Below are 143233 nucleotides of genomic sequence, written 5' to 3' on the forward strand. Positions count from 1 at the left end.
TTTGTATAGTGACTATTTTATGATGGTATGCAATTATTGTTTCGCACTATCCCTTTGTCGTTGTTTATTGTCTGGGTTAATTAGTTTCGCTTCCGCTTGCTTTTATTGTTGGGTGTTTCATTTGGGTCGGCGACGCGTCCTGGGACGTCGCGTTCAATGATCGACCATCGCGGGATGATCACGCGCTCGTAGGGTGCGGGGCGTGACAGTAATGATGTTCTTGACATATATCACGTATATTTCAGAGATATTAAAGATTATAAATTAATAAATTATAATATTATTTGTATTGCAGTTGTTAATTTTAGTAAATTAGTAAAATTAATAGAAACCTAACGGGCTAACAAAGACAGTATGGGGATTAATACACTAATTTTGTAGTTAAACTTGTCCAAAACGAAACATGAAACTACTTTTAGTAAAATGAAAAAGGAAAATTGTTAATATGGACAAATCAACCGCGATTACTTCATTGAAAAAAGAAAAGCTTTGTTTGTCTTCTTGTTTTGTGTGGTCTGTCCAATCTTTGGCATGACCTTTGCAAGATGGGGATGCGTTCACAAACGCATCTAATAAGACGACCCCAATCGATAGACCAAGACTGTTGGGACCGCCGCTACTTCCATGTGCTTCCTTGCATCTTGTAATTTTTCTTTACCACAATAAAAAAACTCGTTATTTGATCTCAAGGTTAGTGCGAGGGGCTACTTCAGTAGTGCACCTTTTGATGGATGATTGGTCGCCTTTTTAATCTCAGTATCTCCATCGTTTTCTTTCTAATGGCTAACACTCTTCCTCAAGCTCTTCTATATGTAATGGAGCTTCCTGAACTTTTAATCTAACAGAACCACTCATTTCGTGAGCAAATATGCAGGTTGCATTTCCTAGCTTGGAGATATTATACATTGGTGGCATGAATAATACTGAGATAATATGGGACAATCAAATTGCTGCGGAGTCTTTCCACAAACTAAAGTCGCTTAGTGTTTATGGATGCAATAAGCTAGTGACCATTATTCCTTCTTGCATTCTTGGTTGGCTCAGGAGCCTAGAAAGTTTGGATGTACGATCATGTGGTTCGCTTGAAGTTGTTTTCAAACTTCAGCCGCTAAATCCTCTAGATGGACATCCCATTGCTCGTTTTCCGTTAAAAAAGCTAGGGTTATATGGATTACCAAAGCTAAAGTGTGTATGGGATAAGGAACTCCACAGTCAAGTCAAATTCCAGTGTCTCGGTTTTGTTACTGTTTCCAGATGCAGGAGCCTCACCTCTTTATTTCCAGCCTCAATAGCAATACATCTAACCCAACTTGAGGAGTTGAAGATCCATGAATGTGGCATTGTGGAAGTTATCGAGAACGATGGACTAGTTCCGAGGGATGTGTTCCCGAGGTTAACCTCCCTCAAGCTTGAGCACCTAACAGAGTTGAAGTACATCTATGCTAGAATACATGCTTTACGTTGGCCGGCATTGAAGACCTTGGAGGTGAATGGCTGTAACAAAGTGGAGTTACTCACTTCACAACCTGAGAATGAGATGCCACTTCATAAACAGCCTCTCTTCACAGTAGAAAAGGTATGGCCCAAGATTATTATTATTTTTTGCTTTGATGGGGAAAATTTGAAGTGATGATTAAGGTCACAGCCTAGCATCTCATACAAGTAGCTCTATATACGAAGATATGAACTGTATGGCTCTCCGTAAATCCATAAAAATATAACAACATCGAAACATGATATGTTCTTCAATTATTGATTGAACATTCTTGTCAATGTTATGAATCAAATGCATACTCCTTGATCCCCCTCTAAAAAAATGGTATAGGCTAATTTCGATGGTTTAGCTCTCTCTTAAGTACCACAAAGATTGAAAACATGTGGCATGTGGTGTGATCTTACCATGGCAGAAGTGTATTATGATATTACTTAAGTTTACATATGAATGCAAATCTTATGTAAAAGATCAGCAATAATGTTTATTTAATGAGGGCACATTTTCTTCCTTTGAATCACATGAGACTCAATATCTTAAAATGCATTTTTTATGTGTGGAATGCAGGACTTATACCATGATACAAACATACTCTTTTTACTAAGCTGGATTTTGATTTGGCTATTTTCGCAGGGTGCATTCTCAAATCTACAAGAGTTCAAATTGGAATTATCCAAATGGATGGAGATATGGCATGGGAATTTTCTTAATGAAGAATTCTTTTGCAAGCTTAGAGTTCTTGAGCTTCGTCATATCTCAAAGGAATCTGCAATGTCCACATTTCGTTTTGTCCAGAGTTTGATCAACTTAGAAGAGCTAGCTGTATGCGAATCATATCTAGAAGAGCCGAGCATCAATGTTGAAGCCGTAGGAGGCCAAAGTCATGAGCTAAAAGTAGTATTACCATTTTCAAGATATATTCAACATCTAAAGACTCTACATGTGTCACATTGTGATGTATCTAATATGTTCACACCGACAATAGCAGGAAATTTGGTTGAACTCACAAAATTGAGGATAAGTAATTGTCACATGTTGATAGAAGTCATCATGGAGGAGGGAGGTAAAGAGGGGCATGTAGTGGCCTTCAAAAAATTGAAGTATATGGAGCTTGATGGATTGATAAGGTTGAGATGTTTTAGCTCAGGTGGACACACTTTGATGTTTCCTCTCTTGGAAGATGTCACTGTGACTAGATGTCCTAACATGAAGTTCTTCTCTGAGGGACCAACAGAGGCGCCAAAGCTAGAGAGAGTACAGGTATCAAAAGAAGAGTGGTTTTGGAAGGGAAACCTCAACATCACCATCCAAAGTATGTTTGAACAAATGGTATGCTCCACTTATCAAATTCTGTGTAATCGGATGGTTTTGATCATCAACAGAATAATTTCCTTTTGCTAACTAGAAGTTTACTTTTAATGATGAATCTCTGACAGGGTATGGTTGCTGGAGTAAAGTTTATGCGGCTGTCTGAGTTCTCAAAGCTGATTGAAAAATGGCATAACGAACTTATTCCCATCAATTCATATTGGCACTTAAGATATCTGGTAGTGTATAAATGTCCATCGTTTGTTAATGCTATTCCATCTAGATTGATGATTGTTTTAGGCAAAATGAAAGGATTGCAAGTTTGCGATTGTGAGTCACTAGAAGAAATATTCGATCTTGAAGGAATGGAGGCTATGGAAAGAACTCAAGTGTTGCCTCGGTTAGAAGAATTGGACTTGGTCAATCTACCAAAGTTGAGGCAACTATGGAGCAAAAATCTTCAAGGAACGCTACGCTTCTATTCTTTAACATACCTAGGCCTTTATAATTGTAGCAAGTTAAGACATGCTTTCGCTCCATCGATGGCTCAGTGCCTTGCCAATCTTGAATATATGAGAATAAAGGAGTGTGGTTCTATGGAAGGAGTAATCGCAGAAGAAGAAGGGCAGGGAAGCACGATGGAGAAGATTGCATTCCTGAATCTCAGGGAGATGGAGCTGGATTGCTTGCCCCATTTGACTAGTTTCCTCTCAGGAAAGAATCATGTGTTGTATTGTCCTAGATTAGAAAAGCTGACCATCACCCACTGCCCCAAGATGAGAAGTTTCACTCAGCAATCTTTGATGGAGATTGATCACGGCACCCCTTCACTTTTCAATTCACAGGTTAGTCTTTTTTTTTTTCCAGAGGAAATGTTATGCTTTTGTTTTTTGTTTTAGATCAATCATCTTGTCAAATTGAAATATGTATATCTCAAGTTCCTGATTCATGAATCGAACGTCGAAGTAAATGAAATCTTAAGATTCAGTATAAACAAAACCAAGTTTTCTTGATAAAGATACATATCAGGTAGGAAAACTACAAAATAATAAGTTTTCACTTGGCTCTGATACGAAAAGTATAACACGCAGAAATCCACTTAGCTTCCCCTGCGCATTTTTATTCCTAGACCTCGATCTTCAATCTCCCCAACCTGCGCAATCCCGCAATAGCCCCAATGTCGAGTTAGCACATCACCAACCGAACAAGACCTCTTTTAGGGATAAGAAGAATTCTAACAACTACCAATATTCCCGTGCTTTGTACGGATTTATGTACATAATCTTTTAATAATTAGTACAAAGATTTAAAAATTTTCTAATGCTCAACAATAATAACTTTAGTTTGTACATCTCCATATCGTTCTAGAAGTGTTATTTTTGTGTCAGCTCATAAAATCATATCATGCGCAGTAATTTAGAATTAATTAGCAAGGTTCCCAAAATAGTTAACAAAATAACCATATAAAAAACATTCCCTCTTTTACAATTTGAACTGTAAAGTACTAAATATAGAACAGCATCTAAAAATGGCAAAACGGATGTTGTTTTGCAATTAGAACTTGAAGCATATAGATCTGAGAATTCTTCCCTTATATAATGTTGCATTATCAAAAAAGGGTAGAAAATTGGAGAAGAAACTGGAGGAATTGGAGAGAGCGGCCTTTTTTAATTGGAGTGCTCGAAACTTTGGTTTAAAATGGTGCATTTATTTGTGATCGGCAAACATGAAAGTTGGAGAATCCGACAAGTCGTCATGGCAACTTTTCAAAAATTAGAGGAAGAAGGCATTGCTACTATTATATGTCAATTAAGCCAATTAAAAGCCAATGTTCAATGTACTATCGATTATAATAATTCAAACAAAATACAATTTAAAAATTCAATAATTATATTATTCATTCTACAAAATTTAGGAAAGGTTGCCGTCAATGTAGAATAGTAAGTAATATACGGAAACACACCATCGTATAATCTTTTGAAGAATGGGAATCAATTCTCAAATTTATTTTGATCAAATTCAGTAAGCAGAAGCTAACATCTTTACCAAATGTCTTTTAATTTACATCACTTCTTAAATTGGAAATTAACGCATCCCAACCGATCAAGGCAGTTGTTCCTTTTTTGTTGGCCTTTTGTGCTACAGATTCTATACAGGTTTCAATTATTGCTTTCTTTTCTAACGGAGGAAATGCTTGTGTTTTTTCTTATCCTAATGCTTTTGCTGAATTTTTTTTTTATTGTCATTTGTGAGTAGAACATTTCATCATATCGAGGATCCACATGCTTGTTTGCTCTTTAATCATAAGAGTCATCACTAGTTGTGCATTTACTTCTAGTGTCATTTATTTGTCATATGTAAGTTGTCTCGTAATGGTATACCCCCGTGTTGTTAGAGTATTTCAAAAAGTAATCATAATACTTAATTTAGAATACCAATAGGTTTAGAAAAGCGCAAAAATAGTCATATGATTTTCTTCTTGTGACAAATTGGCATAGCGTTTCTTCATTTATTTGCCACATATGAGCTATCATGTAATAATGGATGTCCCTCACATTGTTAAAATATTTTAAAAACTCATCATAATCCTCAATTTAAAATATTGATTTAGGAAAGTGTGGAAATAGTAATTGTGTTTTTTGGTTGAGACAAGTCGTATATCCGTTTATTTTATTGTAACTAGCTAAAAAAATGTATAGTACTTGCTTCTCAATGGACAAATCATAAGAGGTCACAACACGGTTGATTTTCTCCAAATAAACATAATGTGGTCATCAGGGATCATTTGACTGAGGCGCATATCTTGGTGGACCTTTCATTACTTGTATGACAACTTTGTCTTTTTCCATGATTCATGGACTTGGGGTAGGTGTTGATATATAGATTAGCAATTGAGGTTTTAGTATGTCGTAATTTCCTTAATTTCTTCGTAATGAGATATAAATTCCATATGGGAACTTAAATGAACAATTCATAATAGCTCATACAATAGTTTCATGTTTTTTGTACCACAGTCTGTTTGGTCATATTTCATTTGTTCTAGAAGACTAATCGCGTTTGTCTAAGGATCCCTGTTTGTGTGAGAAACTTGCGTTAAAATTTCATGTCAAGTGAAACTTAGGAAATTGGAAAACTATTCATTTGGTATTTGAGGCGGTAATTGCGATGTACGTCTTGTAACTCAATGAAAAATGTTCCACTTTCTTTTCTGTGCACAAGTATTACCAAGTATCAAGGACCATAAGGTAATTCATTTTGCAGCACCGCATTTCATGCTTGTTGTAATGCACCACTCTCGGCCTGAGTCATCCATCGACTCCTCCCTATTTGTGTCCTTAACAAGCACTAGAATTGTCGTGATTTGTGAGAGCTAGGAAAATCGGAAATTCCTTCTTTGTGGTCATAACCCAATGTAATCAAATTCATTGGGTCATTTTTTTCAATATGGCAGGTACAATTTCCTGAGCTTGAGTTGATGGTTCTCTCCCACTTGGACAACATAAGTAAAATATGGACCGACAGTCCTCAAGAAGCTCTCACTTTTGAATATTTACAGAAAATGGAGGTCAAGAACTGTAAGGGCCTTGAAAATCTATTTCCGCATTGGGTGGCTAAAAGTCTAAGCCAACTTGAGGAACTTCGAATAGAGTCTTGCGGGCTCGAGGAAATAGTTGTGAGTCGAGATGACACTCTACCCTCTACTACTGCTCAATTCCTTTTTTCGGGACTGATAACTTTGGTGTTACATGATATGCCACAACTCAAGAGCTTTTGCCTTAATTTGCCCAATTTGAACTGGCCATACTTGGAGGAATTGCGAGTAACTCACTGTGACTCACTGAACATATGGTCCATTACAACATCCATGAATAAGTGGACTCAGAGAGATAATCAGCACGACCTTTCAAACCATGAAGGACATTTTTCATTTGAGAAGGTATGATTGCAAATGCTCTTCCTCAATTTCTACTTTATTCTTTAATCACCTACCACATCTCACGTCAGCTGCATATACATGTCACATTTTGATATCATATAAAACATGTATCCCTTACCTATCAGTTTGATGACAACAAAAGATATTTCTAATCTCTTTAAGCATACTTTCCATTTGTTGACACCCATATGTTTTAGGAACACTATCAGCACATCCCGTTACCTGAATCAAAGAACTACAGATTTTCCTTAACAACATAAGATATTCTTAATACAAGATGAATTTGGTGAGGGTGGTTCTTCAATTAAAGTTGCCAACTAAACCTTTTTGACATTTAGCAATTCCTTTTCAAATCGCAGTGGGATGACCTGTAAGAAGACATGACCAGCTTTATTTAGATGTTTTCCGGATAAAATGGAATTTCATTTGTTTGTTTGATCATTCCTATGCCAATACAGCTTTTTCCTTTCTATCTAAGCAATAGTACATGAGTGCACAGCGAACCCCGTTGGCGGATGGCCATGGCCCATGGGGGAGCATTTGGTTACGGTTGTATTTTGTAGCATGACTTTACCTTGTATTAATGAACTGTAAGAAGATGAACACCTTCCATGGCAATTAACCAACTTAAGTTAACCTTTTACAGCACATGCTTTATTGCCGAACCTTTATTGAATTTACTGCACTCCTTGTATTGGCAATTTGGCAGGACATTCCCATCTTAGAAAGACTTTTATTGGCCGCTAAGGATATTCAGATGATATTGGATGGAAAATTTCCTGATGACATCTTTGGCAAGCCAAAAGCACTAACATTGGCATGCTTTCATGATGAAAAGGCTGTCTTTCCTCCTAGATTCCTTCTAGAGAGATTTCAGAATCTACAAAGCCTTGAGGTCTTCTGTAGTTCCTTTGCAGATATATTCCCTAATGAAGGGCTTGCGGATGAGGGATTACATCCGGTGCTTGAAAATTTAAGAGAACTTAAGTTAAGCAAGCTACACAACCTAAAGCGTGTTTGGCGAGAAGACAACTTAATGGCCAAAATTCTTCAGAGTATTGAAACATTTGAGGTTTGGGATTGCCCCAGTTTGACAACAATATTTCCAGCCATGACATCCTTCCGGAATTTGACAAAGTTAGTGGTGAAGAATTCATCTGGGTTGGTACATTTAGTAACATTTTCAGCGGTCACAAATTTGGTGCATCTCACTGAGATGACTATAATGGGATGTGAAAAAATGAAAGAAATAGTGGTAAACGATGGAAAAGGAGAAGGAGAAGTGATTTCTCTTGAGAAGCTAGAAACATTGAGACTACAAAATCTGCCCAGCCTAGTATGCTTCTCCTCCATTGAAAGTTGTATCTTCAGGTTTCCATTATTGGATGACATCGAAGTGGAAGAGTGCCCGAGAATGAAGATATTTTCTAAGGGTACACTAAGCACACCAAGACTTCGTTATGCGATCCTGTTTCGACACGTATGGGATGTGCGCTTAGAGGGTGATCTGAATACAGCCATACAAAAGTTATCAGCTTAAACAAATGCACATAAAACTAGTAAGATCCAATTAATCTCACCATCATCTCTCTTTTTTCCCGCTTGCCTCTGCTTCTCCAATTGTCCAACACCTTAAGCACCATAAGTTCTATATCTTTCATCTTTTTAACTTGTCTGGTCACTGATAAAGGGGAGGGCATATGCTGAAAGTGCCACAGAGATCTGGAAGTTATTGGGGCACGGTCAGAGTTTGAGATGAAGAAAACTTTTATTGAGGTAGTGATTCTATTTCCAGTTTCCCTCTTTCTCGGTTATTTTATTGAGGCACAGTCAAAGTTTGCATCATACTGCACATTATCTCTTGCTTTGTACAGATTTTGCCATGACAATCGCTTACTTGAACCTCTTCTAATCGAGTGCAAAAGGCTAATGGAATATGTTCCGGCAGGTGAAGATGGAGCACGTGCTTACGTGGGTAGAAAGATTTGCTTGTCGGGCTCGCACGAGTGGTGTTGACCGAACAAAGCAGGTGGAGCTTTTCGCATGTGTGACGATGGTGGCCAACCTGAAAACGGTCCAGCAGTAATTTTTCTAGATTCTTTCGCAATTCACTCGAAATCATCGCAAGGCGGGTCACTCCTATAACTAGAAATTTAACTTTTGTAAGTCGTGTGCTTCGAATTAGCAATATATCTTTATGGCGGTAGGGTAATCTGATCATAAAGTTCATAACATGACGATGCTACCGCTCAATAGTTAAATAATAGGAGGAAATTGTGTGATCGGTCCTAAACTTATTGTACGGAAGTCGATTCGGTCCTAAGCTTTTTAATTTTGAAAATTTAGTCCTAAACATTTACGAGAAATTCCAAAGTATTCCTTCCGTTAGTTTTGAACAATAGTTTAGGAGTAAATTATTAAAATTGAAAAGTTTAGAACTAAATTGACATTCGTACAATAGATTTAGTACTAATTAGGTAATTTTCTCTAAATAATAGTATGGAACAAATGCTTCTTGATTATCCCCAACTGTAAATGGAGAGAAAGAGAAGTACATACCAGCCACGTGGGAGCTTTGGGCACCGTCGGTCTCGCCTCCATTCACTGAAAGTTTATCCAAGAGAATTTTTATTACCATTCCCAGAAGATCACTTGTCGTCGCTGGAGAGAAGACGAAAGTGCAATCTTGGAGATTAGATTGCCAAGTGTGGACCGTTGAAATATTGTCCCACATTGCTGACGACGGGCTGTAAATATCTATATTCATGTGGTTTCTTTCAATTTAACAGTTTAAGCTTTTGAGTTGGATTTTTTTAACTCCGATAGTCCTCGCTTGTGCAAGATCATACTTTCTCTTGCATGAATCCAGCAAACTCGTAAGTTCACGCTTATTTACACATCATTTCTCTGGTTTGCCGGAATTTCTTCTGAATTCCCTGTCTTATTGCGCATAAATTAGTTGAAAGTTGGAAGATGGTTTCATATACCTTCCTCAATCGTCTGTCTTCTTCAGCTCCTCTCTCTCTCTCTTTCTCTCTCTCCAGCTTGAGTAGAAATTTCCCAGCCATGGCAATGTGGGCTCTGTTTTGTTCTATGGAACGTGGACCTGCAGACTCTAATTCACAAAGAGGAAAAAAAAAAAAGGTTATCGGTAAACAAACAATTTCGAGTTGACCAATGGGTATTAGATAACCAGATATTGTCAATTACTAATTGAAGCCCTCATGGAAGAGAGGAGGTAAGGTAGGGGCTTTATTGTCTTTACAGAAGTTTGATTTTTTCTATAACAAAAAGGAGAGAAAACAATTTGTCTTTTTAAGACCAATTTTCTTAACTATTTTTTATTAAAGAAATTGACTAGATTCCTTCCACAAATGAGTTCATTTATGATCCTTATTTGAAATTTCCCCTTTAATCATTGGCAAGTCTCTGCAAGGTTATTTACACCTAGTACCTGAATGGACCCTCTTATCGGCGAAGTCCTCAAACTAGTGGGCATGGTAATACTGATCGCTTATTAATGCAAGAGTCATACTAAAGATATTATGACAAGTACTGGGCATAGCGCAAGCGGGTCATATTCAAGCATTCAACAAAAATCTTGTCTGTCACTTTGTAAATCGATTCTATCAATTTCAGTCTTAGTATCTCTAACACTATATAAATCTTAGCATCTCCAACATTATTCTTGATACAATTTCGATCAACTGACAAATCGTCCCACTTTTGATGGGTTCGATTCGCAGCATATTCTTCCTAATATGCTTCCTAAAGCATTCACTTGTTCATTAACTTTTCTTCATCGTAATGATGAGCTGAGCTAAGCTGTTGTCACCCGTTAACATCATTTGAGAAGATGAACAGCTTCCCAAAGCTAGCTTGTTATCCCAGAAACGAATGTCTTCTCCAATTAAATGCTTCGTTTAATTAAGTTGGCTCGTATAAAGCTACAGAACTAGGCAAGTGCATTCTCCCATCCTCGTGTCTCCTTCAATCGTCGTTTTCCCAGCGAAGCTATTCCTATGAGGCATATCATCAAACAGTCGCCGTGCATTGTCCATTTGACCGCACATGGCGTAGAGCTGAAGGAAGAAGAAGGTTTCCAAGCGTGACGCCGCAGCTCAAGAGACTAATTAACTCCTCCGAATTTAAATAACCTCTTCAGTAACAATCAAAATTGCCTAACCGGTCATCACTAACCTTGATCATGGAGCAGAACACCACTGGCCTCGATCGCATGCCGACCCTGCTCGGCGATCCACAGGTGAACCCGGTCCCTCATGACTGGGCTTCAATAGGCAAACCACCTCGTAGAGCCTCTTCAGACGTACGATTACCACAATGTACGAGGACGTAAGAAACAGAGCAACCGGAGGACAGAGGCAGGACCTTTACGATCGAAGGAGAGATTCAAACTTCTCAATCAGAACAAATGGCGACGAAGATGCATCAACGAAGAAAACCCGGCGACGGAGGACGAGCCGAGATTTCTGCTACCGCCATCGGCTTCGGAACCACTCGCAATCTTCTCAGGCTCCTCCTAATCCCGACACGTCGATGCCAGTATTGAACTATTTGCTCCGCCATCGGTTTCGCGATGATGGCGCTTGGCAAAGATGGAAATCCAGCGATGCGATGGAATTGCTCGATGGAGATATTCAGACGCGATGCCAAACGGATCGAAGTTGCGACCGCGGGGCTGAAGGGGCAATGCAGAGAGATCCAGCATGGGAGACACCCGGAGATCACCGTCCCGAAGGTCAGAAGAAGGGACGCGAGGCGGCGGAGATCACCACTCCGGCGAACCTCCGATCTGCGAAAATGGGCTACTACTACTGGGCTTATGTCCGGGCTGCGTTTGATTGATGGGCTTAAGAGAGGAATTGAGTCTGATATTTATCTAAGCGGGCTGAAGACACGAACTTGGGTTGATGCAATGGATCCGAATTGGTCTTCCTCTTCTTCCTCTTCTTCTTTTTTGTCTATCTATTTTTTCTTGCTCTTTTCTACTTTCTATTTTCTCGTTTTTTCATTTTTTTTAAAACAAATGCTTAATCTGTCGACTATAATTCTGGTGTCTACAACCCTTCTCATTTCAAGAGTTTCTTCGTATGTATTTCGACATTGTTGGAAGTCAGAAATTAACCATTTGATCGTCAAAGCCTTTCGGTGATTCTTTGGTGTTTCCTAGGACTTACACATCGTGCCACCAAGTCATTGAATCGGTGTTCCATTACAACTCGGTATCTCTATGATCGACTTAAGTTTGAAATAGCCTCTATAAATATAATCATTTTTCTAACTCAATGAAGTAAACTAACCTTCACTCCTAACTTGATGTTGATGCCTCCCTTCAATATAAAAATCATCCATCCACGTTAGCATGAAAGCGACAGAATGACTATATAACTAAGCAAGTTGGCTGACTCTTTTCTTTTCTAATACTCCATTGTCTAAAAGTCACCATTCTTATCTTGATTGAGGTGGCCGACATCAGTCTTTTTCTTTTATTTTTATATTGGACAATTTGGACTTGTAGCAACGTGTTATCAAGTTTTCAGCTCCTGAAGGAATTGACTGGTGTTTAGTTAAAGGCCTTAACTAAGGTTAGATTACCAAGATCCATAGTCCACACCCAAGGCATTCACTGGTACCTTTATTTTGATTATTATTTGGTCTATAACATTTTGATTTTTCTCACCATAGCTCTTCATACACAAAGTGTGTGCTCTTTTTCTAATGTTAATTAAACAAAAAAATTAAAAATGTAAATAAAATCACCAAAACTTAATCGATTTATGGAGCTGTTAGGTCGTGCCACAGGCTTTTAAGTAGCCGGGCCTTAGCATTCCCCCTCCTTGATGATCCACAAAAAAAATGTGGACTAAAAAAAGCCATTCTCTGGTTAATGGAGGGTCACAAACATGAAAATCAATCATGCACTTTATTCTTAGTTAAATTTGCATATTGATCAAGTCCATATTCTAACACACCAATCAAAGGAAAATAAAAAAATTCGAATTAAAATAAACTCTCGTACTTCACGTAAGCCATCAGATATTGTCTCAATTAGTGAAGAAATCCAATGAGATGTAAATATTGAATCATTCCAAAGCATGAGAAGACAATGCGATCTTATCACTTGCAGCGTCAGATAATTTTGTCCGTGTCTCTTTCTCCTTTCCCTAACCTATAAGGCTATAACAAATGAAATGAATACTCTAATATTCTCCTACCGCACCGCACTATCATTAAGATATAGCGAATACGTGATTGGCTCTATTTAAGAATATTGTGATGGGGTTCCCATCCACATCAATCATCAAAAGAAGCAAAACCATACCATTTAACTAGGGATTATTTTTTCTTAAGAAATTCTATTGAATGCGACGCACACTTGCTCTTTATGATAAAATAATCATGCTTACTTAACATCCTATGTTGCAATTATTGAACATCAATAATGTGACAATATATTTTGTTAACATTGTCGTTTTCTTAAAGAATGATAAATGATGCTAAATATACTCATCTTTACAATAAACAATTATGCTTACTTAACCCTAGGATTGACGTAATTGGTTGGGGAGTTGGGATTTCCAACTTAAGAACGGGAGGTTGCTAGTTAGAATCCCACAAATTGCGTGCAAACTGCTCTGGATTAAAGCCACCTACACAGACTGAAGGCTTGAGCTTAATTGATTCATGGGGCTTGCAAGATATTTCATACACTTCTAGGTAGATGGGTATCCACGCTTTTGCCCCTAGATTATACAAAAGCAAAAAAAATGCTTACTCTAGGAGAATCCTAATTTATATAGTAATTATTATAGTACACACTTATTCCTCATAAACTAGGTAGTTATCAAGCAACAAATCCTTATCAACTTAATTACAAGATGAACGTCCCCCAAGACTTTAATTATTAATAACATTTTATTTCGTTAGAAATTAGTCATAACCTTTTCAAATAGTCATAATAAATATATACTTAGTAATAATTTGACATTCTAGTCTAACAATTACGGTTGGTAAAAAAATAAACCACTTCAATTTTTCCTTCTGAGCTGAGTTTGTTTTTCCCCTCAAAGGGATGCTTTGAGGCACTATCTATCAACAAATCTATAAAAATTTGAAAGATAATACATAAAAAAGTTGAGACTTATTTTCATCTAATGGTCGATATTAATTAGATATGAGGGTCTAAGTTAGCCTAAGTCCAAAAATGTCCTATAATTGCTATTCAATATAAATCAATAACGTGACCAGTGAATCAATGTTTGCCAATTAACGGTGCGGAAAAGGATGGAGACTTAATTAATGTTAAATTATGATTAGAATGAAAATTATGATTATCATGAAAATCAAAATTATGACTTGCTAAAACATTATGTTTATCATGAAAATCAAAATTCAGACAATTTGACGAACAAATTAAAACTGCTTTTTCTATCAGAAGAGATGAATTAGCTAGAATACCCGCCTAAATCATTACTTTATCGACACACTAAAGTCTTATTATCAAACCATGTCAAAATAACAAAGAAAAGAAAGTGTACTTGTCAGTAATACAGCACATCCTAATAAGAGAGGCATAATTGTAAACCCAAAACTCAAGTCACACTATAACCAACCTAAAGTGACACTTCGAGTAGTCATTTCAAATAGTATGAATGAAGTCCTGACTGGCATCCCTTGAAATGGAGACTTTGAACATAATATCATCCCCATCAATTAGCTCGAACACGTAACATTTTGTACACACAGATGAGTTTCTCTCACAAATGCATGCCAACCAATGACATAGACAGAGCCCCTCTAACACATTTGTAGCTCTTAATGAGCTTCACTAGCTATGATATATCGAAATACCTAAGAGTTGCTCTTTCCTTTTCTTGAATATGTTGCTTGATGAATTCACTCGGAATAGTCTACACATATACATGTTTGAACAACTAAGATACGAAATTGCTTAAGAGGAATGAGAAATCCAAGAATAAATTGCAGGGCAAATAGCAAGATGGTAATGATTTGAGGTCGAAGAGATCCAAGGATAATATCTATCCTTTTGAAAGTGCTCGTGGATGAAAGAAATTGCTAGCTAACATCCTTTTCTAATACATGTTGTTAATGAGTATTGCTCTAGTAATCTCTTGACTTATATTATAAACACTACATGGATGGAAAAAAATATTCATTGAGTGGACATCAAACAGCTAATGTGATCATGGCATTGTAGGCGCTAGCGATCATAATTGAACTCTAGGTATACTGGGTATGCTGTAGCCCCCAGTCAAGCAGGTGGTCCAGCAGTAGCATCCGATCGAGGCTCTCTTAAACAAGAAGAAAAGAAAGAAAACTTTTGATGTAAAGCTTGCGGCAACATATGTTTCGATTTGTGATGTCACGAGAGTATACCCTGATTGGATTACTTGTCATAATCATTACATTAAATAGTTAAAGGTGTCGTGTCAGGGAAAATGAAAACAAATATTGAAGAATCTCTTCGTTGTGGTGACAAAACAAGCGATGGATTCTTTGCTGCTTTTGTCTGGTTTTGTTCTTATCCATGTTGGATTGGAACAAGGACTGAAGGGTTATATCCTAAACAGAATAAATGTAAGGATTTATGAGTAATTTGACATTCTGGTTTAACAATTATGACTGAGTTATATAGAGAAAAGGAATAAGGAAGCTTTGCAGACACCCGGTGTTCCAGTGGAGCAAGCCGGCAAAGAAGGCGCCAAATATGGTATTGTAAACAGTGGAGGAGGAGAAACTTGGGTATGAGATTCAAGTGCTGGTACGTTCAACAGTTCATTGCCTTTGGTTTTGTGTAAGTAATACGAGTAGTTAAAGAAAATCAAAGTTGGAATGCACTAATTGGAGGAGCTTGTCGGGAGTAGCACAGTGGAATATCCAATTTTAACGAGATTCCCGTGGCACTTGGCATAGGATTTTTTTATTATCTCAAAATGATTGTCATGAACATGGAATATGTCATAGTGATTTCGAAAAGATTCCACACAACGTTCCATTGTTACTTTTGTTGGTTCCTAGTTCCATTTGCTTACACTTATTATGTTTCTTTTTCGGCATTTTTCTTCCGTAAAAAAATTAAAAATATAAAATTAAGTTAATAAATTATGAAAAACCATATGACTCTACTTGTCAATAATTGTATATTGTTGAAAATTTTAAAAATAAATTTTGGATAGCTGCAATATTTCAAAAATACAGTAAAACTAAAAGACTCTACTCAGACCCTAGCATTTGAAAAAAGAAAAGGGGGAAACTACAACAAAAATGAGAGATCCCAAAATAATGTTAGTTGTGGCTCGCAATCGTTTCCCATATCAATTTTGTTAGGTAAAGAGGAGTAACATTCAGGAAAGTAAACTAGTTTAAAATATTAATAGAGAATGGCCAAAATCAAATTTCCTTAGAAGTTCTAATCTAACAATAACGACGAAAGTTTCGTTAATCTAATAATAATAATACACATTTTAATCTATCAATAAGCTTAATTATAATGGTACTTACATATTTTTATATGATTTCATAGACCAGCACAAGGGACGAGTTTAGGGCTGGTGCCTCATCAATGTTTGTCCATTAGCCGTGGATGAAAGGATGGATACCTAATCAATGTTTGTCCATTAGCGATGGAGGAAAGGATGGAGACTTAGGGTGCGAATGGTAACCATTCTGCTCCATAAATCAAATTCTTGCCAGAAATTGATTTCTGGAATTCTTGCCAGAAATTGATTTCTGGATGAGAAATCTGTTTGGTAAAACATGACTAATTCTGCTCCAGAAATCAATTTCTGGAACAGAAATCTGTTTTGATTTGTTGATTTTTTTTGCACCTAAAAAAATTTAAATTTTACTCAAAGTGGGTGGCCACATGTATTATAAGCCATTATGTAAAGTTTTGAAATTTTTTGATTTTTTTTAATTTTTTTTGGGCACCTAAAAAAATTTAAATTTAACTTAAAATGAGTGGCCACGGGTATTCTAAGCCATTTTGTGAAGTTTTGAATTTTTTTATTTTTTTGGGCACCTCAAAAAATTTAAATTTTACTCAAAGTGGGTGGCTACAGATATTCTAAGCCATTCTGTGAAGTTTTGAAATTTTTTATTTTTTTTATTTTTTTGGGCACCTCAAAAAATTTAAATTTCACTCAAAGTGGGTGGCCACAGGTATTTTAAGCCATTTTGTGAAGTTTTGAAATTTTTTATTTTATTTTTATTTTTCTTTTTTTTGGGCACCTCAAAAAATTTAAATTTCACTCAAAGTAGGTGGCCACAGGTATTTTAAGCCATTTTGTGAAGTTTTGAAGTTTTTGATTTTTTTTGGGCACCTCAAAAAATTTAAATTTCACTCAAAGTGGATGGCCACATGTGTTTTAAGCTATTCTGTGAAGTTTTGAAATTTTTTATTTTTTTTTATTTTTTTAAAAAAAATTCACCAAATTTCATATTTTCCCGAAATCTGACTTTTTTTTATTTTCTGGAAATTTTTATGAATTTTTCTAGAATTTTTCAATTTTTATGCATTTTCTGAAAAAAAAAATTTGTGAGAAAATAGGGAGAATGCATTCCGGAATCAAGAAGCTACAAAAAGTAGCTTCTATTTTTCTTGCCAAAAACTCATTCCGAATCAAAAATGCATTCGGAATCAAGAATGCATTCGAATCAAGTATTTTTAACAAACGCATTTTTATTCTAGAATGCAAAATCGCTCCAGAATGCATTCTGGAAATTTTTTAACAAACGCCATTTTGTTCCGGAATGCATTCCGGAACAGAATTTTTATTCCGGAATGCATTCCATGCGCACCCTTAGACAGTAATGTGGGTCACCCATTCTATTACTCGATTGTTTGTAAGTCCACATTGTTGTCTTGATTGAGGTGACCGACAACGGTCTTTCTTTATTTTTCTTTTTGTCCAGTGAAAGACTTGGAGCAGTCTCCTACCAAGTTTTCAGCTTCTCAAGAAATTGACTGGTATTTAGTGAGGCCTTAACCTAGGTTAGGTTACAAATAGGAAAATCGAACGTGCATTTATTTTTATTTACATTTGCATATTGGTCGTGTCCATATTTTTAACCCACCAATCAAACACTTGATAAGGATGAAAAAAAATAAACTCCAACTTAAAATAAACTCTCATATGTTAAGTAAACCATCATGAGATGCAATTATTGAATCATTCTAAAGGATGAGAAGACAATGTGACCTTATTACTAAATATGTCTAATAATTTTGTCCTTATCTTTTTGTACTTTTCTCTAACCTATAACAAATTAAACGAGTAATCTAATATTCGCCTGCATTTATATCAATCATCTTATGTTTATGTGTATCCACACCTCACTATCATTACAATATAGCAAATATGTCATTGGATCTATTTAAGAACATTGCAATGGGCTTCACATCCACGTTAAATATATGCCAATCAATAATCAAAAGAAGCAAAACTATACCATTTAGCTAGAGACTATTTTTCTTAAAGAAATTGTGCAAAATGCATAATACACTTATTCAATACAATAAAATTGATACTCACTTAACATATCTATCTTGCAATTATTGAATATCAATAATATAATAATTTTATGTTAACATTATCATTTTCTTAAACAATGATACGTGATGCAAAACACCTATCTTTTCATTAAAATACTATGCTTACTTAACCCCATTATTTGCGTAGTTGATTTGGTTATTAGAGGATTTCCAGCTTAGGAAGTAGAGGTCGCATGTTCAAATCCCACGTTATTTCGTGGGCTTAGAGCCACCAACACAAGCTAATCGCATGAGGTTAACTGGTTCATGGGTTTGCAAGATATTTGATGAGTATCTATGTAGATTATAAAGAAGTATGCTTACTCTAGGAGAATGCTAACTTTGTATGGTAATTTTCTTAGATGCACTTATTCCTCATAAACTAGGTAGTTGTTATGCAAAAGGTCCTTATCAACTTAATTAGAAAGAGAACGTCCCTCATGGCTTTAAATAGTGAAAATATTTTTTTTGTTAGAAATTAGTCACAATCTTTTCAAATAGTCATAAAAAGTATACGAATTTAGGAGTAATTTCACATTCTAATCTAACAATTATGGTTGGCAAAAAATTTAGAACTTCAATTTTTCCTTATCAATTGAGTTTTTTTTTCACTTAAAGGGATGATTTGAGGGGCTTTCTATCAACAAATCCATGAAAATTTGAAAGATAATACATAAAAAGTCAAGACTTATTTTCAACTAAGGGTCAACATTAATTAGATATAAGGATTTAAGTTGGCACAAGTCTAATATGTCAATAAGTGGAAGTTTATCAAAAATTGTGGCAGGAGTGCCATAACTTTTATACGACAATCACTTAAGTGTTATAACCTTTTTTTTTCTCTCATTTAAGTGTCACAAATTTGAAAAAATCATCACTTAAGTGCTATTGACGATTTGTCTCATTGGAAAATCCAATGTGGACGTCGGTCGTCCTACGTGGTATCGCTGGCGCCGACGTAGACAATTTTTGTAATTTTTTTTACTCACTTAAATGCTACAAATTGGAAAAATCGATCACTTAAATGCCACAAATTTGAAAATCAATCACTTAAGTGCCATCGACGATTTGTTTCGTCGGAAAATCCGCTGTCAGCCTCAACTAGATCTGGCAAGGGCCTTCACACCTTCACTGGCGAGGCTGACATGGCCCTGGGCGAGGCAATCGCTGCCTCGCCGGCCATGGACGGGCCTGATGGCCTTAGGCAAGGCCGCAATCCGACCACAAGCGAGAGGGCGAAGGCCATTGCCAGCTGTGGGCAAGGCGGCCTTGGCGCAAAGGCCCTTGCCCGCAGCTGGCGATGGCCTCGCCCAAGGCCTTCACGACCCCATCGGCCGAGGGCAAGGCCTTTGTGGCCACCAACCAATGGACAAAAAAAAACAATAAAAAAAGGAAAATTAAAAAATTAAAAAAAATTAAAAAATCAAATATTTTTTAACACAAAAGATAAACAAAAATCCACGAAGGACGGTTTGCCGGAAGTGGCACTCAAATAATCAAATTTACTGTGATGTGACACCTAAGTGAGGGAAAAAAAAAATTATGGTCCTCAATTTTTACAATAACACGAAGTCTTGATCAATGTTTGGCCTTTAGGGGTGGAGGAAAGGATGGAGACTTAACCAATTTTTGCCCATTAGTAGGGCAGGTAAGGATGGAGACCAAAATATTGGTGATGGTGATTGGTCAATAAAATACAGAAATGGTTAATATCATGAAAAATCTCAAACTGATACATTTATGATAATTTTATACCAAACTAATTTTTTAACCACCAAAAACCTTAAACTGATACACCTATGGCAAATTTACCATCAGTTTGTTTTTGTTAAATTTTACTGTCAAATTGCTTTGTTAAATGACATGCGGCAGTTGACTGATGTGCCGGTTTTATGTTTTACTCTTTGTTTGTCACAGGTGCACCAAATTTTGATTTTTTTGTGGTATAAATCTAATTTAATGGAAATTGACAGAGGGTAAATTTATCACAAATGTACCAGTTTGGGATTTTTAGTGGTCAAAAAATTAATTTGGGGTAAAATTGTCACAGATGTACCAGTTTAGGATTTTTTATGGTCAAAAAATTAGTTTGGGGTAAAATTGTCACAGATGTACCAGTTTAGGATTTTTTGTGGTATTAACCCAATACAGAATGTCATCATTTTCAATTAATTGTTTACAAGTCCATCATTCTTGTCTTGATAAAGGTGACCAACAAAGGTCTTTTTACATATATATTTTTTTGGCCGGTGACAACTTGCAGGGGTGTGCCACCAAGTTTTCAGCTTTTCAAGGAATAGACTAGTGCTTAGTTAAGGCCTTAACTAAGGTTAGATTAATGAGCTCCACAGTTTATACCCATCTCCTCTTTCTTCCTCGTTGTCTAGGTCTTTGCTAAGGTTCCAATCGCGGGATTGCTAGTGCTGAATCTCGTCCATTGATAATTAAATATTCTAGCAAAAATTTGTTGTGGTTTGGCAAACTACAACGATCCTTTTTATATTTATTTTTGGCCGGCCATAGCTTGGAGCAGTCTTCTACTAAGTTTCCAGCGTCCCAAGGAATTGACTAGCGTTTAGTTAAGGCCTTACATAAAGTTAGCTACATTATTTTTAGTTAAGTTTGCATATTGGTCATGTCTATATTTCCCTCAAAGGCTTGATAAGGATGGAAATATATAAAATCCAAGTTAAAATAAACTCTGATATGTTAAGTAAGCAATCATACGGTGCTAGCAATCATAGTTGAACTCTAGGTACACCAGATATACAGCAACCCCAGGTCAGGCAGGTGGTCCAGCAGTAGCATCCGATCAAGGCCCTCTCAAACAAAAACAAAAAGAAAAGAAAAGAAAACTTTTGATGTAAAGCTTGCGGCAACATATGTTTTGACTCGTGCTGTCACGCGTGTATACCCTGGTTGGATTACTCGTCATAATCATTACATTAAATAGTTATTAATAGTTAAAGGTGTCGTGTCCGGGAAAAAAACAATTGAAGAATGTCTTCTTTGTGGTGAGAAAACAAGATATGTCCTTGCTGCTTTTGTCTCGTTTTGTTTGTCCATGTTGGATTCGAATAAGGACAACCTTGGAGTTTTAATTTCAGTGGAAAGCCTTTCTTCTTGGCACATTTGCCGTATGTTACTGTGAGTTTTGATTGTGATTTTGGTTTTGGTGTTTTATTCAGATAGGCTATAACCAGGGATGGGTCGTTCACTTCTCTAGGTTTGTCATCTTTTTGGCACTAAAGCAATCCTAGGTAATGGCATCCCATTATTGGAATGAGTAGTGCTTTGTCAATAAGAAAATATAAAGGTCTAAGTTAAGCCCAAAACTAATACGTCAATAGTAGAATATTATCCAAAATTGCTGTTGAATATATAAATCAATGACACGGCCATTTTATGTTTTAGAATTATAAGATCTGGAAAACATTTTGAAAATAAAACTTCAATCTTTTTATTGTTCAACTAGCTTAATTATAGTAATATGTCTATATTTTTCATGGGATTCTAGGTAGACTGATGTCCACGTTTGTGCCTCTAGGATATGAAAAAAATGCTAACTTTACATGGTAAATTTTTTGTATGCACTTCTTCCTCATAAACTAGGTAGTTATTATGCAAAAGATCCTTATCGACTTAATCACAAATAGAACATCGCTCATAACTTTCATTTGTCATAGAATTTTCTTTGCTAGAAATTAGTCATAGCCTTTTCAAATAGTCAGAATAAATATATGGATTTAACAGTAATTTGACATTATAATCAAACAATCATGGCAGAGTTTGAGAAAAGGAGTGAGGAAGCTGTAGAGACACCCAGTGTTCCAGTTGAGCAAGCCGGCGAAGAAGACGCGAAGTTTTGGGACTGTAAATAGCGAAGGAGGTGGTGGAGTAGGAGAAAGTTGGGCATGAGATGTAAGTCTTGGAACGTCTTTCAGTTCATTGCCTTTTGTTTTGTGCGAGTAAAAAGTCATAATGCACTAATTAGTGGAGCTGTGTGTACCTGTGAGTGCACTGTATGGGCTACCACGCCATGTTTTAAAGTCTCGAATCATTGCGATTTAATAACCGGTGAAATGTCCACTTTTAATGAGATTCACATGGCACAGTGGCATTCGGCATAAGATGGACAACTTTCTTCAAAATGACTCTCATGAAATAGGAATATGCAAGAGTGATTCCGAATTACTTTTGTCGACTTCTAGTTCTATTTGCTTACACTTATATCAAGTACTTTTTTTTCTGCCTTTTGCTTTCCCTCAAAAAAATGAAAAAAATTATGTTTAAAAATTTCAAAAAACTATGTAACTCTACTTGCCAATATCTGTATATTTTGAAAGTTTTAAAAATTAATCATTGGTAATTGCAGTTTTTTAAACATAAATGTTAAAAGTAAAAGAATCCAAACAAACCCAAGCATTTTAAAAAAAAGGGGAACTCAATCAAAATGAGAGACCACGAAACAATGTTAGTCGTGGCTCGCAATTGTTTCTCATATTAGTTTTGTCATGTGAAGAGTAGCAATATCCAAGAAAGTAAACTAGTTTAATATGTTAATGAAGAATGGCAAAAGATTGAATTCTTTAGTAGTTCTAATCTAACTACTATGATTGAAGTTACGTCTAACCTAACAATCATAATTGACATTCTAATTTAGTAATTTGCTTAATTATAATGTTACTTCTATGTTTTCAATGTGATATCATGGACCAACACAAGCAACGTGTTTAGGATGAGGACCTAATCAATGTTTGTCCATTAGCCATGGATGAAAGGATGGATGCCTAATTTATGTTTTTCTAATCACTGTTTGTTTATAGGGTTAATACCACGAAAAACCCTAAACTGGTACATTTGTGACATATTTACCCCAAACTATTTTTTTGATCATAAAAAACCCCAAACTGGTACACCTGTGACAATTTTACCCCGAACATACCACAAAAAACCCCAAACTGGTACACATGTGACAATTTTACCCCGAACTAATTTTTAATATTATTTTTTTGAATTTTTTATTTTTTCTTTTCTTTTCTTTTCTTTTTTTTTCCTTCACCTTCAACCGGAGACCGGCCAGAAGCGGAAGCTGGCGAGGGCCGGCCTCGCCGGCGTCGGGCGACCCTCGCCGGTATCGGGCGAGGGCTGCCATCACCGGATCTGGCGAGGGCTGCCCTCGCCGGATCTGGCGAAGGCGACCCTTGCCTGCGTCGAGCGAGGGCCGTCCTCGCCTGCCCAGGGCGAGGGTCGTCCTCGCCTGACGCAGGCGAGGGTCGCCCTCGCTAGATCCGGCGTCGGGCGAGGGCGGCCCGACGCCGCCAAGGGCGGCCTCTCGCGATCCGACGAGGGCGCCCTCGCCGATACCGAGTGGCCGCTCGCGGATCTCGGCGAGGGCGACCCTCGCTCGCGTCGGCCGCCTCGCGTGATCGGGGCGAGGGCGACCTCGCCTCGCGTCGGGCGAGGGTCTCCCTTGCTCGGGCGGGCGAGGGCGGCCTCTCGGCTTCTGAGCCTGAGCGGTCGCTGCCGGACCGGCGACCGCCGTGAGTTTGAAAATGAAAAAAGAAAAGAAAAGAATAAAAAATAAATAAAAATTCGAAAAAAATAAAAAAAAAATAAAAAGAAAATTTTAATTCATGGTAAAATTATCACATATGTACCAGTTTGGGGTTTTTTGTGGTAAGTTCAGGGTAAAATTGTCACAGGTGTACCAGTTTGGGGTTTTTGATAGTCAAAAAAATAGTTCAGATAAAATTGTCACAGGTGTATCAGTTTGGGGTTTTTTATGGTCAAAAAAATAATTTGGGGTAAATGTGTCACAAATGTACCAGTTTAGGGTTTTTCGTGGTATTAACCCTTGTTTATATTGGTGGAGGAAAGGATGGATACCTAATCAACGTTTGTCCATTGTTAGTGGAGGAAAGGGTGGAGACTTAGACATAGGTCCTAACTGTTGTCTAGATTGAGGTGACCGACAACGGTTTTTCTTTATTTTTTCCTTTTGTCTAGTGAAAGACTTGGAGTAGTCTCCTACTAAGTTTTCGGCTTCCAAAGAAATTGACTGGTATTTAGTTAAGGCCTTAACCATGGTTAAGTGGCAAACAGGACAATTGAACATGAACTGTACTTTTAGCTAAATTTGCATATGTCCATATTTTTAACCCACAAATCAAAGGCTTGATAACAATGGAAATAAATAAACTCTGACTTAAATTAGTCAAAAAAAATTTGCAAAAGGTCCTTATCAATTTAATCATATAGAGAATGTCCTTCATGACTTTAATTAGTAAAAAAAAAATTGTTAGAAAATAGTCATAACCTTTGCGAATAGTCATAACAGAAGTTATAGGTATTTAGTGAGTTATTTGGCATTCTAATCTAACAATTATGGTTGGCAAAAAAAAATTAGACAACTTCCATTTTTCCTTATGAATTGAGTCTTTTATTCACTTAAAGGGATGATTTGAGGGGCTTTCTATCAATAAATATATGAAATTTTGAAAGATAATACATAAAAAGTCAATACTTATTCTCAACTAAGGGTCAACACTAATTAGATATAAGGGTCTAAGTTAGCCCAAGCCCAAGCCCAATATGTCAATAAATGGAAATTTATCATAAATTGCTATGCAATATATAAATTACTAACATGGAGACATGATCAACGTTTGTCCTTTAGTGGTGGAGGAAAGGATGGAAAATGTTTGCCCATTAGCGGGGAAGGAAAGGATGGAGACTAAATTATTGGTGATGGTGACTGGTCAATTAAATGTTTGCCCATTGCTATTGTTTGCAAGTCCATCATTCTAGTCTCGATAAAGGTGACGACTTGCAGGGGTGTACCCCTAAGTTTTTAGCTTCTCAAGGAATAGATTGGCGTGTAGTTAAGGCCATAACGAAGGTTTGGTTACTGAGCTCTACAGTCCATGCCCATCTCCTCTTTCATCCTCGTGGTTTAGGTCTTTGTTATTTCTAATCGTTGGATCGCTAGTACTAAATCTCGGCTATTGATAATCAGATATTCTAGCAAAAAGGCGTTGTGGACATCGGCCTTTTTTTATTTTTATTTCTTGCAAGTGACAGCTTGGAGCAGTATTATTTAATTAAATAATTTTTAATTTTATCAATTTAATATTAAATTTTTTGATAATTTTTCGATATAATTTTTCAGGCAAATTTTGGCCAAAAATATTGATGTAGAGATCCAGTCAGTGCCGGCTGTCTTACATGTCACGGTCAGCATCTTGAAGAATTGCATTTAAACAACGTCGTTTTGTAGATTTTTCTGAATTTTTTTAATTGTATCTTTAAATTTTCTTTTCTTTCCTTTTTCGCTCGTTTATCTTCTTCCTCGTCATCTTCATCCCAGGCAAGTTTTCTGATCACTGTCGCCGCAAGCTGCCACCGCCATCACCAACAAAGCAACCACCACCATAAAAATTAGTTTTGCTCTTGGGAATGCACTTCCTGCTTGCCTTGACTGCATTCAAGAACGTAAATCGGGGAGCGAATCTCGTAATAAGAATCTGTTTGAAGAGCGAGAGTGTCCTCTCAACTGAGATTGACGGTGGGTGAGACCGCCTGGCTCGATCTTGGCGTGCCACTTGGCAAAGTCGTTGCAACTCCAAGTTCGTCGAGGCATTCTCGCAAACACATTGAGCGCGAAGCGAAATCATCCTTCAAATAAGGAGTAGAAGAGACTTACCCAGCGCCGGCGGTGGATGGGAATCAAGGTCCTGTTCCACGGGCGAATTGGGTGGTGAAGACGAAGATGATTTGAAGGAGAGACACGGCATGATTTGGCACGCATGGACGAGCTACGCCAGCTAAACCATTACCTTCCTAAATGCGCTAATTCGGTGCTTCATCAGCATCATCTGTCAATCACCGTCAACCTCCATTAATGGAGGCACTCGAGCGACCTCATATGTAATGCGCACAACCTCAAGTGAGGCGTCGCACCTCAGTCCCAGGAGGCGAGCTCCGTTAATGGAGGTCGACCACAACACTAAGGAGAGAGAGAGAGAGAGAGAGAGAGAGAGAGAGAGAGAGAGAGAGAGAGAGAGAGAGAAACGCGATGGCGGCTTCTGTATGATGGTGGTTGCGGTGGCGATGGCTCAGTTTGATCTTTACGGCAGTGGTCGAGTTGTTGGTGATGGTAGTGGCGGCTTACAGCAGCAGTGACGGTGGCGGCAACATCTTCTAAAAACAACAAAAAGCTAGGGCTTCCAAGGGAGAGGATAAACCGCTAGTTAAGAACATTTAGAAAGAAGGAAAAGATAATAGAAAATGAGAAAATGAGTAAGAAAAATGAGAAAAATAAGCAAAATAATGTTGTTTTGAGTAGAGTTATACACATCATATCACCGACCGTGCAACGTATCACGGCTAACGATCATACTGGATGCCCTTGACCGGAAGGATTACAAAAGAATTTTGTGCAGAGATTTAGAATTAAATTATCAAAATTAAAAAAATTTAAAATTAAATTAGAATTTATATAATATGATTAGGATCAATTGGGTAATTTCTCCATCAAAATTGAGTGAAGAAGTGAGTTTATATCCCATATTGTTACCTCTAGGCAAAAACTACGTGTGTCACGTGATGGTGGGCCGGGGTGCTGTCCTTGTCCATTTGTTCTCTTTACAATTTTCTCATACCTAATCAATGTTTGTGATCTGACCAAAAAAAAAAAAAGTCAATGTTCGTGCGTTAGCTGTGGAGGAGGCTCAGACATTGGTGATGGAATAATGAAATGCAGAAAATCATCCATTTGTGTTACCCCCGATTGTTCATAAGTCCACCATCCTATTCTTGTCTCGATTGAGGAGAGCAGGAGCACTAGGAGCAATATGTGATCAAGTTTTCAGCTACCCAATAAATTAACTGGTGTTTAGTTAAGGCCTTAACCAAGGTTAGGTTACCGAGCTCTTTTATGCTTAAAATTGATAGCTCTTCCCTCCCCTTCCTTCAGCCTTGTTTGCACTCAAAATTCTTGGCCTTCTTCATCTTCTTGCTCTCTTGCTCTGTTTCCATGTTTCTTCTCCTCAGCACAACCATTATCCTTCCTCCTCTTTTTCTTCAGTATCTGCTTCTCTTTTTCATATCATTCTCTCTCTGTCTCTTTGTTTTCTCGCTCTTTGTTTCTCCTAAAAAAAAAAAAATGTCGATCGATCCTGGCCTTCCTGTCGCATGGGATGTCTTGAAGAGCGTACTTGCTCCCATCAAGCGTCAATTCGGATACGTGATATCCCCCAAGAGTTACGCCCTGGATCTTCAGAAGGAAGTCGGGACGCTGGCGTACGAGGCAGAGAGGGTCCGCAAATTGATCTTCAGAATTTGTTTATCAAGGAGTCTCAAAAAGAAAATTTTCTTTTTGAGAAATTAAACTTGTTGACACAAAATTAAGTACTAACTTCACATTGAAGCCTACATCTATATAACTAAATAATAACAGTCTCTGTGAAGAGGACTCAAAACTTGATTATGTTATCATTGTCTTAGTTGGGTGTAATTTTTCTCACTTGGAAATTGTACTTTTTTATACAAAAATATATATATGCACTCACTTCACGTACAAAAATCAATGTGAGAATCTATATTTATAATTGTATAATAACAGTTTTCTCACAAATGGCCGCATCTAAGATTGACACATTCTCCAATAAAAAAACGCGGCGACCTAGGCTCCACCTAAGCTAATATTATGCACGACAATATTCTTATATGCATTAATTTCTTATTAACTAGATAAATTTTCTACTCAACCTAATTACAAGGAATATGCGCCTCATGACTTTAATTGTTTTTACTCAGTCAAAATTGTTTCAAACGGCCATAATGCATCTACCGAATTGGGGGCAAATTGACCTTTTCAACCCAACAATTTTGATGGGCATGTTTGTCTCTGAGACTGATAAGCGCATAGAATTTTAGAGAGCTAACATTCAATCATGTCTTGAGGCCAATATTATGAATATCTATCATATAATACTAGTACTTTAACATTATACTTATTTAGCATCTCTATGGTACAATTATTGAATATCTATAGTGCGATAATTTTATGTGGACAATATCTTAAAAAATGATACAGAATACAAAATACACTTGCTCGTTATAATAAAACATTATTTCTTGCTTAACATCAAAATTGGTGCAATTAGTTAGGGCGTTGCGAGATTTTCAGCTCGAAAGTGGAGAATTGTTCATTTCAATTTCACAAATTACCTACGCAGGGTAAGGCATGGCGTAATTAGGTTGGAAAGATATTACATAAAAAGTCGAGACACGTTTTCACCACCTAATGGTCCACATTAATTAGATATCTGTCCCGTAGCAGTGGAGCAGCAGCGGAGGAAAGGACCATCGATCCCTCGTCCTTTTCTGAATGTCTATGCCATATTTTCACGGAGTCCCACATTGGTGGCTTGACAAAGGTGACCGACAGCGGAATTTCTTTTATTTCAAATCGTTGAATCTCCATTACTGAATCTCAGCCGTTGATCCCTCATCCTTTTCTGTACTCGAATCTCTTCGCCTTCTTCCTCACTCATCCATCTTGCTCTGTTTCGCTCTTTCTCCTCCCCACAGCCATTCTTCTTCACTATCTGCTGCCCTTTCTTTCTTTTCTTTTATCATTCTCTGTCTCCGTCTCTCTGTTTTCTCGCTCTTTGTTTCTCCTACAAAAAAAAAAAAATGTCGATCGATTCTGCCGTTTCTATTCTATGGGATGTCTTGAAGTACGTAATTGTTCCCATCAAGCGTCAATTCGGATATGTGATGTCCTCCAAGAGTTACGCCCTGGATCTTGAGAAGGAAGTGGGGAAGCTGGCGTACGAGGCCGAGATGGTCCAGAATGCTGTGGAAGTGGCTAGAAACAATCTTCGGAATGTCTATAGTCATGTCGCGCAGTGGCAAGTAAGTGCTGAGAAGGCCTTGAAGGAGGCGCGAGACCTGTTGGACGACTTTGAAAAGGCCACGAAGACTTGCTGCTACGGGAGTCTTCCCGACCCCAATTGTCGCTATCAGTTCAGCAGGAAGGCCAAGCACATGATCGAGGACATTCAGCGACTCGCTCAAGAATGCAGTCAATTCAAGGATATCTCTTCCAGCGGTCCAGCTCCAGGGAATGTCGCTGCTTCGACTCCGGCCAGGAGAGAGGGCAAAGTTGTCGTCCAGTCGACCGCCGCAACGGCCTTCGCTTCTTCGGCCTCGATGTCGATTAAGCTTAAGGATGACGACATCTTCAAATCCAGAGAATTGATCATGCGAGAGATCATGGCCGCTCTTGCCGATAAGAACAATAGCGTGGTTGGGATTTACGGGATGGGTGGGGTCGGCAAGTCCACCCTATTGGCGGATGCCGAAAGGAGAATAAGGAAAGAGAAGTCGTTTGATTGGGTCGCTAAGGCTGACGTGTCGGAAAATCAAGACATCAAGAGGATTCAAGGAGAGATTGCGCACGCGTTGAAGCTGGACATGAAGGATGCAGAGTATGTCAATTCCCGAGCGGAGCGTCTGCGCGCGAGATTGGAAGATGAGGTGAGTGAGAAAAAGAAGGTCCTCATAATACTGGACAACCTGTGGAAGGGGCTGGACTTGAAATCAGTGGGCATTCCTTGCGGACATGACAACAAAGTCATAGGATGCAAGTTGTTGTTGACGTCAAGAGATCGTGATGTTTTGCGAAGGGGTATGGGCTGCGACAGGGACTTCCATCTTGATGCGCTGAAGGAGGAAGAGGGAAAGAGATTGTTTGAGAGGACGGTGGGAGACAAAGTTCATGATGACCCATTCAAATCCTTGGTGGATAAAGCACTCCACAAATGTGCAGGTTTGCCTTTCCTGATTATTGCAATGGCGAATATTTTTAAAGACGCCAAGTTTCCAGAATGGAGGGATGTTTTGAGACAAATCGAGATGTCTACAAACAAAGGAATCAGTGAGCAGATAAATGAGATGTTGCAGTTGAGTTATGATCGTTTGAAAGGGGAGGATGGCAAGGAGGCGAAGTCATTGTTACGGCTCTGTGTTGTTTATGGTGTCTCTAAGCCCTCTCTTGAAAACTTGGTGAGGTACGGTGTGGGTTCGAGGTTATTTCGAGAAGATAGCAGCATGGAAGAAGTTAGAGATAGGTTGAGCTCACTGATCCGGACCTTGAAAGCCTCCTCCCTTTTGTTAGCAGACGATGAAGATGTTGATGGTTTCAAGATACATGATTTGGTTCGTGGATTTGTTGCCTCGGTTGCTTCAAGAGATGACCCTCTTCTCGTGTTGAAAGATAATGATAAGTCGGTGACAGATTTGCCCAAGGACAAGCTCAAAAGTTGTACAGCAATATGCTTTCCCTACGTTGACATGAAGGAGCTTCCCGAAGAGTTAGATTGCCCTGAAATGCAGATCTTTTTGTTGTTCACTAACAATGAATCTCTTAAGGTCCCAAATTCATATTTCAGCTCTATGAGAAAGCTCATGGTCTTACATCTTTCTCAGGTTCGTCTCACTCGTTCACCTTCGCCGTTTAAGTTCTTGGAGAATTTACACACTCTGTGTCTTGATGGTTGTTTGTTAGAGGATGTAGCCATGATTGGCGAGCTAAAAGGGCTACATGTTCTCAGCTTTGTGAACTCCAAAGTTCAACGATTGCCAAAAGAAATTGGACAATTGGTAGAGCTGAGGTTGTTAGACTTGAACCATTGCTCACGACTTGAGATAATTGAACCGGGTGTGCTTGGAAGCTTGATAAAATTGGAGGAGCTGTATATGGAGAATAGCTTTGATCGATGGAATGCCGTGGAGCAAAGTCCACCGACTAATGCCATGCTTATTGAGTTGAATAACATGAAGAATCTATACACTTTTCATGTGTCCATTCTCGATCCGAGTGTTCTCCCAGAGGATCTAAATGTCAAGAAATTAACTAAGTACAAAATCCAAATAGGTTACATGCAGTACTGGCCAAGTCAAAAAGGATCGAGCACATTGCAGCTTAAGTTAGATCCAACAAGCGATATTCTTCATAAAGGATGCATACAAACTTTCTTAGGCAAAACTGACGATGTATTTTTGGACGGACTAGGCGGAATTGAGCACAGTATTTGCGCGTTGTCTCAAGAAGGCTTTCGAAAATTAAAGCATCTACATGCTGAGAATAGTCCCTCCGTCTACTACGTCCTCCAATCGCCCCCCCATACAGATTTTAAGAAGTTGGAGTCGTTAGTTCTCAAGAATCTCATCAACTTGGAGAAGATATGCAACAATCATATCTCCTCCAAGTCCTTGAGTGCATTAAAAGTAGTACGAGTCGAAAGTTGCGACAAGATGGAAGTTTTGTTTCCTCTTTCATTATTGAAAGAACTTCCACAGCTTGAAGAGATTCGAGTTGTCATGTGCCACTTAATGCAGGAGATTGTGCAAGTTGATGATTGTGGTAAAGTTGAGTTGAGTAATTTGCATGTATTAGAATTGCGTGACTTGCGAAATATCAAGAACTTTTTCACCGCTGGGACGGCTGCTTCAAGTAGTACATCAAAAGACCAAGTTGGCACTCAAGTTGCATTCTTCAATGGGCAACAGGTAACTTTCTATGAAAAGAATATACTATTTATTAATCTTTTACTCATTTGCTAATTAGATGTAACGCAGATTTTAATCCTTGTTACTATTTTTTTTATTTTCAGTTCATTTTCTTCCTAATTACCTTATCCAATCATGCCTTCTCTTTAATTAGCTACAGCAATCTTCCGTTTCTCTTCATTGTGTAGAAGTCCAACTAATAGAATTAAATCCATGTAAAATTAATTTGCAATAGGATCTGAGTTAATTTCGACTAACATGCTGCAAGTATACCTATATTAATAGGGTCTTTTACTGTAACAGCCCGAATTTCGATGTAATTTCCGGGATCAATGAAACTGATATTATTTCGCATTTCATTTTAGTAAGTCTCACCCAGAGCTGATCACTCTCGGGATACTAACCAATAGGGTATGGCTAGCTAGAAGATGGTACGTGGACCGGGGACCCTGTCGCGAAAGGGATACCGATCACGAGAGACGCTGAGGAAATATTTTGGGCCAACGTGGGCCGATCTTAGGAAAGGTAACGGATTTGGTTTGGCCAAGGCCAACGATGTACGATTGGGACGCAGGTGATTCTGCAAGACCAAAAGTGCACGTGGTCAACCAGTCCGGAACTTGAACCTAATGATTGTGACCTCGGGAACTAATGATAATTTCTCATTCTCTCAATGATCGAGACCATCACGATACGAATAGCCCTAGGTCGATACGCGTAACCTCTAAACAGCCGCCCGTTAGTGAGAGACTCTGAAATTGAAAGTTTAGCGAGTTTTGTTCACGGAATTGGGCCCGGATTTCGGTATCGATTTTCAAAGGCTTAAGAGACTATTTTTAGGAATCTGACGTCATATTACGCTGGCCACTCACATGTGGAGTTAGTACGAGTAAAAATTGGAATTTCGGTCCGGGGGTGAAAAATTACGATTTTGCCCCCGGGATGCCAGAGTCGCTTTTCGAGGCCAAATGAGGTTATTTTTCGTGGCCGATGCCATTTTTGGGTGGCCACGCATACCAGGAGTCGTTTTGGCCAAAAATTGGAATTTCGACGAAAATTAGAAAAATAATATTATTTTATTCCCGAAACTTTGACGTGGATTTTCGAGGGCTTGCGCGATGAATTTTGCGATTCCGACGCCATATCATGTTGGCCACGCATATATGGAACGCGTATGTGCGAAAATTGGAATTTCGGTTCGGGATCGGAAAATTACGAAAATGCCCCTAGGCCATTTTTGATTAATTCCGAAAATTGGATTTAATTTTGGGATTAACCAAGGTGAGTTAAGGTTAAACCAGGTCTGGTCAACCATGGTTAGGGGACAAAAGACCATTGTACCCCTAAATTATTGGATTTGATCAAATCTAGTCCATTAGATCAAGGGTAAAATTGTCAAATGGGCTTGGATAATGACACTTGGACTCCACTAAGACTATCTTTGACCCATTTGACCATACCCTCTCTCTCTCCTCCAGCCATTCTGCCGAGAGCTTCCCCATTTCCCCCAAATTCTTCTCCCTTTTCTTCCTTTTCGGTTTTGCCGTGCACTTTCGCAAGTTTACGTACTGTTCACGGAGAGGCAGCACTGCCTAAGTCTTGTCCCCGCCGAGCCGTAACCACCAGCAGCTAGTTCCACCTCGTGCAGCCACCACAGCCCGGGTATAGACCAAAAACAGCTCTCTCTCTCCTTTTTCCCTCTTTTCTCATTTTTCTGTTTTACAAACAAGTACCGCCGAGCTTCGCGGAGACTCCGATCGCTGCTCCGTCGACACCGGCATTATTCAAGCATGTCCATACGTCGCCGTTCAGCCCATCCGTACAAGTGACCGTACAATTTTCTGCTCACGTCCGTACGGTCGCTGTTCATCCGCACCCGTACGGCCGTCGCCGCCGTGACCGGCGCCTCGCCGGCCACCGTTCCCGGCCGTCCGCACGGTGTGTCCGTACGGGGTGGTGCATTCACGCGTCCGTACGGAATCACTGTTCACCCGTCCGTGCACCGCGCCGCCGTCCGCGGGAATTCCGCCGCGGTTTCACTTGTTCATCGGTGATCGGCCGCCATTCCCCGTCGTCGTGACCCTTGTTTTGGTGAGTAAAATTCCTAAACCCGGATTAGGACCGATGTTGCGTTTTTTCGGACTGGTTTAGGTGTTATCGGTGCATTTTGGACTGGCTTAGATAATAGCAGTGTGTAATTGAGACTGGGTTGAAAATTGATTGGTAGAAATTATTATCGGAAAAATTTAGTGGATTAATGAAAATCGTTGGGGAGGATAATAGGGTTTAATGACCAATTTAGGAGTTCATCGGTGAAATTGCCGGGTATGCCCGGGTTGTCTGAATTATATTGGTGCTCGTGGTTCATTGCATTGCATAACATGGACACGCATTACGTATGCCAAGAGTGAGGCATGTGATGAAAATTGTGCGAGAATGCGTGTCTGCCATGAGCATGTGATCACCTAAAATACCTTGAAGCGTTATACGCTGGGTTCAGATAATAATGAGCTGTGTGATCACCTAAGGACCTTCGGGTCGATACCGTCCTCATGCACTTTGAAGCAGGACGATGCCCGGTACGTCCGGAAGGCGACCATCCTCATGCACTTTGAAGCAGGCTCTGGTTCGCAAGGAGAAAGTGTTGCGCCTCATGCACTTTGAAGCGAGGCTAGAGACACTGGGCCAGATCGGATCTTTGCGCCTCATGCACTTTGAAGCGAGGCTAGAAGCACCGGGCCGTGAAAATTGATGACTCGAGTCGTAATAATAATTAATTGGGCAAGTGTGCCAGTGTGGGCCAGTGGGCCAAAGAAATGTGCATGACATGTCAATGACATTTGCATGCATAAACATGCATTGAATGGCATGCGAGTGTGTGAGACTCGGTGTATGAGCATGTGATTGGCGTACGTGTGATAATGTGTGCCACGTATGTCCCGTGATTATTACATATTGAAATATCTAACCTGCAGGGTCAGAGAATTGTATGATTATGGTTGTGTTATGATTTTAAATGTTTGTTTCCGGTCAGGAGATTGCATGCTAGCCTAGCCTAGGTTTAGGGGTTGAACTCACTGAGATTCGTCTCACGGTTGTGTAAACCGAAACATTTTCAGACCCCCAGCCGTAGGATGCCGAGGAAAGCGCCTCTTTTTGGTATACCGCAATTCATCCGGCGGTCATCTAGTGTGCACCCTTGTGGGGACGGACCTGTAGCCATGGTCGAGGAAGCTGAGGAGCCGAAGTGTTTTTCATTGACCCCTTTTGACTGAGTGGCTGCTGACTGTGTGTTTCCTCTGCTGTTGTCTAAATGAATTATGTAAAAAGTTTTCTTTGGTACTACTAGTATACATACTTTCAGAGGTGTTGTTTGCTGATTGTGCTACCTTGGCCTCATGTATTTTATTGTCAGGGTGTATATATATATTTATATACGTGCTTCCGCTTGTGCATGATCTCTGTTTGGGGTTTGGGTCGGCGACGCTTCCTGGGACGTCGCACTGCAATCGATCAAGGTAGGGATGTTAGCGCTTCGTAGGGTACGGGGCGTGACATTTACAGAGCAGCATTGAAGGAAATTTTGGCTTTAGAATAATTCCATAATAACGTCATTTCATAATCTTGTAAAATGGATTCACTGAATTTAGTTATCTAACTTTGTTATTATCTCTAAAATATAATATCTAGGTGACTTAGGTAAAAAAACAATACGAAGAATGGGCAAGGGGATTGGGTTTTCAAATAGTAGCAACAATGCTAATCTAATTTAGGCACGTCTTTTTCATATCGTCTATTTCAATAAGCACTTAGTCATTGCATAGGACCTATAATTATAAAAGTACACAATTTCGTGCATGTTCATGCGTGCAAGCATACAAAATTGTATAAAAGATATAGATATATTGTAAGCATTTGGCATAAAAAAACATAAATCTTCAACTTGTGCTAATATCTCGTAGTCGTAGGCATTAGTGAGCAACTTTTAGGAAAGACTACACGAAATCCCCCATGAAGATTTAAAGCGGTACACATCTACTTCCGAAATTTGGTTATATAAATTATGGCGTATTGAGCATAGCAATGTGATGTTATCATTTATTGTTAGTTAGAGAAGTAAGTAAACTAAGGATAAACAATGTTCCAATTAAGGAAAGCGAAAATTGCTTAGAGCGTTTGCATTGACTTAGATATGATCGTCCTTTTATAATGATGTAATTATCATTGAAGTTGATGATGGAGTTCAAGACTCGTGCAATATGTGAGTTTCCCTGTTAGTAAAGAATCGTGCAAATTTAACTTGCGGGTCCCGTGAACTTCCATGAAGAGAAATTTAAGTTGCCAACGAAGATTTATGAAGTATAAAAGGAAGTTTGAGTATGGATGTTTGCGACACGCATGGATGGCCGACACGTGTCATCTTGCTTTCCTTCTTTTTTTGGGCCCCGTTGTCGCCACACTCATCGGCCACCGCCATGACCGGCCACAGCTCACTGTTGCGCCTTCCTGTGGTTGATTCTTCGGTGACATGAAGAGAGAGATAGACAGAGAACAAGAATATGGTAAAAAGAAAAAAAAAAGAACAAAGAAAAAATATGTGCCACGTGTCTAACTATTCGTGCGAGCCGCAGACAATAGGTATAACTCCACACCCAGGTAGTCAATAGTAAGGATAAAAGGTACTAGCCATAATGAACTACCAATTCCTACCATTTGTGAGAAAGATACAAGTTATAGCGCAATTTTTAAAAACAACTTCCTCATGTCATTGGATAAATACACATTACTTCATTGGATCTTATTGGAAAAATTATAATATTGCACGCATAAATGGATTGGGCCTGGATAAGCCCAAGTGGGCTAAGGTGCGTTGGTGGCCCACAGGCGGTGAAAGAAAGGAAGCTACTTGCAGTAACTAAACTTTTATGATAGTAATTTTTGCCGGTGAAGTATTAAATTTCTTTTCGAAATTGCTAAGTTTCCTTAGGTAGGTAGTACTTAGACATACCTTCTGTAATTAAGGTCTTATAGCATAATAATTTGCTTATTCTAATGAGATATTTTCCTTTGTTAGTAAATTGCCTATATCTTTCGTAATCACGGTCATTCTACAGTTTCTTTATTTTTTTTCATCGTAATAATCTCTATTGTGAGATAGTATAGTACTTTCTAACAATCATCTAATAAAATGAGTAATGTATCATCAAAGTAGTAACATAACCTAAGAGGAAGTAGTTTACCTTATAGAAAGTAATTTTCCTTGAATGTACTTCCTTTTGTGTTATGGATCACTAAGTTTCGTAGTCATTAGCAAACTGAATGAATGCTATTTCTTGATGACTGTAGTTTCCCTTATTGTTTATAAGTTGCAAACAAAATCTCCTCCTAATACCATCCACGAAAATATTTTAAATAAAAAGTGAAGTTCGTTAGTTGTTTTTGGGGTCGTAAAATATCTTTTCGGATTGTAAATTAGCTTTTTTTTTTATCATAGATTTTTGTAAATGCAAAAATTATCCTAAAGTTCGTAAGTTTTCTTTTGCAATTATTTGTAATAACCTGCTATAGCACATAAGTTTCTTGCTTACTCTTTGTAATTGTAGATGCTATTGCTGATGGGTCTATTTGTCAGGTTTCAATCCCATCGTTGGAGTCCTTGACTATGGTTGGACTTCCCAATCTGGAAGATATATGGACTGATGAATCTCCATTAGGGCTGAGCAACCTCCAATTTCTTAAGGTGTCTTCATGCAAATCTATTTCAAAGGTTATTTACTCTAGGTCACTGGCAAACCTACACAAGTTACACACTTTAGAGGTAGAAGCTTGTGTTTCGGTGCAAGAAATTTTTGACCTTGACGGACTAGGCGCCAATGCAAATATTGAGACTCTCTCTGAGCTAAGCACCATCAATATAGATGATTTACCAAGCTTGAGGCACATATGGAACAAGAATCCTTGTGGAATCGTGAGATTCCATAATTTAAAGCAGTTACGTGTGTCTGGTTGTAACAACCTCGTGTTTCTATTTTTGCCATCCGTGGTTCAATCTCTCTCACAATTGAGAGAACTAAAGGTATTAGATTGCAAGAAGATGGAGGCGATCCTTATGGAGGAAGAAGGGTTAAGAACAGAAACTCTAGTATTCCCGATGTTAACCAATTTAGTCCTTGCAAGTTTGGAAAGTTTGACGTGCTTCTCTCGCAGAGAATGTAAGATTGATTTTTTTGGTTTCATCATAGAAGATCTTCTTAGATTAGTTCATACATGCAATGTAAAAGATGACATTCGTTTCATCTATTTAAACATCGATGATAGGTTCACGAGAAGCTCAGAGTGAGGACTGCGTCAAATCGTGCTCTACTACCCTCTTCAATCAAGAGGTACGTGATTAATGTTACGTCAAAATCTTACAATCTGATGGAGTAAAATGCTTGGCATCAATTTTATGTGTTACAGCACTTTAGAAGTTTACATGCTGTGCATTTCAAGTTGCCACATGGCACTACAAACAATTGGCAGGTTTCAATTTACATCAATAAGAGTTGGATCAATCACATCAAATTATTAAGAAATTATAAATAATTACTACGCCAGCCAGCTAAATAATTAATATTAACTCTGACAAGAAAATAATTAAAATTAACAAATAAATAGTTAGTTCTATTGGAGACAAAGCACAATCACCAAGCTCACTTTGGTTAAAATTGATTGCGTTCCACATAATCACTGCACCATAAATCTGGATAAGTCAAAGTAGAGTTACTATTCAAATTGTGATTTTAAATTGAAATGAAGGAATTAAAGTAGAGTCACTATATATACAAAAGTTGGATAACTATCTTCAATGAGCTCAATTGTGAACTATCAAATTATGGGGTTAAAGTCACTCCCTTTAACTATATATTAAAATATTTTGTAATATAGTCGTCGAACTTTAATTTAATCACCCAAGGCAGTAAATTTTCATTTCTTTATAATTTATGCACTTAGACCAAAAATTCGAAATTTCTGACGAACTATCGGTGTGGCAGACACCATTTTTCTGAACGTGTTACTGTTACCAAGTCATCATTGAATTAGCACCTGGAAAATTTATATAATTATATTATTACAGAGTAACTCTTCATTAATATCCTCAATGGCTATCACTTCAACTTTTAATTTGCAAGATGATCATTCTCCTCGCGATTGGAACTTTTCTGGTACTTTCCACTCATCTTGCTTCCATAAAAAATTCCTCAATTCTCTTAGGTGGTTGCCTTGTTCGATGCCATTAGTTTCAATGAGTTTTAGCGTTGCAAGTCAAACCCAATCCTTGGAAATGTACCTCTTCATATTATATATGTCTTTTGATGAGTTTTGTAATTTTCTCTCAATATTACAATAATGTTATACTACATATATAAAATCACACTATGTCATATAATAATGACAATTAGGAATTTTTAAATGTTATCAAATCCCTATGTTTTACATAATACGAGTTAAGAATTTAGCCTTTTTTTTCAAAATGAAGGAGATTCATATAAAATGAGATACACTTTAATTAATTATTTGTATTAAAATACATATTCTGATTTTACATAAACGAAAAATTCTACGCCCGTACAGCGCATGAGAATGCTGCTAATTACCCAGTAATTAAAGAAAGAGGAGTCACGCGAAGGAGTGTCTCAGCTTCTGCCAGGTGGGTAGACATATAGGTTATTGTGCAAAATATTTTGAACATTCTGAAGCTTCCATGTTAGCATCTTTCTTCCAAACGTAACCAAATATAAGTACTTTGTTGCGGCTACTCAATCTAGACGTAACTAGATATAAGTACTTTCTATAAATAAAAAAAAAGACTCGCTGGCAATTCATGTTCAATGGAGTACACTATATTTTTCTTAATTTTGCTATAAAATTTATGTATATTAAGTTTGTATCAATTTGTATCATTTTCGAATTTGTCAGATAATTATTTACGATCATGTTGATTCGTGTAAGAAATTATCATCCCTTTCAGTTCTTATCTTTTTTATAAAATTTTACTAGTTTTCACGGGCATGTACAATTGCTTTTGGGTACTTTGATACTCAAAGGATGGATGAATTTCGTGGTAAATGCAAATAGCATTACTCGAGTGACGAAAAAAAGAACATGCTACCCTCTTGTTAATACAATAGAAATGTTTGTCACGTCAAAAGGTAGATTATACACAACTCTAGTATACTCTTTTTGAATCAACACATTTTGAGTCAATTAGAAAAATCAAGATATCATCAAAGCAAGCTAAAAAGAAATTAAATATTGGACAATTTTATTACAACGTAGACCTAGTAAGAAGTAGACAATCGGGAAGTAAACATAATCGCATTAAGAGAACTGAGGAAAAAAAAAACGAGAAACTCCAATCATAAATGCACACGAGGAAGGGAAAGTAAAAAAAATAAAGAGAAAAAAAAAACACGAGGACAAAAAAAATCACATAAGTTTGACACACACATACACGTATGTTATTTGTATTAGATTTGATAGGCGATCTTTAAGATTAATTTTGTTCTCAAATATACTCTATTAAATTGGAAAATAAAATTGAAGTTGTGTTGAATAATTGGACTGCTACAAACAAAATTCTTTTTGTCAATTTCAAAACTAAAATAGAAAGTTTGTTTTCACATTTGACCATTCAATAAAAATTCTTCAACGATAGTACATCCATAAATATTGTCGTAGCCAAATTACTTGAAATGATGATCATTTTTTGGCAATGTCAACGCTCAATCGTTTTGTAATAAGTATTCATAAAATGTTATAAATCATCATTTACTTTAATTAAATATGGAAAATATGTGTCTGCAATATCTAACTGTAAATCAAAATACATATTTCATTTTAAAATTTGAGTTTTCCGATATCGAGTTTGAATTTGGAAATGCAGTGTTTGATAAATCACTTGCTGGTTGGATAAAAAAGAAACTCTCTTACTCTAATATTGTGGTTAATCTGATAACAGGTCGATGTACTTTATTTTCATCATTTAGAAAACGGAATACCCTTAATTACCGTGATAATCAATGAAAAAAATATTTTAGGATTAGGGCAAGGCAATTCCGACAACCTGTAAGAGGAGGCACAGTTTTTAGTACAACTTGACTAAATTGCCCTCAAACGGTGGTCCCACCACCTTCTTCTGTTAAACTCAATTCTTCTGTTAAACAGTTTTTTTTTTATTCGCCATACCAAGAAAAAAAAAAAAAAAAAAAGAGTAGTGTGCAAGTGTAAGTGTTCAAAGTGGAAGACATGTATGAGTTGCAATTTCTTACTTATTATTTCTTTGGAAAATAGTTTCCATAAAGATGGATGAACATCTCAAGAAAACTTAAAATTCACAGCAATTTCACATGTACGGCTTGGACATTGCAAGCATGTGCAGGAAAACAATTGAAAAAAATTGAGAGGAAAGCAGTAAGGGCCTTTGAGACGCATGTGACTTCATTTGTACTTACAAGATCTGCCTTATTCTGTGAAAATGTGCCCTTCAATAGGATTGATATGTTGACTTTATTAGATATTTTTAATCTTCTTTAATGAGATATCTAGGACTATTTTCGATAATTGGACTTTGTTAGTCGTATGAACTACAAATGTTATCTAACTATTGGATCATCCAACACGGTAAAATAGTTACGAATCTTCAAAGGAAAGTTCAATCAATTGAGTATATTGAGTTCTTTCAAGTGTAAAATGATAAAAGTTAAGATTTGTTCATTTTGACCAAAGCAATAATCCCGTTTTTCATTGTTTTGTTTTAGCCTGACTTTTTAATTGCTTTAGAGTGATATAATATTGAATAAAATTAATTTATATTGACTTTAACCGGAAGTAATGATGTCCTTGACATATTTCACGTATATTTTAGAGATATTAAAGATTATAACTTAAGAAATCGTAACATTATTTGTATTGCACGTTTTTAATTTTAGTATATTAGTAAAATTAATAGAAACCTAAAGGGCTAACAAAGAGACTATGGGGATTAATACACTAATTTTGAAGTTAAACTCGTCCAAAATGAAACATGAAACTAAATTTAGTAATGTGAAATCTTGTGGGATCATTACCAACTGTTTTAAAAATTTAAGCTGTTAGATGAAGACGTGATTTAATATTTAAATATTCTAACACTTCCCCTCATGCGTAGGCTAGACTTTGGCCTTGACCTAACGCATGTAAATATGTAATTGGGGAGACAAATAGGGATGTAGAAAGATTTGAACTCAGGACCTCCTACTCTAATATCATGTTAGATTTTTGTGGAACCACTGCCAACTGTTTTAATAATAACTGCTTAAGCTTTTAGAACAGTTGGCGGTGTGGTCCCACAAACCCTCACAAATAAAATGAAAAATGAATATTGCTAATATGGGCAAATTAACCACTATTACTTTATCGAAGTAGCATAGTTATCATGGAGAAACAACACAACCAACCGCCAAAATTAAGGTCCACTAAGATTAAGGAATATCGTCCCTTTTGTTTTCAAATATTTCATATTGCCTTTTGAACCGTCCTTAAAAAAAAGGGATAAGTGCACTAAAAGTCCTAAAACTTGTTATGAAAGTGTAATTTAGTCCTAAAACTTTAAAAAAACTGCAATCAAATCCTAAAACTTATCACAAAAGTGCAGTCGAGTTCTAAAACTTTCAAAAATGTAATCAAGTCCTAAAACTTGTCACGAAAATGCAATCGAGTCCTAAGACTTTTAAAAAGTGCAATTAATTGATGGACTTGATCGTACCAATTTGACAAGTTTTAAAACTTGTTTGCACTTTTTGAAAGCCTTAGAACTTGATTGTACTTTCGTGACAAGTTTTAGGATTTTTAATATACTTATTTCTAAAAAATATGGAGAGACTAATATACGACAAAACATAAACGAAAAAGCTTTGTTTGTCTTATTGCTTTGTGCGGTCTGTCCAATATTTGGTATGACCTTTGCAAGATGAGGATGCGTTCACGAACGCATCTAATAAGACGACCCCAATCTATAGACCAAGATTGTCAGGACCAACGCGTCGTCCATGCGGTTCCTTGCATCTCGTAAATTTTCTTTACCACAATTAAGAAACTCATAATTTGATTTCAAGGTTTAGTGCGAGCAGCTACTTCTGTAGTGCACCTTCTGATGGTTGATTAGTTGTCTTTTTAATCACAGTATCTTCATCGTTTTCTTTCTAATGCTAACACTCTTCCTCAAGCTTTGCTGTATGTCATGGAACTTCATGAACTTTTAATCTAACAGAATCACTAATTTCGTGAGCGAATACCGCAGGTTGCATTTCCTAGCTTGGAGACATTAGACATCGTTGGCATGGATAATATTGAGATAATATGGGACAATCAAGTTGCTGCGGAGTCTTTCCACAAACTGAAATCGCTCAGTGTTTATCAATGCAATAAGCTAGTGAACATCGTTCCTTCTTGCATTCTTGGTCGGCTCAAGAGCCTGGAAAGTTTGGACGTAGGATCATGTGGTTCGCTTGAAGTTGTTTTCAACCTTCAGCCGCTAAATCCTCTAGATGGACATCCCATTGCTCGTTTTCCGTTAAAAAAGCTAAACTTAGGTGGATTACCAGAGCTAAAGTGTGTATGGGATAAGGAACTCCACAGCCAAGTCAAATTCCAGTGTCTCCATTCTGTTACCATTTCCAGATGCAAGAGCCTCGCCTCTCTGTTTCCAGCCTCAGTAGCAATACATCTAACCCAACTTGAGGAGTTAGAGATCAATGAATGTGGCATTGTGGAACTCATCGAGAAGGAAGGACTAGTTCTTGAGGCTGTCTTCCCAAAGTTAACCTCCCTCCAGCTTAAGTATCTAACGGAGTTGAAGTGCATCTACACAGGAACACATGCTTTACGTTGGCCAGCATTGAAGACCTTGGAGGTGCATGGCTGTAACAAAGTGGAGACACTTGCTTCGCAACCCAATAATGAGATGCCACTTCATAAACAACCTCTGTTCTTGATAGAAAAGGTACGACCCAAGATTATTTGTTTTGCTTCGATGGTGAATATTCGAAGTGTTGAGTAAGGTCACAACCAAGCATCTCATACAAGTAGCTATACATATGAAGATGTAAACTGTACGCCTCTCCTTGAATCCATAGAACTATTACTACATGGAAACATCGTATGTTCTTCAAATATTGAATGAACATTCTTGTCAATGTCTAACACAATGCAAAACCGTTGATTTGAAAAAAGGTTTAGGCTAATTCCAATCATTCAGCTCTCTCTTAAGTACCATGAAGATTTAAAATACGTGGCATGTGGTGTGATGTTACCAAGGAGCAATTGTGTTATCTAATTTGGACTATGTAAAGATGACTGATTTTATGCTGAAAAACGGAAAGATGTGACATTTTTATTGACATTAATCTCTTAAATTTGTGCAATTGTGATTGTATGGAGAAGTTATTTTCACGAGGTATGTATCTGTAAAAATGGGAATGTAGGGATTTACTTGAGTTCAAATATGGGTACAAGTCAAATATAAAAAATTGGTCATAATGTCTATTGCATGAGGGCGCATTTCCTTCCGGTAAATCATATGAGACTCAACATCTTAAAACGTAGTTATTGTGCACGATAGGCAAGACTTATACCATAACACATGAATACTCTTTTAACTAAGTTGGTTTCAGATTCTGATTTGACTAATTTCTCAGGGCGCATTCCCAAATCTAGAAGAGTTAAAATTGGATTTATTCGAACGGATGGAGATATGGAATGGACATTTTCATGATGGAGAATTCTTCTGCAAGCTAAGAGTTCTTGAGCTTCATCATTGCTCGCAGGAACCTGCTATATCCACGTATCGTTTTGTTCAAAGTTTAACCAACTTGGAAAAGCTGGTTGTATGCAAATCTTATCTAGAAGAGCTAAGCATCATTATGAAAGCCATAGAAGGTCCAAGTCATGAGCAAAAAGTACTATTACCCTTTTCAAGATTCTATCAAAACCTCAAGATTCTAGATGTGTCACGTTGTGATGGGTTATCCAATATGTTTACATCGACAATAGTTGGAAATTTGGTAAAACTCACAAAATTGAGGATAAGTAACTGTAAAAAGTTGACAGAAGTCATTTGTGACGAGGGAGGTGAGGAGGGGCTTGTGCTGGCTTTCAATCAATTGAAGTATATGGAGCTTGATGGGTTGACAGGGTTGAGATGTTTCAGCTCAATTAATTACACTCTAAAGTTCCCTCTCTTGGAAGATGTCATTGTGAGTGGATGTCCCAGCATGAAGTTCTTCTCTAGGGGATCAATAGAGGCACCAAAGCTGGAGAGAGTACAAGTATCAACGGAAGCTTGGTTTTGGAAGGGAGACCTCAACATCACCATCCAAAATATGTTTGAAGAAATGGTATGCATTGTTTACCAAATTCTGTGCCATTGGATGGTCTTCATCACCAATAGAGTAATTTCTTTGTGCTAAATAGACGTTTACATTTAATGATGCTTTTTCTAACAGGCTACGGTTTCTGGAATAGAGTTTTTGCGGCTGTCTGAGTTCCCTGAGCTGATTGGAAAATGGCACAGCGAACTTAATCCCATCAAGTTATCTTGGCAATTACAATCACTGATGGTGGATAAATGTCCATCATTTATTAATGTTATTCCATCCAGATTGATGCTTCTTTTACACAACGTGATAAGATTGTGGGTGCGCGATTGTGGGTCGCTGGAAGAAATATTCGATCTTGAAGGATTGAAGGTAGTGGAAAGCACTCGGGTGCTGCCTAGGTTACAGTTTCTAGACTTGGTCAATCTACCAAAGTTGAGGCGACTATGGAACAACGATCTTCAAGGGACATTGCGCTTCAATAGTATGTTTAGTCTTACCCTTTATAATTGTGGTAACTTGAGACATGCTTTCACTCCATCGATGGCTCGGTGCCTTGCCAATCTATGGCGGATGGAAATAAAGGAGTGTGGTCAGATGGAAGGAGTGATTGCAGAGGAAGAAGGGCAGGGAAGCTCAATGGAGAAGATTACATTCCAGAATCTCTATAGGATGGAGCTGGAATGCTTGCCCAATTTGACTAGTTTCCTCTCGGTGAAGAATCATACGCTGGATTGTCCCAAAATAAAATATCTGACCATTGCCCACTGCCCCAACATGAGAAGTTTGACTTGGCAATCTTTGACGGAGATTGACCACCACACTCCTTCGCTCTTCACTCCACAGGTCAGTCTTCTTTTTCATCATCCAATGCTTTTGTTTTTTAGATTAATCATCATGTCAAATGGAAGTACAAATGGAATGCCAGTGATTGGAATTTGGAAGTAGAATGGTGCTTTGCATGCGTCACAAGAAACAATTTTAGTTCCAGTCCAATGCAACATCCGCTTTCTTTCTTTCTTTTGTTTTTGCCTCCGAAATCCTCAACACACGGTATCAATCAAGGATAAGAAGTTGGTTACCTATTACAGGCTATAAAATATTGTAGTTTGGTGTCAACACCAACTAAAACTTCACAATTGTAAACCCACTCACAAATTGGTTAAACTGAAATCTTCCCAATCACTGAAATCGCAAACCAAGAATTTGTTGTTACGAAGGTCAACTGAAAACCAATTGCATGTTCAACTTGAAGCAAACAAATCAAAGAATTGTTACGAGATAATTGTCCAAAAAGTCTTGAACCTACTGTACTTATGTCAATTCAGTCCTAAACTTTTTTATTATGTCAATTTAATCCTAAACATTTTGATGATTTGTCAATATAGTCCTTCCGGCTAAATTTTAGCTGGTAATAACTGACGGGGACGCTGGCCATCCTATGTGACAATTTTTGCAAAATTTCAAAATTTCTGAATATTTTTCTTTTTCTCTTTCCTTTTTTTTAAATTTTATTTTTTTCATTCTTTTCCACATTACTATTCATTTTCTTGTTTCTTTGTCCTCCATCTTCGCTGAACGTAGAAGAAAAAAAGAAAACCAATCTTCTTCTTACTCTGTCCTCCATCGTTGTTTGGAAATGCCGTCGAGCTCGGCGTCTTCATGATCTCAACCAAGCCAGACGATTGCAAGATCCGCTGCGCATTGACCTTGAGCCCTAGATCTGGAGGGCTCGATCTTTGCTGCAGCGTCGACCATGAGCATCCGGATCTGGAGGGCTTGAGCTCCGTTGTGGCATGGAGTTAGGTTAAAAGTCTTTAAAAAACGATTTGGGTGTTCTGATCTATATCTTTAAAACCCATTATGCTCCCCGAAATCAACTCGCAAGTTCCTTTTTTCTATTCTTTTTTTCCCTTTTCCATGAGTTAATTTCAATCTACTATATAATATAACTAACGGATGGTAAATCAACTCAAGTTCAAGTTCGTCACCTTCAAGTTGAAGCGCAAAAAAATTTAGCAGTTGTATGCAAGACAATATGACGGAAAGCACTCTCTAGCGTACCTGCCAGAAGGAAGTGTTCATTTTCTGGTGCAATGCAATCAGCTCCAAGATTGAGTCCGATTTAGTCAGGAGGCGAAACTTTTCTTAGAGATTGAAGAGGAAAGCATGGGATTGGGTTAAGGAAGATGATGAACAGCGAACACAAAAAGGAAAATAATTCATAAAATTATGCAAAATGACATCATTTTGATTCAATTTGTCCATGTCACATTGCTGGTAGTGCCACATAAGACGGTGGGTGCTGACTGAACTGCCACGTGAGCGATTTTCCGGCCAAAATTGGCCGGAATGACTTTATTGGCAAAACGTCAAAATGTTTGAGACTAAATTGACACAATTGAAAAATTTAAGATTGAATTGGCACAAATGTAATAAGTTTAGTTCTTTTTGGACAATTTTCCAAATTGTTACCTTACAAACCAATTGCAAGCAACTTTTTGTTTTTTAATATTCAAATTGAGAGAACTTTCCAGGAAGTCATCACGGAAACTTTCCAAAAATTAGAGGGAGAAGGCGTTACCAGTATTGAATGTGAAATAAGCCAATTAAAAGTGAATGTTCAATGTACTATTGATTATAAATTGAATTTAGGAGAGGTTGCCGTCGAAGTAGAATAACAAGGAAATACATGTACACACCACCAACTAATTTTTCGAAGAGTACAAGTCAATTTTCAAATTTACTTTCATTGAATTCAGATTACCCGAGCAAATATCTTTACCAAATTTGTTTTAAATTTCATCATTTCTTAGAAAGGCAATAAACACATACCAACTGTTCAGGTTAGTCTATTTTTCCATCACTCCTCTTTTTGTTACAGATTCTTTACAGGTTTTAACTATTGCTTTCTTTTCTGACGGAGGAAATGCTTGAGTTTTTTTTCTTATTCTAATGCTTTTGCCCAATTTTTATTTTTTTTATTCTTATGTCTGAGTAGAACGTTTCATCATAACTAGCATCCATACTTCTGTTTACTCTTTAACGATAAGAGTTACTACTAGTTGTGCATTTACTTCTAATGCCATTAATATGTTGGAATACTTCAAAAAGACATCATAATACTCATTTTAGAATACTAATAGATAAAGAAGTATGAAACTAGTCACCTGATTTGTTTGCTAGTGACAAGTTGCAATAACGTTATTTTATTTATTTGTCGAATATAAGGTATCCCCCACATTTTTTAAAATATTTCAAAACTCATAATAATCCTCAATTTAGAATATTAATGGATTTAGGGAATTATGGAAATAGTCATTCTGTTTTTTGGTAGTGATAAGTCGTAATTGCGTTAATTTTATTGAAACCATATAAAAAAATGTCAATACTCGCATCTCAGTGGACAAGTCATAAGAGCTCATAACATCGTTGATTTTCTGCAAAAAACATAATGTGCTCATAGGGATCGTTGGACTAACGCAGATATCTCGGTAGACCATTCGATACTTGTATGACAAACTTATCTTTTTCCATGGTATGTGGACATAGGGAACTGTGGAAATATGCATTTGGTAATTGAGATTGTAGCATGTCGTATTTTAATTAATTTTATCATAATGAAATGAAATTTCCATACAGACTCTTAAATGAACAATTCATAGCAGCTCATAGAATGGTTTCATTTTTTATTTTTATTTTTGTATCACAAACTATTTTGACATAACATGTTTCATTTGTTCTTGAAGACTAATTGCATTTGCCTAGGGATCCTTGTTTGTGTAAGAAACTTGCCTTAAAATAACATGAAATTTTTAGGAAATTGCAAAAGTATTCATTAGGTATTTGAGGTCGTAATTGCGTTCTTTGGGTTGTAACTCAAGGAAAAATGTTCTCCTATCTTTTTCATGCATGTGTATTAACATGTGGTACGGACAAAAGGTAATTTATTTTGTCGCACCGCATTTCATACTTGTTCCAATGCAATTTACTCGACCTTAGTCATCAGTCAATTGAAATGAAAGCATCAAGCAACCCCTCCTGGATTGTGTCACTAACAAGTTCTAGAATGTTATGATTTGTGAGAGGAAGGGAAGTTTGGAAATTCCTTCTTTGAGGTCATAACTCGATGTATTCAAATTTATTGTATCATTTTTTCAATATGGCAGGTACAATTTCCTGTGCTTAAGTCGATGGTTCTCTCCCACATGGACAATTTAAGCAAGATATGGACCGACAGTCCTCGAGATACTCTCACTTTTGAACATTTAGGGAAAGTGAAGGTTGACAATTGTAAGAGCCTTGAAAATCTATTTCCGCATTGGGTGGCTACAAGTCTGACCCAACTTGAGAAGCTTCGAGTGGAGTCTTGTTGGATCGAGGAAATAGTCATGAGGGGAGATGGCACTCCACACTCGACTACTAATCAAGTTCTTTTCCCACAACTGACCTCTCTGGTGTTCCATGATATGCCACGACTCAAGAGCTTTTGCCCTAAGTCGCCTACTTTGAATTGGCCATTCTTGAAGAAATTGCGAGTGACTCATTGTGACAAACTAAACATGTTGTCTTTTGCTGCGACCATGAACAAATGGGCTCAGGGAGATGATCAACAGGAACTTTCAAACCAAGAAGCACACTCTTCATTTGAGAGGGTATGATTACAACTATTCTCCCTTGGTTTCTACTTTTTTCTTTAAAGCACTTACTAGTCTTATGTCCACTGTATAGTCAAGTCATATCATGATATTATAGAAAACATGATATCCCTTGCCTATCAGTTTGTCGATAACACAAAATATTTCGAACGTCTTTAAGCACACTTTTCATATGTGGACACCTAGAATGTTTTTAGTAACACTATCAGTGCATCTCATCACCTGAAATTTCAAGGAACTACATTTTTTGTTGACAGAATAAGATATTCCTAATAAAAGATGAATTTGGTCAGGGTTGTTGCCGTACCGCCTCTACTTAAAAATTCTCGTAAAAATTTTCGATGCGAATCAAAAATGTGAATTTCCTATGGACTAAATTGAGAATCGGGCATTGACATTTAGCAATTCCTTTTCAAATCGTAGCATGATGACCATCTTTCTTTTGAATTTTTTTTTGGGTAAAATGGATTTTCATTTGTTTGTTTGATCATTTTATATGCCAATACAGTTCTTTCCCTTTCTATTTAATCATTATTATATGGGCGCACAGCTTACCCTGGTGGGCGGATGGCCATAGTGTAGCATTTGTTTATAGTTTGCATTTTATAGCACAGGGCCCCCTTCCATGGGAGTTAACCAACTTAAGTTGATTTATTGCTGAACCTTGTTGAATTTACTTCTCTCATTGTATTGGCAATTTTGCAGGTCATTCCCACCTTAGAGAGACTTTTATTAGTCGATAAGGATATTCGGATGATACATAATGGAAAATTTTCCGATGACATCTTTGGCAAGCCAAAAGCACTAACATTGGCATGCTTTCATGATGAAAGGGCCGTCTTTCCTCCCATATTTCTCCTACAAAGATTTCAAAACCTACAAAGCCTTGAGGTCTTCTGTAGTTCTTTTGAAGATATATTCCTTGATGAAGGGCTTGTTGACGAGGGAAAATATCCGGTGCTTGAAAATTTAAGAGAACTTAAGTTAAGCAAGCTACCCAACCTAAAACGTGTATGGAGAAAAGACTATTTAGTGACAAAAGTTCTTCAGAGTATTCACAAATTTGAGGTTTGGGATTGTCCTGGTTTGACAACATTATTTCCAGCCGTGACATCCTTCCAGAATTTGACGGAGTTTGTGGTGAAGAATTGCTCTGGATTGGTAAATCTAGTGACAGTTTCAGCAGTCACAAATTTGGTACATCTTATTAACATGACTGTAATAGGATGTGAAAGAATGAAAGAAGTAGTGACAAACGATGAAAACGAAAAAGGAATGGTGATTTCTTTTGGGAAGCTAAGTTGGTTGAGACTCCAAAATCTGCCAAGCCTAGAATGCTTCTCCTCCGGCACAAGTTGCAGCTTCAGGTTTCCATCCTTGTACTATGTTGAAGTGGAAGAGTGCTCGAAAATGAAGATCTTTTCTAAGGGTACGCTAATCACACCACAACTAAAATATGCGAGACTGTTCAGATACGAGTGGGATTGGAACTTGGAGGGTGATCTCAACACAACCATACAAAAGTTATCAGCATAAATAAATGCACTTAAAATTGGTAAGATCCAATTAATGTCGTTCTCGTCCATTATTTTTTTCGGCTTGCCTCTGCTCGTCAAATTGCCGACACCTGACTCACCATGAGTTCTAAAATTTTCGTCTTTTTAACTTGTCTACTCACTGATAAAAGGGAATGGCAGGTGCTACAGGGGGTACGGAGATCTCAAAGTTACCGAGGCACAATCAGAAACTGAGATGAAGAAAATTCTATTGAGGTAGTGATTCCATTTCCAATTTCCCTATTTCTCTCTAATAAATCCACACTTTTGCAAAGTAAAGGGGAAGCTGCTGATGAGAACAAAAATAGGGAGAGATGTCGGCTTTATTAAGAAATAAAAAATGGGAACAAATTTCTTACGTGGATGCTAAAATCAGGGGTAGAATTGTCTCTTCACCCAAAGATGCTACGGATTAGTCATGTGGGCCGTGGTTTATAACCATGAGTAAATGACTCATGACATGATAACGGATTGATAATAAATAGGTAAATAACATAATTTTCTCACCATTTGCCACCTCAGCGTAAACTGCCTAATGCACACCATCCTCATTTTTCATAACTTACCTAACCATCTCAATTTTTTTAGGAGATTGCATTGAAAAATCTTAGACGTTTTGCTTAATGTACAATCAAGTTATAAATTTTGAAAAAGTGCGATTAAATCATGCACGTTTTGAGTCAGATGTAGTGGAGTCCTTCCCGATCACCACTCAACCAAATTTGTTAACGTGGCACGTTGGAATCTGACATCAATTTCTAACATACTCCTCTTGGTACATTTTCGATCAAATGAGCTTCCTCCAACATTCATTTGTTTCTTTTATTTTTTCATCCCAGAAATGAATGTCTTTTCCAACTAAGTGCTTCATTTAATTAAGTTGGCTCCTACAAAGCCACAGAACTAGTTAAGGTCGAGATGTCACAACTCATCAAAACAACTTGTCCTCAAGGGATGATTTCTCGTCTCTGGAGAGAAGATGAAGAGCATCGGCACCGGCAAAGTTTTGCACCGGAGACACCTCATTTCTTCAAGATCATACTCTCTCAGACGCTTCAAACTGGAAGGCTTGTAAGCTTCTTTTTTTTTCCTTTTTAATTCTTTTTCGACATACCAAGGCTTGGAAGGCTAAAGCTTACCATACACCTAATATGGGAGATGCCGATGATCATTGTACTTTCTCAGTTGAGCTTCAAAGTTTAGATGGTTTCTCGCTGAAGAGAAACGAGAAGGATGAATTGCATGGAAAACCATATCATCATAAGCCTTCCAAGGTGATATATTCTGGTCCCGTTAGTTATGTCGATGATGCTGCTATTTCACATGCAATTGTACTCGCATCTGGTTCCAAATCCAAAGGCTTCCAAACTGATCAAGGAGCTAAGCTTTTGCCACAAGATTCAGAAGGTGTGTGAATCTTAGCCTATTAGTAGTGCATATGCTTTGTGTCAGTTTCTCTTATGCTCTCTGCCTGACTAATTCAGGTAGGATGGAAAATTCTAAACACAAGGTGAGCCCTACCATGCTGGCTTCCGGTAGTTCTACTTCTAAACGTTCGCGGGTAACTACGGCTCACAAAGCAGCCAAGAAGTACGAGCTGCAATATCCTTCATTCAAAGCAGTTATCCAGTCACATAATCTATTGAAGCAAAATGTGGTAAGAAAAGATCCTGAGATAATAGTTCTTATGTGCAAAATCTGGATAAAAATGAAATCTATTACCTTCTGATAAGGTGTCATTATATTCTATATGATTCGGGTTTGCCTATGAGATTATACAAATGTGGTCCGGTTAACATTTCTTGTGATAGTCATCATACCTTTTACGTTCTTACTCATAGATCCTTTGTTGATCAAAATCAACTGCGCAGATTGTCCCAGGCTGGATTTTAAAGGGACGCATCAATGGAAGCATTTTACCACAACTTTTAAATATTTGGACGGATCATGGCTAGTGAAGCTCCTGTACTACCCACAACATGGCTCGGGAAACCTCTCTCTCAGTTGGGCTGCATTTCAGAGAGGAACTTCTCTAAAGCAAGGAGATGTATGTGTGTTCGAGCTGGTTAGAATTGATAATATTGAAATCAAAGTCTCCATTTTCAGAAGGAATGTCAACACATAGGCATAAACTTTGGTGTGCCTAGAGAAAAATCTCTGCTTCGCTATGTTTTGTTTTGTTCATCAGATGAGAGAACGCAAAACTTTCCGCTGCAAGTAATTGAATGGTGATGTATTTCCTGATGTTTTTTTGGAGAGTAGTGAACATAACACCTGGACATTGCATCTTCCAAAATTCCGTGTGCGTGTGTGCCTAATTTCCAAGCACTTTGCATATTGCGTCTTTATTTGACAAAGTATAAATCGAACTCATGCACAGCATGGATAGATAAAATAAATGGTCATAAGCAATCCTTATCTAACGCGAATATGGAGAGTTGATCAATAGTAGAGACTGTAGTATATTTCTTGAAGTAATTTCTTTCACCGTTCAGGTGGCCACGGAAAAGGAAAATAAGAATGTCCTGCGCTAACTCTGTTATCTTGAAATATGCAACGGTCTCTAGATATCAATACACATAGATTCCAAGGAAAGTTGAATTAAGGATAAATCTCGCAAGCAATCGATAGTACAAAAGGAAGTTTTAACAAGAGGGCTAATCTTCACCTTTTGGCGTTGCAAAATGAATGAATGACATCAGTACAACAAAAATGACACTCAGAATAATTATAAAACTCAATCGCCATAAAATTTCCTAAAATCACGGTCGGCAGGTATCCCAATGTTCTTGACCTTAGTGCTTTAAAAGTAAAATAGCACCATCTGTCAGTGAACTTGCCTGAATCCCTCGAATAAATCATTAGCAGTCAAACTATCCGGTGGTTCCTATCAGTCAGAAACAGCCGGATCAAAAGAAACGGTGCTGCTCAGCTTACCGTTTTTGCTGATGAGATTGCTGAAGTGGCCATTGACTCTTTCTCCATAGATGTTGTCACGCCCCGAACCCCCGTCGAGCCCGCGACATCCCACCTCCGGTCGAACAGAGTGCAACGTCCCAGGAACGCCGCCGACCCAACCCAAACATCAGAGTTAAATCGCGGCGGAAGCAATCAAAAATCCCGGACAATAAAATTGGAGAACACCAGGAAGGAACAAATCGACAAACCACCAAGCATATATTACACTTCCAAATATTTACATCATCCGCCAATACAAACCATAAAATAATTTATAAGCACACCGAACTATAAACTCCAAACCACCAAAATATCAGGATCAGCTCTCTAGGTCAGCACTATCCAAAAATGGGGCGCATCCTCCTCCCAGAACTATCCCCTACGCCCTCTCGAAGGCGTCCACTCTGACTCACTGTCCTCGGCATCACCACCTGAATCCTCCGCAGCTGTCTGCTCACCCGACGACTCCGAGTCGACCTCAATCTCGACATTCAGGCGGGGGCTCTGAAATGGTTTGGTTGAAACAACCATGAGATCACATCTCAATAAGTCACAACCTAAGCCCCACCTAGGCTATCACGTAATTCCAGACACATCCAAACGCGCAACCAAACAACCACACAACCAGGAATCAATCATTCACACATACCTGGACTCTCTGCATACGCACCATGCACGTTAGCCCACAATCCCAACATACAATTCTTGCACACATGCCATCACACACTTTCCACATATCAATACACGCGCCAATCATACCACAGCAGTACATCACAGCCGCGCGCGTGCCTCGATTATAAAGCAAAACCTACTTGGGCACGTCCCATACCATACCTAGCAGATTTTACCCCATAATCGCGCACTGCATCACGCGATACAAACACACTCGTACACCAACTCACACCATGCATCACTTTCACAATCCTCTCACTCGTCTTGCCAAATCCCGCTCGTTCTCAACCTTTCCACCACTACCGCGCCCGCGTAAAACGCATCAGGCCAACGGTCTTCTGACCTCGTCAGGCATCGACACCCCGTCGGGCCGGGCATCGTCACCTCGTCAGGGACGGCATCGTCCCGCGTAAACGAACACGCCTCAGGACGGAATCCTACACACACTTTCCTTCTACCGCGCCCGCGTAAAACGCATCAGGCCAACGGTCTTCTGACCACGTCAGGCATCGTCACCCCGTCGGGCCGGGCATCGTCCCGCGTAAACGTACACGCCTCAGGACGGACCTCACCCCGCGTAAACGTACACGCCTCAGGGTCTCACTTTTCAAACCAATCCTACATTCCAGTACCTTCGTTCCACTCAAACCACATTTGTCACACGGCCACACCTACACACTGCCAAACACGCACACCTCACACACATTTCACAATTTCACATTCTCGTCACACGAACACGCCACCCAATCACACATTCTTGGCACGCGAATACAATACACGAATGCACTATCACACCACCACATCTCACGGCCAAGCACACACTGCATATCACCAATCCACCAAGCATAATCCAAATCAGCCCACGATCACAAATCACACAACCACGTACACAATTCAATTCATAGCATAATTCCCACTGATCGATTGCACAATTTAACCCCAACCCAGTCACAACATCACGGTCCTACCCAAGCTTTTTATACCTCAAATTTTCATCGCCAAATCAGTCCACAACCACCAAATAACCAGTCTCTCAATTCAGCCCCAAACAGCCCCTAAAACAGTCACAAAATCCCCTAAACCGAACCCTAAACAGTGACCGGAATCCCATCAAAATAAATAGTAAACGAACTCCAAAAATTCTAAATTTTGGACACGTTGCGTAAAACATCTTGCTGAACATTTTTCGTGAAGAACTTGAAACTCAGTTCCAACTGGAAACACCTCTTTTGGTCACTTGAAGTCAGACGAAAATCAACTCGCTCCAACAGACCGTTTTGTCCTCAAAATATATTTATTTCAACACTCAAATCACCTTGAAAAGCTTTGAAATTTTTATATGTTATAGCCACAAATGTCCCCAACAGGTTTTGTGAAGGAAGTGTTTCGAGAATAGGCCTGGAAAAATTTATAAAAATTCGAACAGACCCGAAGGTCGGGTGAACAGTAAATCGGGCAGTTTTATTTCGGTCCAAAGATGGACTTCCGAATGGCATCAAATGATTTCCAAAAATTCCCAAATTAAAATATGTTATACTTCAAAATGTTGGAAACAACTTTCATGAAGAAAACTTCCTCAAATTCGACCCTCAAAATTTTCTAAAAAAATAGCAAACCGGATGGGTACAGTAACCGCGAATCCGCGATTCACCCCGAACCTCACGGATTCAAGCCCGAACCGATTTCTACCGAATTCCAACAGCCAAAACTCATTTCCCGACGTCTAATCCAACCCGCAACAACCACTAACAGTCATACTCAGCCACCAATAGCCATGATTAACCATCAATAATCATGATCAATACCTTAATCACCCTCTAAATCCTCTAAACCATACCCGAACGAGTCCAAAAATACCCGACGTCCTAAATAGGGATTAGATCGCGACTTACCGGACTCTAGACTAACTCGGCTAGAGCGGGAAGGTGGAACGGTTGGCCGGCGTGGCTCCGGCGAAACTCCGGCGAGAGAGAAAATGAAGGAAAATGGAGAGAAAGTGGAGAGAAAAGGTGGGAAAATGGAGAGAAAATTTCTGAAGAGGGCTGGTCTGCACGTGAGAGTGAGTGAGGAGAGAGAGAGATCACCCAACTTGGTCAAATAATTTAATTAGGGGTGCCATGTGTCAAGCTTAGGTAAAAAGGACTAAAATGCCCCTAATTAAATGGTTCCTATTCATTCTTATCTAAAAAGAGAGGGGCAAAAGGGTCAATGGTCCCCAAGGATGCAGCTGATATTTATCCATAATTATCCCAATTTATCCAAAAAAAATTCGGACCCAAAAATTAGCCCAGGGGCAAAATGGTAATTTTCCGGTCCCGGGGCGAAATTCCAATTTTCGCACATACGCGTTCCATATGTGCGTGGCCAACATAATGTGGTGTCGGAATCGCGAAATTCACTTTCTAAGCCCTCGAAAATCAACTGCGAAGTTCCGGGAATAAAATAATATTATTTTTCCAATTTTTGTCGAAATTCCAATTTTTGTCCAAAACTGTTCCAAATGCACGTGGCCACCCCAAAATGACGCTAGCCTCGAAAAATAACCTCAAACGACTTCAAAATCCAACATTGGTGTCCACATGGGCAAAACCGTAATTTTTCCGGCCCCGGACCGAAATCTATTTTTTTGCAGAGATGGGTGGCCCCAAGGTTGGCCAAGCCAAAAACGTCATCGGCAGCTCAAAATTATCACTTTTCAAAATTCTCGATTCCCGGGCCCGAATTCCAAGAAATGACTAAAATTGACCAATCGCGACTTTAGCTTATCTCTTGCTAACGGGTGGCTCATTAGGATTACGCGCTCTCAACCCGTGACCGACACCGAGTCAAATCACGTTTAAGTTTACTCTACCCGGAACGACCTCGGTTGTCATATAATTGCGAGGGTCTGTCACTAGTGCCCTTCGGACACGATCAATCAAATAGACTGGTCTCGGTTGGCTCAAAACATTCCCTCGTCAATCCATATGGTCGAAGATCGAACCCAGGTCGAGTTCTTTGATCGTGCGAACTCAATCCCGTAATAGCCTTACCCCTAAGGTTAGAATCCCGAGAATGCGCGAGTCCCGGGTAAGATCTCACTATAGTGCATTGGTCAAATTCATTTCTTAAATCCCGGGAAAAGGATCGAAAATTCAGACTGTTACAGATGTGCCCCAGCTTGGAGCGTTTTGTCTCCAAGTATGTCTTGTTCTCATTTGTTATGGAAGTCACTGGAGGGACTCTCCCAGCAATAGTCCAGCCATAACCTTTAAGTCCCAACATACTTTGATGGGTTGTTAGTCATCAGCTTCATTGTTCTGTCTCCCAGGTCACGCAACATCTGCAGTATTAGCCCATATGTTAAGCACTGAAACGAATGCATCAAATGCCATGAAAAGTTTGATAATGGAGTGGTTCTTTAAACTAATTAGATCTCGTCTTTTTGAGATGAGAATTCGAAGCTCTGTTTTAGGGTGCGAATGGTAATCATTCTGCTCCAGAAATCAAATTCTTGCCAGAAATTGATTTCTGGAATTTTTGCTAGAAATTGATTTCTGGAGGAGAAATCTGTTTGGTAAAACATGACTAATTCTGCTTCAGAAATTAATTTCTGGAAGAGAAATCTGTATGATAAAACAGGAGGAAATTTTCTTGTGGAGAAAGTCCTTTTTCCCAAAAATGATAGCCCCATGTTAACTGGCTTAAGTAGCTATCTACATTTGTGAAGATTTGTCTTCTCAGCTTCACAAATATGTCTATATTTAATGTCGAGTCTAAATACATCTTGGAGGCATATCACTTTATTTCTAAGAAACATGCCTTGGCAGGGTTTGTTGAATTTGGTTCCTCGTGTTCTTGAAATCTAATGCAAGAATTAAGTTGTGAACGGATAATCACCAAATCTTATGAAGTATTTTAAGCCTTTCGCACATGATCTCCGGCAGGTATGCTTCTACCATCCTAGATTGCAATGCCGGGATAATAAACTTAGTATATGGAGAAGATAAAACTCGATCAGATAGATCAGAGAACGAAAATACAGTTATATGGTAACGGCTTAGATTATGTGATTCCTATTATCTCATTTTCCTGTTACTTTAGACGCTATGTTGACACCTAAATTTTGACTAATTATTTAGCGATTAATTGCATAGAAAATTAGGGATTAAATTTTAACCCCTAAACAAAAATATTAAAATTGCATAGCATATAGTTTAAGTTCATATAGGTTAGTTGCATTCCGTATCGGACCGGCGGTGGCGAGTAAGCTGAAAATTCATCGCATAAACCGAGCTCGAGCGCCGAGTGAAACTCGGCTCACTCAAGGGATTGGGGGCCGAAATTCACAAGTCTAAAAGGTTTTGGTTATCTTAATTTGAGCTTAAATCAGCCCAAATTAATTTAGCCCATTTGCAATTAAAACAAAATTAAATGATGAAGCCTAAGTCTAAGCCCATTAGGACTAGGAAGCCCGGTCAATTAACCTAGGGTTGTGATATAAATATGTGATTATACCCCTCAATCAAGAGGGCTCTCATAACTTTCAGATCAGAATTTTCAGAGAGCACAAGTGTGAGCAAGAGCCAGAGTAAGAGAGAGAGTCGCTCGCGCACGTGGCCGCTCCACCGTCGCGCCACCTCGCGACCGCACCGCTTTCACCACCACGCCGCTCGCTCGTGCTGCTCCTACCGTCGCCTACGCCCCATCGACGTCGCTGATCTGATTTGCGACGATCCGCTCTCCATCTCGTGAAAGTTCCGTCCAACGACAACACTGCTGCGTTCCTATTCGTGCTGCCACCTGCTACTCGCCTTGGACGTCGCCTGCTGAACCGGTGTTTGCATCAGCCCGCGACAAGTTATCCTCGACCCCAAAACTGTAAGCCGACAATTCAGATTACTCGAGGCTGGTCTAGTGTTGATTGAGTCAAAATTCTTCATCCGAGCGAAGTCCACTTTGCCAATATCCTCGTGGAACTGCCCATGCTATTGTCAACGTAAAAGCCCTCTCACAACCGAGCATGTACAAATGCAAGTCCTGCCGAGAGCTATCATCACGTGAAGCATCGTGAGCCACCGGTCCACCACCGCGAGGAGCCCCGTTAGCCATCCATCTTCGGGTATCGCCGCTCGTGATTTTGTTTTGCAGGTGACAAGCCAAAATTCCTGACAATCCGCGAGCATCGTCGTCTCTCACCGTCGCTGCCACGTCCGCCATCGATCACCCACCGCCAGCCGTTCCGATCCGCAAACCCGATCCGGCATCAAGCTCGAATTTGGAAGTTATCCGTAAATTAGGTAAGAAACTTTATCCGATATCGTTTCAAATATTTAAATTCCTAATTCGAGTGATTTTGTTGTCTTTGGTTGGTTAGTAGATATGTTTGAATGATGCATGGCATATTCGCAAGATTCCAAAAAATACACTAAGTTAGGAAATTCCTAACTTAACAACGTGTCGAGACGACTATCCGATCTCAACCATGAGATACGATACTCGATGGCACGGAAAATCTCTATCCTATCCATAACTATTTGGATACGATAATAGATTTTATTTTGTTCCCAAATTCAAACGAATTGCCTTCCATCAATATCCATAACCACATGGATATGATCGTCGGTTTATATCGTTTCCTTAATTCAAAGATAGTAAAACAAATCTTGTGGATTGTGTGGACTAGTTTTGATCGTGGTGATTATCTATCTATTTGATTTATTTCTTTTAAAAAGAAAATTCCAAAAAAAGATTAGTTAGGATTGGAATTGATTTTATTAGAAGATAATGATGCATGTTTAGGATAGGTTTAGAATAACTTTCTTTGAATAAGTCGATAGGATAACTTTTTAATTTAAATTAGGAATTAGAGTAATTTATTTCCTAGTTTAATTTACATATTATCCTGATCTCGACGGTTCATTTTAGGGTAATTCTTGATTTCGAATTTTCATAAAAATACCAAAAAGAAGCCACTTTAGGATAGATTAAATTATCTTTTTTTTAGAATAGATTGCATGTTAATTTAGGCATTTTTTTCTAATTCCGAATTTCATTTGAAAATACCAAAAATAAATCATTTGTCCGTCATTAGAATTAGGTCACGTCGTCGCATGACATATAGTTTGCATGTTAGGCTGCATTAATCGCATGTTAATTTTTGCACGTCATTACATATAGGTTAGTTTTCATTTAAATAAGTGAAAATCCTAAAAAATATTAAGTGAACTGCTTGTTAATTAGAAATCATATTAGGATTGTTGATGTGATTTTCTAGCTAATAATGCAGATGTTTACGTTGCTTCGAGGTAAGTAATTCTCTCAATCTTGCAATTTATTTAATGTTTTGATTATTGGGTGTTACTTTGGTGGTTTGCGCACCCGCATAATCACCTCACATGCTAGTGACTAAGTTAAAATGAATCCAAACTGTCTGCCAAAACATTTTTTTTGAAAAGAAAAGGTACCGAAAGGGCGTTAGACTAGATCTAGCGTAACCAAGTCCCCAAGCTTAGAATCTCTGGTTCGTAGGAATAAAACATATCTCCCTATGTTTTATTTAGGTTTCTAATCGACCTACCATAAATAGATTAGTGGCGACTCCAAGCATGAAAATTTTTGCATGTTAAAAACTTAAACCCTAAGTTGCGAATTGATAGGGCTTGGGAGGGCCCGAGTTAGGCTTAATCTTAACAATCCATTAGCCTGAGAAATTTTAGGTCGCGACACGCTATGAGGGCTTTGTGTGGGAAATTTTTTGCTTCTGCTCACATTTCCTTTCTACTGAATTCTCCAAGAATAGTCAACAGAGGGAAGATTAACTAAGTTGAGTTGGTAATTGAACTCAGACCATTCTCCAAAACTTCAGCAAATAATTAAGGGAAAAAGAAAGGTAATGATAAACTTGAGATTCGCATGTGCAAAATAAACAGATTTATGGTACTTTTAAGCAGCAGATGGCAGATCCAAGCATTTGTAAAGTCTCAACAGCCGAAGATGGCAAATTTATTAGAATTTTTCTGTCATTCACAAGCCCAACAAGAGAAAGTGCAAGACCTAATGAGAGACTAAGAGTACTAGCACCCCAATTCGCCAGTCTCCTCTTCGAAAAATGCTTCCTCAAATCAAGAAAAGCTTTCTAGCTTCAGTTGCTCTAACATTGTTTCCAACAGTCCCTCGCTTTGCACATCTTACCTGCTCAAAATTGATAAAAATAATAAGAAACTGACATTACTCTAAATTCAACAGCAGAGGAACGCAAATAACACACCAATTACAGCAACTTTAGACCATTCAATTCCCCGAAGAGACATTACATGAAAGCAAAGCAAACGATGTCAAACATGAGTCACTGGGCATTCAGTTTTTTTGGGAGCACACATTGCAAACCTGAAGCTTGGAGAGTATCCAGCAATTCCCAAGCCATCACAAAATACCAGCAAACCAGTCATCTATTGAAACACAACCAAGTCTTCTTATTTTAGATTAATCGAGTGCATGGTAGCAAACAGTAATGGAACAGCAGTAAGTAGTTAGAAGCGACAGGCAAAGCTTGCAAAACAAATAGCCAACCCCTATTCCACTGCTACCTTGGTTAGCCATAGACAAATTAACGAGTCCAAACGACTATAGAACACGACCCAAAATTTTTTTTTGACTATAGGAAGTAACAATAATAACATCCACAAAATCTATAGGATGATCTGGATGTCCAGATTAGGACCAGAAGATACAGGGAGAATCAACACAGATTAAACTTGGAATAAAATACGACACGCACTATATTTACCTTTTGTATAGCTCCAGATAAGCTTTATGGATTGACAAAGATCAGTATATATATATATATGAGACTTCACTATAATTGAAAAGCATGCAGGAAAATTAACTGAATATCTGTATCAAAAACTTCACTCATTTCAAAGAACTAAGTGCCATGAGAGTTCAAACACCCTATGAGTATCAGGTACTCAAAGATGGACTAGGAAATTTATGTATTTGGTTGATCAAGCGCTCTTATCGGGATTGAGCTGAATCACTCTCATAGTTTGTTGGAAATATTAGAAAGTCTTTTGTGCATAATTTGTATATAGGTGGCTTCTACCTGAAGCCATTTTGTGTAAAGGCGGTACCCCTGGTACCTTCTTAATGAAACCTTATTTATCATTCAGAAAAGGAAAAGGATTTTTCTTAAACTTCAGACCGAAAAAGACCCTTAAAGGATTTCTTCCCTATTTAATACACACTCACATCATAGGAGGAAAACAATGGCCATAAACCACGACTAGCGACAATGAGATCAAAAAAGACGTTGTGCTAGGCAATGGGATCACAGAAGACTAAAACCATCCTTTGCTTAAATAAGAAGAAAAAAGGACGGAGATTTTTGTTCTTCCGGCTGCTCTTGAGCATATAACTGGATGTCAAAGCACATTGTATCAAGATTGGACGAACAATCGCATACCCAGAGAAGCTAATGACCATGGCTCAAACTCTAAACTGTACATAATCATCTGCATTCTGCCAATCTCTACACCTAAATTAAAGAGTCGAATCAACCAAGAAGATTTCAACATCCCTGAAACACATCTATGGCTCATTCTTCAGGCATTACATGAACATTCAACAAAGAATCAGCTACAACCTATGACAAATATCTTCCTTTCTGACCTCAAAACAGCACATGGAACACGTCAGCTAAACATAGTTCATAACTTCATACGGAAACCATTTCATCTAAAACAACAAAAAGCTCTAACTTTTAATCACGGCCTTCATCCAAAATCATCTAAGCTTCTCCTTGGCCGAGCTCTTCCTCGCAGCGTCCTTGACCTTCTCAATGTACCCTTCAATTGGCAGCGTGAGTGTCGCCATGAAGCAGTTTGCAGGGAAAGGTGTCAAATCTGGCACCAGCACCGCCTCTCGCAGCTTCTCCGGCAGCGCCTCGATTGTCTCCTTCTTCATCCGCAACAAATTACTCTCCACAGCCTGCCTCGCCATATGCCTCCTCATCAAAACCCTAGAATACTCCTTCGCGAGCCGCCTTCCATCCTCGACCGTGAGCCCATACTTCGGAATCTTATCCGCATCGACTAGTCCCAACGAGATCAAATCCAAGCCCGGGGTCCCGATTATCTCTGGCTTCTCGGAGACGCCCAGTTTCGACTTCCCTTTCTTCAGCATGTCGATCTCTCGCTGCCGGTCCCTTGCTGATCAGCCCCATCTTCTCGCACTCGGCCTCGCCGGCCTGCTGCTTCTCTGTCAAGTAGCGGAGCGGGGTGGGCGCGTTGAGGCATGCCTCGACGAAGGCCTCGGCCTCGAAGGGGCCGCGAACCGCAGAGCTAGACACGAATGACGAAACTAATCGATTCAGCCACACAACCCACACATCATAGCCCTTTCGAAACAGAAACCCTGCGGCTCAATTTCAACCTCAACCTCAATCCGTAGCATGCTAATCAAGTTCTCGCCAGACCGCTCCGCGGCGTCTCGTTCCCTTGATTCCGACTCGATCGAGCGAGATTCACGCGAGCCGCGTGTCCCAAACGGGCGGCCGCGTCGCACACCGTGGATTGCACCGAAGGGAAAAGCTAACAACGAGAGAGGAGATGAAACAGTTGGAGGAATCGAAGACTCACGAGTTACGCATGAAGAAACGGAAGCGGCGGAGAGAGTGAGGGCCAAAATCGATCGCCGCCGCGTGCGGTGGCTGTTCCGGTGCAGTCGCGAGGAGGGAAGGAGGGCACGAAACTGAAGAGAGTCGAACGTCTCTTGAAGAGAGTAAAGAAGGAAATTTGGCCAGAATTCGGGAAGCCAAAAGCTACAAAAACTAGCTTCTTCTTTTTTTTTTGCCCAAAACACATTCTGGAAGCAAAAACTCATTCTGGAACAAAAAAAAGAATGTATTTTTACAAAACACGTTTTTATTTCAGAATGCAAAAATTGCTCCAGAATGCATTCCGGAAATTTTTTAACAAATGCATTTCTGTTCCGGAAAGCATTCTGGAGCAGAATTTCTGCTCCAGAATGGATTCCATGCGCACCCTTTTAGTCACCAGCTTCCTCTTGTAGCCCTACAGATGATGTAGGATCTCTGAAACAGTAACTGAAATTCAACTACCTTTATTTTATTAATCCTTCTCAAATCCACAAAGCATAATGACAATGGCCATGAATCAACCCCCTTAAGAAGCTGAATTATATAGGACCTCTCACATCAGTCTAGTTTCTGACTTAAGGGAGGAGTATCTGAGCACCAATTCCATACTCTCTAGAGTCAACGGGCGATCCGAGCTCCACATTAGATCAATAATCTTGTCAAATCGAAGATCCAATGGAATGCCAATCATTGGAATTTTGAAAAAAGAAAAATGATACTTTGTGCGCGTCACACGAAACATTTTCAGTTCCAGTGCAATGCAACGTCCACTTTCGTTTTGTTCTCTATTGTTTTTACCTCCACGCACTCGAACAAAACTCCAAAATCCTCAACACACGGCATCAATCAAGGGATCAGAGATTAGTTACCTATTACAGGCTATAACAAATTGTAGTCAAGTGTCAACACCAACTTTTGGCCAAAAAAAAAAAGGTGTTGACACCAACTAAAACTTCATAATTATAAGCCTAGGTCACAAATTGCTTACCTATTACAGTTCATTGAGCCATGTTTATCTTCCCAATCAATGAAATCACAAATCAAGAATTAGTTTTCTCTAAGGTGGCAAACTGAAAACAAGTTGCATGTTCAACTTGAAGCAAATAAATCTAAGAATTAGTACCTTATACAATGTTTCATTATCAAAAGAGGGTAGTCAATTGGCAATATATTTTTTTTTTTGGTAAGGATTGGAAATATATATTTATTGCTCTAAACTTTGATAATGATCAGTGCCACCAATTTTTGATGTCTTAATATTCATTGATGCACTGAAGTAAAATGGCGCACATATTTGGGATCGGCAAATATGAAAGTTTGAGAATCCGAGAAGTTAACATGGCAACTTTCCAAAAATTAGAGGGAGAAGGCTTTGCCAGTATTAAATGTCCATTAAGCCAATTAAAGCCGATGCTCAATCTACTATTAATTGTAAATTCAAACAAAATACAATTTTAAAATTCAGTAATTATTTTATTCATTTGACAGAATTTAGGAGAGGTTGCCATCGAAGTTGAATAATAAGGAATATACATCTATACACCATCATCTAATTTTTTGAAGACTAGAAATCAATTTTCAAATTTATTTTGATTGAATTCAGTGAACACAGGCTAATATCTTTACCAAATTAATTTTAATTTACTTTAAAATTTCATGTCAAGTTACATTGGGGAAATTGCAAAAGTATTCATTTGGTATCTGAGTTCGTAATTGCATTCTTTGTGTCATGACTCAATGAAAAATGATCTCCTATCTATTTTATGCATGAGTATTAACAAGTGGTAAGGACAGTAAGGTAATTCATTTTGTTGCACCACATTTCATGATTGCATTGCAATATACTCGGCCTTAGTCGTCGGTCAACTGAAATGAAAGCATCAAGCAACCGCTCCTTGATTGTGTCACTAACAAGCTCTAAAATGTCATGATTTGAGAGAGCTAGGGAAGTTTGGAAATTCCCCCTTTAAGGTCATAACTGAATTTGAGCACATTAATTGTGTCATTTTTCTCAATATGGCAGGTACAATTTCTTGAGCTTAAGCGCATGATTCTCTCCCACATGGACAATTTAAGCAAAATACGGACAGATGGTCCTCAAGAAACTCTCACTTTTGACTCTTTGTGGGAAGTGGAGATGACACTCCACACTCCAATGCTGCTCAAATTCTTTTCCCGAAACTAACCTCTCTGGTGTTACATGATATGCCACGACTCAAGAGCTTCTCCCCTAACTTACTTGCTTTGAACTGGCCATTGTTTAGGAAATGGCGAGTGACTCATTGTGACAAACTAAACATGTTTTCTTTTGCGGCATTCATGAACAAGTGGGCTCAAAGAGATGTTCAACAGGACCTTTCAGACCAAGAAGCGCACTCTTCATTCGAGAGGGTAGGATTACAACTTCTCTTCCACAGTTTCTACTTTGTTCATTAATGCACTCAGTAATCTCATGTCCACTGCATAGTGACGTCATATTATGATGCTATAGAAAACATTAGGACCTTAGTTCACTATATTCTACTTTATTCTTAAATTCACCCATTATATTTTATTTCCATTGCAACGTCATGTCACATTATGATACTGAAGAAAACCCAAATTCCCTTACCTATCAATTTGTAGACAATATAAGCACACTTTAAAGTTTGCGAACATCTATAAATTTTTAGAAACACGGTGAGTGCATCCCTTTGCATAAAATTCCAAAGAATGACTAATTTTTGTTGACAACATAAGATATTATCAATAAAAGATGAATTTGATGAACTGGGTCGATCTTGAATTTAGATTCGCTCCACCAACTTAGCCGTTCCAAGCTCTGCTTAAAAAAATTGTCTTCGAGTTTTCAATATGGATGGTTATAGTGAAGCATTTGGTTATAGTGGTATTTCGTAGTGTGACTTCAAAAGCTTGCAACTTGTATGCAGAGCTCTTGAGATTTAGTGAACTGTAAGATGGCCACCTTCCATGCAAATCAGCTACCTTAGGATTGCCTTTTACAGCATCATGATTTATTATCGAACCTCTGTTGAATTTACTACTCTCATTGTATTGGCACTTTGACAGGATTTTCCCAAATTGGAGGGACTGTTTTTAGTCGATAAAGACATTCAGATGATACAAGATGAAAATTTTTGTGATGACATCTTTGGCAAGCCAAAAGTACTGACATTGGCATGCTTTCATGAAGAAAAGGCCGTCTTTCCTTCTAGATTCCTCCTAGAGAGATTTCAGAATCTACAAAGCCTTGAGGTTTTCTGCAGTTATTTTGATGATATATTCCGCAATGAAGGTCTTGTTGATGAGGGAAAACATCCGGTGCTTGAAAATTTAAGAGAACTTAAGTTAAGCAAGCTACACCACCTAAAGCAAGTGTGGAGAGAAGACTATTTAGTGGGGAAAATTCTTCAGAGTATTGAAACATTTGAGGTTTGGGATTGTCCTTGTTTGACAACATTATTTCCAACCGTAACATCCTTCCAGAACTTGACTATGCTAGCAATGACGAATTGCTCTGGATTGATACATCTAGTAACATATTCAGCGATCACAAATTTGGTGCATCTCACTGAGATGACTATAATAGGATGTGAAAGAATGAAAGAAGTCATGGCAAACGATGGAAATGGAGAAGAAAAAGAGATTTCTCTTGGGAAGCTAGAAATTTTGACACTCAAAGATCTGCCAAGCCTAGTATGCTTCTCCTCCACCACAAGTTGCAACTTCAGGTTTCCGTCCTTGTCTGATATTGTGGTGGAAGAGTGCCCAAAAATGAAGACCTTTACTAAGGGTATGCTGCACACCCCATACCAAATTTATGCAGAACTGTTCAAATTCTTGTGGCAAGGGGACTTCGCGCATGATCTCAATACAATCACACAGAAGCTATCGACATAAACAATTGCACATAAATTGGTAAGATCCAATTAATGTCAATTCTCATCCATTTTTTTTCGCTTGCCTCTGCTTCTCAAATTGTCGGCCATGCACCATAAGTTCCAAATGTTCTCTTCTTTTTTACTTGTCCAGTCACTGATAAAGGGAAGTGCAGATGCTGAAAGCGGTAACAAAGATCTGGAAGCTACTCAGACACGGTCAAAGGTTTAGCTGAAGACAGTTTCTATTGAGGTAATGATTCTATTTCCAATATCTCTTTTTCTCACTGATAAAATCACGGTTCTGTTAAAAAAGAGGGAGCTACCGATGAGAACTGAAATGGTGAAGGAAGTCGTTTTTATTAAGAAATAAAAATGGGAACAAATTTCCTGTATGGATGCTAAAATCAGGGGTGGATTTGTCTCTTCACTTTAAAAAAGCTACGGATTAGTCATGTGGGCAATGGAAATAGACCCTCCTAGTTCTATAAATTTTCATTAATCGATTGTTTTTTATGGTCAAATAGAGGTTCGTATTAGCGAATAAATTAACAAAAGCGATAATTGCATTAAAAGTCCTAAAATTCATCACAAAAGTGCAATTGAGTCCTAAAACTTTCAAAAAGTGCAATTAAATCGTAAAACTTATCATAATAGTATAATTGAGTCCTAAAACTCTCAAAAAGTGCAATCAAATCCTAAGACATGTCAAGTTTGTGCAATCTAAGTCTTAAAATTTGTTACCATTTTCCATTTGTCAAGTTGGACGGAAATAATGGAAGGACTTGATTGCACCAACTTAATAAGTTTTAGGACTTGATTGCACTTTTTGAAAGTTTTAGGATTCAATTGTACTTTCGTGATAAACTTTCGGACTTTATTGCACTTTTTGAAAGTTTTGGGATTCAATTGCACTTTCTTGATAAGTTTTAGGACTTCTAGTACACTTATTCCTTAATAAAATTAGGCAAGTGATAAATGATTTCTAACATGATAACCCATTGCTAATTTACCGACTATTAATGTCCCAATTAAGCAAATCCTCTATCATATGAACCAAAGATAACATATAGGTAATAACTTTAATTTTTTCACATTTGCCACCTGAGCATAAATGCCTCAAACACACTATCCTCATTTTTCATAACTTACGTAAGCATCCCATTTCCTTTCTTTTTTCTTTGACTCTCTTCCCATTCAAACGAATGAAAGTGTTGATCCGTTCTTTTATGTTTTCTCTTTTTTTAGAAAAATTGCATAAAGAAAATCTTAAACATTTTGCTTAACGTACAATCAAGTTCTAAATTTTGAAAAAAATGCGACTAAGTCATTAACGTTTTGACTCAGAAATGAATGCCTTTTCCAATTAAATGCTTCATTTAATTAAGTTGGCTCCTGGGAAGCCACAGAACTAGTTAAGGTTGAGATGTTACAACTCATTAAACAACTTGTCCTCAAGGGATGACTTATCGTCTCTGCTCTGGAGAGAAGATGAACAGCGCCGCTGTAGTTCTGGAATGGAGACACCTCGTTTCTTCAAGATCATACTCTCTCAGACACTTGAAACGGTGCGTTTGAGGGTACCTAACGGTGGAAGTTGGAGGGTGGAGTTGGAAAAATGGGATGATATGGTTAGGCTATCAAAGGGATGGAAGGAATTTGCGGAGCATTACTCTATTTGTGAGGGCCAACCTATTAGTCTTCCTATACGTAGAGGACTCAGATTTTCACTCACTCATATTTGACAAAAGGGCTTTGGAGATAGATTATCCGCTAATGAATGCTGACAGCAAGAAATCGAACCTCGACACTGTCGAATTTGTCCGGCCTAAAATGGGAGATGCTGATGATTACTGTAATCTCTCAGCTGGACTTCAAAGTCCAGATGGTTTCTCGCTAAAGAGGAAAAGAGAAGGATGAATTGCATCTAAATCCATATCATCACAAGCCTTCCAAGGTGATGATATCTGATCTCGTTAGTTATGTCGATGATGCTACTACTTCACATGCAATTGTACTGGAGTTGGGTTCCAAATCGAAAGGCTTCCGAACTGATCAAGGAGCGAAGCTTTTGCCACAAGAAGATTCAGAAGGTGAGTGAAGCTTAGCCTATTAGTAATGCATATGCTTTGTATCAATTTTTCTTATGCTCTCTGCCTGACTAATTCAGGTAGGATGGAAAATTCCAAACGTAAGGTGAGCCCCGCCATGCTGTGTTCTCGTAGTTCTACTTCTAAATGTTCGCGGGTAACTACAGCACTCAAAGCAGCCAACAAGTACGAGCTGCAGTATCCTTCCTTCACAGTAGTTATCCGGTCAAGTGATCTATTGAAGCAAGATGTGGTAAGAAAAGATCCTGAGATAAATAGTTCTTACATGCAAAATTTGGACAGGAATGAAAGCTATTAAATTCTCGTAAGGTACCATCATATTCCTAATGGATTTGAGTTTGCCTGTGAGATCATACACGTGTGGTTTCGTTAACATTACTTGTGGAAGTCATCATACCTATGATGTTCTTACTCATAGATCATTTGTTGATCAAAGATCAACTCTGCAGACTGTCCCTGGCGGTATTTTTAAGGGACGCGTCAATGGAAGCAAGCAAACCGCAACTCTTAAATATTTAGACGGATCATGGCCAGTGAAGCTCCTGTACTACCCACAACATGGCTCGGGAAAGCTCTTTGCCGGTTGGGGCGCATTTCAGAGAGCAACTTCTCTAAAGGAAGGAGATGTCTGTGTGTTTGAGCTTATTACCGAACTCAAAGTCTCCATTTTTAGAAGGAACGTCAAGACTTCGGCGTAAACTTTGGTATGCCTACAGAAAAATCTCTGCTTCCCTATGTTTTGTTTAGTTAATCAGATCAAAGAAAGCAAACCTTTCTGCTGCAATTAATTGGATGGTGATGTATTTCCTGATGTTTTTTGGAGACTGGTGAACATTACACAGGAAAATTGCATCTTCCAAAATTCCGGGTACATGTGTCTTTATTCGACAAAGTATAAATCGCTCATACGTTGCGTGGAGAGTTGATCTAACAGAGACTTTAGTATGTTCCTTCAAGTGATATCTGTCACCACTGAGGTGGTCACAGAAAAGGAAAGAAAGAATGTCGTGCACCAACTCTGTTCTCATGAAATATGCAATGGTCTCTAGAGATCAATACATATAGATTCAAGGAAATGTGAATAAAGCATAAATCTTGCCATCCATCAATAACACAAAAGGAAGTTTCAATAAGAGGCTAGTCTCTCCTTTTCGCCTTACAAAATGGATGAATGACATCAATAGAACAATAATGAGTCTTATTATAACTATAAAACTGAATCGCCATAAAATTTCCAGAACTCATGGTCAGCAGGTATACCAATGTTCTTGACCTTGGGGCTTAAAAAATAAAGTAATAAAACCATCCGTCAGTGAACTTGCTTGTATCCCCCCAAATAAATCATTAGCAGGCGAACTATCCAGCAGCTCCTACAAGTCAGACACAGCCGGATCAGAAGAAACAGTACCACTCGACTTGCCATTTTTGCTTATGAGATTGCTGAAGCGGCCATTGACTTCCGCGCCATAGATGTGCCCCATCTTGGAGCGTTTCGTCTCCAAGTATCTCTTATTCTCCTTTGTTATTGGAGTTACTAGGGGGACTCTCCCAGAAACAGTCAAGCCATAACCTTTAAGCCCCACATACTTTGACGGGTTGTTCGTCATCAGCTTCATCGTCCTGACTCCCAGATCACGCAACATCTGCAGTATTAGTCAATATGTTAAGCACCAATACAAAGGCATCAAATGCTATGAAAAGTGTGATGGTGGAGTGATTCTTTCTACAATTTAAATCTCGTCTTTTTAAGATGAGAATTTGAAGCTCTGCTTTAGTCACCAGCTTCCTCTAGTAGTCCTACAAATGATGTACAATTTCTGAAACACTCCCTGAAATTCAACTACCTTTAATTTCAGATTAACGGTGTTAGTTTACTAATCTTCTCGATTCCATAAAGCATAATGACAATGACCATGAACCAACCTTATTCAGAAGCTAAATTATGCAGGACCTCCCACATTAGTTTCTCACTTAAGTAAGAAGTACCTGAGCACCAATTCCGTACTCTCTAGAGTCAACAGGCAATCCGAGCTCCACATTTGCTTCCACGGTGTCACGCCCATCATCCTGCAGGTTATAGGCACGTAGTTTGTGCCCCAAACCTATGCCTCTTCCTTCGTGCCCTCGCAGGTACACCAGCACGCCCCTACCAGCCGCTTCTATCTGCTGCATTGCGAGTGCAAGCTGGTTGCCACAGTCGCATCTAGCAGATCCAAAAATGTCTCCTGTGAGGCATTCCGAGTGTACCCTCACAAGGACATCTTGACCATCTCCAATGTCCCCCTATTCAGACGATAAACTACGAAGTATGAATCACATGAAGGGAAACATGGCTGTCTGAAGGGAGGACATAAAACATAAAATAAGAAAAACTAAGGATACTATTTTTAATCAAAATTACGGCATTCCTATATCAATTGCAGACACATACAGCCCCCTTTAGAATCATTTCATAAACGTTAAAGACAATTACTATTCCCATCATCAGTTCACTAATATCCTAACAATCATTTCTCCTGATGTCAAACATTCCTGTCCAGACAACGTTGTTATCCAAGATAAATTTGGTACTCCAAATTATGATTGACACATGATTCAACATTTTTGTTTACAAACTTCAATATAAATTTAATGGCGTTCCACCCAAAAGATACCATCAATTTCTCAGTACAGCCAGTTCCAGTAAAAATACTGTCAAACAAAATCATGCACTGGAAGTACATAAGATGAAGCACAAATTGAAGTTATGTTGAAAAACGCACTGCTACAAACAAGATTCTCAGAGTTTACAATTAATCCATTTGAAACTTTGTGTTTATTGGTTTCTGAATTCTTCGAACAGTTTGAGCAATTAATACATAATTTATCTCACCTTGACCATTGCAATGTGCTCATTTCCATCTAATATCGATCTATAGCAATGGGCTGTGAATGGCCCCCACATTGTTGGTAATCTTGCAGCGGCAGCACGTTCAACTAATTTATCTCTTTTCCGGCGGTACCTGTAAATTGATGCATCTAATGAGCAGTGAAATCATTTCTCACTCGCACAGTATAAAAAAGCTTCTCAATATACAAGTCAGAATACAACAGACAGGTACTTTTTTGACAATCTAGATGTTCTATCCTTATTTCCCGGTGATAATGCCGAGAGTACACCTCAAACTCTGCCTTAATTAACGGTCAACTCACATTCAGACATGGGTTTTGAAACAAGGGAAATATAAGAAAATGTAAATAAAAATAATGGCAGTCACAGGCTCATTGACATGACTTGACAAGAATCCTGGCCAGTTATAACCAAATGCTATAGTTAGACATCGGGCTAGTGAGAAACCCATATACTAGTCTAACACTGCCGTATACATAAAAAATTGTGAAAAACAACTCTTCAGAACCCAAAACCATTGATCTGCATGGTGTTGACGAGTGGAATAACAACCACAAGCTTAAAGCATAAAGTAAACTTGAGACATGAATAGACCAAAATAGCTTATGCTTCTCTCCTTTTTGCTATGTAAAACGACAGGCCAACAGCCTCCCATAAGAAACTCTTTTTCCCAACCCACTCAGGGTTCCAAGGTTTCGACTCTTAATTTATCCACTCCCAAAAAGGGGAGATGCCGCTTGGATAACATCTTGGCCAAAAAAGCCAATACTTAAGAAGTGAAAGTTGTAGCTGAAATTTGGATTTGATTGGGAACTACCTGTCCTAAGAAATATTTGCATTTGGATTGCTGGGAAGAGAATACTTACCTGATTAGATCAGCAATAGATACAATTTTCAAGTTCTCCCGCTGTGCAAACTCGCGAAGCTTAGGTAATCTTGCCATGGAGCCATCATCATCCACTACCTCACAAAGAACTGCCACAGGTTCCACTCCAGCTAACATAGCAAGGTCAACAGAAGCCTCTGTGTGCCCAGCTCTTTTCAGGACACCACCCTCCCTGTACTTCAATGGGAAAATGTGTCCCGGCCTGTTGAAATCTCCAGGTTTTGAATCTCTAGATGCAAGAGCCAAAACTGTCGTTGCCCTGTCATGCGCCGATACGCCTGTAGTTGTCCCATGCTTTGCATCCTATAATAATATCTCTTAATTACCATCCATTACAAGGTAAGGGAAGAGCCAATCAGATGTCGTGACACAGATAACTAAGCTGACTGAAGGCTTTTAGGATGTCAAGAATATAAGAAAATAATATTGTTCTACTAAAGTATGAAAGAAAGCGCAAATTATTCATCAATTTTTTTTTATAATATGCATTTCCAAGAATACTTCAAAAATCAAGACCTCTACCGACTGGGGACAAGTAACAATCCGAAGTGTCTTCCTCTCCAAAGGGCCATTTCTTAAGTACATAAACCTCTAAGAAACCAAAGCAGAATAACAATACATACACGTGATAAGAAACAGAAAGTTCAAATTATCCCTACCTGAAGAAACCAGTACCGGTCAATTTTCTTCGACTAAGTTTTGAGAGAAAAATTCATGGATTGAAAAATAGATATAGGGGAATAAAAGCACACACCACAGTCACGGTATACGCAGTCTTAAGCTTCTCTTCATTCTCCCTGTCATTCACCATCAAAGGAAGTTGCAAGCGATCCAAATCTTCCTCTTTCATGCTCACACAAACAATCCCAGTGCCATACTTCACAATAAATGCCATAGCCTCAGGTGTTGCCATTTCTGCTGCCAGTATAAGATCACCCTCATTCTCTCTGTCCTCATCGTCTACCACCACTACAATCTGGAATCAATTCCAACCATGACATAGACATTTATGGATGAACAATTAAAATGAGCTCGATAATGTAATACAGAAAGCATACCAACCTTTCCTTGGCGGATATCCTCAATCGCTTCTGGAATAGATGCAAAGCCTGCTGTGGGTCGGTCCAAGTCAAATTCATCATCTTCGATGGGGAAAGAAGTGCTTATAGGCGCAGTATCAGCTGCAAGCGCCCCAAACGCTACTGCATCAGGCTGCAATTGAATGCCAACTGATTCTCCACCAATCAGAGCCTCACTCACAGCAACATCACCAGGATAAGACAATGTTTCACCTCCGCCAGGTATCACAGCAGCTTTTGCTGCAACAACACCCCTCCCAGTGGAGGATAATTTACTACCCAACAATTCCGCGGTTAGATCAGATGAAAAACCAATTTGCGAAGACGGGTTTGCCTGAAGCAGCAAATTGGATGATTTTGAGTTTCTGGAAACTCTGCATGAATAAAGGCCGGTTAGATTTTAACCATGAAGATTAGCCTGCACAAAAACATCAATCTCGGTACATTCGCAAAGCTACTTAAACACAGCGCAGCATCCACTCTCTGAAAGACAAAACTATAAATGAAGGAACCAAAGGTCAATCATTTCAAACAAATAGTTAGGAGCATTCAATACGTGGAGAAGCACCCGATATAGATGCCTACCAGAGATCGTCTTGTTTTCTTCCCAACTTCTTATATGACTGCTGATGTATCGATCAGTCATGGGAATAAACAAGGAAAAAGGCAGGAAGAATATGCAGAGTATACAAAGGCCATCAACTTCACCAATCAGTTCAAAAAGCACATCATGATTTGTTTACTTATGGACAAGAGCCAGCATCTCCAATTTCCAGACAATCTTCTTTCGAAGGACAAAGACCAACTCATCCCTTGTCTCAAAACCAAAAAAGGCCTTTTTCATCAAGTCAAGCAGAGGAAGATGACAAAAATTAAGTCAGCTAAGCGGGTTCGATTGTGCTTTCACTTCTGAGCTCCAAAGGATGGACTAACCACAAAGCTCGTGACAAACAGAAAATCTCCTCCACCATTTCCGAGCTGCCTCCGAATTCTAATGAATTCGGCAATTGATTGATGTGCCCAATTAAGTGAGAATCTACTGCAAACAGACATATACAACCAAGAAACGCCACCGACCCATTACCCAACGCACGAAACCTCCAAAAGCAACAGACCAACACAAGTCCGAAGCAAAGCAAACACCCAAAAGCACCAGAGCTACGGAAACTACCAGAATCAACGGAACGTGAAGATCCCAGAACGACAACAACAACAACAACAGAAACAGAAACAGAAACATCAAACCAAACAGAGCAGCTCATTATCAAGATCACAACGTCCTCGGGACCGGGAGGCACGAACGTACTGCGAGCGAGGGAGGGCCGTGGGAAGAGAGACCATGTTGAGGGAAGCCATTGCCGGGTCGAATTCGAACTGGACAACCAATCCACGAGGCGGTTTCTTGAACTGGGTCTCTTGGGTGGGGGGGAGGCTGCCCCTTTTGTACCCGTCAAAGATTACACGGAATGTTCAAATTGGGTTAGGAAGAAGATGCAAACTTGTCAACTGGGAAGCTCGCAGGAAGGAAGGACAGAGAGAGAGATGGTGGGAGGGAAGAAGGATCGGGGTCAGAGGGAGAGACGTAGGAGGAAGCAGAGGACCATCATCACCCGCGGGTGGTGAAATTTCTGTGGGTCGTCGGCTCGCGCAGAGGCGCATTTAGCCAACATGTGCTCATTAAATAATTTCGGACGAAAAGGAAAGGTTAGGTCGTGTTGATTTTGCAAAAAAATAGAAAGTTGACCCCTTCTATGATAATAATAATAATAGTGCTTATATCTATATTTATTCGATGTAAAAAAATTTCTAGGTATTAAAAATTTTAATCGAGGCAAAGCCCGACGACGTCGTCGTTCTGATTGGGTCTTGATCGGTTTTCGTATTCTTATCGAATGTGTTGCCCGTGTGTGTGAAAGAGGAGAGTCGTCCGCAATATATCGGTGATACGATATCAAGTGATGATAGAGTGTGATTTTGGTTATTCGAGCGCGAAGTTTCTGGTATTTAGCGAAAAACAAAAAAAAAACGGAGATGAAAAGAGAGTGCGATGATGGCTTTATGGGCACATCGAAATTCATTTGGACAAGATATATTGATGATGGTGTTCCGTGTAAAATTGCCCGAATTCGCGAAAAAAAAAAATCCAAAAACGATTTTACAATGAAAATTATAAATCAAGTGTATTAAAGGTGTAGCTTACATAAGAATTGACCAAGTTTTTTCCAAAATAATGAATGGTCAATTTAGAGCCAAGAGAAGTAGATCGCAAGCCGGAGAACCTAACTAGCAAGGAGAAAAACAAAAACCTAGGTGCACTAAATGCGTCCGTTTTGATGTACTTGTCAAAGATTGCACATTAGTTAGCGCGCGTCCAAGTTCGGTGTCGATCCATCGGATCTCACTTTGTTCCCCGCATTACTAGCGCGATCACCGAGCACGGGACAAGATCGATTGATTTGTGAGAGGAGGAAGAGCAAAGGAATGGAACGGAATGGAAAGAAGCGACCGGATAAAAAGTTTGAGATTTTTTCATTTGCAAAAAATCATTATCACCGAAGAAAGATTATCTCGACATAACGTCTTAAATCACCATAAATATATACATTTAATGAAAAGGGTGTGTAGCTATTTTAATTAAAAGGCGGTCACGGTGTACATATGGTGATTAAGGTCATTAAAAGATACGCCTTTTATAATCTACATACAATAGAAATTCATTTTCTAGACCTAATAGCTAACGCAGGGACCGCATCTTATCACCACGTGATGTCCAATGGCCGAAGGAAGATAATGAAAGGAAAGTCCTCGCAAGAGATGGAACGGATGAATCGATACGTTTTACAATATATCGAATATACCGTATAGTATTACGACGTGTCATTATAATCCAGTTAAAAAAGGATGGTAACATATCACGAAATAATTTCACGAACTTACGACGGTCCATCGTAAATAAATAGGTGAATAAAAATCTTAAGAAAAGAAGATGCACATTAAATTGTTGTGTGCTTAGAAATTCCAAATGGATGAAGACGGAAGGATAGCATTGATTGGCCAACTCAGGACCAACCAACTTCCCCCGAAGGATTTTTAACAAAGGAAAAAGCCCAAGTTTCTCCTTGGAGCACGCTTTCGCTGACCTTGACCCCCATCTTCCACCCTTTTTCTTTCCTTCAGAAACGTTTTTTTCATGTGCTCTCACAATCAAATCAGTCACAGTGGTCGTGTCCTACGGTAGATTCCGAGGATTTTGCTACATCCTATGCCTCGTCCCATGTTTAATCGCAGCACCGGGTGCTCGGCCAGTATGGTCCATGCCTAGCCCAAGAGCATTACACGTTCGGAGATGAGGTCGGGTCTTTTTATCGATCGCTAGGTCATAGGTATGCTGCGAAGCGTTCGGGGGGCGGGATTTGTATCGGGACGGAGTCAGTCGGTTAGTCCATAAATTCTTGCAACTACGGATCCGAGAGGTTATCCCGAGTCAATTGATGATCGGGAAAAAAAAGAAGGGGGGAAAACTCGCATTTCCCTAAAATGAAGAACCGAAAAGCAATCCAAACAATTTCGCTTCACATCTCGAAATGATGGACATAAACGAAACAAAAACTATGCAACATGTATAAAGATAAAGATGGAGCATGAGAGTGCTTACTCGTTATCTTGGTGGGAGGCCATATCAGCAAAACGCAGCAAGCAAACTCGACTTGGTCTGGTCTATAATTGGGATTCTCTACTTACAAAAGAAGTCTTTCAGGGTTTGGTGAGGCAAGAAGTGCCTCCCGATTGGCCTTAAATACAACACAAATTGGGGGTCTTGTCTTGGCAATGAGATGACTCAAAGCAGCATCCTTGCAAATAAGGTAATCTCAATTTGCAGTCCATGCTTTCCCTTTTTCAACATTGCCATTTGGATAATCAAACCCCCCCAAAAATTGAACGTTGGGATTTACTTGCCTTTTTTTGAAGCTTGGAGTCAATAGCCTTCCACGTATGGAGAGTGGGAAGGATAAGCAATTTGGTCACATGAAACGCAAATTGACATATACGGGGGCAACAATATCGAGGGTGTTAATTAATCACTACTTATTATGGCTAATTATGGTAGGTCTGGGGTATTTGAGAAAGGTGGTTTTTACTGGGGAAACAACTATCTTGCACCTGGCAAACTCTTGCGGTCTAATTCTTCTTTTGAGATTACTATCAAGAAGAATTTGTTGATCTTCTACAAAATTGGTAGGCTCACTCAATTACTAGGTAAAGTTAACATATAAGAGAGAAAAATAGAAATATATATATCACCCACTTGAGTCTCATCAATTACGCGCAACTGTTCAAAGTCCCGAGTACTTGCATAGGCCTAAGGTCTGCAATTGATTCATGAGACTTACGGAGCGTTTCCTGAGTTTGTAGATAGCTAGGTCTCCACACCCTTTCCCCTTAGATTATCGAAAAGAATAAGTACAACAAAACTTCAAAAAAAAAAACACTTGGGCTTCGTTGAGCTCATGGCCATGACGGCTCGAGCTTAGCCATGGCGGCCAGAGCTTGTGGCCAAGGTCGCTCGAGCTTGGTCAAGCTCAGCCATTCGACCATGGCAGCTGGAGCTTCTTTGAGCTCGCTGCCATGATCGCTTGAGTTTCATCGAGGTCTGTAAATCCCAAACAAACGCATCAATTTCTGCAATTCTCTTCCCTACACTATCTGCAATTTGGGTGCGTTTGGTATGAGTTTGGTTAGGTATGGGGTCATTAGTTTTGTATTGCAATGAAATGAATCAAAATGGATTTGATGAATCAATTCGGGTGATAACATTTTCAACCAAATCCCAACCTTCCCATTTGACGTGTCTAACAATCTCCTACCCCACTTTGCACCCACGGGCAGAGTGAAATCACAAAAAAAATAGATTATATTCACGTACCTATTTCATCGGAAATTCTCCCGCGACGAAATATAATTCACCGAACGTCGTTCTTCGGTTCTTAATGAGAGGAGACCGGGTTCCGTGGCGACTCCGGACAAGAAATATCCAGGGAGACAAGGAAAAAGGGCGAACTTTTACTCCGAACTTCGAACCGGACTATATGTACAAACCGTGCCGGAATTTAATCGACGACAAAGCTTGAAAATACAGCCGCATACATACACAAAGATCTAACGCCGGAATTTAATCGACGACGCAACACTCGGGATAGAGATACACGCCGGAATTTAATCGACGACGCGAATCGGAAAGCTACAGCTAAGGAAAGATAAAGTGCGGTACATGAAAGTAAAGATAATTGAACGATAACATTTTGTTTGATTTTTGGTCGGGTTCTCTCTCCAGTAGATGGCCGGTGATATTTATAATGGTCGTGTGGTAACTGCTCCTTAGCAGTTTTCAACAGTTGTGCCCATGTTCTTCCATTCCGAAAATCTTGTCTTCATGTCCATGTGATGCCATGATTCATACTCCTTAGTGGTTTCCAACAGTTACGTTGAATCCACTACCTTGACGGTTCTTTTTTTACTCCACTACATTGGCGGTTGTTTTGACTCCACTATGTTGACGGTTACTTCTTCTTTCTGCATCTCCAACCAGTCACAACCGTCGACTTCCTCTTAATGTTGAAAACTCTACAGTGATTTTCTGAGTAAACTCAAAACATAAAAGTTGTAGATCCACTATGTTGACGGTTACTTCTTCTTTCTGCATCTCCAACCAGTCACAACCGTCGACTTCCTCTTAATGTCGAAAACTCTACAGTGATTTTCTGAGTAAACTCAAAACATAAAAGTTGTAGATCCAGGAGTCTTCGTTCTTTTGGCTTTGGAATCAGGTCAATCCAATCTGTCTCGAAGAAGTTATGACCATTTTCCCGAACTAGCGCAGAACTGAAATTTCGTCGAAGTCCTCGACAAGACGAAGTCACGACCGTCGACTTCCTTTAACCTCAATGGCTTCTACAGTGATTTTTTGAGAAAACTCAAAACATAAAAGTTGTAGATCCAGGAGTCTTCGTTCTTTTGGCTTTGGAATCAGGTCAATCCGATCTATCTCGAAGAAGTTATGACCATTTTCCCGAACTAGCGTAGAACCGAAATTTCATCGAAGTCCTCGACAAGATGAAGTCACGACCGTCGACTCCCTTTAACCTCGATGGATTCTACAGTGATTTTCTGAGAAAACTTAAAACATAAAAGTTGTAGATCCAGGAGTCTTCGTTCTTTTGGCTTTGGAATCAAGTCAATCCAATCTGTCTCGAAGAAGTTATGACTATTTTCCCGAGCTAGCGCAGAACTAAAATTTCGTCGAAGTCCTCGACAAGATGAAGTCACGACCGTCGACTTCCTTTACCCTCGATGGCTTCTACAGTGATTTTCTGAGAAAACTCAAAACATAAAAGTTGTAGATCCAGGAGTCTTCGTTCTTTTGGCTTTGGAATCAGGTCAATCCGATCTGTCTCGAAGAAGTTATGACCATTTTCCCAAACTAGCGCAGAACTGAAGTTTCCCGGACGAAGTTATGACCAGTCTTGTCAATAATACCCCAAAAAATTTGTCATCTTCGGGTGTAAACATATACACTGGACACGTGTCATTTATGTTGGCAACTTGATGATATTTGCTTCCACGTTGCCTCAAGTCTCTGCCATGTGTCCCTTGATGATCTTTGACCATGATTGAACCATGTCGACAAGTTGGCCATTTTTTGGTGTAAACAGTACCACAATCTAAGAGCCTTGTTTTTTCCGCATAGAAAAGGTGGGAAATGGCGCGAATTCCGATGCGAATAGCTACTTTAATACATTCACTCTCCAGAACCAAGATGTCAAGCAAGAGGTATGTCTATTGGGAATGCCGGGAAGGACGTTAACACGAAATGGGATTTTATAATTTCCTCAAATTCCATCATTGATTCGGACTCGAACTCAAATAACAATCATTTTATCCGATTAGCTATTTGATTCGTTAAGCCGGGTCGGACCGGGTCGATCCATCACGGCACTCGGAAAATATCATCCAAACTACGACAATTCGACCGTTGCAACTATCGTCTTTTTGAAAGTTTGATTCTTCAAGCCAGTTTCGTTCGTTCGTCACCACATTCATTCGATCGTTCCGCTAATTATTATTTCCATAGGATACCGTCCAAAAGAAAGGGATGCCGCAACGATTCATCCTCAATAATATCTATTTTATCTCATTTCGTAAGACAATGTAGATGAGAGAGAGAGAGAGAGCAAAATGTGCATACCCAAAAGTTTTAGGTGAGAAAATGAAACTACATGTGCACGATAGCCTAATTTTGATGATTTTAGAGGAATAAATGGATGATGACATTGAAAAATCGAAACTATCGGTAGCAAACATAGTGAAATCATGCGGACAAAACTGTTTCCATTTTGTAAACTATTTTGAAGGTGGGAAGAATACTGTACTAAAGAGATAATTGGGGAAACCGTCCAAAAAGTCGTAAATTTATTGCGCTTTTCCCAATTCAGTTCGAAACCTTGTAATTGTGCCACTCGGGTCCTAAACCTTTTTAACGTTTTGCTGATCGAGTCAATCTGGTCAATTTTGCTTGGAAACCGTCGACGTGGAGGTGGCCGTCCTATGTGTAGCGGTTGGCGGTGACGTAGGCATTTTATTTTTTCTTTCAAATTTTTTTTTTATTTTTTTTTCTTTTCTTTCTATTTTCCTTCTTTACTTATTATTATTTAATGATTTCGGCCGCGCCACGTAAAATAACTACTGTCCACATCAGCGATTCCCCGCCCAAAATTGGCCGGATGGACTCAATTGACAAAATATGAAAATGTTTTAGGATTCAATTGGTACAATTACAGGATTTATGATCGAATTGGTAAAAGTGTAATAGATTCAGAGCTTTACGGATGATTTTGCTAGAGACAATTTTGATGCATTAAATATCCAACATCAACTTCCATTTAGGCGACGTGATCTATATTTGAGGAGGAAAAAAAAGGGATATATAAAATGGGCATGCGAATTGAGCATGCGTGGGCGGACGGCTAAAACCAAACCGAAGAGGCGAAGACCAACTCCAAGACAAAGAAAACATAGTTAAATCCTCCCAAAATCCAACCCATAGATTTATATATATATATATATATATATATATATATATATATATATATATATATATATATATATATATATATCAAAGTAATCTCATGGACTCCTAATTATTAAAAAAAGAAGAAGCAAAGAATGAAACAAAAAAAAAGTGTAAAACATGCACATATTACTATGTTATTACGTGAACACCACTTTAGGTTATTTCATTAAAAATTGCGATTTTACGGAGGACTCTCCGTTCCTAGGCGAATTTAACTATCTCGAATGTTCGACCAATTTATAACCCGATTCTCGTCTTCTTATCCGACGCGATCGGGGCACTGTAAAATCCTCTGATGGTGGCGGCTCCCTCTCGTCGATCGGGTTTCTCACTGCGGCAAATTCCGCTTCGGCCTATGATCTTCGCTTTTTAAATAAAAATACTCGTAATAAAAAAAACTCAACAATGGTTTTCTGGGCAAAAGAAAATAATAACTTATGATGCAAAAAAAAAACGTACGTTCAGAAAAACTTCAGACTCGTATACCTGTGATAATTTTATCCCGAATTAATTTTTCGATCACGAAAAATCCTAAACTGGTACACCCGTGACAAATTTACCACGAGCTAAAGTGAGGCCAGATTTGGGATAAGGGTGAAAGATGATGATTTTTTATGAGACAGAAAAGAGTTGAGGCCAGAATTGTTATTCGACCTAAAATTGATGTTTTTTTCACTGGACAAAAAAAAAGTCGGGACCAAAATTATCGCTTAACCTAAAATTCGTACTTTTTTTTTTTGGGAACTAGCCCCCTTATTATTATAATAAACAATAATAATAAACACACGTGCACATCATTTTCCCTCCTCACGTCAAGACACACGCCCACCCCCCTCCCTCTCTCTCTCTCTCTCTCTCTAAAAAAACTTTGGAAAATCCGTTGGCCCCCTCCCCCTTCCCCGCACGACACCCAAAGAGACGCCGCCGCACCTCCACTTCACATAATTCACAATCTCTCTCTCTCTCTCTCTCTCTCTCCAAAACATGGAGAGCCTCCTCGCCCTCCGCCCCCTCCCCTCCCCCTCCCCCTCCTCCCTCTTCCGCCGCCCCCGGCGGTTCCCGAGATCATCGACGCCGCCGCCCGTCTCCCTCCCCGCCCTCCGATCGAGGCCTCCCTCCTCCTCCCCCTCTCCTTCCCCTCAAAGATCACTCCTTTCTCTCCACCCCCACCTCCCCTTCCACCATAAGCCGAAGACCCACTTCCCAATCCGCGCCTCCTCCTCCCCGCCGCCACCGCCGCCGCCGCCGCCGTTCCGGGGCGCCAAGCCGCTGCCCCTAATCATCTCCGTCGCCGTCGGCCTCGCCGTCCGCTTCCTCGTGCCGCGGCCCCTCGGCGTGTCCCCGCAGGCCTGGCAGCTCCTCGCCATCTTCGCCTCCACCATCGCCGGCCTCGTCCTCGGCCCGCTCCCCGTCGGCGCCTGGTCCTTCCTCGGCCTCACCGCCTCCGTCGCCACCCGCACCCTGTCGTTCCCCGCCGCCTTCTCCGCCTTCACCAGCGAGGTCATCTGGCTCATCGTCATCTCCTTCTTCTTCGCCCGCGGGTTCGTCAAGACCGGGCTCGGCGACCGGATCGCCACCTACTTCGTCAAGTGGCTGGGGAGGAGCACGCTGGGGCTGTCGTACGGGCTCACGCTGAGCGAGGCCCTCATCGCCCCCGCCATGCCGAGCACCACCGCGAGGGCCGGCGGGGTGTTCTTGCCCATCATCAAGTCGCTCTCGCTCTCCGCGGGGAGCCGACCCGGCGATCCCTCCGCCCGGAAGCTCGGGTCTTATCTCGTCCAGTCTCAATTTCAGGTTGGCTACTTGAATTGTGATGGCACGCTACTAAATAGACTGAATTCTTGTCTAACGAGTTGCTTATGGCACCCTAAAGTATTCGAATTGTTTGACAATGTGGAGTCATTTGTGTTCTGAGTATGGTGCTTGCTGTTCGGACGAAGGGTTTCTCGACATCAGGGCAATCATTTTCGAACCTCACGAACTCCGCAAGCCTTGTGTATGCCGATTGATTAGTAGAACTACATCTTGTCGCGAAGGTTGCTAGTGGAACTAACTTATGTGGGATGTGAATTTAAGATTATCGACTGTCTTTTAGCATAACAACCCAAAATCCATGTAATGCTTCCACTGCACCGAAAGTTTCAGAACTTGTGAACTGATTTTCTGTAGCCGTTGGTGTTTAGTCCGTGAATCATCGCATTTCTTAGCGTGTTGCACTTCTATTATTAATAGCTGTGTGTACCAGAAAGAAATGGGACTAAAGGTTGATGCGGCTTATGGAAAAGGGGGTTAGTCTATAAAATTAGTGATAAGGAAAGTTTCCCTTTCGATGTGAATCGCCGTGTTGCAAGGGTAACAGGGGCGTGAGTGATGGATTGACATCTCCATGGACGGGCATTTTAGTGAGAACAGTGTAGATCGCTAGTAATCCTTTCACAAATCGTGTGATAATGAATCTTTATCTTTAATTGGCAAAGGAAATTTTCTTTTACTGACACTTACTATCAAAAATGTTTCTGTACTGGCATTTCCTTGAATATATATCTTGCACTTTTTTGCCTCATACTTGTGTATCCTTAAAAGTTCAGTAACGAGGAATGGAAAGCTCATGATGTGTAGCTTTCCAGATACTGTTAACTATTGTTTTTTTATTTCATTTTCTGGAAGCGTATCGGCTGCATTTCTTGGATTTGTACTTACATCGTTCCAGTATTGTTATTTCTTCATACTCTGCTTCAATGGATTCTAGAATACTAGAAAGTTTCACTATGGCCAAGCAAAACCTTTTTATTTCTTCATACTCAGCATAACTAGAGTATAGTACTCAATATAAATCCCACATAATTAAGTTATGAAACAGTGTAATGGCTTGATTTGCATGACTTTGGAAGAGTCAATAACGAATTTGCTAGATTCTAGTACATTAAAATTGTTCGTAGAAAATTCCAATAGGTCCGGATTGTTTAGGCACTTAGTTGAATTGAATCAGTTGAATTAATTCTGTTATTGAGAAATTCTACATTTTTAATGATTTCTGATGATCTTTGATTTGGTTATTTTGCTTTAGGTGGTTGTTATTTGTGGAGTTAGTTTAGGATTGAAAATGGAAGAGAAAGGAAATGTGTTAGAGTTTTACGTGTCTATCGAATGATTTTTTCTTAGTTAATCATTGGACACAGATGCAGCATGATAAATGTGACCTTACGCTTTCTGTCAATTTTGGTTTCTTGTGAATCCTATATGACTTATGAATGTTTTCTACGTGATGCCTGACAGTCTGCTGGTAACTCTAGTGCTCTTTTCCTAACTGCTGCAGCTCAAAACCTCCTCTGCCTCAAACTGGCGGAAGCACTAGGAGTTATAATAAAATATCCTTGGGTTTCTTGGTTCAAGGCTGCTAGTTTACCGGCCATTGTCTCTCTTCTAGCTACCCCACTGGTATTGTACAAGTTATATCCTCCTGAAATTAAAGACACCCCAGATGCCCCTGCTATGGCTGCCAAAAAGCTGGAGAATATGGGTCCTGTCACGAGGAATGAGTGGGCCATGGTTGGCACAATGCTACTTGCAGTATCACTTTGGGTGTTTGGGTGAGTAACTTCGCTTCCTTCTCGTCAAGTATTATGAGACATTCAAAATCGCAGAGGCAATTGCATGAATGGATTATCTTCAAACTTCAAAGACTCTCTATGGGTGAAAGAAGGATGTTTAAATGTTACCATGTTACCTAATATGACAACTCTTGTATATGGGTTTATAAGGTTCCGACTGCATGACATCTTCTCCTTTGTTTTCATATAATCATCATTATTATATTTGAATGATTTTCTCAATGGCGTCATGACAAGTGACAAGATTAATCAACTCATCCAGCGTTAGGGGACTTACATGATTTAGGACTTTCAAATTTGCTTTCTGTGTAAATGTGAGATCTTTTTGTCAAAAAAATCACTCTGAAGTAACACATCCAAGGATGGATTATCTGCCTTAGACAGCGAATAGGATATGTCTGCTGAGTCTCAGAACTTATACAATTCACCAGAAGGTAACGTGGGGAAACAGATTTGTCCAGCTGACTGCTGATGCAGTCAATGCTTAGTGGAATTAATGGCGCATTAATGCTTCTCTTGTTGTCTAGCGTTCTTCTTAGCTGTCTGCCTTGTTTTATTAATGAATAATTCACTAAAAGACATAGAGGCATTCTGATAGTAGCAAGTGCAGCATGCTCTTCCAACCTCGGCGTTAAGAGACCTGATGGAGAAGAGACTTTTTGAAAGAGATATGCCCCCAATTTCCCATTGACAAGAAACTTTTTTGCCCCCTTTTCAAGTTCATTATGGCTTGTAAATGACTCCCGTTGTGGTAGGCGACATCACATTGGTTTTGCTCAAATTACTTTAATGGAATGATGGAACTTAATGCTTTGACAAATGTACCTTTTGAGTAATTCTTGTTTGCCTTTGCCAAAAGTTGCAATTCTTGGATCCATGCTTTGTTGCATTTGTATGAATGCATCTTGTTGGGTATGCATTTTGAACAGTGACTGTGCTTTGCAGAGACGCGCTGGGAATACCTAGTGTTATAGCTGCTATGATTGGCTTGTCAATACTATTGTTATTGGGAGTCCTTGACTGGGATGACTGCTTGAGTGAAAAGTCAGCGTGGGACACATTAGTATGGTTTGCTGTTTTAGTTGGTATGGCGGGGCAATTGACAAATCTTGGCATCGTGACGTGGATGTCTGATTGCGTGGCTAAGTCCCTGCAATCCTTCTCCTTGAGCTGGCCCGCCGCATTCGGTGTTCTGCAGGCATCTTATTTCTTGATCCACTACCTCTTTGCTAGCCAAACGGGCCATGTGGGCGCTTTATACTCTGCATTTCTCGCCATGCACTTAGCAGCTGGAGTGCCTGGTGTGTTGGCGGCACTAGCATTGGCCTATAATACGAACCTATTTGGCGCTTTGACACATTATAGCAGCGGTCAAGCTGCTGTCTACTACGGAGGTATGTGCGACTCTGTCCTCTGCAATATGCAAGGACTCATGCTTGGTTTGATTGCTTACCGTAATAAAGTAATGTTGTTTTTCACTTCATTTGACCAATTCTATCGAGTGCTCTCTGACATTTTCCGTTCGCATCGTTGCAGCTGGTTATATAGATCTTCCCGATGTGTTCAAAATGGGATTTGTGATGGCCCTTATCAATGCCCTCATCTGGGTAGTAGTTGGAACCTTTTGGTGGAAATTCTTGGGTCTCTACTGACAAATTAAACAAGCAACTGGCACTTGATATTTATTCATCATCCCATCTTGTCCTTACCATTGAGCTTACTTTCCGTCCTCCGGAAGTTCCAATTTTTGGGAGCTTTAGATGAGATTGTTTGAATAATGTACTGCTATTTTTTGGTGCAAGCCTTAAGTTCAGAAATTGAGTTATATCGTCTCTCGATGGCGATACAGCAACAAACTTATATCTGCTTTAATGGTATGGCATAACTCTTCATATCTTGGTTTGAAAAGCAATATTGGAGTTACTCATAGTCCTAAAGAACTCTGTCGAAATTGACTGCTCTTCTGGAGTTCGATGCAGCGCAACGGTGGCCACAGTTTAAATGAGTTTTGATTCTTGTATGTATCAGTTGGATATTGGGTTAAAGCGAGACGATAGGTGGCCAAGAAAAGAACCAAACTTTGATGAGTTTCTGAAGGTCCATTTAGCAACTGGGGAAAGATGTAACAGGGCAGTGGACAAATGTGAAGGTAGTAAAATATAAATTGCAACGAAAAAAGAAAGAAAAAGGATAAAGCGTTTGATTGAAATGAAGCTTGGTTACACTTACATCCTAATCCATAGAGAAATCCAGAGGAAAATTGGTTGCATTCATATGAAGAGCATTCAAATTGAAAATTAAGGGTGTTGCAAACACCCTTGCCTGAATATTGAAGGTAATTTCCTTAGATTATAGAAACGTATGAAGAAATCTTGTTCTTTCATTGAATCTACCCCATCGATGTCCCGATATCAACAGCTCATAGCCAACTGGAAATTCGATTTCTGTCGACGGCAGGTTGGCTGAACATTTTGACGACGGTCCATCGGCATTGAGTACTACTTCAATCAATGGCTAATCGATGGCTGTAACACTACCTTGGCCACAATCATGACTAGAACTACCTTGTCAATGTCCGTGACCACTTTGTCGACGCCCAACTTCAAGTATCATTCTCAGTTTACTCATTTCGTCACTTCGACTTCAGATCGGGACGCCTTAGCTGTCAACACAAGTGCTTCAAAGGAATCATGCTGATCAAGCTCGATTCCAAGTTTCCGCAGTTCATGCATTGCAGTTCCGTTTGCGCCCGTGGCGTGGGGTTCGAACGCGATGCTTGATGAATCGAGTGCACTAACTTGGCTTCTGGAGCTGGACCTACTATATGACCTATTCAGAGCAGAATCATCTTTTCGCCTTCTCGCCCATGCAAATCCATTTGATGCGCTGATTTGTGTTGGACCTGATAAAATACTCCGTCCTTGAGATGTGTCCATCGCTTCAGAAATTGTCGAGGCATCTAAAGATGACTTCAGCGGCTCTCTACATGTAACATCAACTTCTCCCTTCAGGCTACTTCTCGTGTGATTTCTCCGAGCAAACTGAGTCTGGCCTTGCGACTCCTGGGCAATCAACATTGAAATTGTTGAATTACAAGAGCGTTCAACTATTAAACTTAAGACATCCTAATGGCAAAGAAGCAAGGTACTTGGGAGCATCTCTATCATGGAAGAGGTTTCAATGGTTTGAATCCAAGCACTCATCTATAGCTTATCTTCTTACGGTAACGAACACTCGGTTGAATGGAGGGGTCAGTGGTTATACTGATTGAGCTGATGTCAAGTCCAGTACACTCTAAGTTTGGATTGAACAGAGGGAGCTAAATGAGCAAGTCAGACCGCGGAAGCTCAGGTTTTGGTCCCACTGGTAGAACCAGCTTAAGCAGTCTGGGCCTAAGAAAAACATATCCATTACATGCAAGCAGGAAGTAAAAACGGTGAATTGAGAGGACCAACCTCTTTTCGAGCTACCTTACTGGAAACATCCTGCTCTTGTGAAGCTCTATGGACTCTTGTTGGCTTTTTCCCTACTTCGGTTTCTCGTACTCTAGAACGAGCCTTTTTCCTGGAAGCCAGATCATCAGTACATGCATGAGTCTGCCGGAAACAGATTGCAAGTAGCCATCTTGTTCTCAGAATGCTTCGCGCATTCTTTAATCATTGTTACAGTGTATTCAAGTTTGCAAGCATAGAGAACTCAAACAGTAACTTCAACAACAAGAATAAGGAAGTTCACTCAGCGACTTCAGATAGAAAGCTAGAAAACAAGGTTTACATGGACTTCAACACCAGGTCTGCTTTTCTATGTTGAATTGCTAGTGGTACTTCTAGGCTCAGAGGGGGTAGTTGAAAGTCGACATTGGGCCTTATAAGTAATTAAGGATTTCAAGCTTCTCTAGACAAGTTGATAAATGATGGAATTTCCACCTTGATAACCCATGTTACTTTGTGCGCGAAAAGGAACTCACCTCTGTGCCTCCTCTCGTTGTTTAGCATCAATTTCTTTGTTAGGAGGATACTTCGGCAAGCTTGATGGATCACATGCATATGGTTTTGTTTTGAAATACTGGACCAGAAAATAAAAGGAAATTAGGAAGTCAAATGAATTGTATGTCATATTAATCGAAACTCTGAGACTGAAAATACAGTGAGGCAGTATCTGTATGAAAAGCATTTTACTTGCTGAGCCGGAAAGAAGAGAAGAAAAAGAAGAGTCATTTTTACTCGTACAAAAATCGTCTCCATTTAGAGAATCAAGTACTTCAAGCTGACTTAATTCCAATAATATTACCTCGGATATGAGCGCACTTGAAGCAGTTCCACGCTTGTGTGGTTCTATGGAAAGAAAAGTCTCCATCAGGTTCACTGCACTGGTTGCAATGCCTTTGCATCTCTCTCGCAGAGTGCGTTCATAGGAATGGCGGGGTCTAAAGATGGTCGCATGGGGTATCTTAGACATTTTCCAGTAGCCATCGGGTGGGGAACCACAAAGCTTAAAAATTTTGTGCAATTGCTCAACCTGCAATGTTGATCATATGTGAGAGTGACATAGTACAAAAACCGAGAAACATAACACAGTCAGCTTCTTGGACAAGAAGTTCAGCTCTTGGTCTCGGTCGTCCAGTAAATAGCAGCTCCTCTCTTTTTCAAACTTGGACAAAGTAAGAATGTGACTTTCCTCTTGAGTATTCAGGTAGGTACCGATCAACAACAGCTTTATGAGTCCTGGGACTAGACATGTTTTCTCATGTCATTTCTCTCCTTTTGATTAACGAATATCGAGAATCTATCTAAGTTGGGCTTCGTTGTCATTATAAAGGAAAGAAAGAATCATCGAGATCCTATATCGGTATCAACTTTAAAAGAAAAGAAGACTGGCGATTACCTCTGTTCTCCCTTTGAGAATAGGTTTTCGCAACAGAAGTTCTGCAAATACACAGCCAACACTCCACAGATCCACAGTCACCCCGTAGCTTGTGGAACCCATGAGAAGCTCAGGAGGACGGTACCACAATGTAACAACATGACTGGTGAGTTGCTGCCTGTTCTTTGAATTAAGAATATTAGCCAGTCCGAAATCTCCTATTCTCAGAATCCCCTCATTGTTCACCAAAATGTTCGAAGCCTTTATGTCTCGATGAATCACTCCGTGTAGGTGGCAGTGCTCCATTCCCGATAAAAGCTGCTTCATATAACATTTGACCTACAGGAGAAGAGCTCAAGTTCCAAATTAACGAACACAAGAGATGTTGGGAGCATGTGACCTATGGAAAAGAAGTCGACAAGAAGAAAGCCTGCATACCTGGGCATCACTGAACATGATCTGAGGAGAAGATATTAGCCCAGAAAGATCATGCTCCATGTATTCGAACACAAGATACATGCTATTCGACAATCGCGAAGTGATTATGCCCTCCAGTTTCATAATATTTGGATGATCAAGCCTGCGGAGGATTGATATTTCTCGTGCCATAAATTGAATGCTCTCCGGTTGAAAATTGTCGAACCGGACTTTTTTAAGAGCAACCATCCTTCCATTTGCCAACTCTCTTGCTCGGAAAACACTGCTGTATGTGCCTTGTCCTATCTAATGCAAAGTTTGAAATATTAAAAGTTCCATTCTCTGCCAAATATAGCATTGAAAAGCAGTTTAATATAACACACGACCAATGTGACAAGCTCAAATCTAAAAATCTAATCATGAACATACATGCTGTAGATGAATTATAAGTTTCCACGAGTAATATACTTTAACTAAAAACCACCTCTGCTACTTCAAAGGCATTTAGCATATAAAATCAAAAAAGGCACATTCTTGAACTAGATGTTAGAGAGTTTGTAGTGTGAATGTGGAAAAAGGAGTCCCACAAAGAAAAAATGGAAGGAAGCTGGGCTTTCAAGCGGACATTGCGCATTGGATTCGGCTGATTATATTTAGTCTAAAGAAAGCCGCTCCATGTTTGTCGGAATTCGCTCTCCCATCTCGATTTTGCAACGAGGTTAGCTTTTTTACAGGTGCTTAATGATATGGCCTTCCATTTCCAGCACATCTATGCAGATTCTTATCAGCAGCAAATGCTTCGAACTCATACATTGAAGAAACTTGGCCTAATCAAATCAACAGAACTCAGAACATAATAAACTCAATCGGTTTCGATATCATACCTTCTCCAATTTCTCGAAAGAATCTGTTCTAAGAGGAACCAATCCTTGAATTGCTTCACCAGCAACGGCAGTGAGCCAAGAAGGCCATCCGGCGGCCGCTTGTTCGGCTTCCACATACCTATGCGAAAATTCCAACTCCAATCTCAACCTTCTGCTCAATGAACCCTTTTCCTCCGACTTCCTCAATTCCCCGCCACGACACTCGGGTTTCTTCGCATTGCTCTTCTCGAATTCGAACAAACCGGACTGGATCTTCGACGACCCGGTACCGGTACCTGCTCCGGTCAAGAACCCTGAGCCGGGCGATGCCGGCCTCCGGCCCACCTGCTTCGCGCATATGCAGCCCATTAGCCGCGACACCTCGACCGCATCGGATCGAATCACGCGAAACGACGATCGACCCGCATCAGGAAACGATCATGTATGGGGGTGAAAGGCCCCGCCTTTTTGCAGGAAGGGACATGCATTGCATCTGCGGAAAAGGCGAGACAAACCCCCCCCCAACGAAAGTCTTTCTCTCTCCTTTGTCTTTTCTCCTCGTCGAGTCCCCTGTCTTTGCGCATCTCATGGGGTTGCGAGATCTGCGGGATTGAGGAATATGTAAGCGAATTGGACCGTGAAGAAAGGGAGAGATAGAGATAGAGATAGAGAGAGAGAGAGAGAGATGGGGACCAATCCGAAGAAGTGGGCGCTTTCATCGTTTCTTGCGTTTGCAAAAAGGGAGGGAAAGGTGAAATGTAGCCGTTCGGAGGTTCCTGTTGTTGTCATGTCCCAAAGTTGGTTGCTTTCATTTGAAGAGAGAGAGGGAGAGAGAGAGAGAGATGAGTCCAGAACAGTTTGTACGGTTGGTTGTCTAAGGCCAACAACTGCTCAACTACTTCACCATGAACTGAGGAGTTCAGGTGGGCAGTGCTTTGTAATACCAAACTAATTTTTGTTGAAGGATGTGCAAAATGGTAACTTCTGTCTGTACCCAACAGTTTCAAGCAAGTGTGATCTTTGATCTGTACTCAAACATTAACTAATTCCTTCGAAAAGTCTCGTGTTTATAGCATCCTTCACTTATTCGACTCGACTGCCTCTGTATCTGTACAATCTCAATCAAGTTTGATATGATCAACTTATGAAGGAGGGATCCTCTTTTCGCGCTGAGAAGGCCCCATCAAGTTAGGGAGGCGAGTTTGTTACATGATCCACTCGTATTGGGATCAACATAAGAACAATTGCGTTTATCTTTTGTCACCCATGTAAAGGGAAAAAAAACTTATGCTATAGTTGCAATTCAATCTATGAGTCCGTTTGTTTGAACGAAAACTGTTTTCGGGAAATTGTTTTCCGACTTTCCGATATTTGGACGATGGAAAACTAGTTGATCTGCAGAAAATGTTACACGTTAACTTAAAACAACAAGTTTAGATAGAGGGAAAACGAATATTCTCATAGCAAGAAGGAAATCACTTTCCCTAAATCGCTAAGTAAATGAAAACTAATAATTTTCCTTGAAATAATTTTTATAGAAAATATTTTCTTTTTTTTATGAACTTTCTAATAAAATAAACGCACCCTAAGTGTCAAAATAGATTTCGACCAGACAAGAAAGTATCCAAATAGACATGATTTATTCATCATTCTTGCTTTGGTGCTCCAACTTTATACCCATTCCTACAGTTTCCTTTTATGGGGGGTGATTCAATTCCTAGGTTATGATAGTTTTACTTTAGATCTTTTGAATATCTGTCGGATAATACCCTTCTTTATTGACTGATCAAAGATCTCATGTTCTCTTGACATGTGAACTGAATGTGAACCCAGTTACCAAGGCAATAGGGCAACAAAGATTATGCTATTCGCCTTTTTTTTTTTATTGTATTCCATCGGTTCTCCGGTATACTCGGACCGCGAATTGGGGACCGGACGGGTCACATCTGATGGCTGGTAAAATCTTGGAAAGAAAGAGCCAAAAAAAAACCAGTACAGCGAAAGTGGAATTAGCTGTGAAATTCTGAACTATGACTCGATTCAAGATAAGTCATCATAAGTTGAACCTGCCGAAGTCATAGCCATGTATCGCGAAGTAGATTGGATCCGTCGTTTCGTTTTCCCTACCGAGTTTTTCTCATCGAGAGCGAAGGTTGAAATGGACCACCACCACCGTGTTGAATTATGGAATTTGCAGAAAGAAGCAAAGGAGGAGAATATTCTTTGTTTTCCTTTCAAGACTCCGTAATCCATCCGAAACCATATGATGCTGTGGACCGCAATACTTCACAGACGGTACCAAAACGACTAGCAAAAATCGCGGTTTCCTTCTGCCATGGTTGCCCCATCGAAGCTCAGAAGGCTCATATTCAGTGTGCAGGGAGAGAGACAGAGAGAGAGTAATGAAATATCGAACGCAGATTAAAAAAGCAAGATCGTCGTTGTAGCGATGAGAGATGTGCATTGATTTCTCCTTGTATGGACAATATCAAGCATCTCTGGAATCTTGGGCGATCCACAGGGAAGAGGGACAAAATTAGGCATACCATGGGATAAGACTAGACTGATTCTCTCCTAAAGATAAAAACCTTCCCTGGAATGGCAGAGGAGATAGAATTCAAGAGTCTAATATCGCGTCCGAAAATGCCGCCATTTGAATGGAGCATCAGTTCCCTGAAAATGATGGCAGCATGACGTCGCCACGGCCTGAAAGCAGATCATTGTACAGCTCCAACATGTTGGTGTACAAACTAGTCGACATAGTCGCCAAGCAGTATGAGGTGGAAAGCAAACATTAGCTCAAACTCAAAGCACTCGCAAGTAATGAATTACTGTTGATGAGACCGCACAGGAGTAGAAATAACATTGCATTGCCGAAGCACGGCCCTGTCGAGACTTTCTGAATGATGAGTTTCCGATTTTAGGGGAGCCGCACGGATCCTTCTCGCCTGACACACCAGAATTCTCAGTCCTTTGCCACCGGATGCTCCACGTTAAGCACGCGACCGCTGCAGCATGCGTCGGTTTTACCATTTTCGAGATTTAAATCCCTCAATATAATCTCGGACATCAGTGAAGGTATGCGGAATTGTTTGTACCGGTTGAAATCAGATCTTTGAAGAACTTCACCAGATCATGCAAGGAGTCATCACACCATTCATTTGATATGGCCGATACATGACACAAGTTCCTGCTCATCCTCATCCTTTCCCAGTCCTGATGTTCTGCATCTGGCATTACATTATCTTTCTTAGCACCTCCGGCGATCTCCACAGATTTGGCATAAACACCATTCTCCTCAAGCTCAATACCACTTCTAGTTCCTGATGCTTGACAACCCACTGGGTCAGCAGTAACAGCAACATCAGTCTTACCACGCTTCTCTCCATCGTTTAGATTACTTCCCCCAGTGGATCTGGAAGATGGCTCATCTTCACCATGGCAAACCCAAAGCTCATGATTAGTGTCGAATCTGCGAGCAAGCAGAAGTTTTCTGACAGTGCCCTTTTCTCAAGTTCCTGCAGTTGTGGCATTCATCACATGGGCAAGCAATATTTCCTGTCTTCAGCAGCATAGATGCGAATTCGACGAACTTCTCGATGCCTTGCTTGCATCCATTTGCTCGATCTGGGGGTGCAAATCCATCTCCTGCCCATGACAGCTTCCATGAGGACACTCTGATAGGAGAATGACGTTGCGCATTGTTTTGCTACGAATCATTTCCACAGTTGTCAAAAGAAAAAGATGCAGGGAGGTTGTAAACTTGTAGTGACCCAGATCATAAGGAGATTGATCAGATCTAATGGACTTTGCATCATGGCAGTTAAGCTTGAAACAACGAAAGATCAAATCCAATGGCCGGTTTGGTCGAACCATTGTGTCTCAATCTGTATCATTTGCAGAAGGATTTTTATATATAAATATTCAAGAATTTCCCAATTGAAACACTTTCCATTTTGTATTTAATTCCGTAAATAAAAATTTTAGGATTCAATTGCATTTCGAGCGTAATTTTTAAAACTCTTGTCGTAATTACTATTTTCGCCTCGAATTCTTAGAAATGATTCATTTCATAGGTCACCATGATCTACCAAAATGAACATATTTCAAGCCAGAGTAATCACCAGTCATTTGATTTGATAAATTCAGGCCTTATACTACATTTAAAAATCCTAGACGACATTGGGAAGTCAGAAACTTGATCTTACGTATTTTTCCCTTTAAGACCAGATTATAAAATACGGTACAAAGATTAAAATACGACAAATACAAAAAGTTGCCTACAAATTGGAAGAAACAAAACAGTTTGACTTTTCGCGGGAACTAGCGTTTGAAGTGGTTTCTTCGACTTTTCATGGAAAAATTTCGGAGAATATCTTCAAACTCACGCACGAAATGCAATTAAGTCAAATACCTTTCAATTGATATGATGAATAAAAATTAAAAAATTTAAATAGGGCGATCAATGAGACGGTTGGCACTATAAATTACATATGAGGCAATCCGAAATTACCTAAATGATGTGGCCTTAGAGATGGTCAAGTACAAGAAGTTAAAAGGGAGTTGCCAAGTGCAAAGGCGAAATCGGGATCGCTGACCTTACCCCGCGCCCCGTCCTATCGCCAGTGTCGCGGGTGGTGGTTGCGGCTCTTCGGGGACCGATTGGGGTGACGGACGGACCGGGTGGCAAGTGATGCGACGGCGGGGGGCCACCGCGAGGAAGAGCCCAAAAGGAAAGGGGGAAAAGTTTAGGGTACTCAGCCGCAGTTATGCATGAATACCTTAATGGTGCTAATTTTGTCTCGCACGTTAAATACTATGCTTTTATTTCTTACAATTGGAAAATCGGGATAGAATTATAAAAAGAAGAAGAAGATTATATTTGTTTTTAGAGCTAACATCACTAAAAACTTCAAATTGATATAATTATGATAAATTTATTTTAAACTAATATTTTGATCACCAAAAATTTAAAATTAGTATATTTATGATAAATTTACCCTCCGTTATTTTCTTTTAAGTTTTACTGTCAAATTGCTGAGGTGGATGACACGTGGCAGTTGACGAGTATACCAATTTGAGGTTTTACCCTGTCTTTCATAATATTGATCTAATTTAACGGAAACTTATCACAAATGTAACGGTTCGGGATTTTCGGTGATCAAAATATTAGTTTTGGAGTAAATTTACCGTAAATATACCGATTTGAGATTTTTTGTAGTAACAACCTTTATTTTTATGTTATTTCATTTTTTTATAATTTACCAACAACATTTTCTTCAATTTTTGTCTCGTAAATTAATTCCCCAAAAATGTCATTAACGCAAAATAAATCCCGCAAAAAATTCATCGTTTAACAGCGTCGGCGAGTCAAAGGCCATGTCCTCCTTCCTCCTCCTCCTTCCCATGTGCTGCGATTCAACTTCAATCCCACTCCTCTCTCCTCCTCCTTCTTCCCTCTCTTTCTCTCTCAAGATCCGGACCGTCCGTTCCCCCTTCGCGGATCGCCAATGCCGTTGATCCCCTGAAGCTTCGTTCGGCGGCGATCCAGCGCCCCCGGATTGGTCGGCGGGCGCCGGGGAACCACCACCGCCAGCGGCGATGCGGGTCCAGTCGCCGCCGGCCGCGGCGCCGGCTTCGAAGGGCGGCCAGCAGGACGCCGAGTCCCTGTTCCGGGCGAAGCCCATCGCGGAGATCCGCCGCGCGGAGGCCGCGACGCGGAGGCAGATCGAGGACAAGAAGGAGGAGCTCCGGCAGCTGGTCGGCACCCGGTACCGCGACCTCATCGACTCCGCCGACTCGATCGTCCTCATGAAGTCCTCCTGCGAGTCCATCTCCCGGAACGTGTCCTCGATCCAGGCCTCCATCCTTTCCCTCTCCTCCGAAACCACCCCAACCCCCACCCCCGCCGCCGCATCACGGAGCCCTAGCCGCCACGACCCCGCGCGGTTCGACGTCTACGGCATTGCCTGCCGCGTCAAGTACCTCGTCGACACGCCGGAGAACATCTGGGGCTGCCTCGACGAGTCCATGTTCCTCGAGGCCGCCGCGCGGTACCTGCGCGCGAAGCACGTCCAGCACGGGCTGGTGCGGGACGGCGGCGAGGGGGGCGGCGGCGGCGATCCCAAGATCTTGGCCAACTTCCCGCTCTTGCAGCACCAGTGGCAGATTGTCGAGAGCTTCAAGGCGCAGATCTCGCAGCGGAGCCGCGAGAGGCTGCTGGACGGCGGCGGGCTCAAGATCGGGGCTTACGCGGACGCCTTGGCCGCGGTGGCGGTTATTGATGATTTGGAGCCGAGGCAGATTCTGGGATTGTTCCTTGACAGCAGGAAGTCGTGGATTCTGCAGAAATTGGCTACTTCCTTTGCGAATCCTACTTGTTCGGACGTCGTCGCCGTGTTCTGCGAAGTGCTGAGGGCGATTCAGGTCACTATGGGCCAAGTAGGTGAGTTGTTCTTGCAAGTGTTGAACGACATGCCCCTGTTTTACAAAGTCACGCTGAGTTCTCCACCTGCATCTCAGTTGTTTGGTGGGATTCCAAACCCTGATGAGGAGGTCAGGTTGTGGAAATCTTTTCGGGATAAACTGGAGTCGGTGATGACACTGCTCGAAAAGGCGTATATAGCTAGTACTTGTTTGAATTGGCTTAAGGATTGTGGACGGGAAATTGTGAATAAAATGAGTGGCAGGTACCTGACGGATGCCATCAGTAGTGGTGAGGAGATAGCATTGGCGGAAAAATTGATTAGGGAGACCATGGACAGTAAGGAGGTTCTGGAAGGCAGTTTGGATTGGCTAAAGAGCGTTTTTGGATCAGAGATCGAATTACCCTGGAGCAGGATCCGAGAACTTGTATTGGAAGCTGATCTGGATCTCTGGGATGAGATATTTGAAGATGCATTTGTTCAGAGGATGAAATCGATCGTCGACTCGGGATTTGGAAATTTGACCAGGGATGTGAATATAGCCGAATCGATTCGTACCATTGAGGGGACACCTGGTGAGAAGATAGATTTCCGGGCATATCTGAGCAGACCTTCCACTGGTGGTGGAGTCTGGTTCATAGAGCCTAATGATCGGAAGACTGTCACACTTCCTTCCTCAAAAGCACAGGCCGAAGAGAGTAGCTTCCAGACCTGTCTTAGTGCATATTTCGGTCCTGAAGTTAATCGGATTAGAGATGCAGTAGACAATTACTGTCAGAGAGTTCTTGAGGACCTTCTGCACTTCTTAGAATCTCCCAAAGCAGCAATACGACTAAAGAATCTGGCAAAATATCTGCAAGATAGGTGCTATGAGTATTTGTCTAGCATATTAATGCAACTTAAGGGTGAGGTTGACAGCCTCAGCACTGCACTTGAGAATGCAAAGAGAGAGAGTCATACACCATATGCTGCCATAATTGTGGAAAGATCTCTCTTCATTGGGCGACTGCTGTTTGCACTCCAGAATCACTGTAGACACATCCCAAGAATTTTGGGATCGCCAAGGTTCTGGGTAAATGAATCAATTTCAGCAGTTTTCGACAGATTACCAGGCCTTTTGGGGCAATCCCGTGGAGTAACTGATTCTCCTGTCAGTGACAGCTCAATTCGGCAATCACCCATGGGTTCTAGAAGACATACCTCGTTGGCCACAGCTGCAATACTTGGAGCTGATGATATACCAAGCCCGAAGTTCAAAGATTTTTCTGCTACTACACGAGATTTATGTGTAAGAGCTCATAGCTTGTGGATAACGTGGTTATCAATGGAGTTGTCAACAATCCTATCTCGGGATCTTGAACAGGATGATGGATTATCATCAATAACTCCTTTGAGGGTTAGTGTTGCTTTCATCGCCTTTTTTTTATTTGTTTTTAAAGCCTTCATCATACCAGAAAGTCTCTGTTTTCCTTTATTCCATCTCAACTTCCTTTTGTTTCAACTACTAGTAGTAATGAGCTTAGAGTCCTGAGTAATAAAGAGAAGTGCCAGTGCAAGTTACAACTGCTGCAACTTCCACCTTAGGTCGTCATAGAACTATGAGTATGGGAAAAGAAACGGAAACTCTAAGGCTAACCTCTGAGGACTCAGGATGTGATTATTATTTGGGAAAACTGACAGATCCCTTATATTGGGTTGTTAGGACTTAAAAAGCTGACATTCCACGCTAGATTTTGGGTTAGTACAAATGGAAGAGGTGTATATCCTTCGCATGCGTGGTTGTGTACTTTCTGTGATTTTCACTAAACATCTTATTTAGGTGAAAGCCTGACAGCTTCTCTTGGTAGGCAGCATACCATAATTGGGAACTCACTAGGGACTAGCAGACAGTGCAAGTTATTGTATTTTAGTTAAGGGGTTTGTCTTGCTATATCGATGATGATGCTTACGATGGCCAGTTGAAGAACACACTATATCACTTTTGTTGGCAGTTTGGATAGTCTTTGATTAATTTTCTCCGACTTATTTTGGATGATCACGCATAAAGAGCTTTCTTTCTACTGAGAGGCATGACATCACTATTGGCCTGTGAAAAGTCAACGGTTCTAGCTGCAGTAAAATTGTAACCTGGTTAATACTAGGAAACTTACTCTATCTTGGTTTGTTTTAATGTGCTAACTGATCTTTGACTTCTTACGTTTTCTCTTCTTAATTTGCATGAAGAATATATTTTAGTACTCAGTCCCTCTTTGTCCATTAATTAGGGTTGGGAAGACACAGTAATCAAGCAAGAGCAGTCTGATGATGGCCAGTCTGAGTTGAGGATGTCGCTCCCCTTCATGCCTTCTCTCTATGTCATCTCCTTTTTATTTCGAGCATGTGAAGAAATTCATAGAATTGGGGGTCATGTGCTTGACAAGTTAATTCTGCAAAAGTTTTCCCTGCAGCTTTTGGAAAAGGTATTTACTTAGACTGCCACAGCATTTGGATTTTCATAATTTTGAATCTACTACATATGAAGGTGGCCCATTTTTCTAATTATGAAATCAGTAGTATCCTATTACTGTTTTGCTTCTGCTACTATTTTCTTCAGCTTTATCCTTTCAAATGCCTTGCTTTCAGTGTACTCAACCCCATCTCGAGCGTTCTAATAAGCAAACAATGTGCGTGAGCACGTTTTGAATGCTTGGGTGGCTCAATAATTTTCATTTGCCCTTACTTTGGATAAATTGGCCATGGCAAATAACAAGCAATGAAATCGTGGTTAACAATTATCCTGACACAAAGTGGTATATGAATGCGTGTCTTGGTTAGACGCATACTTCCAGTCTCTGCTTCTAATGATTTTATCCTTTGGTAGAATGTTCAAATGACTACTTAAAGTCACCTAATTAGGAGGCTAAAATCATTTGATATTAATATGAAAGTCAAGAGTTCCCCCTGGAGTCGCGTTCTTGTTTGGGAGGCTCTTAAAGCAAGTTTCTTTGACTCTCAACTGCTCGTTGAGTGGAGGGAAAGTCTTGTTCATTGGATGTGTCTGCTGAAGTCAACAGTGATTCACTTGTTGTCACATTGCAACGGGTTTGACCAACTTTTTGCTTGGGAAGCTTCTTGAGAGAGCATTTTGACCATTGATAATCTTCCAAGAAAAGGAAAATTATGGTGAAATTATGTTGCCTCTGTATGCAAGCAGCAGAGACATTGAATCATCTATACCTGCACCGCTCATGGATGACCCGTTTCTGGTCTCCAAGAAGTCGGTTCTAGGTTTGCAGTGCGTTGAGGCCTTCTATTTCGAGGATGAGATGAAAGCTTCAGATGTTATTCCTATTTGTTGTAAAGAACGGTGAAAATTTGTTTTTTCTGTCCCTCTTGCAAATTTTTGGATGACTTGGATGGGGAGAGTTAGGAGAAACTTCGATGCAAAGGGGCTTGTAAATTTGTCGCGCTCGGTTTTTTTGAACTTTTCATTTAGATATGGCAGTTCTTAGACTCATACGATGTCTAGAGCTGCTACTATCCCTCTCTTGTAGTAACCACCCTTCATGCTCTGTCAATGAAATTGTGTTTGCTAATACTCCAGATTGGTACCTAGGAAGGTAATGCCTTGAACTGCTTAATTATGTATAAAGAAAATGATGCTTGCATATCTTTTAGATGGGGTGGAAGGGAAAATTTTTTTCATATGAAGAGTCTGAATGACCATCTGCAATGGTTTTGTTTGATACATGTTTTCCTTCTCTTCTAGACACTCTGTTATAGTCGTCCGCATAAACTTGTTATCTGATAATCTGTGGTGTTAGCTTTTATAATGAAATTACAATTCTTTTTTATTTCTCCAATGTCAGCTGCATTTTTCAATGCAGTGTTTCCATCAGAAAATTATGATTACTATCGCTTTGTGAAGCTGTAAAGAGCTTTTTCAGATTTATGGTGGTTTACGTCCTACAATATCATAAAATCCTCTTCCTTTCCCATAATGGTGGATGTCTTACGAGCTGTGCCTTTTGGCTTTTGTCATTTACTCAGTTCTGTGGACAGTCCTAGTGTGGTTTTTGTGATTGCTTCATGTCTATGGCTTATTTCAATCTGGTGTTTGTTTACCGACTATTTTTGATTATATAGGTGACTGATATATATGGAAACTACCTGTCTACTGAGGAAGCTAATGGTTCTAAAGTGTCAGATAAAGGAGCTTTGCAAGTTATGTTAGATTTGAAATTTGTGTACGATATTCTTTCCGGAGGTGATTCCACCATGGATGAGGAGTTGTCTAGAAGTTCAAAGCCAAAGTATTCATTTAGGCAAAGGGATCAAAGACAGAAAAAGTCTGCCATCGGATCACGTATAGATGGATTGGTACATCGTCTTTCACAGAGATTGGATCCCATAGACTGGCTCACGTAAGTTACCGGATCTGTTTTTGCAGTATATATTCTACAAGCAGCCAGTACTCCAAGATGTTTTTACAAAATCCAATCTCGATCTTCATGAAGATTTGCATGCGAGAGTCCTGTACTTTTGTTCTGTTTTTTATTTGATATTGTTTCCAAGTAAGGTTTAAGCTAAGCGAAGGAAAAATAATGATCTGTGTTTAGATTAGAGGGTTAATGACAATAGGGGGAATAGAAAGAATTTTCTTTCATGGTCAAGTGATTGCCCTTTTATTAAACCTGGGTTGAAGCTATCGGCATGGGAGTTAATTCTGATACCTGAACAGCTCTTTCACATGTAAATGATGCTTAGATGATGATGCTCAATTCTGTGCATTTGGTTAGAATTCTGTTTGATTTTTAGACATATTGTCCGGAGATGATTGTGTACTAAATGCTTCTTCGGAAAAGGTGGAAATGGAGGAAAATGAGAGGCGAGGGAAGAAGGTGGGACACAAATTAAAATTCCCTCGGATTTTCAGTGATGAATTCAAATGAATTCACCGAAAATAGTTACAATCTTTACCTTCTCTTGGAGGTCTACATACTATGATAAAATATAAGAAGATATAGCTAATTGAAACCCTTGGACCATCTATCTAGTACTAGCTGAGTTATGTTTATGTCCCAGTAAATGGTTTTTGTGATTGTAAGTCTTCATTTTGTTGCAATTACCTAATAGTGTTTTCTTGTTCATTCATTTAAGGTTTGAGCCATATCTGTGGGAGAATGAGAGACAATCATATTTACGGCATGCTGTCCTCTTCGGGTTCTTTGTACAACTTAATCGGTTGTATGTGGATACGGTGCAGAAACTGCCCACGAATTCAGAATCAAATATTATGAGATGCTCTACAGTTCCCCGATTTAAGTACCTTCCAATCAGGTAAATATACCCTTTCATGTGTTTGTGTTTGCAGGATAGATATTTGAGCTTTCATGACCAGATTATCTCAAGAAAAGCATCTCTAAATATTGAATTTTGTATGCAGTGTACCCGCATTGTCTTCAAGGAGGACATCTAAAGCAACTACTGGTGTTCCTATAGATGGTTTTTCATCGAAAAGTCCGAGATCTTATAGTAACGGAGAACTTTCTCGAACAATTGATTTGGACGACAGAACGTCTTCTGGAGTAGCAGCTCCATTGTTGAAGTCTTTTATGCAAGTGAGTGTGCTTTCTTTCTTTTGCTTATCTTTCTGTACCTTGTTATAAATTATTTTATTAAGTCCCTGGCTAGTCATCTACCGGCTTTATAGAGCTCTTTGTCGTGAGCATCTGTGTTGGAGAGATGATATTTCTGACTTCCTAACCTTTATTTGGACTTAGTCTTTCCGCTTTGATATTTTCTTATTTGGAGAAACTTATAATTTTAAATTTGATTGTATCTTTAGTTGTCGAGGTGTTTATTTCATTGCATGCGTTGCTGTTTGAGTTAACCGAGTCTTTTTTGACATGGAATGTAAAAAGTACCGAAAGTGTGGGACATAGTGCAAGAAAACTGTGGTGTACCAGAAGTTTATAACTTTGGCCTACCTTTTTTGAGCTTGTATGCGTAGTTTTGCAGCGAGATAGTTCTGTGTACTTCATGTTGTTTTGGTACATCTGGAGTAGACATTGGCTTTTCGCTGAACATTGTAATTGTGAGATGATTTTAGTTTCAGAGATGTCAGATATTTGGCTCAGTGTTTTGGAAAGAAAGTCTTTTTCCATGTTGTATAACATGCGTCTGATATTATTGGCCAGGTTGGCAGCAGATTTGGAGAGAGCACACTGAAACTGGGATCCATCCTGACTGATGGTCAAGTGGGCATATTCAAGGACAGGTCAGCTGCTGCCTTATCGACGTTCAGCGATGTTTTACCTGTGCAGGCTGCGGGTCTTCTTTCATCCTTCACCGCAACCCGACCAGATGCTTGAATGAGAATGCCTTACTCTATGCCAATTGATATTTGCATTGGAGTCCAAGACAGGTAAAACATAAAGCCTTTTCACGTTTTGCTTCCGGCTTTCTTAAGTTTCACCTGAGACTCTGGGGTACTCCCAGATAAGTGGTGCGCCCAAAAGCTATTTTTCTAGGGTGACGGAATGAAAAAGAGAATACCTTTTGGATTGGGAGTGAGGGGGCAAGAGCTTGTGTTGGTGAAGCGAGATCAAGAAAGGCTTCATATATGTTGTGGCGTGCCTGAAGGAATAAGTGAGCTGGTTCAGCATTTTTTATTACATACCTTTATTAGGCGCAGACGCTTGTAAAGCATAAAATGGTTGTTATACTATGATAGGAGATGTCGGCAGTGTTGAGGGAAGTTCGTTTTGTAAAAAAAATTCCAGGTGAGGCATATGCTTGGACAGACCGCTATGAGATGCCCCATCATGTGCAGATCACTTGTTTTTATCATTCAAATTTTGTTCCTCTCATGAATTATTTCAATTCATAGACAAAATTAAGTTACAACAATGTATAATTTTGGCTCCCTGGATGGCTGGATCTTTTTCCTTGCTACCTTGTGCTCTTTTTTCTTTTTGTGTAGCTTAATGCATTTTTACTACATTGTAATAGTTGTCTCTTGAACTAAACCTAATCCATCCATTGCTGTAAATTCAGTTGACTGGACTTCCCATTGAATCATCTCTCTCTCTCTCTCTCTCTCTCTCTCTCTCTCTCTCGATTTTGTTAGCTGGGGGCATTAGTTGTGAAAATAGCTCTGAGATCCTAAGTGCTGCCTGCCTATTTCCAATGACTTTCGACACCTATTGATGGCATCGTTCCCTAAGATTGGAGAGTGTTCGAACCAACACGGGTGTGGACGGCGAGCTTCAAGAAGACAGGCGAGCTCTACGGAGGGGGGCATGGCTCGGCCAAAGACACAGGATTAGGATACCGCTGTTTGACGAGTCTCCTTTCCCTGCTCTCATTTCTGTTCCCATTCAAAGGACACTTTAGATGTTTGACGAGTCTCCTTTCCCTGCTCTCATTTCTGTTCCCATTCAAAGGACACTTTAGATATTGGCTTGATTCTCCGATTTCAGCTTTACCATAATAATGAGTTATATTATACAAGGTGTGCGCCATCTATCAATATAAAGAGATGGAAGTGAAACTATCCTGAGAGGAAATTCGGGCGATTTGTGAGTCAAAATAGGGAGGAGGATTACGTGAATCGAAAATAGAGAAAGAACACGTAAAATTACTGCTTGTGGAGTTGTGGCATTCTCTTTTTGACATTTAGTTTTAACTATAGATGCATATACATACTAAATTTTAAGTCACTTTAACTTTCTCATCGTAATTTGAAAGTCTAAATGAAGTAAAACATTGATTTTTGTGTGGATATATATAAATAGGGCATTTCATTTTTGTAAGTTTGAGCCGAATCAAACACTCCCTTCAAATACTAAGAGTATTTTTAATGAAGATTAATATCACTAAAAATTTTATATTCTGCCCACCGTGACATTGATATCCCAAACTTTTTATGTCACCAGAAATCCTAAACAATGCTTATGGTGCTACAAGTACTCCAAATTATGTTTTTTGTCACCAAAACCCTCCTAACTTGTACAACTGTTTAGGGTACTAGTGACAAATTTTTTTTTCGGTATTGTTGTCATAATGAGAAAAATTTAGGATTTTTTTTGTGGCAAACAGAGTATTTTTGTTACATTGGTACAAGTATGATGATTTTGGCGATAAAAAAAATTTGGTTTATTAAGGCTATTGGGCATAATTTAGAGTTTTTTTTTGTAGAATCTTCCCTTTTAATAAATAAAGATTAGGAATTTACTCATATTCCTCTGTTTATCTGCAATTATAGCTATAATTCTGTGTAATTCTTAATAAAGCTTCCACGTAAATAGAAGTTTTCCGAATTTCACTCCTCTTTATTACCTCTCCCATGGCAGTGGTGGTACGACAACCGATGTAATTACTAATATAAAAAATGAATATCACACTACTATCCTAGTAAAAGATAACTAAAATTTTATAACTACAGTGACTATAGAAATTAGAGCAATCATGACTAGGGCTGTCGTAAATTGATAGAGCTTTAGCTAGTACATGCTTTAATTTTATTATATAATCAACAGTTATTAGAATTCATGACACAAATAATAACATTATCACAAGGCAAGAATATCATACTAGGAAAAATAATCACAATTTGATAGATCAGAATTGTCATAACCAGTGCTGTTATGAATTGATGTTTCTATGCTTTTATTTATTTATACAATCAATACAGCTATTAGAATCCGCATTATAGAAAACAAAATAAATTTATTGCATCACTATTAGTATATTATAACTTACATATGCGATCTTATTGAGTTTTGGATTTTTTTTTCTATTTTCATTGTCAAACCAAATAGAATAGTTACTCACCTTATTAGTTAAATCAAGATTACAGTAGTTTCACAGCCCTATCTCATTGTTCTTATCTATTATGTTGCTGTCTTATACAACTACTTTATCATGGTCTATAGACCATGCATACCAAAAACTGTTCTCCACCGTTGATCACATAACCCTGCCGTGGAATCCACATAATCAATGGTCGAGATTGTATTAATCTACATGGTCTACAAGCTATGCAATAATTTCGTCAATAGCGCCAAATTTGAACTTCGAAAGAATTATATCCACATCCAATCTTTTGTTTTCAAACTCATACATCATACATAAATAGGCAAAAGGACAATATAAGTGCCATAAGTTGTGTACGGAGATCACTTTGATGCCATAACTTTTTTTCGGATCACTTTGGTGTCAAGTCGGAGGAAAAGAGATCACTTTAGTGACTCCGGCCAAAATTCCGACCAAAAAAAGAGCCACGTCAAATTTTCGACGAGCCACGTCAGATTTCCGGCGAGCCATGTCAGCATCGGAAATTAATAAAAAAAGAGTCACGTCAGATTTCCGGCGACCATGTCAGCATTGGTACTAAAGTGATTGTTTTTAAAAAAAGTTGACACCAAAGTGATCCGAAAAAAAGTTGTGGCACCAAAGTGATCTCCGTATACAACTTATGGCACTTATAATGTCCTTTTGCCTTCATAAATATATGTACAATGATAATGCCCTCGCTCAACTCTGTGAATTTTACCTTCTGCAATCCAATCCAATCCAAATTCTCAGTCATGAAGTCGCCCTCACCATGTAAGAGGGTTTCAACTCGCGGCAAGAAGATGCACCGCATCATCATGCGGAAACAGTCTGAAAGAGATCAGATGATGCAAAGGATACACGACGATCTTGAACTAGCTATCGGCGATGAGAACGTCGACGTCGCACAGACGCCACCGGAGAAGGCCATGTCGTCGGGCTTACGATGGCATGTTACGAAGGCCGGTCACATGCATTGCAAAGAGTGCAAGAGAGAGAACGCAAGGGATGATGGATTAGGGTTTCACTTTTGCCCAAACGACGAGGTGGTAGTCGGATTCAGGACCAAGGCGGATCCGATCGCCCGCCCATCAGCAAGAAAACCCAGCCTGGATCTAGGCACGGCGGAAAGAACTAGTAGTTAAACCTATGGTATTGGCGGGGCGGCGATGCATCCATGCACATAAATAGTTCTTGTCCAGAGAACTCAAAACTTGATCCTTTCAGTGTTTTTGGGTTCATTCCGTTTCGATTCGAGTTTATGGAAGCGATACTCTTTTCTTTCATATTCATGTCATGCTCTAATGAAGATTCAATGAGTGATTCTCAGGATAACCATACTGATTTATGAGTATATACGGAGGTAGATTTGTTGAACCCAATCGTTTTGGGAGATCTTGTTTACTTCATTGAATTACTCATATTCTTTGCTTTAGTTTCGATCATTCCAATTTATTTCGTTTTTTAGTGCGATTTGGTTCGGTTAGCCTCGAATGTGGATCGAACTGTACTGTTCGTCAAGGTCACCCCAAAAGGGAGTGATTACTATGAAAGCACCCTCATGTAAAGACGCTGTGTTAAAAGGTTAGTCATGGAGTTTTTTATCATAGAAAAGCAAGCAAGAGAAATAAAAAAAAGTAAGTCAAGTTCCACAATACCAGTAAGTGCAAAATAGGAAAGATTTCCTTCCTCGATATATTTGTTTCGCACGGGGTTTTGAGTTTTGAGTCCACTAGCGCGGGTGACAGATATCGAATTCAGGTTTTCTTTCCTAAATAAGAATCAAGACTCGACATCAAGTACTTCCTGTTCAGGCTCAAGATTGCTCTGAATCACAATCATATAGATGTACATGCAGTGAGTGGACAGTGCTCTCATCACTCAAACTCTTACCCATCAATTCTCAGTCATCAAGTCGCAAAATCGCTGGCGAAGATTGGTCTGGCAACCATCAAAAGGATGGTGCCCCGTGCAGTCATGCTGAAGCAATCGCAAAGCGATCGGGGAACACAAAGGAGCCGCGACGGTTTCGAGGGCATCGAGAAGGAAATGAACGCGAAGAAGGAGAGGGAGCTGGGCTGGCGAAAGGCAGGTTACGTGCTTTGCAAAGACTGCGAGGCTGAGAAGGAAAGAGATGATGGGTTGGGGTTCCACTGTTGTGCTCGCAACGATCCGGTGATTGTCTGATTCAGGACCAAGGCGGGATACATCGGCTGCCCACCGGAGAAAACTCCCGGCCAGGTTTCCAGAGTAGCGTAAAGAACGGGTTGGACCCCGTGGAGTTGGCAGTGGCCAGGCGTTCATGCTCGACTTGGGATATCGTATCGTTGCTGAAATATAGCTCGGGGTTTGAACGTAGACAGTAGACATATGATTCTCGTAGGATTGAGTTTGTGTAGTTCGTTAGATTTGAGTTCCTTAAACAAATTTTTTTGGATCAATTCTTTACTATTGTTAATTTCTACGAGCATATCACATCAATATATAAATCTGCTATTGTTTCTACATGCTGTTGTACTTAGAATTTGAATGATGCACAACTATATTAAAGAATTGAACGTTAAAGAGGATATAAATCAATATATAATCGTATTGTGTTAGACCTCTCTGAACTGAAGGTGTTGTGATTATCATCAATAGCTAAGTTTTAGTCAAATTGAAATAAGTAAAGAGTAACTATCAAATCATGTGATTGTAAATTAAAAAAAAAAATACCCAGATGTACGTAGTATGTAAATAAGAAGGGATGTATTCAACAACTATACTTTCCATAAACCTAACACGAAATAAAATATAAATCCACGAGATTATTTGGAGAGAGATAGTCGATTCAAATTCAAAAAATTTCTCAAAATTTGAAACTATGTTAGTTAATTGATAAATTACAGTTCATATTGATGAAAAGATAAAAATACTATTTTTGTAATTGTTTGCTGAAAACAACATTTTGTGAATTGCTTATTCCTTCCCATCGACCATAATGTAAGTGCTTGATAAGAAATATTTCCTTCTTTCCAGATTGAAAAAACAAAGAACAATGATTTCCTCATACGAAACTGTTTTTGTTGACTCAGATTTTCTACTGTGGAGTCCATGTGGATGAGGACTTCCCATTTAGACAACAGGTTACCAACATCTCATCGCGCTTGTTTCAACTAGAAAAGAGAGAGAGAGAGAGAGTAAATAAATAAAAAGAATTATTAATTTATGTTGTTTCATGATTCCTACCAAAACTAGAATCAGAAAGAGATTCAACATAAAAAACCTACGCATACTCGAGGTCGCTCTAAACTATAATAGTATATATAGATACACGGAATACTATAGCTTTTACCCAACTCTTTGCATCTATTATTCAGTGATCAAATTGCAATCGCCAACAGCAAGATGGATTTCACCACGACGGCAAACCGTGCCATAGTGCAGAGGCAACCGCAAGGAGATTTGACTAGGGAGAAGAGCAGCTACATTGTTTGCGAAGAGTGTGCAGAGGAGAGCGAAAGGGGCGATGGACCATCGGCCTTTCACTGCTGCCCGTGCGATTCGGTGGTGGTCGGGTTCAGGACCAAGGCGGGTCTGATCTCCCGCCCATTGACATCCCACCGTGGCCCATCCGATCAGGTAACGGTCGGGTTGAGGACCGAGGTGCGTCCGATCTCCCGCCCATCGCCGAAAAAGTCCAACCCAAGTCCCAATGCAGCGGAAAAATCTGGGTGGACCCCGTGCGATTGGTCATGCCTTTGCGTCCGTGCTCGTCTTGGTGTGCCAACGTGCGGTTGCTATAATAGTTTGAGAAACAGTGCTACCATCACCAAGAAGCCTTACTAAAACGCTCTTACTAGCCGATGTGACAATCCTATGTTGGATGTTGAAAGAGATACGACCCGTGCGTGGAATAATCAGCACCCAATAAAAGACGTTCCATCACTCCACGGGAAGATTAGTAAGATTTCTTAAAAATGTCTAGCATTGCTTATAGTTCGAGATATATATGATGTATTGGTTAGGAATATTGATTTCGGAAAGACACATGTGGTCCTTCTTACTTGTGAGTATTTATTGGTCAGATTTGAGTTTCTCGATTAATATCGATGTTTCTCTATTTTTCTATTTTGCATATATTCTTATATCAAGTTTAGATCATACCTTTTGTGGTTGGAAACATTATCAGAATTTAATTAAGACCATCGTTGCGAAAAAGAGAAACAAAACTATGTCACGTAATTAGATTACCAATGTATTGATGTTTAAGTTTTGAGACATGAATCACACTCGATCTTGTCAACAATTCTGTTAAGACCAAACAACAATTCTCCTATACTCGTTGTTCTTTCTATTTGTCAAATTATTAAATGAGAAAAAAAGTGGGATCGTTGTTTTTGTCAACAGCGATGAAATTTTCATCTAGATTTTACAAGCAAATTACAAGTGTATTCAGATCATTACAAAACAAGAAAAGGAAAAACCAATACCCTCAAATTTGTATCAGTAACTAAAATGTATTTTTCGTCACCAGAAATCCTAAACAATGATTATGGTGATAAAGATACTCTACATTTTTTGTGTACTTTATTTTGTCACCAAAACCTCCCAAACTTGAATCGGTGTTTAGGGTACCGGTGACACACACACACAAAAAAAAAAATTTGGGTATCAATGTCATAATGAGAAAAATTTAGGATTTTTTGTGGTAAACGGAGGGTATTTTGTCACATTTGGTGATAGAAAAATTTTGGGATATCAAGGTTACTATGCATGGTTTAGAGTTTTTTTTTTTGTAGTATTTTCCCTTTTAACAAATAAATCTAAGGAGTTTATTCAGATTCCTCTGTTTATTTGCAATTATAGCTATAATTCTGTTTAATCCCTAATAAAGCTTGCACGTAAATAGAAGTTTTCCGGAATTCACTCCTCTTTAATCCCTCTCCCTTGTCAGTGGTGATACGACAATTGATGCAATACTAATTAATACAGTGAATATCATACTAATATACTAATAAATGATAACTAAAATTTTATAAATTACAAGACTAGGGCTGTTATAAATTGATAGTGCTACTATAGCCAATATATGCTTTTATTTTATTATACAATAAACAGTTATTAGAATTCATAACACAAGCAATAACATTATCACATGAGAAGAATATCATACTAGGAAAAATAATTACAATTTGATATATCAGAATAGTCATAACCTCTGACCAAAAAAAAAAAAAAGAATAGTCACAACCAATGCAGTTATGAATTGATGTTGCTTTTCTTTTATATATTTATATAATCAATACAGCTATTAGAATTCGCAATATAAAAAAATAAAGTAAAAAATAGTACATTACTAATAGTATAATATAACTTATATAAGCGATTTTTTTTTTGGTTGAAAAAGCGATCTTATTGGAGAGAGAATGTAGGAGTTTTGGATGTTTTATCTCTATTTTCATCGTCAAATCGTGTAGAATAGTTAGTTACCTTATCAGTTAAATCAAGATTATAGTAGTTTTACAGCCCTATTTCATTGTACTTATCTATTATGTTGCAGTCTTATACAACTACTTTATCATGGTCTATAGACTATGCATACGAAAAACTCATCTCCACCGTTGATCACATAACCCCAATGTGGAATCCACATGATCAATGGTTGAGATTGTATTAGTCTACATTATAAGCAGTGCAATAATTTCGTCAATAGCGCCAAATTTGAACTTTGAAAGAATTATATCCACATCCAATCTTTTGTTTTCAAAATCATCATCAGACCTCAACCGGCTGGACATCAAAGTACTACATTAAACATATATATAAGTACAGTGATAAAGCCCTCGCTTCACTCTGTGAATTTTACCATCTGCAATCCAATCCAAATTCTCAGTCATGAAGTCGGCCTCACCATCTAAGAGGGTTTTGACTCGCAGTAAGAAGATGCATCGCGCCATTGTGCGGAAGCAGTCGGAAAGGAATCAGAAGATGCAAAGGATTCACGACGATCTCGAGCAAGCTATCGAGGATGAGGACGTCGACGCCGTAGAGACACCGCCGGAGAAGGCGACGCCATCGGGCTTGCGATGGCAGCATGTTACGAAGGCTGGTCACGTGCATTGCAAAGAGTGCAAGAGAGAGAAGGCAAGGGGTGATGGATTAGGGTTTCACTTTTGCCCAAACGACAAGGTGGTAGTCGGATTCAGGACCAAGGAGGGTCCGATCGCCCGTCCATCAGTAAGAAAGTCCGGTCCGGATCCAGGCGCAGCGGAAAGAATTGGTTAAACCCTGTGGTATTGGTGGGGCTGCGTTGCATCCATGCACATATATAGTTCTTGTCCAGAAAACTCAAAACTTGATCCTTTCAACGTTTTTGGGTTCATTCCATTTCAATTTGAGTTTATCGAAACCGATACTTCTTCTATTTCATATTCGTGTCGTGCTCCAATGAAGATTCAATGAGTGATTCTCAAGATAACCGTGTTTATGAGTTTATGGGGAGACAGATTTGTTAAACCCTGTTAGTAATATTATATTAGAGATTCTTAAGATTTTCTAAAGGATATTACTGTATTGCTAACAAACCCAATCTTTTGTTGGAGATCTTGTTTACTTCATTGAATCGCTCATATTCTTCGAATGCATAATCATATCATTTATGTAAATCGCCAAGTTATCTCTAGGATCGCCGCTTCATGAAATCTCACTAATTTTGTGCATGATTGATATAGCAATGCACACATTCAAAGACGAATTATCCATAATGCATTAGTAGAAGATATCGCTAAGTGTCTGGGCTACAATTCAGTATTCACAGCCTAGCTTTTTGCTTAATTCGGACTTTGGTCCCGTATTCGGAAGATGAATACTTCTCTTCTGAATTGTTGTTGGTCGTGAAGATCCAAAAAAGTTTAGATATTATTCTATTTTGTTTATTATTTTTGTGTGGGTGAATTGCATTACTTGATTGAGCATGATTTATTTGATTGGGAACAAAATGTGAAAGTGGGTAATGTCATTTAGCAATCAGCATAAACAACAAAAAAAGAAAAGCTATCATGGTCACCCCACAAGGGAGTGATTAGTTTGAAAGCACCCTCGTGCAAAACGCAATCTTGAAAGGTTAGTAAGTGAATTTTTAATCATAGAAAAGCAAGCAAGAGAAATAAGAAAGTAAGTCAAGTTCCACAATAAGTGCAGAATAAGAAAGATTTCCTTCTTCAATATTCAGTTTTTCTTTCCAAAAGAAGAATCAAGACTCGACATCAAGTATTTCCCATTTAGGCTCAAGATCGCTCTGAACCGCAATCATATATATGTCCATGCAGTGAGTGGACAGTGCAGTGCTCTCATCGCTCAAACTCTATCCCATCAATACTCAGTCGTCAAGTCGAAAAATCGCTGGCAAAGATGGGTTTCGAGGGCGCCAAGAAGGGAACCACAGCGAGGAAGCAGACGGTGCTGGGCTGGCGGAAGGCAAAGATGGAAATCGCCACGTCAACGGAGAGCGCAATGGCAAATGGTGCCGTACTGCTGAGGCAACCGCAAGGAGATCTGACTACGCCTCACGATGGATTCAGCATGGTCGGGAAGGCCATTAGCGCGAAGAGCAGCTACATTGTTTGCAAAGAGCATGCAGAGGAGAGGGAAGGGGAGAGGGACCATCGGCCTGTCACTGCTGCCCGTTCGATCCGGTGGTGGTCGGGCTCAGGACCAAGGCGGGTCCGATCTCCCACCCATCGGGGTCTCTTTGTGGCCCATCTGATCATGTGATGGTCAAGTTGAGGACCGAGGCAGGTCCGGTTTCCCCACCATCGCCGGAAAAGTCCAACCCGAGTCCAAGTGCAACGGAAAAAACTGGGTGGACCCCGTGGGATTGGTCAAGCCTTTGTGTCCATGCTCATCTTGGTATGCCAACGTGTGGTTGCTCTAATAGTTCGAGAAACAGTGTTATCAGCACCAAGAAACCTTACTAAAACACTCTCACTAGTCAATGTGGCGGTCTTTTATTGGACATTGAAACAAGTGCGACCCATGCATTGAATAATCAGCGCGCAATAAAAGACATCCCGTCACTCCACTGGAGGATCAGTAAGATTTTTTAAGATGTCTGGCACTGCACATAATTCGAGTTATATATGATGTATAGGTGAGGAATATGATTTTTGTAGAACATGTAGGTCCCTTTTAGTTGCCATTTTTTATTTGTCGGGTTTGGATTTCTCGATTAAGTTCTAAGATTTTTTTTTCTTAATTTATTGCATATACTCATATCATGACTACATCATGGTTTTTGTGGTTGTAAACATTATGGGAATTTGATTAAGGCCATCAGCGTGAAAAAGAAAACAAAACCATGTCTTGTTATTAGAATGTAAATGTTCGTTGATGTCTTAAGTTTGGGTGGCAAAGCAAATGTGGAGCAGCGTTTTTCGAACATGTGCGTCTAGCTTTGTGAACTCTCATTCTCTCTAAACGCATTCCTCTCTTCGATTTGTCAAATTAGTAAACGACTATCTGACCAAAAGGAAAAAAAATAAATAGTGAACCGTCGATGAATCTTTCATCTATACTTTATAAGCTGGTCAGCCGCAAATGTTTCATATCACCTTTTAAAAAAAGGAAAATGCCACAAAAAAAAAATCCTCAACTTTTCCCCATTAAACAGCAATACCCTAAAGTATTTATCTTTGTTGGTCTCACCAATATTCCAAATTCATAGCACAGATCCAAAAATACCATCTATTACAGTTTCGTCTATAATGGCAGTTCAGAATCCAACATGAAAGCACGCGTGCCAACGCCACGTCGGGTTTTTTTCGGCCATTATGGACAGAAGTCTAATGAAGATGGTTTTGGGTCATTTGCATTAGTTTGAGATATTGGTGATATGGTTGTGTTCTATGGCGAGAAGCTCAGGATTTCCGATAGAAATATCCCAAACTAATTTAGTTACAATAGTTCATGCGCAGTTGAATAGACATGTTGAAAACAAGTTAATTTGAACGATCAAGTTAGCATCTATTTCATTTCAATGCAAGAGTGATCTGAAAGAGGGGATGATCGAATCATCCATTTCTAATTCCGTTGACCGGTGAACTACACATACAGACATCATATGTGCTGAAATCTGGAAAATAGACATTATTTGGATAAAGTCATCCCTAAATATGCATTACAGCGAATCAACAACTTAAGAGGACTTCTTAGGCAGCAAGGGATCAGATATGACCTGGGGTTCAAAGTCCGGCTTCAGATACTGAGCGAGCATATCGGCATAGAGCTCGTACCAAGCAGTCATTCTGAACCCCCACTTGTCTCTCAGCTGCCTGCAAAGGTTGAGATCCATGTTGGCAACCAGTGATCCATCTCTTTGACGGGATAGTGATGGCGTGCACGAAGCATCTGGAGCTGAAATGTGACTGGATCCATAGAAGTGCCCGAAATCTTTGCGCTGTGGCTTTCCGTCACTTGATGTGAACGGATTGGGAAATTTTTCTCTTCCTACCCGATTAATTGATCCAACAAAATAACTGTTGGCAATGGCAGCATTTCGGGCCTGTGAATTGATTTTACAATGAACACAGTTGAGTTAACTGAGGCAATAATCCGATAAGTTCATTTGAATTTGCAGTTGTTTGTTAAGCTCCAACTATTTGCAAAAAAAACCTTAAGTAGTTTGTTCTTACTATGTTTTAGTTGTTTCCCTTTATGGTAAAAAAAAGGTCATGCTAACATTTGTGCCAGTATGCACAACACAAGAAGGTTCCAGAAATCTATCAAGAGAAGCATAATGACCAACATAAATTCATAGCAACAAGTTCCATAAATCAAGCATAGGATAGGGGGTTTGTAAATACCTCAATTGGACACATTGGCTCGCTCAGTTCACCAACGGTTGCAGAAGGGTTGAACACAATCTCAGCACCATTCAAGCCAAATGCTAACCAATTCAACGGATGGTGCCTCCCATAACAAATATTGACAGCGATTTTTCCATAAGCAGTCTCAAACACAGGATGCCCGCCCGGTATTTCCTTCCATATAGTAGGTACTTTCATTTAAGTCTCCAAACCTGGGGATGTGGTTCTGCCAAATGCAATCATCAAGCTTTTCAATATGACAAGTCCAAAGGGATAAATCAAACATTGGGCCCCGCAATCTTTACACTTAACTTTCGATGCTTGCCTATAATATTGCCACAATTGCCTATAAAAACAGCAGTATTTCAGATAGTCTCCCCATGGTTTATATCCCTTTCAAGGATAGGATTAACAATGACCATGTTATATTTTTTTGCTAGATCCTGAAGAAACCTTGTTGATTCCCCATCAACAGGCTCTGCGAATCACACCACCTTTTCTCTCTTGTACAAAAGGCACATGGCATCATCCATGCTTCCTAGATTAAGATTATTTAGTTCAGCAGTTGAATTTCAGTCTTTCAAGTCCAAAAGAAGATACCCAAACATGTATAGCTCAAGCTTTATGGCGTGACTAACCTGCAAGCATAATATGTTCACTCCTGAAGCACCTGCAGCATCTATCATTGGTTTTACATTCTCATGGATAGCCATCTTCTGTTCCAGAAAGGGAGAAGTTGTAGAAATAACTATAGAGTTCTGAATAAGCCCAACTCTGACAACTCGTGGTTCTCTTAATAACTCCTTGTCTGCTGTAAAACGAAATGCCTGGAAGAAAATCAGAATAAATTGGTTAAAAAATTTCAGTCAGAAGGTATATAGACTAAGGGATCCTGCTAAGAAATGCAGGAAGCAAGGTAATGGTTTTCAATTAAAGTTATCAACTACCAAATAGTGACTACCAAAAAGAATATTTAAGAGTACTTCTTATAGCTTCCATGATAGGAAGTTTAATCAATTAGAATAATTTGACTAACTCATACTTTGCATCTTTCTCTATTCTGCTGGTTCACCAACTCCATAGAATCCCAATATGGTACAAAAATACATAAATAAGAATTCTCACACCTTGCATCTCATGGAAAAGCTCAGAATCAAGTATCGACGCTAAAACAGATTCCAGAAGAACTCATTTTCAGGACTATGCTATTCAAGATCTCCCTCTAGTGACAAGTTCTCAATATTGCCAAAGGAAGTCCGGACCAGACATTGGCAATTCTTTACTTTTAGACATTTATTTGCCCAGTTAGGACCATTTATATAAATCTTGGCGACATGATTTTATTTGGTCCGTACTCTTTTATCTATCACTGATGTGAAAGACTTCTGAGTTATAGATAGAAACTCCCTCTGCTCCTTCTCAAAGAGAACAGGAGCACACATTGGAAGATCTTTGCTCATGTTCCTCAGAGTAGTGCCAAACATTGGTTGGCCAGAAGTTCCATTTGCAGACCCGAGCAATGCTAACAGAACTTGCTTCATAGGCTATCGTGGTGACTTTGGATTGAGGCAATCATTAATTGAGCGTTTGCTGGAGGAGTTAAGCAACTTTATCTTCCATGGTTGCCAAAGGGACATAAGGCATTTGAAACTAATTGCCCTAGATACTTTCATTTTTCAGATGACACGACTTATGTCTTTCCAAACTCTTTTTCTATGAATGCCAAATGTATTTCCAAGGAAGAGATGAGTTCACCTAAAATCATTTTCAGTCCTGTCAGGGTATCTGGTCATCTCACCCAGGACAAGCAAGTAATTCATATTTCCAGTATAACATCTCTCTCTCTCTCTCTCTCTCTCTCTCTCTCTCTCTCTCTCTCTCTCTCTCTCTCTCTCTCTCTCTCTCTCTCTCTCTCTCTCTCTCTCCTGTGCACACACTCAGATTCTCCATATTCTCCAAGCGGGAATGTGCTACAAAGTCAAGTGTCATACTATCTCGAAAACTGTCTTACGAAGGGAACCTAATTGAGTTTTAGCGAGTCCTGATCAAACTACTACCAGTATTGGATCACATGAAACAGTGCAGCCTAGTGTGACCAGGATTCTTAGGAGCAGCACTTAATATGACACATCCAATAAGCAGCAGAAAAACAGCAAACACAGGTTTACCCGTATGTCGAAATCACACTCAGATCAGAGAGCTTTTGCAGAATCTGCCAGAGGAACAGCTTCAAGAGTCCTTCCACAATTCAGTCCTATAAGTAAACGACTGACTTCCTGAAATTGATATCATAATGGTTTAACAACAAGTAAGATTGTACCACAATGGAATGACATGCCTTGGATTTTTGACATTTTATGAAGGAAGGCATTGATATAGCTCCTGTTCATTTTGAAATATGATTCAATTTCTCAGTGACGACAGAGAAGATATGTGAAGAGATGTCAAAGAGATAACATTCTCCTGTCGACGGAATAGATCAAGATAGTCACTATTGTCCATTCCAAAAGAATGTCGCTCGGAAATTTCTCTTCAGCATGTTCAAGCACGCGCAGTCTAGTGAACAAATTGCACAAAACACTGGCAAGAAATAGAATTATCCTTTCAAACCTTCATCTGTAAAGCCTTTTTCAGATGGTATACATGGATATAGCAACTATGAATTGTGGAACACCAGTTATGAATTCCTTTGGTCTCTAGCAAATAGTAAATTCTTATTAAGAAAAAACCTAGAACTGCAACCCTATTCGCTGACATGCCAATTTATGGGCCACTTAAGTTGTCTCAACAAATATATTTTCATGGCCGGTTGATCCATGTCAATCTAAAATCCATTTGGACTTGAAATTATTTGATCCGCTCCAACTTCTTGGAATAAGACTTTTAAGCTGTTTATTCTTACCATACATATATATGCTTAAAAGGGGGACCGAGGGACGGTCGAACAATTCGGGAGACCACATCCATTACAGCCTTGAAAAGTAATGGGGAAACACCACTACAATCCCTAAGACCCACCTTTCCGAGCAGAAGTCCAAACTCTTATTTAACTTGAAAAGAAAAATGGTACGTCTGCAGATGCAGACCCGTAATATGTCGGAGAGATCAAACATTCTTCCAGATTGACTAATGACATCAGAATTCATCTAAGGGGGGTGCTTAAACACAGCAAAGTCAATGCAACTCGTTCAGTTTCCATAAGTTAAATTGGAAAAAGCGAGTAGAAAGAGAAAAAAAAACTGAGCAGAACATAATTCTACCATCTGACCACATCTTTGTGTGTTTCCCTTTAACAAGTCAAACCTCCTCCAAGTTTTTACTATAATAATCCTTCTCCATGCAGTCTAGTGACACTGAGCCTCGTCTCTCTCTCTCTCTCTCTCTCTCTCTCTCTCTCTCTCTCTCTCTCTCTCTCTCTCTCTCTCTCTCTCTCTCTCTCTCTCTCTCTATGTTTAATCAGGTTAGGAAATCGTAGTTCAGACGAGGATACAAGATGCAATGACAAACCAAGACCTGAAACACTATGGGGGTGGAGATGTTCGCGGAGGAGGTCATCTAGCGACTCGTATCCGAAAATCAAGCCGTTGTGGAGGAGGCAGTCGAGCGACTCGTGTCCAGAAATTGAGCCGTCGCAGACGGCGGCGGCCTCGTCTTTGGCTTGTCCGTTCTGCGTCGTCTCCATGCGTGCGTTACTCGCAGTTCAAGCTCGGGCACAGAGAGAGAGAGAGTTGGAGAGGCGCGCGGTGGTGGAATTTGAAAAGCGAGTCTGAGAAATATTTAGATATCTTCTAAAGAAATTTACGATATCATTTTTATATATTTATTTTGATTATGTATAACTGATTTGATTTCCTCATAAAGATATCTTCTCGGGATTTCATTTCGTTGCTGAAAGATAGATTAGGGTTTGGATGGGGCAACAATAAAAATAGGATTCTCGTCGGATTGAGTTTGTATAGTTCGTCGGATTCGAGTACCTTGGACGAGTTTTCTTCGACCATCTCTTTATTGTCGTCAATTTCTACGTGCATGCATATCGCATCGATGTATGAATCTGCTTATTGCTTCTACGTGCGGTTGAATTTAGAATTTGAACGATGCACAGCTATATTAAAAATTAAATTATGACACTTGCATTACGCGTAAAAGAGGATATGAATCTATATGTGATCGTATTGTGTTAAGACCTTTATGAACTAAAGGTGTTATGATTATTATCAATAGCTAAGTTTTAGTCAATCGAAAAAAAGGTAAGGAGCAACTATCAAATGTTGTGATTGTAAATTAAAAAAACAAACCCAGATGTAGGTAATATGTCAATAAGAAGGGATATACTTTCCATAAACCTAACGAAATAAAAGGTAAGTCTACAAGATTATTTGGAGAGAGAGATGATTAAAGATGATAAATTTCTCAAAATTTGAAAAATATGTTGGTTAAGTCATAAACTATATAGTTCATATTGATGAAAATCTGTAAATATTATTTTTATAATTAAGTGAAAAGCTTATTCCTTCCATCAAACATAATGTAAGTGCATGATAAGAAGTATTTCCTTATTTCCACATAAAAAAAGGAATAATGATATGAATAAATTTCTTTATTCATGTTCTTTCAGGTTTCCTATTAAAACTAGGATTAGACTCGAAGTCGAACACCTAAAGAGATTCCACATCAAATACCTACGCAGACTTGAGATCACCCTATACTACAACCGTATATATAGACACACCGAATACTATAGCTCTCACTCAACTCTCTGCAATTGTTTTTCAGTCATCAAACTGCAATAACCTACAGCAAGATGGATTTCGTGACGACGACAGAGAACGAGATGGATAACTGTGCCATAGTGCTGAGGCCACTGCAGGGAGGTCCGACTATGCCAAAGAGTCTCGAGTCTCACGACGGATTCAGCATTGTCGGGAAGGGCATTAGTGCGAAGAGCGGCTATATTGTTTGCGAAGAGTGTGCAGAGGAGAGGGAAAGGGGCGAGGGACCATCGGCCTTTCACTGCTGCCCGTGCGATCCGGTGGTGGTCGGGTTCAGGACAAAGGTGGGTCCGATCCCTTGTCCGTTGGGGTCTCACCGTGGCCCATCTGATCAAGTGACGGTCGGGTTGAGGACCGAGGCAGGTCCAGTGTCCCCGCCGGAAAAGTGCAATCCGAGCCCCAGTGCAGCAGAAAAAATTGGGTGTACCCCTTAGGATTGGTCATGCCTTCGTGTCCATGCTTGTCTTGGTATGCCAAGCGTGCGGTTGCTATAACACTTCGAGAAACAGTGTCATGAGCACCAAGAACTCTTACTAAAACTCTCTTATTATATGACGTGGCCGTCTTTTATTGGATGTTGAAACAAATGTGACCCATGCATTGAATAATCAACACCGGATAAAAAACCGTCACTTACTACAATAAAGGATTAGCAAGATTTCTTAAGATGTCTAGCATTGCTAATAGTACGAGATATATCTAATGTATAAGTTTTTTTTTTGGTCACTCTCTAATGTATAGGTTAGGAATATGATTTTTGTAGGAGGTACGGCCCTTTTAGTTGCGGGTTTTTTATTTGTAGGATTTGAGTTTCTCGACTAATTTCTGTGCTTTTTTTGTGTGCATAAATTCATATATCATGTTCTAGATCATGCTTTTTGTGGTAGGAAACATTGTCGGAATTTAATGAAGTCCACCATCGTGAAAAGGAAAAACAAAACTATGTTTTGTAATTAGATTGTCAATGTATTGATGTTTAGGTTTTGAGACATGAATCCCACCCGATCTTGTCAACAATTCTGTTTAGACCTAACAAAAAATTTCAAAAAAAGGATGTAGAAATCTTAAATACCTTTGCCTCTTTTCGTAGGTAGCTTTTGGTTCTACTTTGGTGACAGAGCAATGTGGAGCGTTCAGCTTTGTAAACTCTCATTCTCTCGATACCCGTTGCTCTTTCTATTTGCCAAATTATTGAACGAGAAACAAAAAGTGGGATCATTGTTTTTGTCGACATTGATGAAATTTTCATCTAGATTTTACAAGCAAATTACAAGTGTATTCAGATCATTATAAAAAAGAAAAAAAAAGAAAGAGATACCCCATAAAAAATTCTAAACATTTTCCTATGGGACACCAATACCCTAAACTATTCTCCCTCTCGCCACTACGCCCAAATTTGTAGCAATAACTAAAAAGTATCTTTTGTCAGCAGAAATCCTAAACAATGCTTATAGTGATACAGATACTCCAAATTATTTGTAGTTTTTTTTGTCACCAAAATCCTCCAAACTTGTACAGGTGTTTAGGGTGCTCGTGACACAAAAAAAAAAAAAAAATTGAGTATCGATGTCATAATGAGAAAATTTAAAAAATTTTGTTGTAAACATAGAGTATTTTTGTTATGTTGGTACAAGTACGGTCATTTGGTAATAGAAAAAAATTGTGACATTAAGGTTACTAGGCATCGTTTAGAGTTTTTTATTATATTATTTTCCCTTTTAACAAATCAATCTTAGGAGTTTATTCATATTCCTCTGTTTATTTGCAATTATAGCTACAATTCCCTAATAAAGCTTGCAGGCAAGTAGAAGTTTTCCGGAATTCACTCCTCTTTAATCCCTCTCCCTTGCGGTGGTGGTACGACAATTGATGTAAGACTAATATATAAAATGAATATCATACTACTATACTAGTAAAAGATAACTACAATTTTATAAATTACAATGACTATAGGAATTAGAGTGATCGTGACAAGGGCTGTCATAAATTGATCGTGCTATAGCCAATATATGCTTTTATTATATTATACATCAACAATTATTTTAATTCATGGCACAAACAATAACATTATCACACGACAAGAATCTCACACTAGGAAAAATAACTACAATTTGATAGAACATAATATTCATAACCAGTGCTGTTATGAATTGAAGACAAGAATCTCACACTAGGAAAAATAACTACAATTTGATAGAACATAATAGTCATAACTAGTGCTGTTATGAATTGATCTTGCAATGTTTTATTTAGTTATACAATCAATACAGCTATTAGAATTCGCAATATAAAAAAGTAAAATAAAAGGGTTGCATCACTATTAGTATAATATAATTTATATATGCGATCTTATTGGAGAGAGAATGTAGGAGTTTTCGATTTTTTACCTCTATTTTCAGCATCAAATCAGATAGAATAATTACCTTATCAGTTAAATCGAGGATTATAGTAGTTCTATAGCCCTATTTTATTATACTTAACTATTATGTCACAGTCTCATACAACTACTTTATCTTGATTTGTAGACCACACAAACCAAAATCATCTCCACCGTTGATCACATGGGCTCCACTGTGGAATCCACATAATTAATGGTCGAGATGGTATTAGTTTACATGGTCTATAAACTATGCAATAATTTCATCAATAGCGCCAAATTTGAACTTTGAAAATATTTTCTATCCATATCCAAATCGAAGTACTACAATATACATTAATATAAGTACAGTGATAATGCCCTCGCTCAACTCTTTGAATTTTACCATCTACAATCCAATCCAAAATCTCAGTCATGAAGTCGGCCTCACCATCTAAGAGGGTTTCAACTCGCGGCAAGAAGATGCACCGCACCATCGTGCGGAAGCAATCGGAAAGAGACCAAAAGATGCAAAGAATCCATGACGATCTCGAACTAGCTATCGAGGACAAGGATGTTGACGTAATGGAGATGCCACCGGAGAAGGCGATACCGTCGGGTTTGCGACAGCATGTTACAATGGCCGGTCATGTGTCTTGCCAAGATTGCAAGAGAGAGAAGGCAAGGGGTGATGGATTAGGGTTTCACTTTTGCCCAAACGACAAGGTGATAGTCGGATTCAGGACCAAGGCGGGTCCGATCGCCCGCCCATCAGCAAGAAAGTCCGGCCCGGATCCACATGCGGTGGAAAGAACTGGTTAAACCCCGTGGTATTGGCGGGGTGGCAATGCATCCATGAACATATATAGTTCTTGTCGGAAAATTCAAAACTTGATACTTTCATTGTATTTGGGTTCTTCGACCCAAAAAAAATGTGTTTGGGTTCATTCCGATTCGATTTGAGTTCATCGAAGCGATACTTCATCTCTTTCACATTCGTGTCATGCCCCATATGAAGATTCAAAAAGTGATTCTTGGAGTAATCATACTTTTTATGAATATATGTGGAGATAGATCTATTGAACGCAATCTTTTTCGGAGATCTTATTTACTTCATTGAATTGCCTAGGTTTTTGCTTAATTCGGACTTTGGTCCCGTATTCGGAAGATAGATATTTCTTTTCTGGATTGTCGTTGGTCTTGAAAATCCAAATAATGTAGATATCATTCCATTTTGTTTATTATCTTTGGGTGGACGAATTTCATTACTTGATTGAGCATGATTGATTTGATTGGGAACAAAATGTGAAAGTGGGTAATGTCATTTAGCATTCCGCATAAACGAAAAAAAAAAACAAGAAGAAAAACATCGTAGAGCGGTTTGCTTCGGGGTTTGGATTGGTCTAATTTATATTCATTTTTAGTGCGATTTGGTTCGATTAGACTTGAATTCGAATCAATTCGAACCGAACCGAACTATACTGTTCATCATTATCACCCCATAAAGAAGTGATTTTTATAAAAGCACCCTCATGTAAAACGCTGTGTAAAAAGGTCAGTAAGTGAGCTTTTGATCATAAAAGATCAAACAGAAGAAATAAAAAAAAAGAGTAAGTCAAGTTCCACAATACCAGTAAGTGCAAAATAGGAAAGATTTCCTTCTTCGATATATTTGTTTCGCACGGGGTTTTATTCACGTTTTCTTTCCAAAAGAAGAATTAAGACTCGATCGACATCAAGTATTGCCCATTTAGGCTCAAGATCGCTCTGTATCACAATCATATATATATATACATGCACTGAGTTTACAGTGCTCTCATCACTCAAACTCTCAGTCATCAAGTCGCTAAATCCCTGGCAAAGGTGGGTCTCGCAACCATGACTTGTGAAAAGATGGTGCCCCGCGCTGTCATGCTGAAGCAATCGCAAAGAGATTGGGGAACACAAATGCGCCGGGACGGTTTCGAGGGCATCCAGAAGGGAATGAACACGAAGAAGGAGAGGGTGCTGGGCTGGCGAAGGGCAGGTTACGTGCTTTGCAGAGACTGCGAGGCTGAGAGGGAAAGAGGTGATGGATTAGGGTTCCACAGTTGCGCTTGCAACGATCCGGTGATGGTCAGATTCAGGACCAAGGCGGGCCCGATCGCCTGCCCGCGGGAGAAAACACCTGGCTGGGATTCGGCAGTAGCAGAAAGAACAGGTTGGACCCCATGGAGTTGGCGGTGGCCATGCGTCCATGCTCGGCTCGAGATTTTGTGTAGTTGCTGAAATATAGCTTGGGGTTCGAACGTAGACAGTAGACATACGATTCTCGTTGGATTGAGTTTGTGTACTTCGTCAGATTTGAGTTCCTCAAACAAATTTTCTTCGGTCATTGCTTTACCATCGTTAATTTCAACGTGCATATCGCATTAACAAAATGAATCTGCTATTGTTTCTACGTGCTGTTGTATTTAAAATTTGAACGATACATAGCTGCATTAAATCTAAGTCATCGCGCTCACATTACACGTAAAAGGGGATATAGATCACTATATAATCGTATCGTGTTAGACCTCTCTAAACTAAAGGTATTAAAATTTATCATCAATAGCTAAGTTTTAATCAATTGAAAAAAAAGCAAGGAGTAAATATCAAACCTCGTGATTGTAAATTAAAAAATAAAGTACCCAGATGCACGTAATATGTGAATAAGAAGGGACGTATTCAATAATTATATATTCCATAAATCTAACGAAATAAAAGGTTAGTCTACAAGATTACTTGACGAGAGAGAGATATGATTAAAAGATGATAAATTTCTCAAAGTTTAAAAATATGCTAGTTAATTCATAAACTATAGCTCATACTGATAAAAAAATATAAATTATTTTGATAATTTAATGGAATTCGTGTTCTCTTCCATTATCAAACATAATGCAAGTGCATGATAACTTGATAAGACATATTTCCTTCTTTTCAGATTTAAAAACAAAAAAGAACAATGATTTCCTCATACGAAACTGTTTTTGTTTGACTCAGAGTTTTGTCTTGCCAGTTTCAACTTAAAAGAAATTAAATAAATAAAAAGGATTACTAATTCATGTTCTTTTATGTTTCCTAACACTACTAGAATTAGACCCGTAGTCGAACACCTAAAGAGACTCTACATCAAATACCTACTCAGACTCGAGATCGCTTTGAATTACAATAGTATATATAGATACATTGAATGCTATAGTTCTCACTCAACTCTTTGCATCTATTATTCAGTCATCAAATTGCAATTACCCACAGCAAGATGGATTTCGCCTCGACGACCGAGAACGCGATGGCAAACCGTGCCACAGTGCTGAGGCAACCGCAAGGAGATCTGACTAGGGCGAAGAGCAGCTACATTGTTTGCGAAGAGTGTGCAGAGGAGAGGGAAAGGGGCGATGGACCGTTGGCCTTTCACTGCTGCCCGTGCGATTCGGTGGTGGTCGGCTTTAGGACCAAGGCGGGTCCGATCTCCCGCCCATCAGCGTCCCACCGTGGCCCATCCGATCAGGTGACAGTCGGGTTGAGGACTGAGGCAAGTCCGATCTCCCGCTCGTCGCCGAAAAAGTCCAACCTGAGGCCCAGTGCAGCGGAAAAATCTGGGAAGACCCCGTGGTATTGGTCATGCCTTTGCGTCCATGCTCGTCTCGGCATGCCAACGTGTGGTTGCTATAATAGTGTGAGAAACAATGTTATGAGTATCAAGAAACCTTACTAAAACTCTCTTACTAAATGATGTGACAGTCATTTATTGGATGTTGAAACAAGTGCGATCCTTGCATTGAATAATCAACACCCGACGAAAGACCATCACGTCACTTCATTGGAGAATTACTAAGATTACTAAAACTCTCTTTAGTTGCTTGTTTTTTATTCGTCGGATTTGAGTTTATAGATTAATTTCTATGTGTTCTTTTATTTTATTTTTTTGCATATATTCATATATCATGTCTAGATTGTGCGTTTTGTGGTTGGAAATATTATGGGAATCTAATCAAGTCCATCATCGTGAAAAAGAAAAAGAAAACTATGTCATGTTATTAGAATGTCAATCTATCGATGTTTAAGTTTTGAGACATGAATGACACCCGATCTTGGCAACAATTCTGTTTAGACCTAACAAAAATTTCAAAAATTTCCCTCTTTTCATAGGTAGGTTTTGGTTCTAATTAAGGAGAAAATAAGTTGTGATCGTTGTTTATGTCGATAGCATGGACGAATCTTTCATCTAGATTTTACGAGCTAGTAAGCTACAAGTGTAGTAAGACCACCGTAAAAGGAAGAAAAGAAAAAGGAAGAAAGGTGTTGCCAATGATTATATAAGGAAAGATTTAGTTCTCCGAAACACGCACTACAAGGAAAATTACTCCAACCCTAATTTCTCTCTAATTTGATAAAGAAAATATCACAAAAAATTATAAACTATGTCCATTGTGGCACCAATACCCTAAACTTTTTTTGTATCATGAAAATTTCTAAAAGTGTACCAATGACCCAAAAATATCCTCCATCATAGTTCTATCTAAAATGGAACAAATTGGCAATATTGGTGACATGAAAAAAAATCGAGATGTTGGTGTCACGCCGGACAAAACTTAGGCTTTTTAGTGGAATTTTTCAGATCCGCATAAGCTTCTTTGTCTGCCGTTCGCCATGCAAGCACGTCAGTAGAATTATTAATGGCAATTTTAAATGAAGCTATGACCAAATGTGTTTTTGAGTCCTTGATAGTTGATACAAGTTGGGGGAATTCCGTGAAATGGAAAAAAGTTTAAAGTATTAGTGTCACAATGGATATAATTTAAAGTTTTTAGCGACATTTTCTCTATTTGGTAACTGACAGTCACCGGACACTGATTCCTTGACAAAGCCCATTTTGCAATTTGTAACATTGAACCCTGTCAAGCTTAACCAACATTGACATTACAGATAGAGTTAAACTCTCTGGGTTGTCCTTAGCGGTTCAGGGAATGAATTTCACGAGTACATAATTTAGTTATTATAGTTCATGCGCAGGTGAATAGACATGTTGAAAACAAGTTCATTTGAATGATCGAGTTCCCTTCCGATTCATTTTAATGCAAGAGTGATCTAGAAGAGGGGATTATTAAATTATCCATTTCCAATTCCGTTGACCGATACACTACACATATGTACAGACATCACGTGTGCCGAAGTCCAGAAAGTAGACATTGCTTGGATAAAGTCATCCCTGAATTTACAGTATTGCGAAACTTAACAGGACTTCTTATGCAATAAGGGATCAGATATGAGCTGGGGTTCAAAGTCTGGCTTCAGATACTGAGCAAGTATATCGGCATAGAGCTCGTACCGAGCAGTCATTCTGAACCCCCACTTGTCTTTCAGCTGCCTGCAGAGATTGAGATCCATGTCCGAGACCAGCAATCCATCTCTGTGACGGGACAGCGATGGCGTGCAAGAAGCATCTGGAGCTGAAAAGTGACTGGATCCATAGAAGTGCCCAAAATCCGCGTGCTGTGGCTTCCCGTCACCTGATGTGAATGGATTGGGAAATGTTTCTGTTCCTACCCGATTAATTGATCCAACAAAATAACTGTTGGCAATGGCAGCATTCCGGGCCTGCAAATTGATTTTACAATAAACACAGTTAACTGAGGCGATAATCCAATCAGTTCATTTAAATTTGCAATTATTTGATAAGCTCCAACTTTGCGCAATAAGACTTTAAGTTGTTTTTTCTTACTATTTTCTAATCTTTTCCCTTTTTTGCAAAAAAAAATGTCATGGTAACCTTTGTGCCAGTAAGCATAACACAGAGGTTCCAGAAATCTATCAAGAAGAGCATAATGACCAATACAAATTCATAGCAACAAGTCCAGTATATCATCCATAGGATAGGGATTTGTAAATACCTCGATTGGCCACATTGGTTCGCTAAGTTCACCGACGGTTGCAGAAGGGTTGAAGACAATCTCTGCACCATTCAAGCCAAATGCTAACCAATTCAAAGGATGGTGTCTACCATAACAAATATTGACAGCGATCTTTCCATAAGCAGTCTCAAACACAGGATGCCCGGTATTTCCTTCCATATAGTAGGTACTTTCATTAAAGTCTCCAACCCTGGGGATGTGGTTCTGCCAAATGCAATCATCAAGCTTTTCAATATGACAAGCCCAAAGGGATACATCAAACATAGGGGCCTGCAACATTTACACTTACCTTTCGATGCTTGCCTATAATATTGCCATGATTGCCTATAATAACAGCAGTATTCCAGATAGTCTCCCCATGGTTTATATCCCTCTCAAGGATAGGATTAACAATGACCATGTTATATTTTTTTGCTAGATCCTGAAGAAACCTTGTTGATTCCCCATCAACAGGCTCTGCGAATTCACACCACCTCTTCTCTCTCGTACAAAAGGCAAATGGCATCATCCATGCTTCCTAGATAAAGATTATTCAGTTCAACAGCTGAACTTCAGTCTTTCAAGTCCAAAAGGAGAAACCAAAAATGTATAGCTCAAACTTCATGGCATGACTAACCTGCAAGCATAATATGTTCACTCCTGAAGCACCGGCAGCATCTATCATTGGTTTTACTTTCTGATGGATAGCCCTCTTCTGATCCAGAAAGGGAGCAGTTGTGGGAAGAACTATAGAGTTTTGAATAAGTCCAACTCTGACAACTTGCGGTTCTCTTAACAACTCCTTTTCTGCTGTAAAGCGAAATGCCTGAAAGAAAATCAGAATAAATTAATCCAAAAGATTCCACAAAACTAATCAGAATGAATAAAAATTAAACGATCCTGCCAATAAATGCAGGAAGCAAGGTAATGGTTTTCAATAAAAATTAACAACTAACAAATAATGACCGCCACAAAGAATATGTAAGAGTACTTCTTAGCTTCCATGATAGCAAGTTTAATCAACTAGAATAATTTGACTACCTCAAACTTTGCACATTTCTCTACTCCGTTGGTTCACCAACTCCATATAATCCCAACATGGTACAAGACTATACAAGTCAGATTTTCTCACACCTTCCATCTCATGGAAAAACTTAGCATGCTAAAACAGATTTCAGAAGAGCTCATTTCCAGGACAATGCTCTTCAAGACCTCCCTATTGATAAGTTCTCAATATTGCCGAAGGAGATCTGGACCAGACATTTGCAATTCATTGCTTTTAAACAAATATTTCCCCAAATAGGACCATAAATATGAATCCCAGGGACATGATATTAGTCGGTGTATACTCTTTCATCTATCGCAGATGTCTCAGACTACCGAGTTATAAATAGAAACGCCCTGAGCCCCTTTGCAGAGAGAACAAGGAGCAAACATTGGAAGATATGCGCTCATGTTCCTCCAAGAACTTCCAAACATTTGTTGGCCTGAACTCCCATTTTCAGACCCAAGCAATTCTAAAGGAACTTGCTCCATAGGCTATTGTGGTGACCTTGGATTAAGGCAATCATAAATTGAGTGTTTGTTGGGTGGAGTTAAGCAACTTTGTCTTACATGGTTGCCAAAGGGGCATGAGGCACTTGAAACTGAATGCCCGAGATACTTTTAGTTTTCAGATGATGTGACTTATTTCTTTCCATCTTCTTTTTCCAAGCTAGCTCATATAGGAGATAAGTTCATCAAAAAGCGTTTTCACTCCTATGCACCAAGCGTGAATGTGCTAACGAGACAAGTTTCATACTATCTAGAAAACTGTTTCACATAAGGAACCTATTTGATTTTTAGTGAGTCCTTATCAAATTCCAACCAAATGGTATTGAAGCCAAATGGTATTGAAGCCATGAAACAGTGCAGCCTAGTGTGACCAGCACTCTTAGCAACAGCATTTAAATTGCCACGTCCAATAAGCAGCAGAAAAACAGCAAACACAGGTTCACCTGTATGTCAAAATTACATTCAGATGAGAGAGCTTTTGCAGAATCCACTAGAGGAACAGCTTCAAGAGTCCTTCCACAATTCAGTCCTATAAGTAAACGACTGACTTCCTGAAATCAATATCATAATACATTAACAATAAAGTAAGATCGTATCACAATGGAATGACATGCTTTGAATTTTTGACATTTTAGGAAGATGAAAGGCACAGCTCCTGGTAATTTTGAATTATAATTCAATTTCTCAATGAAGGTAGAGAAGATATGTTAAGACGTGTCAAAGAGATAACATTCTCCTGTCAACAGAATTCATTAAGATTGTCACTATTGTCCACTCCAACCCCCAAAAAAATGTCACTCAGAAATTCCTCTTCAACATGTTCAGGCACGCACAGTCTAGTGAACAAATTGCACAAAACACTGGCAAGAAATACAATTACTCTTTCAAGCCTTATCTATAAAGCCTTCTTCAAATGGCATACATAGAAATAGCAACCACGAATTGTGGAAAATCAGTTATGAAATCCTTCTGTCTCCAGCTAAAAGTAGATTTTCGTTGAGAAAAAACCGAGGCTGCATACCATCCACAGACATGCTAATTGCTGAGTCATTTCAGTTGTCTCAACAAATATGTTCATGGGCGGTTGATCCATGTTAATTTGAAATCCATTCGGACTTGAAGTTACTTGATCAGCTCCAGCTTTCTATAATAAGACTTTTAAGCTGTCTATCCTTACTTTCTTGTAATTTTTTTGTGCTTAAAAAGTGGACAGTCGTACGTTTCGGGAGGCGACAACCATTCCAATCGTGAAAAGTATAGGAATAACACCACTACAATCCCTAAGATCCACTTTTCTGAAGAGTAAATATATATCTAAGGAACTGGAACACAGCAAAGCCGACTCAACTCGTGCAATTTCTTCCATCAGTTTAATTTGGAAAAAGCTGAGCGAAGAGATAAAGTAAACAGAACACCACAGAATACTACCATCATACCACATCATCGGCGCGTTTCATATCAATAAGTCAAACCCCTTCCCACATCTTACCACAACAATCCTTCATCGTGCAGCCTTTGCTTTCCTGATTATCACCAACTCGAAATCTGTAGATGCTAACATCATCGAGCTTTACAGAAAAAGTACTAGCGCCAGAATACCTTCCAAAAAGCGAACTTTTGTCGATTTTAATTCTGCTGATTCAACGAAATCAACCTCAAATTCCTTAATCACTCGGGTTTAAAAATCCGATCTATAGTGACGAGGATTCAAATCGACCTGATACTGCTACTGCCAGCCAGTATCGATCAAGCGACACCGACCCTCGTCTCTCTCTCTCTCTCTATGTTTAATCAGGTTATGAAAAATCACACAGTTCAGATGAGGAGGCGAGATGCGACGAGGAACGAAGACCTGAAAGACTTGGGGACTGAGGTTGTCGCGGAGGAGGCGGTCGAGCGACTCGTGCCCGCAGATCGAGCCGTCGCGGGCGGCGGCGGCGGCGGCCTCCGCTTCGGCTTGTCCGTTCTGCGCCGTCTCCATGGATGCGTGGTGCTCGCAGAGAGAGGGAGAGAGTTGGAGAGGCGTGCGGTGGTGGAATTTGAAAAGAGTGAGAGAGAGAGAGAGAGAGGGAGGGAGAGAGAAACGGTGATCGGAGAATCGTTTCGAACGTCACGACAAAAGGTGATCGGAGAACATCAGCTTTTACGACGAGAGACTTTTTTTCCCTGATTTTAGGTTGTATTAAACGGGTGACCATAAAATATTTGATGTCCCCGTCCAAAAGTATTTCACAAAGAGAGAACCTTTTGTGAATGATATATATAATTATTTTCTTTTCGGGCTAAACACGTGCTCATACGTATCATTTCATTTGTCTAGCTGGCAGCATCACCGTGTCATGCTCTCATGTCATGTCTTTACCTGAGATTGACAATCTTATGCAAATCTTGAAACATTGATTGCATATGAAGACATTTGACACGACTCCGAAGAGGCATGATAAAGCTCACTTCGATATCCCGTAGAGATTACCTTTTCTTTTGTATTTATATCTCATAATCTAATTCCGAATAATAGAGAGTATACCCATTTTAGCATAATTGCAATTTCATAGAAATGTACTTCACTCACGGTCAAGTAGAAAATTAATACGGAACTTTTTATTAGTTGAGCAATGAAACCGCATAGCATTACATAAGTTCAATGACTTTAGTGTAATGAATAAGTCTTTTGGCAACTTTGAGAGCATGAATCCGCACAAGCTCCAACCTTGTTCACGTCCGGTCCAACTTTCTTGGTGTCTACATGAGTTCAAATATGAAACAAGAGATTAAAAAAGCCACTCGCATCAAAATTGAAATTGAATTTTTATCGAAGTCTAAGGAAATGAAATGATTTAGTATTCAACTATCCTCTCGTAATTAAAATATATCAATGAAACACTGATAAAGAAACCAAGATTATACAATGAGTTCCTTGATTTTATGGATCTCATAAGAAGCTACGTTATATCTGCGATCTCGATGTGAAGATTATTACCTGGATGGTAGGCAAGGCAAGTAGATAAGAAACAACCGACATCGCAATGCTCTGATGCCGTGAATGTCAAGGACCCTCCTACACGATCATAGCAACTGTGAAAGCATCCAAATGGGTCAGGTCGATACCAACAATGGAATATACACTTCCACCTGCGTGACAAAAGTATTTGCGCGTCAGCATCGGCACCGACGGATGACCACATTATTAGAGCCGCCACGAGCATCATTGACCCCATTCTCTTGGATGATATTATCACCATGACTATTCCCACCTAAACTATTCTTAGCCTCTCTCTCTCTCTCTCTCAATGAGTCTTGACAACTTTGTGACCTAGTGCAGTGATATATTGAGATGAACCAGTGCAACACCTTTATATACTGAGAGATTCATTCAAATTGTTGAATGAGTTGAGGACTAAAAAGGTATGTAGAAGAGAAAGATTATCCTTTTCTTTTTATGATATATATCATTTAGTCGAATGATATGGATTTCTTAACAAATTTTAGGTCGAGTAAAAGGTGATGATATGTTGCCATCTATTGTGAGAATTTCTTCTTATATTCGAGTAGTTGTCAAATTTAATCTTATCAATAAGTTTCTTTTTAAAGGGCCCTAATTTTCTTTATAGCCAAATTTCCCGCAAACAGTTTTATTTTTATTGGGTTGATGCAAAAAGCAGCTAACAAGGAGTGTGTGCAAAAGTTTTCACCAAAGCAATGTCAAACAAGAACTAATGTCGAACCATAATGAGGACGATGGTTGTTCAGTAGACATTGAAGTCAAAGCATAACTGAAACATGTGAAACAAGATTCGGCAAACCTGAAGAAGGACAATTCTAGATTGAGATAATGTTGGTTGTGTTGTTGATGTTTATAGTAATAAAACATCACAGGAGTTTGCCGTTGAGTGTGTTATTTCAAACCAAGTTAAATAACTTGATTCAAGTTGCAAATTGATATGGTTTTGAGAGAGCCTGAGTTAAGTGTATGCATGGTAATCTATTAGCCAACCCTTAAGGGGGACATTGAACAATTTGGGAGACCACAACCAAAAACAATTTTGAAAAGTAATGGGGAAACACCACTACAATCCCTAAGAACCACCTTTCCGATAGAAGTCCAACTCCTATTTGACTTGAAAAGTAAACGGTACGTCTACTTATGCAGACCCGTAATGTGCAGCAGAGATCAAACATTCTTCTTGATTGACTAATGACATCAATATTTATCTAGTGCTTAAACACAGCAAAGTCGATTTTCTTATTCTTTTTGAACTCTTTCGTAGGATATCCGTTGGGAAAAAAGGGAGGATAAATCGAACCAAAGAGAGTCCTAAATATTATGCTTGTCATACAACTAAGTCATTAACAATTAAAATGGCACAATTAATTACCAAACTGTTTCATCCGAGTACAATTTGATCTTTCCGGCGAACTACCGACCAAATTTGATGATACCGTACATCGGTAAACCAATGTGACATTTTCGATAATTTTTGGTATGTGTAGGATGGATGTGGTGCTCATATGATATCGCGGTTGGAGAAAAAAATAAAATAAATAAAAAAGAAAAGAAGGCCCAAAAAAATGAAAAAAGAAAAAGAAGTTGGAGGGAAAAAGAAACAAGGAAGAGGGGAAGTGCAACTGGCCAGGGTGTCTGAAGGTTTGGGGACGGCGGTGATCTCCAATTTTGATTTCTTTGATTTTTGTATTTTATATTTTGGCGTTTTCCCCTCTTAATTTTTTTTTGGCTTTTTTTTTTACATTTTCTTTACGAAGTGGGAGCCACATCAACACAACATTGGTACTAGATATGCTAAAAACTATTTGAAAACACGAAGATGGACTCCGGCGTACCACATCAACAAAGTTGGTTGGGTGATCATCAGAAAGGCTTGATTGCACCCGATCCAAAACTTTTATGACTTGATTACGATTTTTTCGGAATCTCAAAATTTGATTGCAGATTGAGCAAAAGGTCGAAGATTTCTTCATTCAATTTCCGAACAAAGAGAAGAAAAGAAAAGAATGGATCAACACTTTCCATTTTTTGAATGAGAAGAGAGTTGAAGACAAAAGAAAGGAAATGAGATGCTTAGGTAAGTCATGAGAAAATGAGGATGGTGTGTTGCAGGCAGTTATGCTGAGGTGGCAAATGGTGAGAAAATTATGTTATTTACCTATCTGTTATCTTTTGGTCACATGACAGAGGATTTTCTTGATTAGCACGTTAATGATCAGTCAATTAGCAATCGGATTTCATTTTAGAGGCCATTTATTCACTTGCCAAACTTTATCAATTTATTATCGAGTACGGACCACTTTTGTACCCTTGTTTTGCAAGACTGGGATGTTATTAGTGAGAAAGAGGGAAATTGAAAATGGAATCACTAACCTTAATAAAAATCTTCTTCATCCCAACCTTTGACTGCGCCTCAGTTGTTTTCGGATCTCCGCGCCACTTGCAGCACCAGCCCTTCCCTCTTATTAGTGACCAGACAAGTTAGAAAGATGAACAGTCTAGGAATTATGGTGCTTCAGGTGTTGGACAATTTGAGAAGCAGAGTACATGAATAGTCTCACATAATATAGTTTTGGTGTGCTTACCGCACCCTCAGAAAAGATCTTCATTTTCGGGCACTCTTCCACTTCAATTTCAAAGAAGGATGGAAAACAGAAGATGCAACTTGTGGTGGAAGAGAAGCATGCTAGGCTTTGCAGATGCTGTAGTCCCAAACTTTCTAGCCTTTGAAGAGAAATCACTTTCCATTCTTCATATCCATTGTTTGCCACTACTTCTAAATTCTTTCACATCCTATTATAGTCATTCGAGTGAGTTGCATAAATTGTGACCACTGAAAATGTTACTAGATGTACCAATCTATAGAAATTCTTCACCGCTGACTTCGTCCAATTATGAAAGGACGTCATGGCTAGAAATAGCATTGTCAAACCGGGACAATCCCAAACCTTAAAAGTTTTGATACTCTGAAGAATTTTTTCACTAAATAGTTTTCTCTTCACGCACATTTTTTGTTGTGCAACTTTCTTAACTTAAGTTCTCTCGAATTTTCAAGCACCGGATCGTTTTCCTAGTCAACAAGCCCTTCATTAGAAATATAGCTTCCAAGGAATTGCATAATACCTCAAGGCTTTGTAGAATTTGAAATCTTTCAAGGAGGAACCTGTGAGGAAAGACAGCCTTTTCATTTTTGAAAGCAAAAACTCTTTTTAGGATATCTATCGGGGAAAAAGGGGCAAATTGCACAAAAATCCTAAACATTTTGCCCGCTATACAATGGAGTCCTTAATATTTGAAAAGGTACAATTAATTGGCAGACATAATTTGTCGGGTGCAATTTGGTCATTCCGACGAGCTCTCGATTAAATTTGATGACATTGCATCTCGGATTACCGGCATAGCGTTAATAATAATTTTTATTTAGCATACGTGGTATTGATGATGTGCAAAGACGATGGCAAATGGAGAAAAAAATCAAACTAAAAAATAGAGAAAAATGGCATAAAATGAAAAAAGAAGTTAGATAAAACCAAAAATTAAAAGAAAAAAAGAAGAAGAAAAATCAACGAGAGGGAGCGAGAGTGTGTGGGTGCAGCGGGCAGGGAGGTGTTTTCGCGTGCCCTGGGTCAGGGTGTTTGAAGCTTTGGGGACAGCGGGGATCTTCATTTTGAGTTTTTCTTTAATTTTCCTCCAACTTTTTTTTTCGCTCTTTTGTTTTTTTTTTTTCGCTTTTTTACTTTATATTATATGGCACCACATCGTCGCCAGATCAGCACCATGTCAGCTTCACATATGCTAAAGACTATCAGAAAACGTGATGTTAACTCTGATATGCAATGTCAAAAAATTCGATTGAATGGTAATCGGAAGAACTTAATCGCGCGTGATTCAAAATGTTTACGACTTAACTTGATTGCACATTAAGCAAAAAGTTAAAGCCTTTTGCATTTGTTTGGATGATAAGAGAGTTGAAAGAAAATGAAAAGAAATGAGAAGCTTAGGCAAGTCACGAAGAATGAGGATGGTGTGTTTTTAGGCACTTAAGCTGAGGTTGCAAATTGCGCCAAAACTATGTTATTACCTATTAATAATCTATGATCATATGATGGAGGAGTTGCTTAATTGGCACGTTAATGGCCAATCAATTAGCAATGGGTTATCATGTTTATAAGTCATTTATTTTCACTTGCCTAATTTTATTAATTTATTAGCTAATACAACCCATTTTTTCACCATATAAAAAAGAAAAATCAATCAGTGGAAATCTATTATAATAATTTATGGGAGGATCTAGCCCACATGATTTTAGCTTATTTGGGGTAAATAAAATCTGTTTCATCTTCGGAATACTGTAAGTGTCGGCGTTATTGTGCAAAGGGCAGGACCGTCTCTTAAATAGAATCCCATTTTCTACTAACCGGTTTATCTATTTTAAATTTATTTAAAAAAATTTGATCTTGTAAACGTTACTTTAATTGTGTTTTGCATAATTATTTGGTTAACGTTACTTTTTTGTCCCAAAAGTGAAGTCCAAACATTGGACTTGTTTAAATTCTGATATTATCTTAATATGGGTTAATACCGCGAAAAATCCTAAACTGGTACATCTGTGACAAATTTACCAAAAATTATTTTTTTAATCACAAAAAACCCCAAACTGGTACACCTGTGACAAATTTACCCTAAACTATTTTTTTGACCATACAAAATCCCACACCGGTACACCTTTGATAATTTTACCTCGAACTAATTTTTTGACAACAAAAAATCTCAAACCGGTACACCTGTGACAAATTCACCCTTTGTTAGTTTCCGTTAAATTTTACTGTTAAATTGCTAAGTTTGATGACACGTGGTAGTTGACGGGTGTACTAGTTTGGGTTTTCCCCCTTTGTTTGTCCCAAATTTACCAATTTGTGATTTTTTGTGATATTAATCCAATTTAACGGACACTAATGGAGGGTAAATTTGTCATAAATGTACCAGTTTAGGGTTTTTAGTGGTAAAAAAATTAGTTTGGGGTAAAATTATCATAGATGTATCAGTTTGGGGTTTTTTGTGGTAAAAAAATTAGTTTGAGGTAAAATTATCAAAGGTGTACAGGTGTGGGGTTTTTTATGGTCAAAAAAATAGTTCGGGGTAAATTTGTTATAGGTGTACTAGTTTGGAGTTTTTGGTGGTCAAAAAATTAGTTCGGGGTAAATTTATCACAGATATACTAATTTGGGGTTTTTCATGGTATTAACCCCTCTTAATAGCTATATGAAAAGTTACAAAAAACATGCTATCATTTTGAAGTCGAAACAAAATCCAACAAAGAGCGTTTCAGAAGACATAAAAACATTGAAAACAAGAAGAAGTAGTTTCTAAGCTGGAGAACAAATTCGGAAAACTGTTCCCCTGTGATTTTCTAGGAATTATGATCAAATTAAGTTCAATTAGGCTTGTCATGCCTTGTACTTCTCGGCCCCCTTTTCTACTGCCTAGCCGAGTGTCGTTCAATGTGCGAGTTAGGTATGCGCGACTAATTTGAACTTATTTGCCACCGCCGGTCCAATGCCAAATGCAAATTAAACTATATGATTCTAAACTATATGTTATACGGCTTATTTTTGTTTAGGGATTAATCCCTTATTTTCATGCAATTAATTTCAAAAAAGGTTAGCCAAAATTTAGGTATCAACAGACTAAATTGAACATGTATCAAAAGTCCAGGGATGACATTAAACAAATTAAAATTTTAGGGACCACATTACACATTGGGTTAAAGTTCATGAACCACATTGAACAAATTAAAAGTTTAGGGATCACATTGTACATTGGGCCAAAATTCATGGACTATTTGTTTTATTTTCCCAAGTTTCAAAGGTCTTCCTTGTCGGTACCTAGTCACTTGAAACATAAACGAATGCCTGCAGCATTCATTGTTCATGCTTGCATTGTGATAGAGACATTGCCTATCTAAAGAATAGAGTAATCGATCTATTTGAGCAAAGGAGTTTTTATGGTACATCTGTGCTTTGCATTTTTTCTAATACCAGCAGACTAGCAACATGACCCGTACTGCGTGTGGGCATACGTTGCTAAACATACTTTTACATGTGTTTATATTCATTTTCGTTATTAGTGGAGTGATTTTGGATGTATATTGTTTAGAGTTGTGATCCATGGAGTGTAGAAAAATGCCAAATAAAATATTTGTCAAATGAACACACATAATGCGGCTTGAAAGTTTAAAGTCAAAATTTAGCTGTATGAATAAAACAGAAGATTTATAAATTGCAAGCGTGAAAATTTTCAGACTACGCCTTCGTCAACTGTTCAAATGATGTTCCACATTAAAATTTTGTGTTGTACCTCGTATGAGCTGGGCTTAATATAAAAAACCATAGCAAACTCTCTTCTATTGTCGATGGGTATCTTACAATACAGAAAATGCATGTCTTTATATGATACAGCGTTAAGTATACAATGTCTAATTTATCGAATCATTATTATTTGCAGGTGTCTGACATGACCTAAGTATTTGCACATATATATATAAGTGCTGGTACTTAGACCTGCCAGTTAATTGCTCTCTAACATTTTGGCACAGTCTGCAAGCTAGTTGGCGGGCTTGGTCCTTGATGTTATGCTCTTTTCTAGACCTGGTACATTTTCCAAGGTACAAGTTAAGGAATTAAGAGTAACATCCAAATGGTCCCGGGCAAAAAAAGAAAAAAGGGGGAGAAGAAAATCTGCCATTCAAGATCGAATAGAACTTGTATGGCAATAGACGATCAATATTTACCTCCAGCCAAGACAAACCCACCATCATAACCCGTTGGCGAGTCTACGCAATGGCACGTCAAGGGTCATTATTGATGATTTATTCGCTCATATTGGTCCCATGCCTAATCTGTGTTTTCTTTCTTCTGTTGAATTTTTGTCTTTATCTCGCTTAAAGCTAGTGATCTCTAAAGCGGCAATTGGTAGGCTTCTAGGATAGTGAATGGGTAAGAACTGAATCAAATTGCACACTAAATAGGGGGAGAGCGTGTTAAGGATATATATG

At 39.2% G+C, this 143233-nt stretch overlaps 8 protein-coding genes, 4 long non-coding RNA genes and 2 pseudogenes across 15 annotated transcripts; 5 read left to right on the top strand and 9 right to left on the bottom strand.

Moving 5' to 3' along the window:
* The first annotated feature begins 28980 nt into the window (after nucleotides 1-28980).
* Nucleotides 28981-53797, top strand: LOC115668840 (uncharacterized). Its single transcript, XM_056303406.1, has 13 exons — nucleotides 28981-31893; nucleotides 37526-38105; nucleotides 38212-38276; nucleotides 43214-43915; nucleotides 44610-45308; nucleotides 45417-46133; nucleotides 49457-49942; nucleotides 50651-51500; nucleotides 51643-51717; nucleotides 52341-52572; nucleotides 52687-52908; nucleotides 52986-53158; nucleotides 53373-53797. The coding sequence occupies exons 1-8, from the start codon at nucleotides 29014-29016 to the stop codon at nucleotides 51479-51481; spliced, it is 6960 nt and encodes a 2319-aa protein (XP_056159381.1). The 5' UTR covers nucleotides 28981-29013; the 3' UTR covers nucleotides 51482-51500; nucleotides 51643-51717; nucleotides 52341-52572; nucleotides 52687-52908; nucleotides 52986-53158; nucleotides 53373-53797.
* Nucleotides 53798-54097: 300 nt separating this feature from the next.
* LOC130135096 (uncharacterized) lies at nucleotides 54098-58458 on the bottom strand. Its single transcript, XR_008814567.1, has 2 exons — nucleotides 58272-58458; nucleotides 54098-54480 (listed from the first exon to the last, which is right to left on the bottom strand). It is a non-coding gene; the product is annotated as an uncharacterized LOC130135096 (long non-coding RNA).
* Nucleotides 54653-57061, bottom strand: LOC130135097 (uncharacterized). The gene is made up of 2 exons (XR_008814568.1): nucleotides 57024-57061; nucleotides 54653-54963 (listed from the first exon to the last, which is right to left on the bottom strand). It is a non-coding gene; the product is annotated as an uncharacterized LOC130135097 (long non-coding RNA).
* A 3624-nt stretch (nucleotides 58459-62082) lies between the features above and the next one.
* On the bottom strand, nucleotides 62083-68757 carry LOC115691302 (uncharacterized; annotated as a pseudogene).
* Nucleotides 68758-70606: 1849 nt separating this feature from the next.
* On the top strand, nucleotides 70607-71455 carry LOC115691306 (B3 domain-containing transcription factor VRN1-like). The gene is made up of 3 exons (XM_056303300.1): nucleotides 70607-70739; nucleotides 70817-70989; nucleotides 71207-71455. Exons 1-3 carry the CDS (start codon nucleotides 70607-70609, stop codon nucleotides 71453-71455), a joined length of 555 nt encoding a protein of 184 aa, XP_056159275.1.
* Nucleotides 71456-71866: 411 nt separating this feature from the next.
* LOC115691304 (bifunctional riboflavin biosynthesis protein RIBA 1, chloroplastic-like) lies at nucleotides 71867-77271 on the bottom strand. 2 transcript variants are annotated; one of them, XM_030617901.2, is made up of 7 exons: nucleotides 76919-77270; nucleotides 75596-75986; nucleotides 75288-75509; nucleotides 74514-74836; nucleotides 73630-73759; nucleotides 72744-73040; nucleotides 71867-72400 (listed from the first exon to the last, which is right to left on the bottom strand). In XM_030617901.2, exons 1-7 carry the CDS (start codon nucleotides 76966-76968, stop codon nucleotides 72128-72130), a joined length of 1686 nt encoding a protein of 561 aa, XP_030473761.1. In that variant the 5' UTR covers nucleotides 76969-77270; the 3' UTR covers nucleotides 71867-72127. The 2 variants fall into 2 exon arrangements, with proteins under 2 accessions (XP_030473761.1, XP_030473764.1); XM_030617904.2 differs by having other exon boundaries at nucleotides 72180-72400; nucleotides 72681-73040; nucleotides 76919-77271.
* Nucleotides 77272-84724: 7453 nt separating this feature from the next.
* LOC115691314 (dicarboxylate transporter 2.1, chloroplastic) lies at nucleotides 84725-89207 on the top strand. The gene is made up of 4 exons (XM_030617909.1): nucleotides 84725-85534; nucleotides 87017-87330; nucleotides 88297-88745; nucleotides 88888-89207. The coding sequence occupies exons 1-4, from the start codon at nucleotides 84725-84727 to the stop codon at nucleotides 89001-89003; spliced, it is 1689 nt and encodes a 562-aa protein (XP_030473769.1). The 3' UTR covers nucleotides 89004-89207.
* A 321-nt stretch (nucleotides 89208-89528) lies between these two features.
* Nucleotides 89529-94350, bottom strand: LOC115691301 (cyclin-dependent kinase C-2 C-like). Of its 3 annotated transcripts, none has more exons than XM_056303379.1 (7): nucleotides 93516-94350; nucleotides 92653-92937; nucleotides 92236-92553; nucleotides 91642-91869; nucleotides 91319-91416; nucleotides 90822-90915; nucleotides 89529-90413 (listed from the first exon to the last, which is right to left on the bottom strand). In XM_056303379.1, the coding sequence occupies exons 1-7, from the start codon at nucleotides 93861-93863 to the stop codon at nucleotides 89976-89978; spliced, it is 1809 nt and encodes a 602-aa protein (XP_056159354.1). In that variant the 5' UTR covers nucleotides 93864-94350; the 3' UTR covers nucleotides 89529-89975. The 3 variants fall into 3 exon arrangements, with proteins under 3 accessions (XP_056159354.1, XP_030473759.1, XP_030473758.1); XM_030617899.2 differs by having other exon boundaries at nucleotides 89529-90410; nucleotides 90807-90915; XM_030617898.2 differs by having other exon boundaries at nucleotides 90807-90915; nucleotides 93516-94349.
* Nucleotides 92248-92967, top strand: LOC130135089 (uncharacterized). Its single transcript, XR_008814557.1, has 2 exons — nucleotides 92248-92380; nucleotides 92506-92967. It is a non-coding gene; the product is annotated as an uncharacterized LOC130135089 (long non-coding RNA).
* Nucleotides 94351-98941: 4591 nt separating the features above from the next.
* LOC115691300 (conserved oligomeric Golgi complex subunit 1) lies at nucleotides 98942-106826 on the top strand. The gene is made up of 6 exons (XM_030617897.2): nucleotides 98942-101315; nucleotides 102184-102378; nucleotides 104045-104322; nucleotides 105059-105238; nucleotides 105345-105519; nucleotides 106099-106826. The coding sequence occupies exons 1-6, from the start codon at nucleotides 99096-99098 to the stop codon at nucleotides 106270-106272; spliced, it is 3222 nt and encodes a 1073-aa protein (XP_030473757.1). The 5' UTR covers nucleotides 98942-99095; the 3' UTR covers nucleotides 106273-106826.
* An 11031-nt stretch (nucleotides 106827-117857) lies between these two features.
* LOC115691312 (beta-ureidopropionase-like) lies at nucleotides 117858-118810 on the bottom strand. Its single transcript, XM_030617908.2, has 2 exons — nucleotides 118579-118810; nucleotides 117858-118277 (listed from the first exon to the last, which is right to left on the bottom strand). Exons 1-2 carry the CDS (start codon nucleotides 118777-118779, stop codon nucleotides 117912-117914), a joined length of 567 nt encoding a protein of 188 aa, XP_030473768.1. The 5' UTR covers nucleotides 118780-118810; the 3' UTR covers nucleotides 117858-117911.
* Nucleotides 118811-130814: 12004 nt separating this feature from the next.
* On the bottom strand, nucleotides 130815-135195 carry LOC115691311 (beta-ureidopropionase). Its single transcript, XM_030617907.2, has 6 exons — nucleotides 135028-135195; nucleotides 133619-133726; nucleotides 132259-132447; nucleotides 131932-132159; nucleotides 131622-131846; nucleotides 130815-131328 (listed from the first exon to the last, which is right to left on the bottom strand). Exons 1-6 carry the CDS (start codon nucleotides 135154-135156, stop codon nucleotides 130963-130965), a joined length of 1245 nt encoding a protein of 414 aa, XP_030473767.1. The 5' UTR covers nucleotides 135157-135195; the 3' UTR covers nucleotides 130815-130962.
* Nucleotides 135196-135754: 559 nt separating this feature from the next.
* On the bottom strand, nucleotides 135755-136411 carry LOC130135039 (uncharacterized). Its single transcript, XR_008814532.1, has 2 exons — nucleotides 136156-136411; nucleotides 135755-135917 (listed from the first exon to the last, which is right to left on the bottom strand). It is a non-coding gene; the product is annotated as an uncharacterized LOC130135039 (long non-coding RNA).
* A 2266-nt stretch (nucleotides 136412-138677) lies between these two features.
* On the bottom strand, nucleotides 138678-139440 carry LOC115691317 (uncharacterized; annotated as a pseudogene).
* Nucleotides 139441-143233: the final 3793 nt, after the last annotated feature.

The sequence above is a fragment of the Syzygium oleosum genome, unplaced genomic scaffold (assembly GCF_021117445.2).
Source record: "Syzygium oleosum isolate NSW1041296 unplaced genomic scaffold, Sole_v2.1 Sole_v2.27, whole genome shotgun sequence".
NCBI lineage: Eukaryota > Viridiplantae > Streptophyta > Magnoliopsida > Myrtales > Myrtaceae > Syzygium > Syzygium oleosum.

Bases quoted from the DNA above. Each gene is read 5' to 3' on its own strand.
- LOC115691301 (XM_030617898.2), bottom strand. From the start codon at position 93,863: ATGGGCTGCATATGCGCGAAGCAGGTGGGCCGGAGGCCGGCATCGCCC. The intron at 92,554-92,652 runs GTATGCAGGCTT...CTTCTCCTGTAG, and splicing joins TCATGTTCAGTGATGCCCAG to GTCAAATGTTATATGAAGCA. The intron at 90,414-90,806 runs GTTGGTCCTCTC...TTGATTGCCCAG, and splicing joins GTAAGGTAGCTCGAAAAGAG to GAGTCGCAAGGCCAGACTCA.
- LOC115668840 (XM_056303406.1), top strand. From the start codon at position 29,014: ATGTCGATCGATTCTGCCGTTTCTATTCTATGGGATGTCTTGAAGTAC. The intron at 31,894-37,525 runs GTAACTTTCTAT...TCTATTTGTCAG, and splicing joins CATTCTTCAATGGGCAACAG to GTTTCAATCCCATCGTTGGA. The intron at 46,134-49,456 runs GTCAGTCTTCTT...TCAATATGGCAG, and splicing joins CTTCGCTCTTCACTCCACAG to GTACAATTTCCTGTGCTTAA.
- LOC115691304 (XM_030617901.2), bottom strand. From the start codon at position 76,968: ATGGCTTCCCTCAACATGGTCTCTCTTCCCACGGCCCTCCCTCGCTCG. The intron at 75,987-76,918 runs GTACGTTCGTGC...TTATTCATGCAG, and splicing joins ACGGCCCTCCCTCGCTCGCA to AGTTTCCAGAAACTCAAAAT. The intron at 72,401-72,743 runs GTACTTCTTACT...CTAATACTGCAG, and splicing joins AGTACGGAATTGGTGCTCAG to ATGTTGCGTGATCTGGGAGT.
- LOC115691306 (XM_056303300.1), top strand. From the start codon at position 70,607: ATGATATCTGATCTCGTTAGTTATGTCGATGATGCTACTACTTCACAT. The intron at 70,740-70,816 runs GTGAGTGAAGCT...TGACTAATTCAG, and splicing joins GCCACAAGAAGATTCAGAAG to GTAGGATGGAAAATTCCAAA. The intron at 70,990-71,206 runs GTAAGAAAAGAT...TCAACTCTGCAG, and splicing joins ATCTATTGAAGCAAGATGTG to ACTGTCCCTGGCGGTATTTT.
- LOC115691311 (XM_030617907.2), bottom strand. From the start codon at position 135,156: ATGGAGACGGCGCAGAACGGACAAGCCGAAGCGGAGGCCGCCGCCGCC. The intron at 133,727-135,027 runs GTCTTCGTTCCT...TATTGATTTCAG, and splicing joins TCAGTCCCCAAGTCTTTCAG to GAAGTCAGTCGTTTACTTAT. The intron at 131,329-131,621 runs GTATTTACAAAT...ATCAATTTGCAG, and splicing joins AACCAATGTGGCCAATCGAG to GCCCGGAATGCTGCCATTGC.
- LOC115691314 (XM_030617909.1), top strand. From the start codon at position 84,725: ATGGAGAGCCTCCTCGCCCTCCGCCCCCTCCCCTCCCCCTCCCCCTCC. The intron at 85,535-87,016 runs GTTGGCTACTTG...GATGCCTGACAG, and splicing joins TCGTCCAGTCTCAATTTCAG to TCTGCTGGTAACTCTAGTGC. The intron at 87,331-88,296 runs GTGAGTAACTTC...TGTGCTTTGCAG, and splicing joins GTATCACTTTGGGTGTTTGG to AGACGCGCTGGGAATACCTA.
- LOC115691312 (XM_030617908.2), bottom strand. From the start codon at position 118,779: ATGAAAGTACCTACTATATGGAAGGAAATACCGGGCGGGCATCCTGTG. The intron at 118,278-118,578 runs GTATTTACAAAC...ATCAATTCACAG, and splicing joins AGCCAATGTGTCCAATTGAG to GCCCGAAATGCTGCCATTGC.
- LOC115691300 (XM_030617897.2), top strand. From the start codon at position 99,096: ATGCGGGTCCAGTCGCCGCCGGCCGCGGCGCCGGCTTCGAAGGGCGGC. The intron at 105,239-105,344 runs GTAAATATACCC...TTTTGTATGCAG, and splicing joins TTTAAGTACCTTCCAATCAG to TGTACCCGCATTGTCTTCAA. The intron at 105,520-106,098 runs GTGAGTGTGCTT...ATTATTGGCCAG, and splicing joins TGTTGAAGTCTTTTATGCAA to GTTGGCAGCAGATTTGGAGA.